The sequence below is a fragment of the Triturus cristatus genome, chromosome 7, assembly GCF_964204655.1.
Source record: "Triturus cristatus chromosome 7, aTriCri1.1, whole genome shotgun sequence".
NCBI lineage: Eukaryota > Metazoa > Chordata > Amphibia > Caudata > Salamandridae > Triturus > Triturus cristatus.
In genome coordinates, this window is record NC_140590.1 from 3,569,337 (window position 1) to 3,713,515 (window position 144,179).

The 144,179-nt window shown below is 51.8% G+C and overlaps 1 protein-coding gene across 1 annotated transcript; it reads left to right on the plus strand.

The window, feature by feature from the left end:
* Positions 1–48,691: 48,691 nt before the first annotated feature.
* Positions 48,692–119,512, plus strand: LOC146808666 (anionic trypsin-2-like). Its single transcript, XM_085615461.1, has 5 exons — positions 48,692–48,828; positions 57,815–57,971; positions 84,142–84,401; positions 86,853–86,983; positions 119,030–119,512. Exons 1-5 carry the CDS (start codon positions 48,789–48,791, stop codon positions 119,177–119,179), a joined length of 738 nt encoding a protein of 245 aa, XP_085471587.1. The 5' UTR covers positions 48,692–48,788; the 3' UTR covers positions 119,180–119,512.
* The last annotated feature ends 24,667 nt before the right edge of the window (positions 119,513–144,179 follow it).

Consider the following 144,179-nt stretch of genomic DNA (forward strand, 5'->3'; position numbering starts at 1 on the left):
CACTTAGAACATGAAGACTCAACTGGTCATGGTTAGTTTAATGTCCCTGTGTTTGTGGGGGGGGGTGTAGGAGAGTAGGATCTGCTTCACATGTTTACCCCCACTTTTTGCTGGTGTTTCACTGTTTAGTCTGGCTGGGATCCTGCTTCCTCTCTAAAATGATTCCATGTACTTTAGGTACAGTTCGGATTGGATCTGAGGTGCCCTTATAAGTAACTAGTATATGGTGTACTATGTACCCAGTGCATAGGTACCCCAGAGGCCTACCAGGGGCTGAAGCATGTATTATGCCACCCCTGGAAAGCCACCCAAAATGACACCACAGGTCTGCTACTGCAGCCTGGGTAAGGTGGTGCATGCACCCCTTACTGTGATATCGGTTCACTATATCTCACCATATACCCACATTTAAACCTATAAGTCACTCCTATGGCAGGCCTTATCAATCCCGAAGGCAGAGTGCTTGGTTCCTATGTGAGAGGGTACCCCTGCATGAGCAGATCCCCTCTGCAGCGTTCGGAGACCCTTCTCTGATGCTGTTGGTAGTGCAGTGACCATACACTCTTAAGTGCATTGTAACAAAACTGTAAACGCTAACTTTGGACTGACTGCACAGAAACATATCATGTTTGGTGTCAAACACTGTTAGACCTGACACCTTGGCGTGAGTCTCCCGTCCACTTTTTGTCGCTGTGCCTCATGTGTTTTTATGGTGTTGGCCGCTCAGCGCACTGTGCCACTGCCAACCAGTGCCACAGTGCAAGTGCTCCCTATGTAAAATGTATATGTTGGTTGGATTCCATGATTGGCTTATTTGGTTTACTATCAGACCCCAGTAAAGTGCACCAGGAGTGCCAGGGCATGTAAATGCAAGTGCCGCTGGTGGGCTTGCAGCACTGGTTGTGCCACCCACAGAAGCGGCCTGGTAAAATGTGTCTAGGTCTGCCATTGCAGAACCTGCGTGCAGTCTGGTACTGACATGCTGACTGGCAAGTGCACCCACTTGCTAGTCCCTAAACCTTCCCTTAACTTCATGTTAGTCACCCCTATGGTAGGCCCAAGGGCAGGGTGCATTGTAGCACAAGGTAGGGCAAGCCCTGATGTGTGTGGCATGTCCTAATAGTGAATTACAGCCAACTCGAGCTTAGTATGCCTGAACTCAGAATAATAAGGTACATCTTTTAGTAAGGTTTATTTTAATATTCTGCGTTTGCAAATGCCACTTTTAGAAAGTTGGCCTTTGCTTGCCTAACCATTTCAGCCCGCCTCTGCGTGATGTGTATCTGCTGTCTGGCTTGTGTGAGTGACAGGGCTGGGGAAACCCAGATGGGCAGGGCTAGGTAGCCTGGTGGTGAATAGAAAGATTGACAGGTAGATGGGTGGGAGGAGTACACCTGGACTCTGAATAGGGATGTGCTCTGCCACCACAATGCCGGCTCCCCCCCTGTGGAGCGTCTGATGACTCTGCCCTGCACTCTGAAAGAAGAAGCCTGCATCGCGTCAACAAAGTGCTCCAGAACTGGACTGAACTAGGCAAGGGCCCCCCTGGCCTGGGAGAACAAAAGAAATGGTGTATAAATGTAGGAGCCCTGCTCCTAAGAAATCAGATCCGCTTTGAACCAAGAAGAATCTCTGCCTGAGGAGGAGGCGCCAGGAAAGCTGTAAGGAGGAAGACTGTCCCTATCCTGGGGGACTGGCCTGCAGTGGTGACCTTGCTGCCAAAGGAGAGAAGAAGAACCCTTTACTAAGACTTGCTCCATTTTTTTATTTCAAGAACCTTGTGCTTTCAAAACAATCTCCAAGGGCCTGGAAGCGAGCGTGCCCCCTGAACTGAGCCCCAGGACCATTGGGCTCATCCTGACCTTCACCTGCCTACTGCTGGACTGTGATGTCCCTTCCCTCGCCGGAGCCGTGACTCTCATGCTCATCAGCCCCTCCTTGGGCCGTGACCGGGCTGCTTGGCCGCCCCTGCCTTGAGAAGAGCCTCGCTCGATCCGAGCCGCTCTCTCTACGCCGTGCTGGGCTGCCCCCTTCACCTCGCCGCTGGAGGCCCGCTGTGCACTGTCACCCCTCCTGCTGAAATCGGCGCTGTGAGCTTCCCAAAAGCCTCGGACGGCCAGGACATGGAAAACGTACCCGGCTACCCCGCTCTGCTCACCTGCCCAACCTGAACATCCCACTCTCCCTGTAAGCCTTAAGGACCAGATTCCCACGTAAAGCTTGGGAGCCCCGGACGCCGCCTCGCCCTTCTAAAAGAGCCGCTGGACACCCCGCACCCGCCTTTACCAAGAAATAAGGTACTGTGACACACGAACTCGACCGCGAGCTCGCATCGGATCCAGGGTCCGCAACGTTTGTTTTCCCTGTCGTCCTGCACGTCGCCGCATCAGCACGAAGCGCGCCGAGACCCGCAGTTCACCTTGTTGCCCGCTCTAAAGAACTTTCCGCAATATTAAATATCGTGGCCCAACCTTTTCAAACGTTACTGGGTCGTGTAATAAGTCTGCATAAAAGATATATAAAAGCCTTATTTTTATATAAAACCTGCCTGGTGTCCGTTTGTGGTGCATGCGATGTATTTGCTGTGTGTATAATTACAAATGCTTAACTATGTACGCCCTGAAGTTTAGCCTCGATTGCTCGCGTCACGCACCTAGAGGGTGAGCAGGGGTTATTCTAAAGAGCCATCCTTCGCCCTGACTAGAAGTAGGGGGTCCCTGCTTGTCGCTGGTACTTACTTGCGCCAACCAGAGCCCCCTCATTTCTAACAAACACCTTGGAATCATACCCCCACACCAGTAACTGGTTTGGGAGTATGATCCCACCCTTCTAGAGGGAGAGATATGACAGCACTGGTATACCCGGTAGAAACTTAATAGAGCCCTGGCATCACAAAATGGATGCTGCAGCCACAGACACTGGTCTGGCCTCCTGTTGCTGACCGAAACTCCAGCAGGGGAGGCCTGGACAATAGGTTTCCTGTCACAGGGAGGAGTAACCACCTCCCAGACAGGCTTATGTGTATTTGGGCTGGGTGGGAGCACTCTCTGAGTGCTTTGAAGTCCTGCACTGGGGGCACATTTGGTGTCGCTGTCCATAGTCCAGCTCAACCCGGTTCAGGGGCTTCCAGCCCCTGCTCTGGCATGAAACTGGACAAAGGAAATGGGTGTAGCCACCCCTCTTTCCAAACCCTCCCATTGGTGGGTCCCCAGAGTATGTCCAATCCCCTACCTTATTATAAGTATTGGAACCCGGTCCTTAGGACTTTAGATTACCCTGGATGAAACTCTGAAGCCAAATCCTGGACCTTCAATGCTCTGCTCAAGACCAGAGGACTGAAGAAATCTCCCTTGTGGTCAAGGAGTGACTCCCCTGCTTGGCAGGCAACAACTAAGCAATTTGCTAGTCTGCATCATCGAAGCTCCTGCTTGAGGATTTCCAGACATCTCACAGGCCGAAACGAGTAACCAGCAAAGCTGAGACCCGCAGCCCTCGTGAGTAGAGTGGAACTGGAACTCCTGGGCACCATGCATTTCTGCAAGTGCATTGACTTCTTGACGTCTCTTGAAGTCGTGCTTGAGCTGTCTTGTAGCCCCCACCTCGAGCACGGAATCCACCGAAGATTGTCAGCCTGGTCATTCCGAGTGACCTGTGGGCCGCCATTTTGTGTTTCGTCTTGAGGTCCCTTCGCGATCCCTGGTCTGTTGACTGGTGGGTCCCTGAGGGGGTAACTTTGCATTTCCTTGGGCTTTCCTGGTTGCTCCAGACGTGCCCTGACTCCCATCCAAGTGGTGAGTTCCACAGACCTTGCTGGTCTGCACCAAAGCATCTTTCTTGTTTCTGCGTGGGTTGCTGTTGCCAAGGCTTGTTGTGTCCAATCTGGGCACCGATGCTGCAGCACTTGACATCCTTTGTGTGACAGCTCGAATCCAGCTCCTGGTAATCCTCGATGCCACCTGGTTTCTCGTGGCTGAAGAGTTAAGCTTCTCCTCCTTCACCTGAAATCACCCGACATCTGTGGGCATCTGCTCATAGCCTTCCTGGTCACTGGCAAGTGACCCAGACTCTGTCCCCTCTGCTTCCAGGTTCTTCTCATCTTCGATCCAGGCTTGGATCTCTTCGGACACTTCGCATCTTCATTGCAGCAGCACTTCTTCGCCAGCTCCCATTGAAATCAACGACGCGACCCGACACCAAAAGACACCTATGCACCCGGCTTCCCTGGGTGAGGTAACACGAGTACTCCGGTGCTCCCGTCGGTGCTAGCCCTAGAACTTCCTAAGTCTGGTCCTGACTCATTTCTAAGTGTCCCTAATCTCTAAAAATCTAACCGCGACTTTCCCCATAGAAGCTAACGGGAGCTCGCGGCTGTGTTCACACACTGCACACAGCCCACGTGGGTTCCCTGTGTCACTACCTTGGGTGGTTCCTTCTGGTCCCAGCGATTCTACAGGCTCTAGTTAAGTCGTGGTTCTTATACCACTATTTAAGTATATGGTTTGGCTCGCCCCTAGGGCCTGACGTGTATTTGTGCTTATTACTGTGATATTTGAAGTGTAGCTTATGTGTTTTGACCTCTAGTCTCATAAAGAGACTAGGAGGGTGTGTTTAGTAATAAATACATATATTTTATATATATACCTGGTGTAAATATATTTCATATAGTGACTCAAGAGATTATAGACTGGTAAAACAAGCTGCTTTACATTCCTTCAAGACTTAGCCTGAAGTCTACTCTCCATAGCTACCACTAGGATAGCTTTCAATAAAGGTTGTCTTTAACCTATAACCAATCAGGGGTTGTTTGGACTTTTGAAAGGTGCCCACTATAACTAGTGGACAGCATATATCAGGCCAACTTCTCACAAAGATCACATCACGGGTGCAGACTGTAGGTGAATCAAGTGCTTACATCCAGTCTGCAGCCATGTCACGGATCAAATCACGGGTGCAAACTGTAGGTGAACAAAGTGCTTGCTCCCAGTCTGTGATCTTGTCACGGATCACATCACAAGTGCAGACTGTAGGTGAATCAAGTGCTTGCTCCAAGTCTGTGACCATGTCACGGATAACATCACGGGTGCAGACTGTAGGTGAATCAAACGCTTGCTCCCAGTCTGCAGCCATGTCACGGATAACATCACGGGTGAAAACTGTAGGTTCATCAATCGCTCACCCCTAGTCTGTGACCATGTCACAGATCACATCACGGGTGCAGACTGTAGGCGAATCAATCGCTCACCCCTAGTCTGTGACCATGTCACGGATCACATCACGGGTGCAAACTGTAGGTGAATCAAGCACTTGACCATAGTCTGTGACCATGTCACGGATCACATCACGGGTGCAAACTGTAGGTGAATCAAGCACTTGCTCCCAGTCTGTGACCATGTCACGGATCACATCAAGGGTGCAGACGGCAGGTGAATCATGTGCTTGCTCCGAATCTGTGACCATGTCACGGATCACATCACAGTGATCACATCACAACACAGTGGAGAAAAATCAGTGGAGAGGTGTGGTGCAGCGGCCAGGGCAGCTGACTTCGGAGCACAGGGTTCACTGTTCGATCCTCAGCTCCGGCGGCAGCTCAGCTCAGCACCATGTGACTCTGGGCAATAGCTCACTTAATTTCCACGACGGCCCCCAGCACCTTGAGACCTGTAAGGGTGAGTAGTTTGCGCTCTACAAATACGGATTTATCCCGGGTGCAGACTGTAGGTGAATCAAACTTTTACCCCGAGTCTAGAGCCATGTTGAGGATCACGATTGCAGACTGTAGGTGAAACAAGCGCTTCCCCCAGTCTGCAGCCATGTCACAGATCACATCACGGGTGCTGACTGCAGGTGAATCAAGCGCTTGCCCCCAGTCTGTAACCATGTCACGGATCACATCACGGGTGCAGACTGTAGATTAATAAAGCGCTTCCCCCAGTCTGTGACCATATCACGGATCACATCACGGGTGCAGACTGCAGGTGAATCAAGCGCTTGACCATAGTCTGTGACCATGTCACGGATCAAATCACGAGTGCAGACTGCAGGTGAATCAAGCGCTTGACCATAGTCTGTGACCATGTTACGGATCAAATCACGGGTGCAGACTGTAGTGAAGAACCGGGTTTTTAGAACCCAGCGGTGCCAGGGGCACGCCCGAAGTCTTCGGGTTCACCTGTCTTAGAATACAGAGACACAGTATACTTCTTGGTGGCATAGAGATCGAATTTATTGGCTGCAGCCAGTAACAGAAGTCCTAGAAGTCATCACGGTATGAGTTCTCAGGAGACTGCTCAAATTTACAAAGCAAATCATCCCTTTTTATACCAAACACATCACATTTCAGACAAACACCCATTCTTTTACAGTTTGTCCAATCACATGTAACCATACCAAAGGTATCGCATGACGGTAAAACCCACTTTTCAGTTGTCCGGCCCATGATCAATCATCGAACAATCCCAACATTCTTCTGTAGACAAGCCGGACAGACCCATGATAAAGAGACCACAACCCATATAAATAGGCCATAAAAGAAGAAACAGAAACAGATAGAAGTAGGATGAGGCATGTTTGTGTGCAATAAAACTTTACGAGATCCCGTGCTCTGACCCTTAATCAAGATCAGCTAGCGGGCAGGAACGGGTTTGGCAGGGTCAGCCTCAGGCAACGAGGTCAGTTCACTCGAGTCATGTAGGAGTCAGCACAAACTCGAGCTAAGGTGCGCCTGTCCAAAAAGACTCGTCTGACCACAGTCATCGGCCTATGTGAGGGCAACCACAAAATGGCTACCATGCGCAAAATGGAACCCAGGGTTCGGAACGAAAACCCTAAATACGCAGTGAATCCATTGGTGTAATGTGACGAAAACACACGTACTAGCCGAACTCACTAGTTACGGTTCGCTGTTACCAAAATCGTAACGGAACCATGATATTTATAACGCAGATTCAGATTTCACGGAACCTCAGACCCTCCTTTTGCCCTTACATAGGCAATCTCAGTCTGCATCTGAATCGATGTCGATATTCATCAAATCATCAAGGTGCTGTTGAAGTATCATCTTATCTCTCTGTACCTTTCTCAAGACAGGCGGTCTCCTAACACATGTAGTAGCACAAAGGCCACATATGGCAGGACCACACTGTACACAGAGACAACACGAGAAAAGAATCGCTAAAGCCACACCAATGATCATCAGAATCTTCCATCCCCAAGCGGATAACAGTCCCCAAAACCATCCAGTTAACGACCAATCTCCTCCGTTCGTAGTTATTGACTCGGAGATCTTATGTAGCCTGGAGATGGCCTCGTATACTGTCGGAGCATTATCTGGAATGAAAACGCAGCAACTCGATTGGATCACTTTACATACTCCACCTCGATCTGCAAGTATGACATCTAAAACCATACGATTCAGCAATGTCATAAGGCGATCCGCTTGAAGCTCAGCTGTCAAATTACTAAGGGCACCGGCAGTTTCGTTTATGGTGGATTCAACCACTCTCGTCAATTGCCGCAAGCTCCTACTGTTAGCCCTAGGTCCCCAAAACGGTAGGAAACCCTTAAGGAAGTCTCCCACTTCTTGTCCAGCGATATCTTCCTGATCGAAGACACCCCTAACAACTCTCGTGTTGTGGTAATCTGCGGCAGCAGTATACGTAGGAGGCAACAAATATCCAACATAACACGTTCCCGAAAAATCAGGGGGAAACCATGTATATGAAATGAAATGAAATGAAATGAAAAGAAGAATTTAATAAAGCGCACTGCGGCCAAAGCGGCTCTGAATGTGCTCTGAATGTCACATTTTAGATGTCATTCGCCCTCTCGGCATACTCATGATCATGAATGTCACATTTGAGATGTCATTTGCCCTGTCGGCATACTCATGAATGTCACATTTCAGATGTCATTTGCCCTGTCGGCATACTCATGAATGTCACATTTCAGATGTCATTCGCCCTGTCGGCATACTCATGAATGTCACATTTCAGATGTCATTCGCCCTGTCGGCATACTCATGAATGTCACATTTCAGATGTCATTTGCCCTGTCGGCATACTCATGAATGTCACATTTCAGATGTCATTTGCCCTGTCGGCATACTCATGAATGTCACATTTCAGATGTCATTCGCCCTGTCGGCATACTCATGAATGTCACATTTGAGATGTCATTCGCCCCGTCGGCATACTCATGAATGTCACATTTCAGATGTCATTCGCCCTGTCGGCATACTCTTGAATGTCACATTTGACATGTCATTTGCCCTGTCGGCATACTCATGAATGTCACATTTCAGATGTCATTCGCCCTGTCGGCATACTCATGAATGTCACATTTGAGATGTCATTTGCCCTGTTGGCATACTCATGAATGTCACATTTCAGATGTCATTCGCCCTGTCGGCATACTCTTGAATGTCACATTTGAGATGTCATTTGCCCTGTCGGCATACTCATGAATGTCACATTTCAGATGTCATTCGCCCTGTCGGCATACTCATGAATGTCACATTTCAGATGTCATTCGCCCTGTCGGCATACTCATGAATGTCACATTTCAGATGTCATTCGCCCCGTCGGCATACTCATGAATGTCACATTTCAGATGTCATTCGCCCTGTCGGCATACTCATGAATGTCACATTTCAGATGTCATTCCTCTGTCGGCATACTCATGAATGTCACATTTCAGATGTCATTCGCCCCGTCGGCATACTCATGAATGTCACATTTCAGATGTCATTCGCCCTGTCGGCATACTCATGAATGTCACATTTCAGATGTCATTCGCCCTGTCGGCATACTCATGAATGTCACATTTCAGATGTCATTCGACCCGTCGGCATACTCATGAATGTCACATTTCAGATGTCATTCGCCCCGTCGGCATACTCATGAATGTCACATTTCAGATGTCATTCGCCCTGTTGGCATACTCATGAATGTCACATTTCAGATGTCATTCGCCCCGTCGGCATACTCATGAATGTCACATTTGAGATGTCATTCGCCCCGTCGGCATACTCATGAATGTCACATTTGAGATGTCATTCGCCCCGTCGGCATACTCATGAATGTCACATTTCAGATGTCATTCGCCCCGTTGGCATACTCATGAATATCACATTTCAGATGTCATTCGCCCCGTCGGCATACTCATGAATGTCACATTTCAGATGTCATTCGCCCCGTCGGCATACTCATGAATGTCACATTTGAGATGTCATTCGCCCTGTTGGCATACTCATGAATGTCACATTTCAGATGTCATTCGCCCTGTCGGCATACTCATGAATGTCACATTTCAGATGTCATTCGCCCCGTCGGCATACTCATGAATGTCACATTTCAGATGTCATTCGACCCGTCGGCATACTCATGAATGTCACATTTCAGATGTCATTCGCCCCGTCGGCATACTCATGAATGTCACATTTCAGATGTCATTCGCCCTGTTGGCATACTCATGAATGTCACATTTCAGATGTCATTCGCCCCGTCGGCATACTCATGAATGTCACATTTGAGATGTCATTCGCCCCGTCGGCATACTCATGAATGTCACATTTGAGATGTCATTCGCCCCGTCGGCATACTCATGAATGTCACATTTCAGATGTCATTCGCCCTGTTGGCATACTCATGAATGTCACATTTCAGATGTCATTCGCCCCGTCGGCATACTCATGAATGTCACATTTCAGATGTCATTCGCCCTGTCGGCATACTCATGAATGTCACATTTGAGATGTAATTTGCCCCGTCGGCATACTCATGAATGTCACATTTCAGATGTCATTCGCCCTGCCGGCATACTCATGAATGTCACATTTCAGATGTCATTCGCCCTGTCGGCATACTCATGAATGTCACATTTGAGATGTCATTCGCCCCGTCGGCATACTCATGAATGTCACATTTGAGATGTCATTCGCCCCGTCGGCATACTCATGAATGTCACATTTCAGATGTCATTCGCCCTGTTGGCATACTCATGAATGTCACATTTCAGATGTCATTCGCCCCGTCGGCATACTCATGAATGTCACATTTGAGATGTCATTCGCCCTGTCGGCATACTCATGAATGTCACATTTGAGATGTAATTTGCCCTGTCGGCATACTCATGAATGTCACATTTGAGATGTCATTTGCCCTGTCGGCATACTCATGAATGTCACATTTCAGATGTCACTCGCCCCGTCGGCATACTCATGAATGTCACATTTGAGATGTCATTCGCCCCGTCGGCATACTCATGAATGTCACATTTCAGATGTCATTCGCCCTGTTGGCATACTCATGAATGTCACATTTCAGATGTCATTCGCCCCGTCGGCATACTCATGAATGTCACATTTGAGATGTCATTCGCCCCGTCGGCATACTCATGAATGTCACATTTGAGATGTCATTCGCACCGTCGGCATACTCATGAATGTCACATTTCAGATGTCATTCGCCCCGTTGGCATACTCATGAATATCACATTTCAGATGTCATTCGCCCCGTCGGCATACTCATGAATGTCACATTTCAGATGTCATTCGCCCCGTCGGCATACTCATGAATGTCACATTTCAGATGTCATTCGCCCTGTTGGCATACTCATGAATGTCACATTTCAGATGTCATTCGCCCTGTCGGCATACTCATGAATGTCACATTTGAGATGTCATTCGCCCCGTCGGCATACTCATGAATGTCACATTTGAGATGTCATTCGCCCCGTCGGCATACTCATGAATGTCACATTTCAGATGTCACACGTTAAAAGGCGTACATTAACACATATGCAAACACCATATGCCCACAGACGTGTGCAGACACCCACACAAAGCCGCAGACATGAACACTCATCTACCCACAAACACACCAAGGCATACACAAACATAAGGACAGAAATACGACATACACACACACACATACACAGTAACACAGACACCCACACGTACACAGAGGAACACAGTCCAAGACACACAGACACCAACACTCACAAGCCCTCTCAAGCACTCCCCTCACCCTGCAGACACACACACTTGAGCACAGACACACATGAACACATAGTAGGCGCTATGTTGCAGTAGCGTACAATACTTGCTCCTACACACACCGCACACAGCAGCGTCACGTGTCTGTATGACACCACCGCAGTCTCCAATGAGCACGTGAGGTCCGTCAGCGGTCACGAGGCCGTGGGGTGAGGTCAGGATCTTGGGGTTCGGACCTGCGGTTTGGGATCAGCAGCTGTGGGGGAGGGGCGGCCCTCGATGCGTCTGCACCTGGGCTGAGGTCAGGGCATTAACAGATCTCTTAGTAACTTAAGACATCGGTGATGCCAGGGACGGGCGCGGCCCGTCACATGGAGGCACGTCAGGGGTGAGGGCACTAACGGATCTGTGGTCTGGGAGCTGAGTGTCTGTGATGCCGGGGCTCCAGTGAGGCTCGGGGTGACCCCCCCTGGATGAGGTCTTGGGCGAGGCCATTAATGGATCTGTGGTCTTGGGGGTGTGATACCAGAGCTCATGTGAGGTTCAGGGTGTCCACATCTGAATGAGGTCAATCGGGGAGGGCATTAATGTATCGGTTGTGATGGCAGAGATGGGCACTCCCGTGAGCTGGACCGAGCCGGGTGTGGGCCCCGGGGGGAGAGGGTAGGTTGTAACAAGCCTGGAGGCGGCGGGGGCTGGGGGGGCAACCGAGGGGGCCCCTTCCCCTCTGGGCTTTCAAGGCTCGGCTCGAGGACAGAGGAGGTAGAGCCTACGAGGGGCCCCTTGAAGCTGAGCTCACAGACGAGAGGGGGGTACTAAGTACACCTTCTGACGTCAGAGAGAGGGCTCTGGGGTCCATGGTACTCTCTGAGGGGGTGCGGGGGGCACGAGGTGTGGAGGGCAGGGCTCCTAAGTGACCGTCTGACGTCAGAGAGAGGCCCCTGGGGCCCCTGGTACACGCTGAAGGGGCGCGGGGGGAGGGAGGGGGGGAGGGCAGAGGGAGGCTGCTAAGTACCTCTTCTTAGAGGCTAGCTTGGTCAGTAAGGTTGGGGGGGGGGTCAGATTATCCATCACGCTGGTACACAAAGTTAGAATACATTATAGGGCAAGCAGGCACAAGAGGGGCTTGAAGAGCAGTAGAAGGGGGTGGGGGTGGGTTTGGGGTACCAAGTGAGAGAAAACACATTATTTTGTGACATCACCAACATGTCTCTCCCTGCAGAGAGGAGTGCGAGGGAAATCCGCCAGACACCTCACCATTAGGGGTGGGCGGAATTTGCGGAATTAACCTTCGCAAATTATCGCGAGAATGTTTAAAATTATCGCAAACAAGCAGAAATATCGCGAAGATGCGGAAGTTTTTTTCCGGCATGTTCGCGCGATTTTCTGCATGGTTGCGGGTCGCCAACTTACCCATGTGGCTGCTTGCGGGCGCGGCCATCTTGTTTTGAGTTGTTCTCGCGGTGCATGATCGCGAGAAGAAAGACGTGATCGCGCGACGCATGACGTCACTGCGGGCGCGAACTGTCGCGAGACAGCGCAAATGGCTAAAAACAATACAACATCTCATGGAGAACGCGACCGGATCAAGAAAACTTGTCGGCGAACGCAGGGATTCAGGTAAGGCGATCGCGCGCGCGCGAGAATGTATCATTTTACAGCGCGAGCAAGAAACAAATTATCGCCAAGCTGCGGAAACCGGAATTTTTGACATTTTCGCGCTCTCCGCGGAACGCAAAAATGTCAAATTATCGCAATTTCCGCGAACGGAACGAAATTTTTGCCCAGGCCTACTCACCATACCCGACTGAAAGCAGCTGCACCCCACTATTTACCACAAAATACATTTATTAGGGGGTATAACCCCCAACCCCCCCCCCTCCCCAAGCTATGCCCCTGCATCTTCTGATGTCACAGAGAGAGGGCGTTGAGCTCACAGGCAGGGCTTTAAGTGGGCCGGGTCCTGCCAGTGCTCAGCACCAGCAGTTCTTCAAAGCAGGTGCTGAGAGGGTCCCTATCGGGCTCTCCATTTTTGCCCTCACCCCCAGGGTGCAGCAGCGCCCCCTTCGCCGCCCTTGAGGTAACTTCAACGAGCCTCGTTCTTTCACAGTCTCATCATTTCAGATCTGAAGCATTTTCAATCTTAAATACAAGGACGCCATAGCTGTTGCTTATTTATCTTCTCCAACTAACAACCATTGGCAAAGCCAATAGTTTTGGCTTCTGTAGGAGTAATGTTACTTGTTGTATTATTTATCTGGATGAATGGACAGAAGCAGCAAAATACCAAAAGATGGTGCTGGAGTCACGACAATGACGCGTTTCCCCTGAGCCCGCGCTCTTTCTCTAGCCGCGGCAGTCTGAACGGCTGACAGGATCTTTTCTGTTGAAGTGAAATGCATTTCGGCATTTGTGTACAGGTGTGATTTGTATGCAATTGGTACAGTTTCCCCCTCATTAAAGGTTAAATATGTGTACCCGCATTTACCCGCTATTATCCGGATCACTAAGTGGCGTACGTCTATTCGTGTTTGGAAGTGTTTGGAAGCAATCATGTCTTCCTGAAGCAAGCAAAGAATATATGTATATGTTCTTGTGTCCAATCTCTGGCTGAAAAGTCATGTTCTATAAATTCATAGAAAGGTTTTACCCTTTGTGCATAATCTAAAATGTATGTCCTGCCGAACTTTAGGAATCCCAGTATTGATTGTAGATTTTTTAATGATTTTGGAGGCTGGAGCAGCACGCACTTTTCTAAAACGTTAGCTGCCAGACTTTTGCCTTCACTTGACAACTCATATCCCAAAAATAGGACATCGAGGTGGGCTATTTTCGACTTTTTAAAGTTGAATTTGTAGCCCTCTTCGGCAAATCCCATAATAACGGTGCTTACCCTGGTCAAGTGCCTTTCTAAGTCGTCGTGAGTCAGATAAATATCATCTACATAGGATAAAGCTCGGGTGGGAGGAGAAAATACACCTGGGCTGTTTTTATACCCTTGGGCTAAACAACAGAATTGTCGCTGGGACCCTAACGCTGAAAATGCGGTCAGATACCTGCTTCCAGGCGCTATATTTTGGCAGAAAAATCCATTTGAGATATCAAGTGTTGTTTTGTATTTTTTCTGCACAATGTTATTCATTAATGCCGCACTATGTGCATTTTGGACAGCAAATGTCTTTGTGCATGAGTTTAAATGTCTGTCATCTAAAACTAGACGATATGTATTGTCGGGTTTAGAGATGGGAAACAAAGGATTGTTCATTGGAGAAGTACATTTCTCAATGACCCCCTGGTATTCAAGTTGATCTAAGATCTCCCTGACCTGTTGTTTAGCTTCTTGCTTTATTGGGTATTGCCTCTGAGCATTAGGTGAAACTTTTAATGGGATGACGTGGTAGGTTGAGTTCTCATCCCACCCTGCGTGATTTTTGTACAATGCTGGAGCTTGGGCTCCTGCCCACTCCTGCCCATATGTATGTTTTAGGTGAACGGGCACAAAGTCGGAAAAAGCAGGAAAAATTATACTTTCTTCCCTGGGGCACTCCAATACGAATGCTGGCGACCAATCTTGTTCTGCTCACAGGATGTCATAAACAGATGATAAGTTCTTCCAAAAAAGACCTTTTACTTTCCTGGCCTTGTCCCCTCCATCCAGACTGTTACTTCATATAACTTATGTGGGACGCTCACCCTTTTATCTGGTGCCTCCACTGTGATGTAATCATTCAAGTCTGCTCTCACCAGAAATTCCTTCAGGTTCTAGTGAGCTATTGTTACTTCTGCCGCACTGTCTAGCATCGTCAGAGCCCATTCCCCAATCAGAAGTTGTGTCCTCAGAATTCTGGGCATGTCTGATCTTTAGACCTGCAACTTTCTTTTTCTTAAATTGAGGTTTTGATTTTGACTTATCTTCTTTTTTAGAAGTAAAGTCTTGATCGCGTGCTTGTCCCTGGACTGTGTGCGCTCTTCTCTGTGTTCTGACCGTCCTTCTCTTTCTGAGCCTTTCTTCGTGCCCCGAAAGGAACGAGAGGAATGTGTACCAGTGTCCTGATACCTGTCAGGTTCCTTAATATAATCCCTATTCCTAAGGTTAAACCTCTTTTCAGAGGGCTCCTGTGGAGGAGACCTACCTCAGGACTGAAATCTGTTGTCTTTAAACTTTTGTTGTTTTTTATTATCCCACTTCTTTTTAGAAGAAGTCGGTGTCTGCTTAGAAGTGTCCTTTTTGCGACTGCACATTAGTTGAGGTTTTACTGCTTTTCCCCCCAAACTATCCCTGCCTAACTCTGCATACACAGTTTCAATTTATTGGGTAGTTCATTCTCCTGAATTAATGGAGAGAGCTCCCGTAGGCTTTGGCGGATTGCCAGTGATGCTGCTTCCCCTTTAATGTTGGCTAGTATTATGGCCGATACCTGGTCACAGATATTTAATAACTTCATCCCTAGGTTCAGAGCAGGCTCTGCTCCGTACTCATTTTGTATTTGTCTTAATACATCTGGTATTACTGCTAATGAAAGAGTACCATGAGTTCTGGTATATTTGGCAGCAAAGACTGTACCCCAAGAGGTGCAATCCTCTAACTGTGGTGTAATCCTCATGGGCGAACAGACTGTTAACATTCTGTGTTTTTCAAATGGTGTTGTATTTGGAAATACTGCTTCTAACTGGGTTATTTTCTGAGCTACCCAGAAAGGAATTTGTTCACATTTTGTGGGCACTTTGGCCATTACCGCGTGTAATGTTTGTGGAGTAATTTTAGTCACTGAGCTCGGTGTAGGAGCTGCTGTAGTTGTAATTACTGTGGATTGGACCGCATGTGTCCTCAAGACAAAGTTCGTCATGTTTCTGTAGAGTTTGATCAACTCTTTGTGTTGAACAAGTAGTTCATCCTGTGGCATTGTGTCAATGTCTGGATGTGGTGCATAGGTCGCTAATATCGGCCATGTTGCTCCTGGAATCCCTAAAGGACCAAGCCTTGCTCTTGTTCTTGTGTGGGGTAGGGCGCCATCAAACCAGAAAATATGTTCCTGGAAAGTAGGCGGAATCTCAGTCTCCTCAAACGGAGTGTCGACCGCTGGAATTCCATCATAATTGTAATAATGACAAGTTTTTGTTACAGCATCTGCTGCTGGGAATATAACTCATGCGTAGAATACCTCTGTTTTGAAATCTTCATGTGCCTCGATCACGAATATTACTACACCTCCTCTGGGTGGTAACCCATGTTTGAGTAGTTTAACTGTTAAAGTTTGTCTTACTTTGGATGCAAATTCTATTGCATCTGCGTCTTCCCCATTATTCTCATTAAGTCCCTGGTTTACTGCGTCTGAATTTCCCTCTTCAACCATTGTGTTATGAACACAGACCAACTGTCTAAGGAAGTTATTTAAAGGATGTATGCAAAAGGTATTATTCGCAATTTTTGGGGAATTTTTCCTTTCAAGCTTGATTAACCAACAGCCAATACATATTATATCTCACCTACTCAGCTGTGGCGGAGTTTTTTCCCACTTACTCCAGACGTCTCTGGGTTTTATAAGTAGGGTCTCTGAGAATAAGAGCAAGCACGACTGAGCTACTCAGATTCTACTGTTGAGGAAGTGCGCCTTTATTATACCACGTTGGGCGCCATGTAGTGTAGTTCAAAAAGTACCCTTTCATGCAGGACCTACGACGTTTACGGATAATATATACTGTGGGTCTGGTGGCACATTAACTCCGTACACCCCCACCGCATAGGTTAGCCTATGGTTTGCATTAGCTAGCTCGCACTGCCACTAGACTCTCCTGCTATCAGAGAGATTTGTTTTTGGCAACCTCAGAACACAAGAACCTCAGACTCGTGGAAACAATATATTACTTTTCACCCAGTCACTCGTGCTTGCTTGTTTTGCTCTTTGAGATATACACAGAAGAAACAGTTGGGCGTTTTCACAATAAGAGTTTATTGTACCTTTGTTCTTCTCATGTAAAATATATGCGCTGCTATAACTGTGACACAGTAGCAGAGATATAGAGCCAGCAGTACAGTGAATAAAAAGGAATAGTATTGTTCTACCGTTGTGTAATAGTAATGAACAGATACATGAATATAGAATGCATTTATAAAATAAAGTGCGTACTCCTAAGATGCCTGTCTAGATGTACCCGAGTGTACCTAGCATGTGAGTAGGAGCTAGAGAGCCTAAGAGCCTAAGAGCCAAGAATCCCACTAGGATTGAGTCAAACCCTCATACCTGAATAGTGAGAGTGTGGGACCTCGTCCTGGACTTGAGCCCCGCAAGGGATCCTCAGACCACTGTCAGCTGGAGCGATGGTAAGCCGTAGCTGCAGCGTCTCTGGTCAGTGTGTCGGCCTCGAAGTCTCAGTTCCCTCCTGCATTCTGATAGCAAGAGGTGCTGTATTTATACAGTCTATGTGCGTATGTTCCCCATTGTTCAGTATGAGGATGACGTTGGGGATTAATCCTTGTGCGTCGATGGGAGAGGTGAAGTATGCCCCCCTGGAGAGTGTACTCATAAATTATTCATCAATTATTCATATGCGCTAAGGATGACGTCTTAGCAACATCGATTGGGAAAAACCCACCCTTGGCATGGAACTAGGTGAAAGGTTTAGTCCATAAAAGGCTACAGTTCTTATAAGGCGTTATGTCCATCAAAGGCATTCTGTCCTTATTTGGAGTTATGTCCTTATAAGGCTCGTTCATATAAAATAACGAGCGCTGATGTAGGGAAAGTGTTCGATGTTCCCTGGACCTATAGTAGGGTACCGATATGAAATATAACAAAGTAAGAGAGAGAGGAATAAGATGATGTAAAGAGTGAGATGAGGTAAGGAGAGGGGGTAGTAATAAAGATATTGTAAAGAGTGAGGTGAGGTAAGACGGGGGTGTAAGAGCGATAATGTAAAGAGTAAGATGAGTTAGAGTGGGGAGTAAGAAATATAATGTAAAGAATGAGATGGGGTAAAGAGGGAGTAAGAATGATAATGTAAAGAGGGAGATAAAGTACGAGAGGGAGGAGTAAGAAAGATAATGCAAAGAGGAAATTAGATAAGAGAGGTGGAGTAATAAACATAATGTAAAGAGTGATGTGAGGTAAGACAGGGGAGTAAGAAAGATAAAGTAAAAAGTGAGATGAGGTAAAACAGGGGGGAGTAAGAAAGATAATGTAAAGAGTGAGATGAAGTAAGAGGTGGAGTAAGAAAGATAATGTTAAGAGTGAGGTGAGGTAAGAGAGGGGGAAGTAAGACAATAATGTAAAGACTGAGATGAGGTAAGAGAGGGAGCATGGAAGATAATGTAAAGAGTGAGATGAAGTTAGAGGGGGAGTAAGAAAGAAAACATAAATATTGAGATGAGGTAAGGGGGAGTACGAAAGAGAATATAAAGAGTGAGATGAGGTAAGTGAGAGGAGAGGAGAGTAAGAAATATAATGTAAAGAGTGAGGGCAGCTAAGAGAGCGGGAGTAATAAAGAAAATGTAAATATAATGCAAAGAGGGAAGTGAGGTAAGAGAGGCGGAGTAAGAAAGATTATGTAAAGAGTGAGGTGAGGTAAGAGAGGGAGAGTAAGAAAGAAGATGTAAAGAGTGAGGTGAGGTGAGAGGGGGAGTAGGAAAGATAATGCAAAGAGTGAGATGGGGAAGAGAGGGGGTAAGAAAAATAAATAAAGAGTGAGATGTAGTAAGCGAGGGAGGAGTAAGAAAGATAATGTAAAGAGTGAGGTGAGGTAAGAGAGGGGAGAGTAAGAATAATATTGTAAAAAGTTAGGTGAGGTAAGACAGGGGGAGTAAGAAAGATAATGTGAAGAGTGAGAAATGAGGTAGGAGTGTGGAGTAAGAAAGATAACGTAAAGAGGAGATGAGGTATGACTGGAGAGTAAGAAAGATAATGTAAAGAATGAGATGACGTAAGAAACATAATATAAAGAGTAAAATGAGGTAAGAGCGGAGTAAGAAAGAGATTATGAAGAGTGAGTTGAGGTAGGATGGGGGAGTAAGAAAGTGATTATAAAGAGTGAGATGAGGTAGGATGGGGGAGTAAGAAAGATAATGAAAAGAGTGAGGGCAGATAAGAGAGGGGGAGTAAAAAGGAAAATGTAAATATTGAGATGAGGTAAGATGGGGAGTAAGAAAGGTAATATAAAGAGTAAGATGAGGTAAGAGCAGGGCAGTAAGAAAGAGATTATAAAGAGCAAGATGAGGTAGGATGGGGAGTAAGAAAGATAATATAAACAGAGTGAAATAAGGTAAGAGAGGGGGAGTAAGAAAGAGACTTTAAAGAGTGAGATGAGTTAAGAGAGGGGGGAGTAAGAAAGACAGTGTAAAGAGTGAGATGAGGTAAGAGAGGGGTAGTAAGAAAGATAATGTAAAGAGTGAGGTGAGGTAAGAGAGGGGTAGTAAGAAATATAATGTAAAGAATGAGGGCAAGTAAGAGGGGGGGGAGTAGGAAAGAAAATGTAAAGAGTGAGGTGAGGTAAGAGAGGGAGCATGAAAGGTAATGTAAAGTGTGAGATGAGGGAAGAGAGGGCGTAAGAAAGAAAATGTAAAGAGTGAGATGAGGGAAGAGAGGGGGAGGAAGAAAGATAATGTAAAGAGTGAGGTGAGGTAAGAGAGGGAGTGAGAAAGATAATGTAAAGAGTGAGGTGAGCTAAGAGAGGGTGAGTAAGAAATATAATGTAAAGAATGAGGTGAGGTAAGACAAGAGGAGTAAGAAAGATAATGTAAAGAGTGAGGTGAGGTAAGAGAGGGGGGAGTAAGCAAGATAATGTGAAGAGTAAGAAATGAGGTAGGAGTGTGGAGTAAGAAAGATGACGTAAAGAGGAGATGAGGTATGAGTGGAGAGTAAGAAAGATAATGTAAAGAATGAGATGACATAAGAGAGGGAGGAGTAAGAAACATAAGATAAAGAGTAAGATGAGGTAAGAGAGGAGTAAGAAAGAGATTATGAAGAGTGAGATGAGGTAGGATGGGGAAGTCAGAAAGATAATGAAAAGAGTGAGGGCAGGTAAGAGAGGGGGAGTAAAAAGGAACATGTAAATAATGAGATGAGGTAAGATAGGGGGAGTAAGAAAGATAATATAAAGAGTAAAATGAGGTAAGAGCAGGGGAGTAAGAAAGAGATTATAAAGAGTGAGATGAGGTAGGATGGGTTAGTAAGGAAGATAATATATACAGAGTGAAATAAGGTAAGAGAGGGGAAGTAAGAAAGAGACTATAAAGAGTGAGATGAGTTAAGAGAGGGGGGAGTAAGAAAGACAATGTAAAGAATGAGATGTGGAAAGAGAGGGGTAGTAAGAAATATAATGTAAAGAGTGAGGTGAGGTAAGAGAGGGCTAGTAAGAAATATAATGTAAAGAGTGAGGACAGGTAAGAGAGGGGGAGTAAGAAAGAACATGTAAAGAGTGAGGGCAGGTAAGAGAGGGGGGAGTAAGAAAGAAAATGTAAAGAGTGAGGTGAGGTAAGAGAGGGAGCACGAAAGATAATGTAAAGAGTGAGATGAGGGAAGAGAGGGCGTAAGAAAAAAATATAAAGAGTGAGATGTAGTAAGAGATTGGGAGGAAGAAAGATAATGTAAAGAGTGAGGTGAGCTAAGAGAGGGTGAGTAAGAAATATAATGTAAAGAAGAGATGAGGTATGAGGGGAGAGTAAGAAATATAATGTAAAGAATGAGATGACGTAAGAGAGGGAGGAGTAAGAAAGATAATATAAAGAGTAAAATGAGGTAAGAGCAGGGGAGTAAGAAAGAGATTATAAAGAGTGAGATGAGGTAGGATGGGTTAGTAAGGAAGATAATATATACAGAGTGAAATAAGGTAAGAGAGGGGAAGTAAGAAAGAGACTATAAAGAGTGAGATGAGTTAAGAGAGGGGGGAGTAAGAAAGACAATGTAAAGAATGAGATGTGGAAAGAGAGGGGTAGTAAGAAATATAATGTCAAGAGTGAGGTGAGGTAAGAGAGGGCTAGTAAGAAATATAATGTAAAGAGTGAGGACAGGTAAGAGAGGGGGAGTAAGAAAGAACATGTAAAGAGTGAGGTGAGGTAAGAGAGGGAGCATGAAAGGTAATGTAAAGTGTGAGATGAGGGAAGAGAGGGGGTAAGAAAGAAAATGTAAAGAGTGAGATGAGGGAAGAGAGGGCGTAAGAAAGACAATGTAAAGAATGAGATGGGGAAAGAGAGGGGTAGTAAGAAATATAATGTAAAGAGTGAGGTGAGGTAAGAGAGGGCTAGTAAGAAATATAATGTAAAGAGTGAGGACAGGTAAGAGAGGGGGAGTAAGAAAGAACATGTAAAGAGTGAGGGCAGGTAAGAGAGGGGGGAGTAAGAAAGAAAATGTAAAGAGTGAGGTGAGGTAAGAGAGGGAGCACGAAAGATAATGTAAAGAGTGAGATGAGGGAAGAGAGGGCGTAAGAAAAAAATATAAAGAGTGAGATGTAGTAAGAGATTGGGAGGAAGAAAGATAATGTAAAGAGTGAGGTGAGCTAAGAGAGGGTGAGTAAGAAATATAATGTAAAGAAGAGATGAGGTATGAGGGGAGAGTAAGAAATATAATGTAAAGAATGAGATGACGTAAGAGAGGGAGGAGTAAGAAAGATAATATAAAGAGTGAGGTGAGGTAAGATGGGATAAGTAAGAAAAAATAATGTGTGAGATGAAGTAAGAGGGGAGAGTAAGAAAGATAATGTAAAAAATGAGATGGAACAAGGAGGGAGCAAGAAAGATAATATAGAGTGAGGGCAGGTAAGAGAGGGGGAGTAAAAAAGAAAGTGTAAATATTAAGATGAGGTAAGATAGGAGGGCATAAGAAAGATAATATAAAGAGTAAGTTGAGATAGGATGGGGTAGTAATATAAACAGAGTGTGATGAAATAAGAGGGGGAGTAAGAAAGATAATGTAAAGAGGAGGTGAGGTCTGAGGGGAGAGTTAGAAATAATGTAAACAGTGAGATGGGGCAAGGAGGGAGTAAGAAAGAAAATGTAACAAGTGAGATGAGGGAAGAGAGGGGGAGTAAGAAAGATAATGTAAAGAGTGAGGTGAGGTAAGAGAGGGGAGAGTAAGAAAGATAATGTAAAGAGTGAGGTGAGGTAAGACAGGGGGGAGTAAGAAAGAAAATGTGAAGAGTGGGGAGAAGTAAGAGGCAAGTGTGCAGCCACCTGGACTCACTGTGAGCACGGCACGGAGGCCACGCAGATGCAGCGTGCTGGATTTGTCCTTCGTTCACCCGGAAGCACATGCGTGTAAGCTGTCGTCAGACTGTGTCTGTGGTCTCTGCATGACTTACAGTGTGGAACCTGGGGCCTGGCATAGGACAGTGCTCGTGTCTTAATGCACCGTATTTATGAAGTACAGCGCCTCCCTATCCTCACCCCTGCGCGGGCGCACAGTTTGCTGCCTAGCGCCAATGTGGGCACCCTTTCACCATGGCACAAGGGTACCTCCGTTGCTGGCAGGAGTGTTTTTGTGCAGGAATGGACTCCCCGACAATCTAGAGAGGCATTTTCCTTTTTTATGAGTGCAGCAGAATGCAGCACACATGGAAAGAGGGAAAAACGAGGAGAAATACAAACCGTTCTCCTTGTTACGCCGGCCCTGGGGAGGTGTAAGGCTTTGGTGCTGCCCCAGGTCCATGTGACCCATTTGCTGTTTCTTCTCTTTTTTTCTTTACAAGATTCAGCGCTGACAAAGGCCGTAAGCATGCAGCTCTCTCTCTTTCAATATAATCTTCCACTTCTCCATTCTGACCACAAGCTCGAGCAGGCGACATGCCTCAATATCATCGCAGCGCCGGACGGTGCCGCGCGCAGCTGCCGCGCTTCAGAGGTTGGGTCCTACGGGTGAGCTCGAAGGTCTGCACTGGGGCCGACTCGCTATTGAGCGATATTCAAAAGTGTGTTTTTTCAGTGTCAAAAAGCGTGACTTTAACGGGTCGCACAGCGCGTTTAAACTGCAGCCGTCGGGCTACAGTAGACCTGAAGCCACGCCTTCCTTGCCACACAGGTGGATGCTGCCGTCCACAGGTGACACTTACCTTTCCATGCTACGGGGGCTTGTGTCTACTCCACTTGTATGTTCCGATAGGGCTTTATGTCCTTATGGGAGAGTTAAATTGGCCAATCAAGGATTAGCAAGTTCCTACCTGTGTTAGGGGGTAGAGCGCATGAGCTGGATTGCAGTGCCGCAGTGGGCAGCGTCTAAAATCCAGCAATGGAAATCATCAGAAAATGGGAGTGACCAATCAATCAATCAATCAAGCCATTTATAAAGCGCACTACTCACCCGGAGGGTCTCAAGGCGCTAGGGGGGCGGGGGGGGGGGGGGTGCCGCTACTGCTCGAACAGCCAGGTCTTGATCTTCTTCCTGAAGGAGAGGTGGTCTTGGGTCAGGCGCAGGTCGGTCGGGAGGGAGTTCCAGGACTTGGCGGCCAGGTAGGAGAAGGACCTTCCTCCTGTTGTCGCTCTTCGGATGCGGGGGACGGCGGCGAGGGCGTGGCTGGCTGATCGGAGATGGCGTTTGGGAGCGTAGAAGTTGAGGCGGTTTTTGAGGTAGCTCGGGCCTTGGTCGTGTAGGGCTTTGTGTGCGTGGGTGAGGAGACGGAAGGTGATTCTCTTGTTGACGGGGAGCCAGTGCAGGTCTCTCAGATGTCCGGAGATGTGGCTGCTTCGGGGGACGTCGAGGATGAGTCTGGCTGAGGCGTTCTGTATCCGCTGGAGTCTCTTCTGGAGCTTGGCGGTGGTTCCGGCGTACAGGGCGTTGCCGTAGTCCAGTCGGCTGGTGACAAGGGCCTGGGTGACCGTCTTCCTGGTCTCGGTGGGGATCCACCGGAAGATCTTCCGTAGCATGCGCAGGATGTTGAAACAGGACGAGGAGACGGCGTTGACTTGTCTGGTCATGGAGAGGGAGGAGTCCAGGATGAAGCTCAGGTTTCGTGCGTGGTCTGTCGGTTTGGGTGCGGTGCCCAGGGCGGGGGGCCACCAGGAGTCGTCCCAGGCGGAGGGCGAGGAGCCCAGGATGAGGACTTCCGTCTTGTCTGAGTTCAGTTTCAGGCGGCTGGTCATCATCCACTCGGCTACGTCTTTCATCCCTTCGTGGAGGTTGGCTCTGGCGGCGGCGGGGTCGTTGGTCAGGGAGAGGATCAGCTGGGTGTCGTCGGCGTAGGAGATGATGTTGAGGTTGTGTTGGCGTCCGATGGCCGCAAGGGGGCTCATGTAGACGTTGAAGAGGGTGGGGCTGAGTGAGGATCCTTGGGGGACGCCGCAGATGATTTCGGTGGCCTCTGACTTGTACGGTGGTAGGCGGACTCTCTGTGTCCTTCCGTCGAGGAAGGAGATGATCCATTCCAGTGCCTTCTCCTGGATTCCGACGTTGCTGAGGCGCTGCACTAGGGTGCGGTGGCAGACAGTGTTGAATGCCGCGGAGAGGTCTAGGAGGATGAGGGCCGCTGTTTCTCCGTTGTCCAGCAGGGCTCGGATGTCATCGGTGGCAGCGATGAGGGCGGTCTCGGTGCTGTGGTTGGCTCGTAAGCCAGACTGTGAAGGGTCGAGGGATCCATTCGTCTCGAGGAAGGCGGCCAGCTGCTTGTTGACGGTCTTCTCGATGACTTTGGCTGGAAACGGGAGGAGCGAGATGGGGCGGTAATTCTTGAGTTCGGTGGGGTCCGCTGTTGGTTTCTTTAGTAGAGCGCTGAGTTCGGCGTGCTTCCAGCTCTCAGGGAAGGTGGCGGTGTCGAAGGAGGTGTTGATGATGTCTCGCAGGTGGGGTGCGATGACAGCGTCGGCCTTGTTGAATACGTGGTGAGGGCAGGGGTCGGTCGGAGATCCGGAGTGGATAGAGTTCATCGTGTGGATGGTGTCTTCTGTGTTGATCGGGGTCCAGGCGCTGAGGGTGGTGGTGGGGGGCATTGGTGCGGTCGTGGGGGGCGTTGTTTGTGGGATGAAGCTGTTGTGTATGTCAGCGATCTTGTTGTGGAAGTAGGAGGCGAGGGAGTTGCAGAGGTCTTGCGATGGGGTGATGTCGTTGTTTCCGGCGTTGGGGTTGGAGAGCTCTTTCACGATGTTGAAGAGTTCCTTGCAGTTGTGTGTGTTGTTGTCCAGCCGGTCCTTGAATGCAGTTTTCTTGGTGGCGTGGATTAGTTGATGGTGCTTCCGGGTGGCGAGCTTGAGGGTGGTCATGTTGTCCGGTGTTGGCTCCCTTCTCCAGGCTTTCTCGAGGGCTCGGCAGTTCTTCTTGGAGCTCTTGAGTTCGTTGGTGAACCATGGGGCCTTCTTGCTGCCGGGTCTGTTGGGCGGGGTCCTCAGTGGGGCGAGTTCGTCCGCGCAGGTGCTGATCCAATTTGTGAGGTTGTCGGCGGCCTGGCTAGGGTTCGCTGAGCTGGCTGGAGGGTGCTGTCTCAGGGAGGCGGCGAGCTGGTCGGCTGTGATCTTGTTCCAGCTTCTTCGAGCCTCCTGTTGCTGGTGGTGGTGGATCGTGGTTCTTCTGAAGGTGAAGTGGACGCAGTTGTGGTCCGTCCAGTGGAGTCCAGTGGCGTGGCTGAAGGCGATGTCTTTGCTGGATGAGAAGACGGCGTCGAGTGTGTGTCCGGCGAGGTGGGTGGGGGTGGACACCAGCTGCTTGAGTCTGAGGTTGGCGAGGTTGTCAAGCAGGGTGGTGGTGTTGCGGTCGTTGTTGTTCTCCAGGTGGAAGTTGATGTCCCCCAGGAGGATGTAGTCAGCGGAGGGGAGGGCGTGCGGGCTGATGAAGTTGGCGATGTCTTCGCTGAATGTTGTGCGTGGTCCCGGGGGTCGGTAGATCAGGGTGCCTCTGAGGGTGGTCTTGGGGTCGGTGTGGATCTGGAAGTGTAGGTGTTCGGCGGTAGTCAGGGTGTCGTCGGTGTTGGTCGTGATGCGGATGGTGTTCTTGTGGACGATGGCGATGCCTCCTCCAGTCTGGTTGTCGCGGTCTCTCCGGGTGATCTTGTATCCCTCTGGGATGGCGATGGCGATGTCGGGCGCTGAGGAGTCGTTCATCCAGGTTTCCGTGAGGAAAGCAACGTCTGGAGATGTGGTGTCGAGGAGGTTCCAGAGTTCGATGGCGTGTCTGTGGACGGAGCGGGTGTTGAGCAGGATGCACTTGAGGTGGTTGCTGCTGGTGTTCGGCTTGGCGGGTGCTGGTGCGGGGCAGGTCCGGATGCAGGTGTACTTGCAGGCGAGGCAGCTGAAGGGTCCGTGGGTGCGTCTCGGGGTGGCTTGGTGGCATCCCGGGGTTCGGCCGGTGTTGAGTGCGTTGAGGGTGGCGGCGTCGTACGTCTGGCGGGTGGGCTGGGGTCCTCGGGGGCCAGGGGTTCAGGCGCTGGGCGCGGGCCAGGCACGGACGGGCGCAGATGGGCTTACCTTTGGCGCACCTTCGGCGCTCAATCGGCGCTCCCGCTGCGCGCGTCCGCTGCGCGGTCGCTCCGGGGGCGTCATAGGTAGGGGGACGGGAGGGCGGGTCCGCTGGGTTGGCGGGAGCGGGGCGGCCAATGGGCTGGTGGTGGGCGTGTCCGCAGTGGTCAGCGGCGGGAAAACTGGTGGCCGGGCGGCTCAGCTGTGGCTGGGTCGCTCGGGATCAGGGGTGTCAGCAGCGGCGGCAGGAGCAGGGGCAGGTAGCGGCAGGAGTCAGGGGGGTGACCAGGCCTACTGAAAGGCGCAGTGGTCACTCCCGAGTACACTCGGCGAGCTCCTTAAGTAGGGGGACGGGAGGGCGGGTCCGCTGGGTTGGCGGGAGCGGGGCGGCCAATGGGCTGGTGGTGGGCGTGTCCGCAGTGGTCAGCGGCGGGAAAACTGGCGGCCGGGCGGCTCAGCTGTGGCTGGGTCGCTCGGGATCAGGGGTGTCAGCGGCGGCGGCAGGAGCAGGGGCAGGTAGCGGCAGGAGTCAGGGGGGTGACCAGGCCTACTGAAAGGCGCAGTGGTCACTCCCGAGTACACTCGGCGAGCTCCTTAAGTAGGGGGACGGGAGGGCGGGTCCGCTGGGTTGGCGGGAGCGGGGCGGCCAATGGGCTGGTGGTGGGCGTGTCCGCAGTGGTCAGCGGCGGGAAAACTGGCGGCCGGGCGGCTCAGCTGTGGCTGGGTCGCTCGGGATCAGGGGTGTCAGCGGCGGCGGCAGGAGCAGGGGCAGGTAGCGGCAGGAGTCAGGGGGGTGACCAGGCCTACTGAAAGGCGCAGTGGTCCACACAAGAATTGAGACAGAGAGGGGAGACAGAGAGGGGAGAGGTAGAAAGAGAGGCATGGCAGGGAGCGGTGAAGAGAGAGCGAGGGAGGTGTAGACAGACGAGTAGAGAGAGTGGACTGCGCCAAGTGAAACGCCGAGGCGGGCAGAGAGAAGGAAAGAGGCTGAGATACAGAAATGGGCAAACAGCGAGAGATTAGGAAGAGAGAGAATGAGGAACTAGAGTGATGAGTGTGAAGGCGAGATCCGTGGTGTAGAGAAAAGTTAGGTAAACCTAAGAGGTTAAATTGGAATCAGATAAATGAACTCGAGAGTGAGTGAATTTTATGTTCTTCTCTACAATAGTGAAAGCGCCCTGATGGCTTTACCTGGGACCCAGAATATATCTTCCAGGGGTTAACCATCCCCGCAGCCCGCCCGCGTGTGCCAGCGCAGACTAGACTGGCCGCGCCTCTGAAAGGTGCCACCTTCCATGACGAGGCTCCGCAGAGAGCAGGGCTGGGGTGCTTGCCAGACATGTGCTCTCTGCGTGTGAACAGGAGGTGTGAGCACAGCTGTGACCTGAGGGTGTGACCCAGGTATTGGAGCTCAGGGCATGGATGTGGGGGAGGGGTCCAGCCTAGTTGACAAGCAACAGTGGGCTCTAAATTCCTGAACAAAACCGAGAAGCTCCCTTAATCTTTGTGAGCTCCCAAGACGGCCTTGACCCCTTCCAACTTGGAAACACATAGCAGCGGTGTCTCCGCGGTGACTGCTGGGTCGGTCTGTGGCCAATGAAAACCTTAATCAAGTCAGTGCTTAATTTGAGCTAGTGGTTTCCGGTGCTTGATACCTGCTCTTTATTGTCAATATTGGAGCTTCTGATACCTTGCCACATGGCGGCACTGTTTGTTAAATTTTGTGATGAGCTCAACAACAGTTGTTTAATAAATCAATATACATTAAAATTACTAAAACCTGCGACTCAAAACTATAAGAATAGCTTGGGTGGCTGGAATAACTCATTTTTAATGCATCTTAGTTGTGATGTACTCTCACTGGCAGTGCTCGCAAGGGCAGTGAAAGCTGCAGTGCCCTCCCACAATAGCCCTGCCACTTATATTTTTACAAATTAAGCACTGAACCAAGCCGATCTTTGAGGCTGGATTCTGAATCTCAGCGTCAAGGTTACAACATGGAGGTCGTCAAATACAACGGCGTAGACATGGAGACCCATCATGGTCAGCTGATCCTTGGACAGTACCTTGGGACCCAAGGCGCTCCTTGAGGTGCTGATCTTACAAGACCCACCTACAGTCTCCCTCTGCAGATTGGAAAATATCTGGCCACACCGGCAGAGCCATGTATGACTGATCCCACCTGCAGAGCCATGTATGACTGATCCCACCTGCGGAGCCATGTATGACTGGTCGCACCTGCGGAGCCATGTATGACTGGGCACACCTGCAGAGCCATGTATGACTGGGCGCACCTGCGGAGCCATGTATGACTGGTCGCACCTGCGGAGCCATGTATCACTGGGCGCACCTGCGGAGCCATGTATGACTGGACGCACCTGCGGAGCCATGCATGACTCGTTGCACCAGTGGAGCCATGTATGACTGATCCCACCTGCGGAGCCATGTATGACTGATCCCACCTGCGGAGCCATGTATGACTGATCCCACCTGCGGAGCCATGCATGACTGGTTGCACCAGTGGAGCCATGTATGACTGGGCGCACCTGCGGAGCCATGTATGACTGGACGCACCTGCGGAGCCATGCATGACGGGGCGCACCTGCGGAGCCATGTATGACTGGGCGCATCTGCGGAGCCATGTATGACTGATCCCACCTGCAGAGCCATGTATGACTGGGCGCACCTGCGGAGCCATGTATGACTGGTCACACCTGTGGAGCAAGGTATAACAGGTCGCAGCTGCGGAGCCATGTATGACTGGGCACACCTGCAGAGCCATGTATGACTGGGCGCACCTGCGGGGCCATGTGTGACTGGTTGCACCAGTGGAGCTATGTATGACTGGGCGCACCTGGGAGCCATGTATGACTGGACGCACCTGCGGAGCCATGCAAGACTGATCCCACCTGCGGAGCCATGTATGACTGATCCCACCTGCGGAGCCATGTATGACTGATCCCACCTGTGGAGCCATGTATGACTGATCCCACCTGCGGAGCCATGTATGACTGGTCGCACCTGCGGAGCCATGTATGAATGATCCCACCGGCAGAGCCATGTATGACTGGTCACACCTGCGGAGCCATGTATGAATGATCCCACCGGCAGAGCCATGTATGACTGGTCACACCTGCGGAGCCATGAATGACTGATCCCACCTGCGGTGTCATGTATGACTGATCCCACCTGCGGAGCCATGTATGACTGGTCGCACCTGCGGAGCCATGTATGACTGGTCGCACCTGCGGAGCCATGTATGACTGGGCACACCTGCAGAGCCATGTATGACTGGGCGCACCTGCGGAGCCATGTATGACTGGTTGCACCAGTGGAGCCATGTATGACTGGGCGCACCTGCGGAGCCATGTATGACTGGACGCACCCGTGGAGCCATGCATGACTGGGCACACCTGCAGAGCCATGTATCACTGGGCACACCTGCAGAGCCATATATGACTGGGCGCACCTGCGGAGCCATGTATGACTGGTTGCACCAGTGGAGCCATGTATGACTGGGCGCACCTGCGGAGCAATGTATGACTGGACGCACCTGTGGAGCCATGCATGACTGATCCCACCTGCAGAGCCATGTATGACTGATCCCACCTGCGGAGCCATGTATGACTGATCCCACCTGCGGAGCCATGTATGACTGATCCCACCTGCGGAGCCATGTATGACTGGTCACACCTGCGGAGCCATGTATGACTGGTCACACCTGTGGAGCAAGGTATAATAGGTCGCAGCTGCGGAGCCATGTATGACTGGGCACACCTGCAGAGCCATGTATGACTGGGCGCACCTGCGGAGCCATGTGTGACTGGTTGCACCAGTGGAGCCATGTATGACTGGGCGCACCTGCGGAGCCATGTATGACTGGACGCACCTGCGGAGCCATGCATGACTGATCCCACCTGCGGAGCCATGTATGACTGATCTCACCTGCGGAGCCATGTATGACTGATCCCACCTGTGGAGCCATGTATGACTGGTCGCACCTGCGGAGCCATGTATGACTGGGCGCATCTGCGGAGCCATGTATGACTGATCCCACCTGCAGAGCCATGTATGACTGGGCGCACCTGCGGAGCCATGTATGACTGGTCACACCTGTGGAGCAAGGTATAACAGGTCGCAGCTGCGGAGCCATGTATGACTGGGCACACCTGCAGAGCCATGTATGACTGGGCGCACCTGCGGAGCCATGTGTGACTGGTTGCACCAGTGGAGCCATGTATGACTGGGCGCACCTGCGGAGCCATGTATGACTGGACGCACCTGCGGAGCCATGCATGACTGATCCCACCTGCCGAGCCATGTATGACTGATCCCACCTGCGGACCCATGTATGACTGGACGCACCTGCGGAGCCATGCATGACGGGGCGCACCTGCGGAGCCATGTATGACTGGGCGCATCTGCGGAGCCATGTATGACTGATCCCACCTGCAGAGCCATGTATGACTGGGCGCACCTGCGGAGCCATGTATGACTGGTTGCACCAGTGGAGCCATGTATGACTGGGCGCACCTGCGGAGCCATGTATGACTGGACGCACCTGCGGAGCCATGCATGACTGATCCCACCTGCGGAGCCATGTATGACTGATCCCACCTGCGGAGCCATGTATGACTGATCCCACCTGCGGAGCCATGTATGACTGATCCCACCTGCGGAGCCATGTATGACTGGTCACACCTGCGGAGCCATGTATGACTGGTCACACCTGTGGAGCAAGGTATAATAGGTCGCAGCTGCGGAGCCATGTATGACTGGGCACACCTGCAGAGCCATGTATGACTGGGCGCACCTGCGGAGCCATGTGTGACTGGTTGCACCAGTGGAGCCATGTATGACTGGGCGCACCTGCGGAGCCATGTATGACTGGACGCACCTGCGGAGCCATGCATGACTGATCCCACCTGCGGAGCCATGTATGACTGATCTCACCTGCGGAGCCATGTATGACTGATCCCACCTGTGGAGCCATGTATGACTGGTCGCACCTGCGGAGCCATGTATGACTGGGCGCATCTGCGGAGCCATGTATGACTGATCCCACCTGCAGAGCCATGTATGACTGGGCGCACCTGCGGAGCCATGTATGACTGGTCACACCTGGGGAGCAAGGTATAACAGGTCGCAGCTGCGGAGCCATGTATGACTGGGCACACCTGCAGAGCCATGTATGACTGGGCGCACCTGCGGAGCCATGTGTGACTGGTTGCACCAGTGGAGCCATGTATGACTGGGCGCACCTGCGGAGCCATGTATGACTGGACGCACCTGCGGAGCCATGCATGACTGATCCCACCTGCGGAGCCATGTATGACTGATCCCACCTGCGGACCCATGTATGACTGATCCCACCTGCGGAGCCATGTATGACTGATCCCACCTGCGGAGCCATGTATGACTGGTCGCACCTGCGGAGCCATGTATGACTGATCCCACCTGCGGAGCCATGTATGACTGGTCACACCTGCGGAGCCATGTATGACTGATCCCACCGGCAGAGCCATGTATGACTGGTCACACCTGCGGAGCCATGTATGACTGATCCCACCTGCGGAGCCATGTATGACTGATCCCACCTGCGGAGCCATGTATGACTGGTCGCACCTGCGGAGCCATGTATGACTGGTCGCACCTGCGGAGCCATGTATGACTGGGCACACCTGCAGAGCCATGTATGACTGGGTGCACCTGCGGAGCCATGTATGACTGATTGCACCAGTGGAGCCATGTATGACTGGGCGCACCTGCGGAGCCATGTATGACTGGATGCACCTGTGGAGCCATGCATGACTGGGCACACCTGCAGAGCCATGTATCACTGGGCACACCTGCAGAGCCATATATGACTGGGCGCACCTGCGGAGCCATGTATGACTGGTTGCACCAGTGGAGCCATGTATGACTGGGCGCACCTGCGGAGCCATGTATGACTGGACGCACCTGCGGAGCCATGCATGACTGGTCGCACCTGCAGAGCCATGTATGACTGGGCGCACCTGCGGAGCCATGTATGACTGGGCGCATCTGCGGAGCCATGTATGACTGATCCCACCTGCAGAGCCATGTATGACTGGGCGCACCTGCAGAGCCATGTATGACTGGTCACACCTGTGGAGCAAGGTATAACAGGTCGCAGCTGCGGAGCCATGTATGACTGGTTGCACCTGCGGAGCCTTGTATGACTGGGCGCACCTGCGGAGCCATGTATGACTGAGTGCACCTGCGGAGCCATGTATGACTGGGCGCACCTGAGGAGCCATGTATGACTTGTTGCACCTGCAGAGCCATGTATGACTGGTCGCACCTGCGGAGCCATGTATGACTGGGTGCTCCAGCGGAGCCATGTATGACTGGGCACACCTGTGGAGCCATGTATGACTGGGCGCACCTGCGGAGCCATGTATGACTGGTCGCACCTGCGGAGCCATGTATGACTGGGCACACCTGCGGAGCCTTGTATGACTGGTCGCACCTGCGGAACCATGTATGACTGGGTGTACCTGCGGAGCCATGTATGACTGGGCTCACCTGCGGAGCCATGTATGACTGGTCGCACCTGCAGAGCCATGTGTGACTGGTCGCACCTGTGGAGCCATGTATGACTTGGCACTCCTTTAGAGCAATGTAGGACTGGGCACACCTGCTGAGCCATGTATGACTGGCCGCACCTGCCATGTATGACTGGCCGCACCTACCATGTATGACTGGGCGAACCTGGTGAGCCATGTATGACTGGCAGTGTAGGAGAGTAGGATCTGCTTCACATGGGTACCCCCACTTTTTGCTGGTGCATCACTGTTTTTCGACCTTAGTCTGGCTGTGGCCCTGCTGATCAGGACCACAGCCTAGCTGCTTCCTCTCTAAAATGGTTTCCATGTACATTAGGTACATATCTAATTGGATTCTGGAGTGCCCTATAAGCCCCTAGTATATGGTATAATATGTACCTAGGGCATAGGTACCTCAGAGGTCTACCAGGGGCTGCAGCATATATTATGCTACCCCTGGGAGGCACTCCAAAATGGCACCACAGGTCTGCTACTGCAGCCTGGTTAAGGGTGTGCTTGCACCCCTTACTGTGGTATATGCTATCTATATCACAACCCTATACAGACACATATAAACCTATAAGCCACTCCTATGGCAGGCCTTGACCATCCTGAAGGCAGAGTGCTTGGTTTTATGTAAGAGGGTGCCCAAGCATGAGCTGAGCCCCTCTGCAGCTTTCGGGAATATTTCCTTATGGCTGTTCTGTGATGCAGCCATACCATATACTCTTAAGTGCATTATAACCTCGCGGTAAATGTTAACTTTGGAATGGCTGCATCAAAACATGTCATGGTTGGTGTCAAATGCTTTGGAATACCACCCCCGCCAGTCCTGGTGGCGGGGGTAGCATTCCACCCTTCTAGAGGGAGAGACATGTTCACACTGGCTAAACCCGGTAGGACTTTCCTGAGCACGGGAATCACAAAATGGATGCCTCTTCCACAGACACGGGTCTGGCCTCCTGCTGCTGACCGAAAGTCCGGCAGGGGAGGCCTGGACAATAGGTTTCCTGTTGAGGGGAGGTGTAACCACCTCCCCAGACAGGCTGATGTGTATTGGGGCTGGGCGGGAGCACTCTCTGGTGCATTGAAGTCCTGCACTGGGGGCACACTTGGTGTCCCTGTGCATACTCCAGTTCAAACCAGTTGCAGGGGCTACCTGCCCCTGCTCTGGTGCGAAACTGGAAACAGGAAATGGGTGTTACCACCCCTCTTTCCTGGCCCACCCATAGGTGGGGCCTTAGAGTTAGTCCATCCCCTAAACTTAGTATAAGTATAGGAATCCAGTCCCTAGGACTTTAGATTACCCTGTACAAAACTCTGCAACATACATCCTGGACCTTTGATGTTCTATCCTGACTAGAAGACTGAAGAAATCTCCCTTGGGGTCAAAGAGTGACTCCCCTGCTTGGCAGGCACCAAAGAAGCAACTGACTGGTCTGCAATTCTGAAGCTCCCGCCGGACGCCGAAGTCTCTGCATCCCCAGAGGTAAATTTTCGGACTTCCCCGAGGCTACCCTGAGTCCACAGCAAAGCTGAGACACGTGTCTATATGGGGGGACGTGGAACCGTGACCCTTGGACACCATAAACTTTTGCAGCAACACTATCTTCCTGGTCCTCTCGAAGTTGTGCTTTGGGCTCCGAGTAGCCCCTGCCTTGAGCACCATTTGCACTGAAGATTGCTGGCCTCCATTCCACGAGTGACCCGTATGCCAGCTCCAAGTGCGACCGCTTGAGGCTCCTTTGCGATCACTAGCCCGTTGGCTAGCAGGTCCCCACGAAGGCAACTCCTTTTCTGATTGGGCGTTCCTGGTTGCTCCAGACATGCCCTGACTTACCCATGCTGGGTGAGTCCATCAGACCTTGCTGGTCTGCACCACAGTCCTTTCTCTGCATTCCTGTGACTTGCCTTTGCCAAGACTTGTTGGGTCCATTCTGGTGACCGACACCGCAGCACTCGACAGACTTTGTAGGACAGCTCGAATCCGACTCATGGACTTCGTCGATGCCTCCTGGACCTCATGGCTTAAGAGTCAAGACACCGTTCAACTCACCTGAAGCACCCGACATCTGTGGGCATTAGTCCATCCTGCCCTAGGTCACTGGCAAGTGACCCAGACTCTGTCCCATCTGCTTTCAGGTTACTTACATCCCAGATCCAGGCTTGGATCTCTTTGGACACTTCTTCTCTTCACGGCAGCAGCAGTTCTTTGCAGGCTTCCATTGCAATCGACGACACGACCCGACACCAAAAGACGCCTATGCACCCGGCTTCCCTGGGTGAGGAAACTCGAGTACTCCGGTGCTCTCGTGGGTGCTAGCCCTAGAACTTCCTAAGTCCAAAAGGGTTTGGTCCTGACTCGATTAGAAGTGTCTCTAATCTTTAAAATTCCAGCCGCGACATTGCCCATAGAAGATAATAGGAACCCGCGGTTCTGTTTCCACACTGCAAACAGCTCCGGTGGGTCCCCTGTGTCTCTGCCTTGGGTGGTTCCTTGGGGTCCCAGTGATTCTAGAGGCAATAGGCCTAGTGCCTATTCCAGTCGTGGTTCTTATACCACTTATTTGGTATATGGTTTGGTACGCCCCTAGGGCCCAAACGTGTATTTGTGCTTTTACTGATGCTTGCTCACTTGTAAACAAAGTACTTCGAACTCCAGTCTCATAAAGAGACTAGAGGGGTGTGATTTATCTTAAATACATATATTTTAAATATATACCTGGTGTGGTTGTCTTTTCATTTGATCATTCAAGAGATTATAGACTGGTAAAACAAGCTGCTTTAAATTCCTTCAATACTTAGCCTGAAGGCTGCTCTCCATAGCTACCACTAGGATAGCTTTCACATAAGGTTGTCTTTAACCTATCACCATAAGGTTTTTTTTGGACTGATACATGGTGCCCACTAGAACTAGAGGACAGCATATATCAGGTCCTAGTGACTGCATTGAGACCCCTGTAGTCTACACAAAACCTCATCTCTCTCTTTCCACCTGTGGTGTGAGGTTTAGGTACCAGGACTACTGGACTAGCCCAAGGGCTAATTGAGGGTTCAATCACACCCAAATCCAACATCTTTTGGACTTCTGTCCTTATACAGTCCCTGACATGGTCAGGTTCTAGGAGAGTAGGATCTGCTTCACATGGGTACCCCCATATTTTGCTGGTGTTTCACAGTTTTTCGACCTTAGTCTGGCTGTGGCCCTGCTAATCAGGACCACAGCCTAGCTGCTTCCTCTCTAAAATGGTTTGCATGTACATTAGGTACATATCTAATTGGATTCTGGAGTGCCTTATAAGCCCCCAGTATATGGAATACTATGTACCTAGGGCATAGGTACCCCAGAGGCCTACCAGGGGCTGAAGCATGTATTATGCCACCCCTGGTAAGCATTCCAAAATGGCACCACAGGTCTGCTACTGCAGCCTGGGTAAGGGTGTGCTTGCACCCCTTACAGTGGTATAGGCTACCTATATCCACCTATATATACAGACACATATAAACCTATAAGTCACTCCTATGGCAGGCCTTTACAACCCTGAAGGCAGAGTGCTTGGTTTTGTGTGAGAGGGTGACCAAGCATGAGCTGAGCCCCTCTGCAGCTTTCGGAAACACTTCCTTATGGATGTTCTGTGATACAGCCATACCATATACTCTTAAGTGCATTATAACCTCGTGGTAAATGCTAACTTTGGAATGGCTGCATCAAAACATGTTGTGTTTGGTGTCAAACGCTTTGGAATACTACCACCCCCCCCCCCCCAGTTCTGGCGGCGGGGGTAGCATTCCACCCTTCTAGAGGGAGAGACATGTTCTCCTGCTGCTGACCGAAACTCCGGCAGGGGAGGCCTGGACAATAGTTTTCCTGTTGAAGGGAGGTGTAACCACCTCCCCAGACAGCCAGATGTGTATTGAGGCTGGGTGGGAGCACTCTCTGGTGCTTTGAAGTCCTGCATTAGGGGCACACTGGGGCCGATTCACAGAACTAACTTAAGACAAAATCCTAAACTTACTACTTTTGGTATTCACAGAAGTTAGGATTTTGTCTTAAGTTTGTCTTAAGACAAACTTAAGACAGACTTAAGACAGTCTTAAGACAGACTTAAGACAAACTTAAAACAGACTTAAGACAGACTTAAGACAGACTTAAGGCAAACTTAAAACAAAATCCTAACTTAAGTCTGTCTTAAGTCTGTCTTAAGTCTGTCTTAAGTTTGTCTTAAGTCTATCTTAAGTCTGTCTTAAGACAGTCTTAAGTCTGTCTTAAGACTGTCTTAAGTCTGTCTTAAATTTGTCTTAAGACAAACTTAAGACAAAATCCTAACTTCTGTGAATACCAAAAGTAGTACGTTTAGGATTCTGTCTTAAGTTAGTTCTGTGAATCAGGCCCATTGTGCATAGTCCACTTCAAACCAGTTGCAGGGGATACCTGCTCCTGCTCTGGCGTGAAACTGGACAAAGGAAATGGGTGTAACCAGCCCTCTTTCCAAACCCTCCCATAGGTGGGTCCCTAGAGTATGTCCAAACACCAAACTTGGTATAAGTATGGGAACTCAGTCCTTGAGACTTTAGATTACCCTGGGCGAAACTTTTCAACATATATCCTGGACCTTCGACTTTCTATCACGACTAGAAGATGGAAGAAATCTCTTTTGGGGTCAAGGAGTGACTCCCCTGCTTGGCAGGCACCAAAGAAGCAACTGTCCGGTCTGCATCACTGAAGCTCCCACCGGACGCCTAAGTCTTTGCATCACCACAGGTGGATTTCCAGACTTCTCTGAGGCTACCCTGAGTCCACAGCAAAGCTGAGGCCCGTGGCTATCGTGGGTGATGTGGAACTGTGACCCCATGGACACCGTGAACTTTTGCAGCAACACTATCCTCCTGGTCCTCCTTGAAGTTGTGCTTTGGGCTCTGAGTTGCCCCAGCCTTGAGCACCTCCTGCACTGAAGATTGTTGGCCTCCACTCCACGAGTGACCGTGGGCCAGTTTCAAGTGCGACTGTTTGAGGCTCTTTCTCGATTACTAGCCCTTTGGCTAGCAGATCCCCACGTAGGTAACTCCTTTTCTAATTAGGCTTTCCTGGTTGCTCCAGATGTGCCCTGACTTACCCTCGCTGGGTGAGTCTCTCAGACCTTGCTGGTCTGCACCGCAGTCCTTTCTCTGAATTCCAGTGACTTGCTGTTGCCAAGGCTTGTTGGGTCCATTCTGGTCGCCAACACCGCAGCACTCGACAGACTTCGTGGGACAGCTCGAATCCGGCTCGTGGACTTCTTCGATGCCTCCTGGACCTCGTGGCTGAAGAGTCAAGACACCCATCAACTCACTTGAAGCACCTGACATCTGTGGGCATTGGTCCATCCTGCCCTTGGTCACTGGCTAGTGACCCAGACTCTGTCCCCTCTGCTTTCAGGTTTCTTCCATCCTAGATCCAGGCTTGGGTCTCTTCGGACACTTCTCCTCTTCACGGCAGCAGCAGTTCTTTGCAGGCTTCAATTGCAATTTACGACGTGACCCGACACCAAAAGACACCTATGCACCCGACTTCCCTGGGTGAGGTAACTCGAGTACTCCGGTGCTCCCGTTGGTGCTAGCCCTAGAACTTCTTAAGTCCAAAAGGGATTGGTCCTGACTCGATTCTAAGTGTCCCTAATCTTTAAAATTCCAACTGTGACATTGCCCAAAGAAGCTAACGGGAACACGCGGTTGTGTTCTCACACTGCATACAGTCCCCGTGGGTCCCCTGTGTCACTACCTTGGGTGGTTCCTTGGGGTCCCAGCGAGTCTACAGGCTCTAGGCCTTGTGTCTATCCCAGTCGTGGTTCTTATACCACTTTTTTGGTATATGGTTTGGCACGCCCCTAGGGCCGTATTTGTGCTATTACTGTTAATTGCTAACTTGTAAATTAAGTACTTAGAACTCCAGTCTCATAAAGAGACTAGAGGGGTGTGTTTTAACTTAAATACATATATTTTGAATATATACTTGGTGTGGTTTTCCTTTCATTTGATCATTCAAGAGATTATAGACTGGTAAAACAAGCTGCTTTACATTCCTTCAAGACTTAGCCTGAAGGCTGCTCTCCATAGCTACCACTGGGATAGCTTTCAATAAAGTTTGTCTTTAACCAATGCAACATAAGGGGTTGTTTGGACTGATATATTCTGTCCACTAGTTCTAGTGGGCACCTTGTATCAGGCCACCTTCTCACACAGGTGGCCTGTAGATCTTATTCTTCACAGGCAGACTGTCCCCAGTGTCCACTTCATGAGTGCCCCAGGTAGTCTGACTTGGAGTCAGAGAAAACATATGCCTGATCTGGCTGAGAACTTTTCTGCAGTCAGTTTGTTGTTGGGCAGTGAGGCTGCCTCCCAAGGCTACACCATCTACTGATCCATCATCAGGGTTCCGAGAGAGCAGGTCAGGGAGTGGGCCACTCTCTTCCTCCTGTCCCTCATCAGTAGCCATGAGCAAGCCCATGTCTGCCCTGTCAACATATGATTTCAGTCTGTTGACATGAAGTACCCTATGGGAACTCCTGGGGGTTCCAAGGTCCACCAAGTAGGTGACCTCCCCTTTCTGTTCAACAATTGTATGGGGGCCGCTCCATTAATCTTGGAGGGCTGCTGGGGCTACAGGTTTGTTGAACCTTCCGACTAAACCATTGCATTGTGGGAGATAGGGTTTGGTGAATTTATAATTCACTCCACACTCCTTCCACATTGCAGTCAAGTAACTTGACATGCAGTTTGTACCCCTGTCAGATACTACCTCCTTAGGAAAACCCACTCTTGAGAATATACCCAAGAGGGCCCTTGCCACCACAGGTGCTCTAGTGGTCCTAAGGGGAATGGCTTCTGGGTACATAGTGGCATGGTCCACCACCAGGATAAATCTGTGCCCAGAGGCTGTTTGAGGATCCATGGGACCAACAATGTCAATCCCAACCCTCTCAAAGGGAGCCCCCACCACAGGTAGTGGTATCAGGGGGGCCTTTATGGTTCCACCTGCCTTCCCACTGGCTTGACAGGTTACACAGAAGCAACAAAACTCCTTAGTGTCTTCAGACAAGTGGGGCCAATGAAAGTGAGGGACAATTCTGTCTCAAGTCTTGTTTTGGCCCAAGTGTTCTGCTAGGTGAATATCGTGGGCTAGTGTCAGTAGGAAGCCCCTAAACTTCAAAGGTATTACCAACCTCCTGGAAGCACCAGGCTTGGGGTCTCTACTCTCTGAATATAAGAGTCCATCATCCCAATAAATTGTATGGGTGCCACTAGCATTCCCCGCAGCCTCATCAGTAGCTTGCTTTCTGAGGGGTTCAATAGAGGCGCAGTTTGGCTGCTCCTTGCTCAGCTCTGCCCTGGAAGGGCCCCCTGTCCCCAAGAACTCAACCTGGTCAGGTTCAAGCTCCTCTGGGACAGTTTCTTCTTCAGGTCCATGGTCCTGCGGAGCCAAGTATGACTGGTCACACCTGTGGAGCCATGTATGACTGGTTGCACCAGCAGAGCCATGAATGACTGGGCGCACCTGCGGAGCCATGTATGACTGGGTGAACCTGCGGAGCCATGTATGACTGGTTGCACCAGAAGAGCCATGTATGACTGGTCGCACCTGCAGAGTCATGTATGACTGGTCGCACCTGCGGAGCCATGTATGACTGGGTGAAACTGCGGAGCCATGTATGACTGGTTGCACCAGCAGAGCCATGTATGACTGGTCGCACCTGTGGAGCCATGTATGACTGGGTGCACCTGCGGAGCCATGTATGACTGATCGCACCTGCGGAGCCATGTATGACTGTTTGCACCAGCAGAGCCATGTATGACTGGTTGCAACTGCGGAGCCATGTATGACTGGTCGCACCTGCAGAGCCATGTATGACTAGTTGCACCAGTAGAGCCATGTATGAATGGGCGCACCTGCGGAGCCATGTATGACTGGTTGCACCTGCGGAGCCATGTATGACTGGTTGCACCAGCAGAGCCATGTATGACTGGTCGCACCTGTGGAGCCATGTATGACTAGGTGCACCTGTGGAGCCATGTATGACTGATCGCACCTGCAGAGCCATGTATGACTGGTTGCACCTGCGGAGCCATGTATGACTGGTTGCACCAGCAGAGCCATGTATGACTGGTGGCACCTGCGGAGCCATGTATGACTGGGCGCACCTGCGGAGCCATGTATGACTGATCGCACCTGCGGAGTCATGTATGACTGGGTGAACCTGTGGAGCCATGTATTACTGGTTGCACCAGCAGAGCCATGTATGACTGGTCGCACCTGCGGAGCCATGTATGACTGGGGGCACCTGCTGAGCCATGTATGACTGGGTGCAGCTGCGGAGCCATGTGTGACTGGTTGCACCAGCAGAGCCATGTATGAATGGGTGCACCTGCAGAGCCATGTATGACTGGTCGCACCTCCAGAGCCATGTATGACTGGGCGCACCTGCGGAGCCATGTATGACTGGTCACACCTACGGAGCCATGTATGACTGGGCGCACCTGCGAAGCCATGTATGACTGATCGCACCTGCGGAGCCATGTATGACTGGTTAGACCAGCAGAGCCATGTATGACTGGGCGCACCTGCAGAGCCATGTATGACTGGTCGTACCTGCGGAGCCATTTATGGCTGGTTGCACCAGTAGATCCATGTATGAATGGGCGCACCTGCGGAGCCATGTATGACTGGATGCACCAGCAGAGCCATGTATGACTGGTCGCACCTGTGGAGCCATGTATGGCTGGGTGAACCTGTGGAGCCATGTTTGACTGGTTGCACCAGCAGAGCCATGTATGACTGGTCGCACATGCGGAGCCATGTATGACTGGGGGCACCTGCGGAGCCATGTGTGACTGGTTGTACCTGTGGAGCCTTGTGTGACTGGTTGCACCTGCGGAGTCATGTATGACTGGGGGCACCTGTGGAGCCATGTATGACTGGGCGCTCCTGCGGAGAAATGTATGACTGGGTGAACCTGCGGAGCCATGTATGCCTGGTCTCACCTGCAGAGCCATGTATGACTGGGGGACCTGCAAGCCATGTATGACTGGGCGCACCTGCGGAGCCATGTATGACTGGTTGCACCAGCAGAGCCATGTATGACTGGCTGCACCAGCAGAGCCATTAATGACTGATCGCACCTGCGGAGCCATGTATGACTGATCGCACCAGAAGAGCCATGTATGACTGGTCGCACCTGCAGAGCCATGTATGACTGGTCGCACCTGCAGAGCCATGTATGACTGGGTGCACCTGCGGAGTCATGTATGACTGGGTGCACCTGCTGAGCCATGTATGACTGGGTGCACCTGCGGAGCCATGTATGACTGGGTGAACTTGCGTAGCCATGTATGACTGGTCGCACCTGCGGAGCCATGTATGACTGGGCGCACCTGCAGAGCCATGTGTCACTGGCCACACTTGCTGAGCCATGTATGACTGGGTGCACCTGCATAGCCATGTATGACTGGGCACACCTGTGGAGCCATGTATGACTGGGCGCACCTGCAGAGCCATGTATGACTGGTTGCATCAGTAGAGCCATGTATTACTGGTCGCGCCTGCGGAGCCTTGTATGAATGGGCGCACCTGCAGAGCCATGTATGACTGGTCACACCTGCGGAGCCATGTATGACTGGTCACACCTGCGGAGCCATGTATGACTTGGCGCACCTGCGGAGTCATGTAGGACTGGGCGCACCTGCGGAGCCATGTATGACTTGTTGCAGCTGTGGAGCTATGTATGACTGGGCGCACCTGCGGAGCCATGTATGACTGGGCGCACCTGCGAAGCCATGTATGACTGGTCGTACTTGCGGGGCCATGTATGACTGGGCGCACCTGCGGAGCCATGTATGACTGGTTGCACCTGCGGGGCCATGTATGACTGGGCGCACCTGCGGAGCCATGTATGACTGGTTGCACCTGCGGGGCCATTTATAACTGGTGCTCTTGAGGTAAAGGCCAGGGAGCAGCTGTCTGAAAGTGAAATCAAGCCCAAGTTATGTAAGGTCTTTGTTCAAGCTCCTGGAGACCCTATCAGGTGATTAGTCATGCAATATAAATCCTGATTGATTTATTGATTGATTGATTGATCTTTTGTCTTGATGGCCTCAGCTCGGTCCTTGCCAGTCAACAGCATAAGGAATCTTTGCTGCATGTTGAGTCCTGAATCCAGCAGGAGGATGAACCTGCTCTGACACTTGAAGCAGCTGAGACAACAGGTGTCTTCTCCGCCTTCTCCAACAGGAAGGAGGTGTCATGGTGGCCAATACCGTGGTCTTGTCCCGTGACCATCTAGAGCTCTCCAGTGCCTCTTCACTAGGTTTGCGCAATAGAAGTTCCACATGCATATTTGTCCCATCTGGACTACGACAACTCATCACCCTTGGATGTCTCATCTACTTGTGAGTGTCTTCAGATGCTCAATCAATCAATCAGGGAATTGTGAAGAGCACTATCTACCAGTGGTGGTGCCATGGCACTGGGGGCAGAGGCTGCAGCTCTGAGTCAGCCTACAAGCCAGGTCTTGAGGCTCTTCCTAAAGGAGTGCCGAGAGGGGGAGCGTCTGATGTTGCCCGGTAGCCCAATCCAGGCCTTGGCTGCGACGTAGAAGTAGGCTCCCTGACCCGCTCTGGTTCAGCGGATGCGCGGGGTTGACATCTACTGTGACTGCGCATTGGCTAAATCCATAGACTGCATTTGAGCCCCTGTGCATTACTGTAGGAGAGTGGCATCGACTGCATAGTTGCCCCCAACTTTTTGATGATGTTTTGACTGTTTTCTGACTCTAGCCAGGCTGTGGCCCTGCCATCCAGGACCCCAGCCTATCTGCTTTCTCTCTAAACCGATGTGAGTACCCTAGGTACATACCAATTGGATACTGAGGACACCCAATGAGGCCCTTGTAGCTGGTACCCTAGGTACCCAGGGCATGGGTCCCTCAGAGGCCTACCAGGGGCTGCAGCACTTATTGTGCCACCCATGGGACAGCCATACAAACTGACACCACCAGACCACTACTGTAGTCTGGGTAAGGTGGTGCTTGCACCCCTTACAGGGATATAGGTACCCTGTATCCGACTTAATTACAACACATGTATTCTCATAGGTCACCCCTAAGGCAGGCCTTGGTAATCCTACAAGGCAGGGTGCTGAGATATGTGTGAGGGGGAACCCCTACCTGAGTAGGGCCCCTCTGCAACCTTCGTAAAACTATTGCTGGGTTGTTTGTAGTGCAGCCATACCATATACTCTTAATCGCATTATAAGTAATCGCGATAGCGTGATAACTTGAGAGTGGCTGCACAGAACCATGCCGTGTTTGGTGTCAAACATGTTGGAATCATACCCCCAATCCAGTCATGGGAGTGAGGGCATGATTCCCCCCTGCTAGAGGGGCGATATAGGAAAAGCGGCAGAATTTAGACACCAATTTAAAAGTGCACACGTAGTACAAAATGGATGCTACCCGCCACCCACACAACTCTGGCTGCCTGTTGCTGGGCAGAACTCCAGCCACGGCAGCTGGACAATAGGGATCTTGTTGCAGGGAGGTGCTCCCACCTCCCCAGACAGACTATGTGGATTGGACCTGGGTGGGTGCACCATAGGATGTCTTTCAGACTTGCACGTAGGCTTCCCCAGTGCCTACTTCTGCATACACCACCTCAAACCGGTTCAGGGGCATCCTGTCCCCTGCCCAGGCGGGAAACACACAAAGGGGAGAGGGTGTAGCCACCCTTTCCCGTCTGAACTCTCATTGGTGGGCTCTGATTTAGACACTCCCCTAATCCTTGGATAAAGGTGGGTGCAGGGTCCCCAGAGCCTCAGATTAATCTTGGACTTCACAGACTTGAACCGTCGACTTGCTGCCGCACAGCTGAATGAAGAAATCTCCCTGGGGCACTTGAAACACTGCAAGTGACCTGGTTTGAACTTCGCTGCTCCTACGGACATCGACAACTCCTACCTACCCTGAGGTGGGTTTCCAAGCATCCCAAAGGCCAGTGACTGTGCACAGCAAGGCTGAGCACCGTGGACCCCGTGGGTGCCGAGATCCCCAATACCCCAGGACACCAGCCACCTCTTGCATAACACACAACCCCGACAAGTGGGGAAGTTGTGCTTTGGCCCATTATTGAGCCAACCTCTCAGCATTATCTGTGCCAAAGATCGACACCCTAGCCCGCTCCGGCGACCCGTGGGCGCATCTTTACGCACGCCAAATTGCTGCCTCCCACGGTCCCTTGTCTCTCAACTGGTGGGCCCTAGCAGAGGTCAATCTTCACTTTCAAGAGTTCCCCTGGTTGCTCCAGGCCTGCTCTTCAGTCTCCTTGCTGGAGACGTCGCTCAGACTTTGTGGGTCTGCACCAGTTGCTGTTTTATGATTCTTGCGTGGGTTGCAGTTGCCAAGGCTTAGTGGATCCAATCCAGACACTAACACCGCAGCGACCCTCATCCTTTGTGGGACAGTTGCCCTCCAGAAGCTGGCCTTCCTTGAAGCCTCCTGGACCCCGTGGCTGATGATCCAAGCTACACCTCTTCCACCTGGAAGCACCCGACATTGAAGAGCTCTTTCTCCTGAGCTCCCCGGTCACTGTGCCGTGACCCAGACTCTGTCCCCTCTGCTTTCAGGTCCTTCTCTTCAAGATCTACATCTTCAATCTGCACGACATCGACGACGCTTCTTGCTAGCAGCAGTTCTTCACGTTTTTCCATTGAAAAAGAGATCGCGACCCGACACCGAAAACGACCTATGCACCCGGCTTCCCTGGGGCAGGTAACAGGGGTAACAGGGGTACCTCGGTACTCTCGTGGGTGTGGGCCCTCCAAGAGCTTAACTTTAAACTCCTGAACTTGAAATCCTGCTAGAAGTGTTTTAATCTTTGCAAATTTCAACCGCAACATTCTCCATAGGTTTTAATAGAGATCCCGACAGTAGCTTATACCACTGCACGCGTCTCCCGTGGGTCCCCTTCCTCACTACCTTGGGTGGTTTCATAAGGGGCCAGCGACCCTGAGTGCCCTAGGCACTATCTGTAGAATTGTCGTGGTTCTCATACCATTTGTTTAATATATGATTTGGTCCTCCCCTGGGGCCCTATGATTCCAGTGCTATTTATTGTAACTATCAATGCTTGTTTGAATTGTATCTTTACCTCCAGCCTCATAAAGAGACTAGTGGGATTATTCTTAGAATAAATACATATATTTTATATATATACCTGTGTGGACTACTCTTTCATTTGGTCATTCAAGAGGTTATCTATGGTAAAACAATAAGCTTAACACTCCTTCAAGACTTAGCCTGAAGGCTGCTCTCCACAGCTACCACTAGGATAGCTTTCTTTAAAGGTTGTCTTTTAACCTATCACCTTAAGAGTCGAATTGGACTGGTGCAAGGTGTCCCCTATAACTAGTGGACAGCATATGCCAGGCCAACTTCTCACAATTACACACAAATCTATCCATTGGTGCCCCCCATCTTCTGGGAATAAACTGCTACTTGCACCCTCCTGGCCGGCATCGCCGTCACCAGATAAGTATATCAGATCCCACCCCTTTTCTAGATAGAAACAAAGTGATCGCTTGACTTCAGTAGAAGCATGGATGTCGATAGAAGGATGGATGTCAATAGAAGGATGGATGTCGATAGAAGGATGGATGTCTATAGAAGGATGGATGGACGCATCTATGGATTTAGAAAACCCACACCTTGCTACAAAGGAACAGAGCACTGCACAAGATAATGCGTAGCGCTCGAGGTGGAGATGGAGAGGGTAGGCACTCGCAGAGGCCCACAGGGGCACATGCTGACGGAATCAGGGAAGGAATGTTTGGGTCACTTTGTGGGTGTGTTGGTTGTTGAGGTATTGGAGTTGAGTTGGTTTGAGGTGCGAAGGAATATGGTTGTGAGGGTTTTTGGATTGCTGGACTTTTGGGATTTTGAGGGTGGTTGGGCTGCTGGCGTGATTGAGCTGCTTGGTTTTTTTTACATCTGGGAGTTGCTAAGATCTTTGGGTTTCTTTGATTACTGAGATGCATGAGTTGATAAGTAGTTAGTTTATTAGGTTTGGTTTCGATGACCGCTGTTTTGGGTTTGATGATGGATTTGGTGCACAAAATGTCTGGCCCAATAGACTGATTGAGTTGATGAGGTGCTTGAGCTATTGAGGAGTTTTGTTTGTTGAGTGTTTGAGTGTTACGGGAGTTTTGGTGTTTGGGTTTCTAAGTTTACTGGGGTGGGAGAATTCAGTCTCAGGGGTTGTTAATATGTTTGGTTTCCAGTCGTGTTTTGCCTGCGGCAGTGTTTGATTTCCTTGTTTGGTTGGGATGTCAAGGTATTATGAGATACATTTACATTGAAAATGACGGAGCGCTGCGTCAACCTCCTCAGCTTAACACCGCCCTCCGCCACTTCAAAAAGGCATAGTTACCAGTATACTGTGCAGCCCTGAGTTTTCCCCTGGGCTGGGCCTAAATTTAACAACCTAGCACCAACGTAGGTGCCCTAGCACCATAGTGCAAGGGTGCCTGGGTTGAGGGGAAGGTTGTTTATGTGCAGGAAAGTATCCCTTCCTGCACATAAACAATCTTTAAATGGCGTTTGATAACTTTTATGTGTGCTGCTTAATGCAGCACGCACAGAAGTTGCATAACGTCATTTTTGTATTGATTGTCTATGTGCAGCAAGAGTCACCTTCCTGCATATAAACAATCAATGGCCTTTTGCTGGTTCTATATGTGCTGCACAACGCAGCACACATGGAAACAGCAAAACCGAGGAGAAATTAAACATTTCTCCTCGTTGCACCTGTTTAAGACCAGATTTTTCCTGATGTCAATTTTGATGTTTCCCCATATTTACACCGCCCTTGTAAATAATGGGCAGTGTCAAAGTCAACGGGTGTTGCCGTGGAACACCCACGGCAACACCTATTGCCCTCCCCTGTCACACTAATTAACCACATTAGGTGGCTTAACACTGCCTTGTAAATAAGGCGAATTCCCTATCGCCAACACAATGACACTAAAAGTGACGTTCCTTTGGCAATAGAGGCTTGCAAATATGCCGTTATGTCTGCTACTGAGGTTTTTGAGCTGCGGGGTGTTGCTCTACTGAGGGGCTGACCCTACGCAATGAGTGGGATGCTTGGTGTACTTGGGTCGCTGGTCTACCGCAGCCATTAGTGTGGTTAGGCAGCAGAAAGGGTGGAGGGTGGGTTCTTGCTGAGCCGCTTGAGTTGCTAATGATTTCGATTTGTTAGGTTGCAGGGATTGCCGTAGAATTTGATAAACTGGGGTTTGATCTGCTGTGGAACTCTTGTATTTTGGCTGCTGACGTGGATTGGCCTCTGGGAATTTTGGGCAGCTGAGATATTTTGGTTGCTTGGTTACTGGGGCTCTTTTGAGTATCTTCTTGTTTTGGTGCTTTGGCGGTTAAGCTGTTGGCTGGCTGTTTGCACTTAGGGGATCTGGAGGTACAGGATTAGGAGGGACTAGCTCCAGACAGCCCTTGTTTAGAGTGAGGCTCCTGGAAAGAAGCAAGGGTCTCCTCAGGGTTAGACTTACCTGGGAGCCAAGCTCTTGTCACCCTGAACTGCTTATCTCACCCTCACATGCTCAGGTATTCCAAGGGTGGCAAACACTGAACTCTGATAAAGAGACCGACTTGGACAGGTAATGAGGTGAGGGTGTGGTGTCTGTGTGAGTGCGGCATGTGTTGCCTTCACTCAAAGCCATGGTCAGGAAACCCTGGTTAATCATAAACTTTCTCTCTTGATTTTAAGGGTATAAATCGGTGGTCGGCCCACAGTTCTGACTAGTGCACCCTCCTACAGAGACATGATGCTACTTCTGCTGTCAGTGCTTGTTGGAGCAGCAGGTAAGGGCACCACTCATTGGTGGGCTGGAGAAGACTGAAGGGTGGCAAGAGAGGAGGTGCAGACACTACTCAGCAGAATCCCTCGGGGATACTTACAAAAAATGAACGCAGCACGGTGCGACAAGCCATTCTGCTGCGCCACGCTGCATTAGCATAGGGATACAACATATTTACAACAATATATAGGGCCCGATTCACAGAACTAACTTAAGACAAACTCCTAAACTTACTACCATTTTGGTATTCACAGAAGGCACTTACTCACTTTGGTATTCACAGAAGTTAGGACTTCTAACTTTACTACTCCTAAACTGAGAAAAATCCTAACTTTAAGACTTTCGATTTTCACAGAAGGCATTTAGGAGTCCTAAAGTTAGGACTCCTAACTTCTGTGAATACCGAAGTGAGTAAGTGCCTTCTGTGAATACCAAAATGAGTAAGTGCCTTCTGTGAATACCAAAATGGTAGTAAGTTTAGGATTTTGTCTTAAGTTAGTTCTGTGAATCGGGCCCATAGCATCTCTGTGCTTCCCCCTGCACTGGCGAAGAAACTGCTGCCATTCGGGCACACAGGCACCCTTGCACCATGGTGCAAGGATGCCTGTGTCGTGGGTAGATTGATTTGGTGCAGGAAGGGCACCTTCCGGCACAAAAGCAATCATTTGAGGTGATTTCCTCTTCCAATGTGTGCTGTAGAATGCAGCATGCATTGAAAGAGGAAAAAAACGAGAAGTGAAAACATCTCTCCTTGCTGTACCTCGCTATGCCACCCCTGGGGTGGGCGCAGCATATTCACGCATTTCCAGATTTACGATTCCTCAAAAATCTGGAAATGCATCAGTGGACATGGGTGTTGCGTAGGAACAATCACAGCAACACCCATGTCACGCCCCAACACGCAAAGTGTTGTGCGATAAAGGGCGATATTTACAAGCACAGGTAAAGTCACATAGGGTGGCTTTACCTGTGCTTGTAAATATCACTCAGCAGGTTACCCCACCGTGCTATGTGACGCAATGTGACGCACCAGCGGCGCAAGGGGTTTGTAAATCTGCCCCCCTATGTCTGACTCAGCCCCTGGAGTTCTTCTGAGGTGTTTCCACAGTAGTGAACCTTCCGAGGTTCCTTTCACCCCGATATAGTGTCCTCACTCTGGAACCTGCTATGGCCTTATTACAGCAGAGTGGATGTCAGAATACTTGGGAAAGGGGGGCACAGCAGTGAGAGGTAACGGGCCTCAGGCATGGGACGGGGTGGTGGTGCTCTGTGTCCTCTTCTGTCCTGAGATCTGTCCTACAATAGATCAGCAAAACTGGGCAAAGTACAGGCCCTTCAGCACTTGACACTTAGTGGCAGCGATGGAGAGTTAGTGAGGGGAGAGCAGTCACAAGTCGCAGTCACAGGCGCCTCATGGAGGGAGTGTGAGGAGAGCAGTCACAGGCGCCTCACGGAGGGAGTGTGGGGAGAGCAGTCACAGGTTTCTCAGGGAGGTTAGTGAGGGAGAGCAGTCACAGGCTTCTCAGGGAGGGAGTGTGGGGAGAGCAGTCACAGGCTTCTCAGGGAGATAGTGTGGGGAGAGCAGTCACAGGTTTCTCAGGGAGGGAGTGTGGGGAGAGCAGTCACAGGCTTCTCAGGGAGGGAGTGTGGGGAGAGCAGTCACAGGTTTCTCAGGGAGGTTAGTGAGGGAGAGCAGCCACAGGCTTCTCAGGGAGGGAGTGTGGGGAGAGCAGTCACAGGCTTCTCAGGGAGATAGTGTGGGGAGAGCAGTCACAGGCTTCTCAGGGAGGTTAGTGTGGGGAGAGCAGTCACAGGTTTCTCAGGGAGGTTAGTGAGGGGAGAGCAGTCACAGGTTTCTCAGGGAGGTTAGTGAGGGAGAGCAGTCACAGGCTTCTCAGGGAGGGAGTGTGGGGAGAGCAGTCACAGGCTTCTCAGGGAGGGAGTGTGGGGAGAGCAGTCACAGGCTTCTCAGGGAAGTTAGTGAGGGAGAGCAGTCACAGGCTTCTCACGGAGGCAGTGTGAGGAGAGCAGTCACAGGCTTCTCAGGGAGGGAGTGTGGGGAGAGCAGTCACAGGCTTCTCAGGGAGGTTAGTGAGGGGAGAGCAGTCACAGGTTTCTCAGGGAGGTTAGTGAGGGAGAGCAGTCACAGGCTTCTCAGGGAGGGAGTGTGGGGAGAGCAGTCACAGGCTTCTCAGGGAGGGAGTGTGGGGAGAGCAGTCACAGGTTTCTCAGGGAGGTTAGTGAGGAGAGCAGTCACAGGCTTCTCAGGGAGGGAGTGTGGGGAGAGCAGTCACAGGCTTCTCACGGAGGGAGTGTGGGGAGAGCAGTCACAGGCTTCTAAGGGAGGGAGTGTGGGGAGAGCAGTCACAGGCTTCTCAGGGAGGGAGTGTGGGGAGAGCAGTCACAGGCTTCTAAGGGAGGGAGTGTGGGGAGAGCAGTCACAGGCTTCTCAGGGAGGGAGTGTGGGGAGAGCAGTCACAGGTTTCTAAGGGAGGTTAGTGTGAGGAGAGCAGTCACAGGCTTTTCACAGAGGTTAGTGAGGGAGAGCAGTCACAGGCTTCTCAGGGAGGGAGTGAGGGAGAGCAGTCACAGGTTTCTAAGGGAGGTTAGTGTGAGGAGAGCAGTCACAGGCTTCTCAGGGAGGGAGTTTGGGGAGAGCAGTCACAGGCTTCTCAGGGAGGTTAGTGAGGGGAGAACAGTCACAGGCTTCTCACGGAGGTTAGTGAGGGAGAGCAGTCACAGGCTTCTCAGGGAGGTTAGTGTGGGGAGAGCAGTCACAGGCTTTTCACGGAGGTTAGTGAGGGGAGAACAGTCACAGGCTTCTCAGTGAGGTTAGTGAGGGGAGAGCAGTCACAGGCTTCTCAGGGAGGTTAGTGAGGGGAGAGCAGTCACAGGCTTCTCAGGGAGGGAGTTTGGGGAGAGCAGTCACAGGTTTCTCAGGGAGGGAGTGTGCGGAGAGCAGTCACATGCGTCTCAGGGAGGTTAGTGCGGGGAGAGCAGTCACAGGCTTCTCAGGGAGGGAGTGTGGGGAGAACAGTCACAGGCTTCTCAGGGAGGGAGTGCGGGGAGAGCAGTCACAGGCTTCTGACGGAGAGTAGTGTGGGGAGAGCAGTCACAGGCTTCTCAGGGAGGGAGTGTGGGGAGAGCAGTCACAGGCTTCTCAGTGAGGTTAGTGAGGGGAGAGCAGTCACAGGCTTCTCAGGGAGGGAGTTTGGGGAGAGCAGTCACAGGCTTCTCAAGGAGGCAGTGTGAGGAGAGCAGTTACAGGCTTCTCAAGGAGGGAGTGTGGGGAGAGCAGTCACAGGCTTCTCAGGGAGGGAGTGTGGGGAGAGCAGTCACAGGCTTCTCAGGGAAGGAGTGTGGGGAGAGCAGTCACAGGTTTCTCAGGGAGGTTAGTGAGGGAGAGCAGTCACAGGCTTCTCAGGGAGGGAGTGTGGGGAGAGCAGTCACAGGCTTCTCACGGAGGTTAGTGAGGGAGAGCAGGCACAGGTGTCTCAGGGAGGTTAGTGTGAGGAGAGCAGTCACAGGCTTCTCAAGGAGGTTAGTGCGGGGAGAGCAGTCACAGGCTTCTCAGGGAGGTAGTGTGGGGAGAGCAGGCACAGGCTTCTCAGGGAGGTTAGTGCGGGGAGAGCAGTCACAGGCTTCTCAGGGAGGTAGTGTGGGGAGAGCAGGCACAGGCTTCTCAGGGAGGGAGTGTGGGGAGAGCAGTCACAGGCTTCTCAGGGAGTGAGTGTGGGGAGAGCAGTCACAGGCTTCTCAGGGAGGTAGTGTGGGGAGAGCAGGCACAGGCTTCTCATGGAGGTTAGTGAGGGGAAAGCAGGCACAGGCTTCTCAGGGAGGTTAGTGAGGGGAGAGCAGTCACAGGCTTCTCAGGGAGGGAGTTTGGGGAGAGCAGTCACAGGCTTCTCAAGGAGGCAGTGTGAGGAGAGCAGTCACAGGCTTCTCAGTGAGGTTAGTGAGGGGAGAGCAGGCACAGGCTTCTCAGGGAGGGAGTGTGAGGAGAGCAGTCACAGGCTTCTCAGGGAGGTTAGTGAGGGGAGAGCAGGCACAGGCTTCTCAGGGAGGGAGTTTGGGGAGAGCAGTCACAGGTTTCTCAGGGAGGTTAGTGAGGGAGAGCAGTCACAGGCTTCTCAGGGAGGGAGTGTGGGGAGAGCAGTCACAGGCTTCTCAGGGAGGGAGTGTGGGGAGAGCAGTCACAGGCTTCTCAGGGAGGGAGTGTGGGGAGAGCAGTCACAGGTTTCTCAGGGAGGTTAGTGAGGGAGAGCAGTCACAGGCTTCTCAGGGAGGGAGTGTGGGGAGAGCAGTCACAGGCTTCTCAGGGAGGGAGTGTGGGGAGAGCAGTCACAGGTTTCTCAGGGAGGTTAGTGAGGGAGAGCAGTCACAGGCTTCTCAGGGAGGGAGTGTGGGGAGAGCAGTCACAGGCTTCTCAGGGAGGGAGTGTGGGGAGAGCAGTCACAGGCTTCTCAGGGAGGGAGTGTGGGGAGAGCAGTCACAGGTTTCTCAGGGAGGTTAGTGAGGGAGAGCAGTCACAGGCTTCTCAGGGAGGGAGTTTGGGGGTATCAGAGGCTCTGAACTCAGCAATGCTCCCAGCAGCCCCATGGCATGATTTCTCATCTCAGGGCTTCTCTATAGAAAAGAGAAGTCCTTTATTCTACAAGAAGGTGCAATCCCACACAAACACAAGATTGTATTGAATACCCGATGCACAGATGGGAGTCCAGTGTTCTTCAAGGCACCTCTCCTTCTCTCGACCCCCTTCAGAGAGTCCAGGGCCCGGGGGTGGTAACTAGTGCAGGCCAGTGCCTCCTGCCTGTTAGCACACAGTCTCTCCGGTTGGAACAGGGATTGGCCGCTCTGTGAGGGCCGTACAATGGGTCAGACATGCACCTCCGGGTCCTCTTTCAATATGTCAATCTGAACTCTCAAAAGCATCCAGAGCTGAAGCTTCTCCGATATAATTGTCCCCTGAGAGGACAGACAGGCCCCTGAGAGAGAGGACAGACTGGCCCCTGACAGGACAGACCGGCCCCTGACAGGACAGTTCGGCCTCTGAGAGGACGGACCGGCCCATGAGAGAGAGGACAGACCACCCCTTAGAGGACAGACCGGCCCCTAAGAGGAAAGTCTGGCCTCTGAGAGGACAGGGACTGTGCCCAGCGTTTAGTATGGGTCCACTAAAGGGCAGGCACTGTGCCCAGCATTTAGTATGGGTCCGCTAGAGGGCAGGGACTGTGCCCAGCGTTTAGTATGGGTCCGCTAGAGGGCAGGGACTGTGCCCAGCGTTTAGTATGGGTCTGTTAGAGGGCAGGGACTGTGCCCAGCATTTTGTATGGGTCAACTAACGGGCAGGGACTGTGCCCAGAGTTTAGTATGGGTCCGCTAGAGGGCAGGGACTGTGCCCAGCATTTAGTATGGGTCCGCTAGAGGGCAGGGACTATGCCCGACGTTTAGTATGGGGTCCGCTAGAGGGCAGGGACTGTGCCTGGCATTTGTATGGGTCCACTAAAGGGCAGGGACTGTACCAGGCATTTAGTATCGGTCCGCTAGAGGGCAGGGACTGTGCCCAGCGTTTAGTATGTGTCTGCTAGAGTGCAGGGACTGTGCCCAGCGTTTAGTATGAGTCTGCTAGAGTGCAGGGACTGTGCCCAGCGTTTAGTATGTGTCTGCTAGAGTGCAGGGACTGTGCCCAGCGTTTAGTATGAGTCTGCTAGAGGGCAGGTACAGTGCCCAGCATTTAGTATGGGTCCGCTAGAGGGCAGGGACTGTGCCTAGCATTTAGTATGGGTCCGCTAGAGGGCAGGTACAGTGCCCAGCATTTAGTATGGGTCCGCTAGAGTGCAGGTACTGTGCCCAGCATTTAGTATGGGTCCGCTAGAGGGCAGGGACTGTGCCCGCCATTCAGTATGGGTCCACTAGAGGGCAGGGACTGTACCAGGCATTTAGTATGGGTCTGCTAGAGGGCAGGGACGTTGCCCAGCATTTAGTATGGGTCCGCTAGAGGGCAGGGACTGTGCCTAGCATTTAGTATGGGTCCGCTAGAGGGCAGGTACAGTGCCCAGCATTTAGTATGGGTCCGCTAGAGTGCAGGTACTGTGCCCAGCATTTAGTATGGGTCCGCTAGAGGGCAGGGACTGTGCCCGCCATTCAGTATGGGTCCACTAGAGGGCAGGGACTGTACCAGGCATTTAGTATGGGTCTGCTAGAGGGCAGGGACGTTGCCCAGCATTTAGTATGGGTCCGCTAGAGGGCAGGGACTGTGCCCAGCGTTTAGTATGGGTCCGTTAGAGGGCAGGGACTGTGCCCAGCATTTTGTATGGGTCAGCTCAAGGGCAGGGACTGTGCCCAGAGTTTAGTATGGGTCCGCTAGAGGGCAGGGACTGTGCCCAGCATTTAGTATGGGTCCATTAGGGGGCTGGGACTGTGCCCGGCTTTTAGTATGGGTCTGCTAGAGGGCAGTCATTTAGTATGGGTCCGCTAGAGGGCAGGGACGGTGGCCAGTGTTTTGTATGGGTCTGCTAGAGGGCAGGGCCTCTGCCCTCATTTAGTATGGGTCCGCTAGAGGGCAGGGACTGTGCCCAGTGTTTAGTATGGGTCCGCTAGAGGGCAAGGACTGTGCCCAGCATTTAGTATGGGTCCGCTAAAGGGGAGGAGGGACTGTGCTCAGCGTTTAGTATGGGTCAGCTAGAGGGCAGGTACTGTGCCCAGCGTTTAGTATGGGTCCGTTAGAGCGCAGGGACTGTGCCCAGCATTTGGTATGGGTCCGTTAGAGGGCAGGTACTATACCCAGCGTTTAGTATGTGTACGCTGTGGGGCACGTACTATAACCAGCTTTTAGTATGGGTCCGCTGGTGGGCAGGGACTATACCCAGTATTTAGTATGGGTCCACTAAAGGGCAGGTACTGTGCCCAACATTTAGTATGGGTCAGCTAGTGGGCAGATACAATGTCCCGCATCTATATGGGTTTGATACTTAGCAGAAACTGTTCCCTGGATTTAGAATAGGTCCACTAGTGGGTAGTTACTATGCTCAGCGTTTAGTATGGGTTCACTTGAAGGTAGGTACTGTGCCCAGCTCTTAGTGTGTGTCCACTAGTGGGCAGATACAATACCCAGCGTTAAGTGTGGGTCCGCTGTGGGGCAGGTACTATGCCCAGCGTTTAGTGTGGGCCCGCTAGAGGGCAGGTACTGTGCCCAGTGTTCAGTATAGGTCCGCTAGTGGGCAGGTACTATGCCCAGCATTTAGTATGGGTCAGCTAGTGAGCAGATACTATGTACAGCATCTAGTATGGGTCTGATAGGGGGCAGAAACTGTGCCCAGCATTTAGTATGGGTCCACTAATAGGTAGGTACTATGCCCAGCATTTAGTATGGGTCAGCTACAGAGGGCAGGTACTATGCCTAGCATTTAATATGGGTCCACTAGGTACTATGCTCAGCATATAGTATAAGTTCGCTGGAGGACATGCCTCAGGAGCCTACTTGGAGCTCTCATGAGGACATGTCAGAGGAGCCCACATGGAGCTCACGGGGGACATGTCAAAGGAGCGGAGCTCACCGGGGACATGTCTGAGGAGTCCACATAGAGCTCACGGGGGACATGTCTGAGGAGCCCACATGGAGCTCACGGGGAAATGTCCGAGGAGCCCACATGGAGCTCACGGGGGACATATCTGAGGAGCCCACATGGAGCTCACGGGGGACATGTCTGAGGAGTCCACATGGAGCTCACGGGGTACATGTCTGAGGAGCCCATATGGAGCTCACGGGGGACATGTCTGAGGAGCCCACATGGAGCTCATGGGGACATGTCCGAGGAGCCCACATGGAGCTCACGGGGGGAAATGTCCAAGGAGTCCACATAGAGCTCACGGGGGACATGTGTGAGGAGCCTAGATGGAGGTCACGGGAGGACATGTCAAAGGAGCGGAGCTCACCGGGGACATGTCTGAGGAGTCCACATAGAGCTCACGGGGGACATGTCTGAGGAGCCCACATGGAGCTCACGGGGGACATGTCAAAGGAGCGGAGCTCACCGGGGACATGTCTGAGGAGTCCACATAGAGCTCACGGGGAACATGTGTGAGGAGCCTAGATGGAGGTCACGGGAGGACATGTCAGAGGAGCCCACATGGAGGTCCTGGGAGTATATGTCATGCCCACCCACTTGGAGAGTGTTGTGGGTTGTCTGACCCACACACATTGAGAAGGCAGCACAGCACTGCCGCTGGTCACTGGCACTCTATGTTCCCTTCACTCCCAGAGATGAGAAGTTGTCTCTGTGATTACTACTCCCAACCCCCCCACACAGGCAGCGTCACCCGCCCCACACAGGCAGCGTCACCTGCCCCCACACAGGCAGCGTCACCCCCCCCCCCCACACAGGCAGCGTCACCTGCCCCCAGGGCTCACTCAGGAGCAGATGTTAGACAGACACTGAGGTCAGCTTGTCCATGTGATTGCCCCCCCACCACCACCACCCCCAGGCAATGTGTCCTGCCTCCAAAACTCACTCAGAAGCAGATGTTAGACAGGCACTGAGGTCAGTTTGTCTGTGTGTTTGCCCCCCCCACTCACTCAGAAGCAGGTGTTAGATAGCTCACTGAGGACAGTTTGTCTGTGTGATTACCACCCACCTCTCCCCACCAATACTGTCTCCTGCCTCCAGGGGTCACTCAGGAGCAGATGTTAGACAGGCACTGAGGTCAGTTTGTCTGTGAGTGCCACTCCTCACCCTCACCCCCCCACAGACACTGTCACTTGCCCCCAGGGGTCACTCAGGAGCACATGTTAGACAGGCACTGAGGTCAGTTTGTCTGTGTGATTGCCCCCCCCTCACTCAGAAGCAGGTGTTTTACAGCCTCTGTGGTCAGTTTGTCTGTGAGTACCACTCCTTACCCTCACACCCCCACAGGCAATGTCACCTGCCCCCAGGGCTCACTCAGAAGCAGGTGTTTGACAACCACTGAAGTCAGTTTGTCTGTCCTTCTAGCTGCTGCCCCATGGGGTGAAGAGAAGATCGTCGGAGGCTACGAATGCCTGCCCCACTCTCAGCCTTGGCAAGTGTCCCTGAATTATGGCTACCACTTCTGCGGGGGCTCACTCATCAACGACCAGTGGGTGGTGTCTGCTGCCCACTGCTGGTACAAGTAAGTCATTGCACCGCCGGTGCTCCTGGGCCCCGCCTGGGGGAGGGTGGTCTGGAGCCTCCCCCCCTCCTCTCTTCTCTCTTTCCTTCTTCATCTTCTCAGGGCGTGTGCTCCTCTCATGGTTGTCCGGATTCTTTGTCAGTGTCCCGAAGTTTCCTCATCACTGGATTGGTCCTGAGCGTGACCTCTTCCACCCGCCTTGTCCTTCTTCCCTTTTCTTAGCTCCACTGTCCTCTCTTGCTTCTTGCTGTGCCTTGCAGTGCCTCTCACAGTGAACTCTCACTTTGGCTGTCTCTTTCCCTTCTTTAATCTCCTTTTCTTTCTCACAGTGTCTTGCATGCACTGGGCAGTCTTTAGGTCTCGCCTGACCCAGCGCATGCGCTGGTCTGGCGAGACTTATTGAGAGGGCTCCAAAAATTGCTACCAGGCCAGCCTAGAGCTACAATGCATGTGCGCTGGCACGCGCGCCGCGCTTTACCACGATTACTTTCACTTTTGAGGCTGCACGGCCGCTTTGATGTTTGATCATGATCCCCATCGCGATCACTTTCACTTTCGCGGCCGCACGGCTGCTTTGCATAGCCAATAGGTCTTGCTTTTGGGACCTTATAAGTATTTAGTTATGCAACTGTTGCATGGCTAAACACTTATAAGGTCCCAAAGGCGAGACCTATTGGCTATGCCAATGCTTGTTTTTCATTGCCTCACAATATGCAGTCTCGTCTCACTGTCAGTTGCACTCTCACAATCACCTCCATCTTCCTGCCTCTTCAGTATTCCACCTTAATATCGATTCCAAAGTGTGGGTGTCAGGAAAGGGTCATTGGTTTTGGAGGGGTCATTCCAAACAGCTTCTTGACTCCGCTCAGGTTAGTCTAACGCTCGGTTCCGGAGACCCTCTGCTCACCCCGCAGCGGGGCACAAGCAGCGGCGGTCTCCAGGGAGTCCGCACTCACCTTTCGACTAACGTTCCCATGACGGTCGCACAGGTCAAATGTGAACCTTTGGGAACGCAACATCGCTTTTTTAAATGTACAAAATCCAAATTGGAGTTCAATCAATCAGACAACGTGCAGAATTGGTGTCCGGGAGGGGCTTGTAAATGACGTCACTTCCAAATACGGATTTCTTAACTTATGTAGGGGTGTTTTGCAAACGAGAGCCGGGCTGAAAACATTCATATTTCACCATCAAATTAAAATTGTTGGAAACCGCGCGCAAACTGGGAAGACCTCTAAAGAGCCCTTTCACTTTGTGAATGTTGATGAAAAAATATTTTTTAGGAGTTGGGAGTGGTCTTTGGGACCACTGCTTCCTCCTAAAAAATATTTGTAAAATGATTCATTTTCAAACACACCCTGTTCATTCAAAATCAAGTTCGTTTTTTTCAGTTTTTTAGACACATCCGTTTCTTTAAAAGCAATCACAGACCTGGTGATCTGCAGCCCCTGGTCGCACATCCTGCCTGGGACTGACCATAGTGGTCTCAATTTGCGACCTACCTCATGCATATTAACGAGGAAGGCCAAAGTGGGACCCAAAATAAATAAGTATTTTGTGAACCGATCTATTAATGCAGAGGTTGGTCACAAAATACCAAGACGTTTGTTAGGAATCGGTGAGCGGCCGCAGCCACGTATAACGCATCTATTTCAGGAAATTCCAAAAAGAAAATGCGAATCGCTATTTGATGCAATTAACCATTTCTTTTTAGGAATCTTTACACATACGGCATTTTTTAGGCTTCAGTAGATTTTATTGAGTGCTGTTATTACAGTACATGAGACAGGCACAACTGTCTTAAAACTAAAACCATAGAACACGAGGTCTAGCCGTGCAGTACACATCTCCAATCACAGGGCAGTGAACATCTCCAATCACAGGGCAGTGAACATCTCTGATCTTAGGGTGGTACACATCTCTGATCTCAGGGTGGTACACATCTCTGATCTCAGGGTGGTACATATCTCTGATCTCTAGGAGGTACACATCTCTGATCTCAGGGCGGTACACATCTCCGATCTCAAGGTAAAACACATCTCCGATCTCTAGGAGGTACACATCTCTGATCTCAAGGTAAAACACATCTCCGATCTCTAGGAGGTACACATCTCTGATCTCAAGGTAAAACACATCTCTGATCTCAGGGTGGTACACATTTCTGATCTCAGGGTGGTACACATGTCCGATCTCAGGGTGGTACACATCTCTGATCTCAGGGTGGTACACATCTCCGATCTCTAGGAGGTACACATCTCTGATCTCAGGGTGGTACACATCTCTGAACTCAAGGTAAAACACATCTCTGATCTCAGGGTGGTACACATCTCTGATCTCAGGGTGGTACACATCTCTGATCTCAGGGCAGTGCACATCTCTGATCTCAGGGTGGTACACATCTCTGATCTCAGGGCGGTACACATCTCCGATCTCTAGGAGGTACACATCTCTGATCTCAAGGTAAAACACATCTCTGATCTCAGGGTGGTACACATCTCTGAACTCAAGGTAAAACACATCTCTGATCTCAGGGTGGTACACATCTCTGATCTCAGGGTGGTACACATCTCTGATCTCAGGGTGGTGCACATCTCTGATCTCAGGGTGGTACACATCTCCGATCTCTAGGAGGTACACATCTCTGATCTCAAGGTAAAACACATCTCTGATCTCAGGGTGGTACACATCTCTGATCTCAAGGTAAAACACATCTCTGATCTCAGGGTGGTACACATCTCTGATCTCAGGGCGGTGCACATCTCGAATCTCTGGCCGGTACACATTTCTGATCTCAGGGTGGTACACATATCTCATTCTAGGGTGGTACATATCTCGAATCTCTGGCCGGTACACATTTCTGATCTCAGGGTGGTACACATCTCTGATTTTAGGGTGGTACACATCTCTGATCTCAAGGCAAAACACATCTCTGATCTCAGGGTGGTACACATCTCTGATCTCAGGGTGGTACACATCTCTGATCTCAGGGTGGTAAACATCTCTGATCTCAAGGCAAAACACATCTCTGATCTCAGCGTGGTACACATCTCTGATCTCAGGGTGGTACACATCTCTGATCTCAGGGTGGTACACATCTCTGATCTCAAGGCAAAAAACATCTCTGATCTCAGGGTGGTACACATCTCTGATTTTAGGGTGGTACACATCTCGAATCTCTGGCCGGTACACATTTCTGATCTCAGGGTGGTACACATCTCTGATTTTAGGGTGGTACACATCTCTGATCTCAGGGTGGTACACATCTCTGATCTCAGGGCGGTGCACATCTCTGATCTCAGGGTGGTACACATCTCCGATCTCTAGGAGGTACACATCTCTGATCTCAAGGTAAAACACATCTCTGATCTCAGGGTGGTACACATCTCTGATCTCAGGGTGGTACACATCTCTGATCTCAAGGTAAAACACATCTCTGATCTCAGGGTGGTACACATCTCTGATCTCAGGGCGGTGCACATCTCGAATCTCTGGCCGGTACACATTTCTGATCTCAGGGTGGTACACATATCTCATTCTAGGGTGGTACATATCTCGAATCTCTGGCCGGTACACATTTCTGATCTCAGGGTGGTACACATCTCTGATTTTAGGGTGGTACACATCTCTGATCTCAGGGTGGTAAACATCTCTGATCTCAAGGCAAAACACATCTCTGATCTCAGGGTGGTACACATCTCTGATCTCAGGGTGGTACACATCTCTGATCTCAGGGTGGTAAACATCTCTGATCTCAAGGCAAAACACATCTCTGATCTCAGGGTGGTACACATCTCTGATCTCAGGGTGGTACACATCTCTGATCTCAGGGTGGTACACATCTCTGATCTCAAGGCAAAAAACATCTCTGATCTCAGGGTGGTACACATCTCTGATTTTAGGGTGGTACACATCTCGAATCTCTGGCCGGTACACATTTCTGATCTCAGGGTGGTACACATCTCTGATTTTAGGGTGGTACACATCTCGAATCTCTGGCCGGTACACATTTCTGATCTCAGGGTGGTACACATCTCTCATCTCAGGGTGGTCCACATCTCTGATCTCAGGGTGGTACACATCTCTGGTCTCAGGGTGGTACACATTTCTGATCTCAGGGTGGTACACATCTCTGATTTTAGGGTGGCACACATCTCGAATCTCTGGCCGGTACACATTTCTGATCTCAGGGTGGTACACTTCTCTGATTTTAGGGTGGTACACATCTCGAATCTCTGGCCGGTACACATTTCTGATCTCAGGGTGGTACACATCTCTGATCTCAGGGTGGTACACATCTCTGATCTCAGGGTGGTACACATCTCTGGTCTCAGGGTGGTACACATTTCTGATCTCAGGGTGGTACACATCTCTGATTTTAGGGTGGTACACATCTCGAATCTCTGGCCGGTACACATTTCTGATCTCAGGGTGGTACACATCTCTGATTTTAGGGTGGTACACATCTCGAATCTCTGGCCGGTACACATTTCTGATCTCAGGGTGGTACACATCTCTGATCTCAGGGTGGTACACATCTCTGATCTCAGGGTGGTACACATCTCTGGTCTCAGGGTGGTACACATCTCTGATCTCCCACCCGACCTGTATCCTTTTCCAGTGCGCTGATATCAGCTCTATGGGCTTCCCACTGCTATACAGACAAAGCAAACATTTATTGATATTTTTTTAACCATTTTATTACATTATTTAACTCATTCTTTGCTTTTATCTATGAAGAAAACCTTTCTCTAATATTTACTTTGATAGTACAAAAATTAAAAACATATTAGTGTGACCAGCAAACATTTTTAAAGTGCAAATATGCAATTATACAATTTAAATATTCATGTCATGTTTGCCTTAATACATCATCTCAATTAGAATTTGCGTGCACATTGAAACCACTAGAGTATCCCCATAACGTAACCACACTCTCATCCTAACCTCTCACACAACATCTCACTCACACACACATCACATACATGCACTGCATCAGCATACACTATTGAAGTCACAGAGAGAACACTTCATATCTATCCGTGATCATGTTGGGATCATCAGCTCTGTGTCCTCAATAGAATTGAACTTTCCTTCTCAATAACCAGGGAATGATATATTTCACGCAAGACTGGACGTGAGGACTCAGAATGCTCACTGATTTCTCTCCAAATGTGTAGCTGCTCCGATAATTGACTTAAAGTAGAACTTCTTAACAGTTGATTCAAACAATCAGTCAGCCGCATTCATAACGTCCTCCAGCCTCCCCCAAAAGGAGCTGATGCCAGCCTCCTGCATGAACCATCTTACCCATCGAGCAATGGAAGGTGAAGATGGTGCCTTGTAGGGTTTCTTGGGGGTAAAGAGCCCTAGATACCGCTCCGCTGGTCTGGACTCGGGCGTCATTTCTCCATTGGCTTTGATACACCTAATTACACAGAATTTAAAGTTTTCTGGAAAACAGAATAGGAAACAGGTCTAGTATCTGTCTTTGTCCTGCTTCTAATCAAATAGGTCACTACTTCTGAAGTAAATATTCTGGCCATGATGTCCAGAATCCTGACATCTGAATTCTGACTTCAGACACTAGCTTTTTTAGCTTCACTGATAACTCTTTTCTGGACAGACATGCACTATCTGTTGGAAAACAAGGCCGTATCTGTGAGGCCTGCACAAACAGCATGTCTACATTTGTCCTTTACTGGGAACCAAACACACCATTGTGGCACTTGACTCTCAGAGGGTAGCGTTGCAGAGCTGTCTAAGGCTTACTCAAGGTAGGTGGTGTGGGCTAGTAATCCCCATTTACAGGTAAGCAGAAATAACACTCCATATCTGATTGTCCAGTGTTAGAAGTGGGGGTCTCTAGATGGCAGAGGTAGGTATATTTGACCAAATAGGGACCCTTGCTTCTAGTCATGGTAAGGGGCTACACTTCTAAAATAACCCCTGCTCACCCCCTTGGTAGCTTGGCACGAGCAGACAGGGTTATCTCAGAGGCAGTGTGTAAAGCATTTGTGAACACATACAGTAATACAGTGAAAACACTACAAATGGACACCACACTAGTTTAGAAAAATAGGTAATCTTTACTAGACTTAACACAAGACCAAACGACAAAAATCCACAATACTGTAATTAAAAATAGACTTTAAAATGGTAGAAATAGCTTAGTTCAATGTAGATGGTAAATGCGACACTTTACTCTAAAAGTACCTTGGATGCGTCACACAAAACAAACAAAAGGGTTGCAGGGAAGTTGATCCGCCGTTCCTTACACTCACGGGAGTGGATGTGTAGTTTTCTTACTGCTGCGCAGGGGAGGTGATGCGTCGCTTCCTTAGTGTGTGGGGAGCTGATGCGTTGTTTCTTACTGCGGCCTGCTGACGATGCGACAAGATGGTGCCTTGATGCGATGGGACGATCCGGGGCGATTCGAGAAAATGGCGTCTTGATGCAATGCAACAACGTGGGATGCGATGCGTGCACGCCCGACAGCAGTGCGGCGAACTCGGTAACCTCTGAGCCGTGACAGGCCCTGCGACTTGCTTCTCCAGCAATGCGACGGTGACCTCTGCGGCAGCGACACACTTCTCCGGTGATGCGACACACTTCATCGATGATGCGACGGCGAACAGCTGCGGCACGCTTCTTCGGCAATGCAACAGCAACTGCTGCTGCGGCGACACGCTGCTCCTCATTGCATCGCGCTTCCAGTGACACACAGTCTTCTCAGAGGGCCCAAACAACAGCAGGAACCTCTCTGCAGGCAGAATTCCCAGCAAGGGAATTCAGGGGAGCTGGTGAAGTCTTGTATCCCTGAGACTTCAGGCAGGAGGCAAGCTCTAGTTCAAGCCATTGGAGATTCTTCTTCAAGATTGCAAAAGTACATAACATGTTCCTTTTCTCCTTTCCTTGGCATTAAAGTAACCACTGCAGGCCAATCCCAACCCCAACAGCACAGCACAGGGACAGTCTCCTCCTTCAGCTTCCTTGGTTCTTCTCCTTGGCAAAGGGTTGTCTTGATTCCCCGAAGTGATCTAAAGTTCTGGGGTCTGGGTCCCCCTTTTTATACACACAAATCCTTTGTCTCTGAAGGCAGAGAGTGTCTATACCTAGTCCACATCAGTTCTGGGTGCATTCTGCCAGTGCACAACTTCTTCCTTTGTCAGTGTGGGCCAGGGTCATCTGACGCACCCCAGGAGTTGGAGCCAGCATTGTGGAAGGCAGGCACAGCCTTATTCAGGCCCAGGTGCTACTCCTCTCACCACTCCCAATGCAGATAGGTCTATTCAGCCTAGTGCTGACTCACCCTGTCTCTTGGAATCCCCCAGCCCCTGTCACTTAAACTCCAGACAAGGAATACACAACCTAGCAGAGGCAGGCTGGATGGTTATGCAAGAAAATACCTACTTTCTAAAAGTGGTATTTTCAAACACAGAATGTTAAAACCAGCTTCACTAAAAGATGTATTTTATCAGGCATACTAAATTTGTTTTTTACCATGTTCCCTGGGTCAGTTAAGATTATAAGATGTTATAATCAAACTGCCCATTCAAGCCTATGAGAACAGGTAGCCTTGAAATAGTGAAAAACGAATTTGGGTGTAATTCACTATCAGGACATGCCACACACGTCAGGGCATGCCCTAACTTTTTCATACAATACACCCTGCCCATGGGGGTAAATGGGCCTACCTTAGGTGTGACTAACATGCAGAAAAGGGAAGGTTTTGGGACTGGCAAGTGGGTGCACTTGCCAAGTCGACATAGCAGCCCCAGGCTGCACATAGGCTCTGCAATGGCAGACCTGAGCCATACTTTACAGGCTGCTACTGTGGGTGGCACAATCAGTGCTGCAAGCCCACCAGCAGCATTTGATTTACAGGCCCTGGGCACACATGGTGCACTGAACTAGGATCCGATAATTAAATCAAATAAGCTAATCATGGAGTCACTAATCCAATACAAAAGTTAACAATAGGGAGTGCTTGCACTGTGGCACTGAATATAAATATCAGGTGTTCAAAAAGCGAAAAGTCTGGTGGTTTCGATGGTCAGCACCACCTTCTCACACTGTCCTACTAATAAATCAAGATGCTCACGACTGCATCAACATCCCATAAGCATGAACACCTTATTCACTGGGAAGCGATTACCCAAAATAGCTGATCTAACAGTTTTGATTGTCCTGCAACCCAAACCTCCTTCAACCAGTTCCAACAGCAGGCTCAGTACATGAACCACGTCTGTCTCACTGCCTTGGTCCCGTTCCAGACACCAGCAAAGCTGTCTTTCCCATGCTGAGTGGGACCTCTCTACGGTTCCGCCCATCCAGGCTCATTAGATGAGGTCATTCTCTGACTATGGGAGGCCAGAGGCTGTCCCGCCTCCGCGATTATCCTCCCCGCAATCAATTTAAGGAATTCTTCTAATATTAGAGGATGAGGAATCCCCCGACTATCTCGTCGCCTCAAGCGAAACCTGGGTGGAGCCACTGGAGAATCAGCCAACTCGGAGCGCCAGGATCATAGTAGCTTGTTGGCGCCTCATCTGAGCTGGCACTCTGGCGATCACTGGCATTGCAGGAAAAGTGTATCTCCATGTTCTCCGCCAGTCTTGCAAAAATGTTTCTGTTTCTTTGGCTCTGGGCTCCATGTGCCAACTGCAGCATTATGGAAGCTGATAGGTGAGCCTGGAAGCCCATAGCTCTGTCTCGCATGGATGCCACTTTAGCATTAGTGCCACAAATACTCTTTGACCTGGCATGGAATAAGTGGAATCATGAAAGAACCTGAAGTTCCAGGGAAACATCATTTACAACGCACACGTTACAACGCGTGTCATTACAACAACATTTTTACAATTCGAAATCCATTACAACACATGTCATTACATCGCATAATCCATTACTACGCATTCACCAAAGTAACGCCCCAGCAGAGTTAGAATAGTAATTGTGTTGTAATGGTTAATGCGTTGTAATGACATGCGTTGTAAAGACATGTGTTGTATTGGATTTCACGTTGTAAAACATTTGTTGTAATGACATGGGTTGTAACTCTTGCGTTGTAACGTGTCCTTCTCAAGTTCCAGTCTGCTTTCACACTGTGGAGACATGGAATGTATTCTGTCATCACTGAAAGTTTGCAGTTCAGGTACAGTGGTGAGTCGATCTGCCAGTCTCTTGGACTACGAGCCCCCGGCTGGCTGATTTATCTGACCGTAGGTACATTGTCCATCTTCAGAAGGACACAGCAGAACACCTTGGCACAGTGTTTTGATATTGACTTGATATCAAGTGATATTGTCAAAAGCTCCAGACTATTGATGTGGAGATACAACTCCTTTTTCAACCACCTTCCTTCCATTGAGGCTGCTCCACATCTGGTTCCTCAGCTACAACAGCTGGCATCTGATTCTATGAGCATGTCCAGAGCAGAGTGCAATATCGTTCATCCTTTCCACACACCCACGTGATCTAACCAGACCCAAATATTATTCTAATGCTCCGCGGATTCTTTGTCGTCCCACTACCAGTGTGTCTCTGTCTTCCCTTCCTGAGATTGTACAACTAGTTCAGAGTATGTGAGAGCGTTGTTCAAGTGTGAGGCATTTTGCCTCTGTAACGTTCCGTAATGTGGACGGCTTTGAGAAATCACTGGGATAGATGATGACATCAGGTCCACTAACGTGGCTTGTGGCCTGCGCAAAATCATATCATTCGAAGGCCTTTTCTCAGCTCCTTCTTTCTTCCTGAGACGTTTACCACCACGAGGCTGATCGATGCCTGCTTCAATTCTGTGTTGAACCCCAGGAACCTCAGAACATGGCGCTTTGTTAGTTATAACTTCTTGTCTATCACAAAGACTTAAGGAGTGCGAATTGCACCGCAGCTAATCTAGACACCGATCCCTCAATAGTATATCTTCTAGGTAAACCATGAGTCGTATTCTCCTAAATATCTCAGAAAATTGACCACAATACCCAGCATCTTGGTGAAGCGCCAACGGGCTGAGGACAGTCTTAATAGCACTGATGCAAACTCACAAATCTGTCTGTTCCAACAGAAGTGGAGAGAACGTCTGTGAAGAGTGAAAATGGGAACTGCCAAGTAAGCAACTTTGAGATCTAACCGGACCACCTAGTCTCCTTACACGAGAACGCTCCTCAACAAATGGATTCCTCCCACCTTGAAGTTCCCATAGACAAGCCATTTGTTGACCTTTGACCTTTGTCCTTTGTCCTTTCTCTGGACTAAAAATATGTTTCTCTGGAACCCCCTAGTGAGGAGCGTAGTCCTGAGAAGGGCTCCCTTCCGTTCCATATTGCCTACGTTCTTGTGTAACAGAATGAATTCCTGTTACGAACATTTGAGGGGAGTGAGGTCATGTGCTGCACCAGAGATCCACAAAATTCTATATGGAAATATTGCACTGTCTGAAGGACCCCCCCATCAGCTTTCCCCCAGTCTGAGAAGAGAAAAGGTGATACTATAAACTCATCTGCTCAGACTTCTTTATCTATTGGCTGCTGGAGTACACCAGCTGCATACGCTGTTACCTCGCCGGCTGCGGGCACTCTGAGGATCTCTGATGAACGAAACAGTGCAGACAAACCAAATCAGACATATCCTGTCCCTCGTTTGGCCCATACTGAGGGGCGGGAAAAGGCTCCAAGGCTTGTTCTCCTCTGTATCATCATTGGATGAGTGGCCATCGCTCCCTGCCCAAACCACCCTAAGGGTTTCAAATCCTAAGGGTTTCCCATCCTGAGGGTTTCCCATCCTAAGGGTTTTCCATCCTAAGAGTTTCTCATCCTAAAAGTTTCCATTCCTGAAGTTTTCCAATCGCGAGGGTTTCCCCATCTAGATGGCTTCCTATCTTGGGGGTTTCCCATCATAAGGGTTTCCCATCCTAAGGGTTTCTCATCCTGAGGGTTTCCCATCCTGACGGGTTTCCTTCCTAAGAGTTTCCCATCCTGAGGGTTTACCATCTTGATGGTTTTCCATCCTGAGGGTTTCCCATCCTAAGGGTTTCTCATCCTGAGGGTTTCCCATCCAGAGGGTTTCACATCATGAGGGTTTCCTATCCTGAGGGTATCCCATCCTAAGAGATTCCCATCCCAAGGGTTTCCTATCCTGAGGGTTTCCCATCCTAAGGGTTTCCCATCCTGAAGGTTTCCCATCCTGAGGGTTTTCCATCCTAAGGGTTTCTCATCCTGAGGGTTTCCCATCCAGAGGGTTTCACATCATGAGGGTTTCCTATCCTGAGGGTATCCCATCCTAAGAGATTCCCATCCCAAGGGTTTCCCATCCTGAGGGTTTCCCATCCTAAGGGTTTCCCATCCAGAGGGTTTCCTATCCTGAGGGTTTCCCATCCTAAGGGTTTCCCATCCAGAGGGTTTCCTATCCTGAGGGTTTCCCATCCTGAGGGTATCCCATCCTGAGGGTTTCCCATCCTGAGGGTGTCCCTCCTGAGAGGTGGGTAAGAGGCTCGAGGGCAGGGATGAGCCGTGGTTGGAGTGGCGGCCCTCAGCTGCACTCATGTTTCCTCATTTGCCAAGAGTGAGATTCAGGGGCGGAAAGAGCCTGTTAGTGGATAAAGGCGTGAGGTGGGATCAAGACTACAGAACCTTTGTATTCGGCCCTCGGTCCTTCACCAGTGCTGGCCGCAGGCCTCTGAGCGAGAATTTGGGCCCCATTGCTTAATCTTTTACACATTAAACACTGACCCTCCTGTGCAATGCTCAATGAGCAAATACAAATGAATAAATACTTCAATACATCCTTTCTCGGGCACTGCTCCAAAGTTCTCACTGTGTTGTAATCCTTTCCCCAGTTGTCCATCGCCTGCTTTCTGTTTCAGCCCAAACGTCAGTCCCTTTTTGCTGCCTATCACACTCCTTCCCCACGGTCTGCCTGATCCCTTGCTTGGTCCCTCTTCTCTTTCTCCTACAGCTCCTATGCCATGTTGCTCCTTCTTCTCTTTCTCCTACATCCCCTGTGCAGTGTTAATGCCTCGTCTCTTTCCCCTACAGCCCCTATGCTGTGTTGATCCCTCTTCTCTTTCTCTTATAGCCCCTCGGCCGTGTTGGTTCCTCTGCTCTTTCTCCTACAGCCCCTCTGCCGTGTTGGTCCTTCTTCTCTTTCTCCTACAGCCCCTGTGCCCTTGTTGGTCCCTCTTCTCTTTCTCCTACAGCCCCTGTGTCACGTTGGTCCTTCTCCCTTTCTCCTACAGCCCCTATGCCATAATGGTCCCTCTTCTCTTTCTCCTACAGCCGCTATGCCATGTTGGTCCCTCTTCTCTTTCTCCCACAGCCCATTCTCCTACACCCCTATGCAGTGTTGGTTTCTCTTCTCTTTCTCCTACAGCCCCTATGCCACGTTGGTCCCTTCTCTCTTTCTCCTACAGACCCTATGCCATGACAGTCTCTCTTCTCTTTCTCCTACAGCCCCTGTGCCACGTTGGTCCCTTCTCCCTTTCTCCTACAGCCCCTCTGCCATGATGGTACCTCTTCTCTTTCTCCTACAGCCCCTATGCCATATTGGTCCCTCTTCTCTTTCTCCTACAGCCCCTATGCCATGTTGGTCACTTCTCTCTTTCTCCTACAGCACCTATGCCATGTTGGTCTCTCTTCTTTTTCTCCTACAGCCCCTATGCCACGTTGGTCCCTTCTCTCTTTCTCCTACAGCCCTATGCTATTATGGTCCCTCTTCTCTTTCTCCTACAGCTCCTATGCCATGTTGGTCCCTCTTCTCTTTCTCCTACAGCCCCTATGCCATGTTGGTCCCTCTTCTCTTTCTCCCACAGCCCCTTCTCCTACAGCCCCTATGCCATGTTGGTCCCTCTTCTCTTTCTCCTAAAGCCCCTGTGCCATGATGGTCCCTCTTCTCTTTCTCCTACAGCCTCTATGCCATGTTGGTCCCTCTTCTCTTTCTCCTACAGCCCCTGTGCCATGATGGTCCCTTTTCTCTTTCTCCTACAGCCCCTTCTCCTACAGCCCCTGTGCCATGATGGTCCCTCTTCCCTTTCTCCAACAGCCCCTGCGCCATGATTGTCCCTCTTCTCTTTCTCTTACAGCCCCTGTGCCATGATGGTCCCTCTTCCCTTTCTCCAACAGCCCCTGTGCCATGATGGTCCGTCTTCTCTTTCTCCTACAGCCCCTGTGCCATGATGGTCCCTCTTCTCTTTCTCCTACAGCCCCTGTGCTATGATGGTCCCTCTTCTCCTTATCCTACAGCCCCTGAGCCATGATGGTCCCTCTTCTCTTTCTCCTACAGCTCCTGTGCCATGATGGTCCCTCTTCTCCTTATCCTACAGCCCCTGTGCCATGATGGTCCCTCTTCTCTTTATCCTACAGCCACTGTTCCATGATGGTCCCTCTTCTTCTTATCCTACAGCCCCTGTGCCATGATTGTCCTTCTTCTCTTATTCCTACAGCCCCTGTGTCATGATGGCCCCTCTTCTCCTTATCCTAGAGCCCCTGTGCCATGATGGTCCCTCTTCTCTTGCTCCTACAGCCCCTGTGCCATGATGGTCCGTCTTCTCTTTCTCCTACAGCCCCTGTGCCATGATGGTCCCTCGTCTCTTTCTCCTACAGCCCCTGTGCTTTGATGGTCCCTCTTCTCTTTCTCCTACAGCCCCTGTGCCATGATGGTCCCTCTTCTCTTTCTCCTACAGCCCCTGTGCTTTGATGGTCCCTCTTCTCCTTATCCTACAGCCCCTGTGCCATGATGGTCCCTCTTCTCCTTATTCTACAGCCCCTGTGCCATGATTGTCCTTCATCTCTTTCTCCTACAGCCCCTTTGTCATGATGGTCCGTCTTATCTTTCTCCTACAGCCAATGTTCCATGATGGTCCCTCTTCTCTTTCTCTTACAGCCCCTGTTGCATGGTGGTCCCTCTTCTCTTTATCCTACAGCGCCTGTGCCATGATGGTCCCTCTTCTCTTTCTCCTACAGCCCCTGTTCCATGATGGTCCGTCCTCTCTTTCTCCTACAGCCCCTGTTCCATGATGGTCCCTCTTCTCCTTATCCTTCAGCCCCTGTGCCATGATGGTCCCTCTTCTCTTGCTCCTACAGCCCCTGTGCCATGATGGTCCCTCTTCTCCTTATCCTTCAGCCCCTGTGCTTTGATGGTCCCTCTTCTCCTTATCCTACAGCCCCTGTGCCATGATGGTCCCTCTTCTCTTTCTCTACAGCCCCTGTGCCATGATGGTTCCTCTTCTCTTGCATTGTCCTTCTTCTCTTTCTCCTACACTCCCTGTGCAATGATGGTCCCTTTTCTCTTTCTCCTACAGCCCCTGTGCCATGATGGTCCCTCTTCTCATTCTCCTACAGCCCCTGTGCCTTGATGGTCCCTCTTCTCTTTCTCCTACAGCCTCTGTGCCTTGATGGTCCCTCTTCTCTTTCTCCTACAGCCCCTGTGCCTTAATGGTCCCATTTCTCCTTATCCTACAGCCTCTGTGCCATGATGGTCCCTCTTCTCTTTCTCCTACAGCCCCTGTGCCTTGATGTTGAGGATGTATTGAACTTGGGGATATGTTGGACTTCTAGCGAAGTCCTTTGTTTGTGTTGGTGCTTATCACTCGGTCACCGCTTCGAATGTTCGGAGCCATATATAAATGACATCAGCGCGGCACCGCGACACAGGCTCTTTTCGCCGTGTCTGGTGCATGCACTGTCCTGCTGGTCCCGTGGGCCCTGATGTATGGATCAGAATAAAATCCATTCAAATTCATCAATGTGCCGGTGATACTTTTTACAACAATGGCGACGAGGAACGGGATGCGGTAAACGGGGCTCATGGGCGAGTGATCCTGAAGATAATGAATTCGTGAAGGAAGAACAGTCTCACAGATAGCAGGCACGGACAGCGAGAAGAAATAGACATTAAAGCTGTAGGCATCGATCGACGGCAAATCGTAAGTGCGCACTGTGAGGGAATGGAAAAGAGTGGCTGTCTGTGAGGAAATTGACGGTACAAGCGTGTCGAAGGTCGGTGTGACGTAGGGCCTAGTTCTAGATTCTGATTGGAGCAGCGCCGGGCATGTCACACCAACGCTGTGAGCGGCCGCCATTTTGTGCAAAAGAAGTCTGTGAGGAAATAACGCGCGTGTGCCGAGCAATGTAATGATGGCAGCACGATGAGAGAGAAAAAAAAGAGTAGCGACTACACGCCGAATAAACAAGCGACTGTCATTTCCCTCTGCATGGTGCCCCGCTGGAGAAAGACAAATCAATACAGAGCACAGTAAATGGGGCAGATTGAGAAATAAATTAAGGAGAGTGACAGACACGTATATGAGGAGAACAGCAATTGTAAAAGGAGAAAATAAATAAAGAAGTGTATTGCTTGTCAAGCAGTCAGCAGTAAAGGATAAGTGCGGTTGATGTGAAAATAAGCGTGGTGACTGTAGGAAATGGGACCCCCGGCCGGCCAGGGCTTGCGCCACAGCCAGTCAGAGACCACCACTCCTATGAAAGGTCGACCCCTGCTCGCCCTCTAGGCAACGCGGCGCGGGCAGCCAGGCCTATCTCGGAGGACATGTGAAGCATTTGCGCACGCACCCACCAACAACAACCTCCCGGGCCTCCCACAAAGGAACTCCACACCAAGTATATATATATGAAAAATAGATTCTGTATTAAGCAGGACACATAGGAACACACATCGTACAAGGTGCCAGGGGCACGGGTAGGGGCTTCGGGGAAGAAGGTACAGCACAGGGCCAAGGGACCACGGCCAGGAATCACATAGGGGACCTCTGGTATTCAAGGGGGGAAAATAGGACAAGGTACACAACAACAGGAGCACCCGTAGAGGTGCAACACAGAATACGGGTAGGGATCACATTAGACCGGGTCCATGGCAATCCACAGGCCAGCGGGCCTTTCTGGGGCAAGGTGCCCAAGTGTCTCGATGTTCATGGCAGGGAGCCCGGGGCAAAGCTAAACGTAGCAGTGGCCCACTAAGTGCTGGGCCACTGAGAGACCCCGTGGGAGCCTTACCGGCCCTGGGGAAAAGGGTGCCAACGGGTGGGGCCACTCGGGATCTGGGGGCAATGATACGGTGGAGCCTCTTGGGCTCTGGGGGCACGCGGAGTCCCTCTCGGGGGACTGGGCTTTCGTGGGAGGCCTCCTGGGCCTCGGGCACAACCGGAGATTCACTCGAGGGGGGGCGGACACCGACAACGTGTCCCGACGCCCCTCCTCCCTGGGGCTCGCAGCAGCACTCACCGGTTTTGGTGCGCCGGTCTCCTTCGCTGCGCCAGCCTTCCCCTTGTGCTCCGGGGCTCTCTCTCTCTCGGGAGCCCCGGGGAAGGTCAGCAGCTTCACGGGGGTATCGCAGGGGCGCGGAGTGAGCTCCCGCCGCTCCTGCTACGTCGTTTTCCTTCGGCCGGCCTCTCCTCCTTCTCCCGGGCCGGCAGCCAATCACGGCGTGGCCTGGGGGATGACGCCAGTGGGGAATCCCGGGCCGGCAGCCAATACCAGCGCGGCCCGGGGATGACGTCACTAGGGTCCCGGGCGGCGGCGGTGAACTCGGGGAGAAATCGACGAGGAGTGGGCTCCCTCGTAAGGCACACGGGCAGGGAATAAAGCGAGGTAGGCACTCGCTGGGGGTATCGAACACTGGGAGCACGGGGTAGACGCCGGGTGGGCACCGGCTCGTTGAATGTAGCACTACCAGCGCTGGTGCAGGAGTGAAGGACCCCAAAGCGGCAGGGGCAGGGAGCAGCGCTTCCAGGTGCTGGGCAGAAGGGACAGCGCTCCCCCAGCGCTAGATGCAGGCTACCAAAGTCCGTCGGTAGTCCAGGACCTCAGGGGGGCCCAACAGCGCCAAAGAGGGGAAGGGGCCATCCTTAGTCCAGGAGTAGGGCAGGGCCCAGGGAGGCACGCCACCCCTGAGCCCCAGCAGCAGCAGCTCCGGGTAGATTCAAGTTGGAGAACAAGAAGAACCCGTCCAGGGTGTCCCAGCACCCCTTTTTATACACACATTCTTGGTCTGAAGGGGCAGGCAGGGGGAGAACCAGCTGGAACTGGTTATGGGGGATTCTTTACACTGGCCAGGCTAGGAACATCAGCCGCACCCCAGGGGGTGGAGCCAGCAGTGTCTGGGGAAAACCCAGCCTCATTCATGACACTCAAACCAGACGGTCAATCCACAAGCAGACCCAGGCTCACTCCTCCCCTCACATCAGTATGCTAAACACTCCATTCACCACCGGGCAGACCCTCCCAGATCCTGGGAGCCAGGCTCACCAGCCAGCCCCGGCCAATCATACGCCAGGCACATATTCCACAAATATGCCAACTTCCAAAAGAGGGACTTCTGCACTAGACACCCTCATACCTCATATACCGTTGCGCAGCATTCAACCTCCCGAGTTCATCCATACCAGACTTGACCCTGCACACCCTACGCACCGGGAACTACTGAGGACTCATCCATTCCCCATGTATTCCTATGGAAGGGGAGGTCGCTCTCTCCTCACACTCACTCAGAGGGGGAATCACCATCCCCAGGTTACATATAGCATAAAAACTTCAGGGGCGGACCTGCCAGATGGGCCAGGTCCAACACACGTCCCTCCCAGCCCAAAGGCAGGGTAGACCCATCACTACCGTGATGGACTTCCCTGCTTGCAGGGCGATAGAACATGGACGTGGCCCGCGCTACCGAGCCACCCTCCAGTTCAACGCCTACCTGGACCGATAGACACACACAGGCTAAAAATGTGAAAAAAATGAAAAACAATAAAGACATAGGCCCAACCAGGCTATCCTACTGGTACGCCTTAGTTGTCTGTGACTAGGACCAGGCCCTGGGCTCCCCAGATACCACTGGTCCCTGCTAATCCGGAGTGGGGGGTGGTAACCCCGGGCCCACAATAGCCCTTCTCCACTCCCTTTCTCAGGGTAGCCACGCCTACTACTGTTCCTTCCACCTAGGGTCCGCACCCTCAGGCTTGCCAGAGGTCACGGGCAAGAATGCCCCACCCTACCTCTACTTCTGAGGTTCCGCGTCCTCCCAGGGGGAACACCCTCAGAACACACCTTCCTATCAGTTTTGGAACTTCCTCCCTCCACTGGTCTTCCACCTGGGAACTAAGCGTTCAGCTCTCCCCAGGGCAAGCCGCAGCAGCGCCAGCGGTCTCCCTTGTCCAGGATACAACTTAACATAAATTCAATAAAACGAGCCGCGGCAGCACTAGCCGGTCTCAAGGTTCAGCTCTCCCCAAGGCAAGCCGCGGCCGAGCCAGCAGGTCTTCCTTGTCCGGGATACAACTACCATAACTTTCACAAAACGAGCCGCGGCAGCGCCAGCAGGTCTCAAGGTTCAGCTCTCCCCAAGGCAAGCCGCGGCCGAGCCAGCAGGGCTTCCTTGTCCGGGATACAACTACCATAACTTTCACAAAACGAGCCGCGGCAGCGCCAGCAGGTCTCAATGTTCAGCTCTCCCCAAGGCAAGCCGCGGCCGAGCCAGCAGGTCTTCCTTGTCCAGGATACAACTTAACGTAAATTCAGCCAGGGCGACACCTGACGCCTAAACCATATTCAGCGGGGTACGGGGGGGACACCTGACGCATCAGACACATTCAGCGGTGCACGGAACACATGATGCCTCCAACACATTCAGCGGGGTAAGGAAGGACCCTGACGCATCAGACACATTCAGCGGTGCACGGAACACATGATGCCTCCAACACATTCAGCGCGGTAACGTAAATTCAGCCAGGGCGACACCTGACGCCTAAACCATATTCAGCGGGGTACGGGGGGGACACCTGACGCATCAGACACATTCAGCGGTGCACGGAACACATGATGCCTCCAACACATTCAGCGGGGTAAGGAAGGACACCTGACGCATCAGACACATTCAGCGGTGCACGGAGCACATGATGCCTCCAACACATTCAGCGGGGTAACGTCAATTCAGCCAGGGCGACACCTGACGCCTAAACCATATTCAGCGGGGTACGGGGGGGACACCTGACTCGAACACATCTTTCACAGAGCGGACATTTACGTAACCCCTTAAAACAATAATCTCCTTTCTTTGCGACCATGTACAATACAGAGTTTTGCAGGGAGGCCAGTTATCGTTGGGGTACTGCGCAAACACAAGTCCGGATCCCACTTCTGACACCAGTGTAGGAAATGGGACCCCCGGCTGGCCAGGGCTTGCGCCACAGCCAGTCAGAGACCACCACTCCTATGAAAGGTCGACCCCTGCTCGCCCTCTAGGCAACGCGGCGCGGGCAGCCAGGCCTATCTCGGAGGACATGTGAAGCATTTGCGCACGCACCCACCAACAACAACCTCCCGGGCCTCCCACAAAGGAACTCCACACCAAGTATATATATGAAAAATAGATTCTGTATTAAGCAGGACACATAGGAACACACATCGTACAAGGTGCCAGGGGCACGGGTAGGGGCTTCGGGGAAGAAGGTACAGCACAGGGCCAAGGGACCACGGCCAGGAATCACATAGGGGACCTCTGGTATTCAAGGGGGGAAAATAGGACAAGGTACACAACAACAGGAGCACCCGTAGAGGTGCAACACAGAATACGGGTAGGGATCACATTAGACCGGGTCCATGGCAATCCACAGGCCAGCGGGCCTTTCTGGGGCAAGGTGCCCAAGTGTCTCGATGTTCATGGCAGGGAGCCCGGGGCAAAGCTAAACGTAGCAGTGGCCCACTAAGTGCTGGGCCACTGAGGGACCCCGTGGGAGCCTTACCGGCCCTGGGGAAAAGGGTGCCAACGGGTGGGGCCACTCGGGCTCTGGGGGCAATGATACGGTGGAGCCTCTTGGGCTCTCGGGGCACGCGGAGTCCCTCTCAGGGGACTGGGCTTCGTGGGAGGCCTCCTGGGCCTCGGGCACAACCGGAGATTCACTCGAGGGGGGGCGGACACCGACAACGTGTCCCGACGCCCCTCCTCCCTGGGGCTCGCAGCAGCACTCACCGGTTTTGGTGCGCCGGTCTCCTTCGCTGCGCCAGCCTTCCCCTTGTGCTCCGGGGCTCTCTCTCTCTCGGGAGCCCCGGGGAAGGTCAGCAGCTTCACGGGGGTATCGCAGGGGCGCGGAGTGAGCTCCCGCCGCTCCTGCTACGTCGTTTTCCTTCGGCCGGCCTCTCCTCCTTCTCCCGGGCCGGCAGCCAATCACGGCGCGGCCTGGGGGATGACGCCAGTGGGGAATCCCGGGCCGGCAGCCAATACCAGCGCGGCCCGGGGATGACGTCACTAGGGTCCCGGGCGGCGGCGGTGAACTCGGGGAGAAATCGACGAGGAGTGGGCTCCCTCGTAAGGCACACGGGCAGGGAATAAAGCGAGGTAGGCACTCGCTGGGGGTATCGAACACTGGGAGCACGGGGTAGACGCCGGGTGGGCACCGGCTCGTTGAATGTAGCACTACCAGCGCTGGTGCAGGAGTGAAGGACCCCAAAGCGGCAGGAGCAGGGAGCAGCGCTTCCAGGTGCTGGGCAGAAGGGACAGCGCTCCCCCAGCGCTAGATGCAGGCTACCAAAGTCCGTCGGTAGTCCAGGACCTCAGGGGGGCCCAACAGCGCCAAAGAGGGGAAGGGGCCATCCTTAGTCCAGGAGTAGGGCAGGGCCCAGGGAGGCACGCCACCCCTGAGCCCCAGCAGCAGCAGCTCCGGGTAGATTCAAGTTGGAGAACAAGAAGAACCCGTCCAGGGTGTCCCAGCACCCCTTTTTATACACACATTCTTGGTCTGAAGGGGCAGGCAGGGGGAGAACCAGCTGGAACTGGTTATGGGGGATTCTTTACACTGGCCAGGCTAGGAACATCAGCCGCACCCCAGGGGGTGGAGCCAGCAGTGTCTGGGGAAAACCCAGCCTCATTCATGACACTCAAACCAGACGGTCAATCCACAAGCAGACCCAGGCTCACTCCTCCCCTCACATCAGTATGCTAAACACTCCATTCACCACCGGGCAGACCCTCCCAGATCCTGGGAGCCAGGCTCACCAGCCAGCCCCGGCCAATCATACGCCAGGCACATATTCCACAAATATGCCAACTTCCAAAAGAGGGACTTCTGCACTAGACACACTCATACCTCATATACCGTTGCGCAGCATTCAACCTCCCGAGTTCATCCATACCAGACTTGACCCTGCACACCCTACGCACCGGGAACTACTGAGGACTCATCCATTCCCCATGTATTCCTATGGAAGGGGAGGTCGCTCTCTCCTCACACTCACTCAGAGGGGGAATCACCATCCCCAGGTTACATATAGCATAAAAACTTCAGGGGCGGACCTGCCAGATGGGCCAGGTCCAACAGTGACTGACACCTAAAGGGAAAAATAAAAAGAAAACATAAACATAACAAGAGAAAAAATATAAATATGGCGCAAAGTAACAATATATGTGTACCCCCATTATTTTTGGAAGAACCAGGGAAGCCAATAATGAAGTGGAAGAGCTGGCTGAGAGCGTTTGAAAATTACATAGTGTCAATAGATGGAAAAAAATATGACGCTGAGAGGAAAAAGGCGCTTTTATTTGGACTCTTAGGCAAAACGGGACAAGAAATTTTTGGTAGCCTGCCGGAGTATGAAAGCCCGCCAGGGGTGTTCATACCATTAAGTGAATACCAGGAAGCGATAAAAAGACTTGAGAAACAATTTTCGGAACAGAGTAACATAATGGTGGGGAGGCACAAATTTGCGCTGAGGAAGCAGGAAGAGGGAGAGACTGTTGAGGAGTATATAGCGTGCTTGAGAGTCCTGGCGAAAGATTGTGAATATGAAGACATGGTCGATGTCTATATAAGAGATCAGGTGGTATTTTATTGTTATTCAAAAAAAGTACAAGAGAGGTTGTTAGCGTGCAGGAATCCGACGCTAGAGGAAGTGACGGATATTGCCAAGGGTATAGAAAGGTCGCTGGTATCAACTAAAGAGTTAGCAACTACCAGCAGTAACTCTAATGTACTTCATTTGCAGGACAAAAGGAAAGTAGAGCCAAGAGGTATCGAAAAGAATTGGGGCAGTAAAAAAGTAGGAGTGAAAAATTGGAATTGCTTCAGATGTGGGTCACAAGACCATTTAGCAGACTGTAGGACATGTCCAGTGCTAGGTAAGAAGTGTGTAAAATGTAAAAAAATGGGTCACTACTCAGCACTGTGTAAAAATAAAGGCCAGTGGAAGGAATGAGGATAAGTGCTTTAAGTGAGGCAGAACAGGAAATGTGTGCGAACATTGTACTGTCGATAGATAGCTTTGATGGAAGGATTAAGGGCCCGATAGGGAACGCACTTATTGGTGAGGTAGAGTTGGCATTCACAGCGGATTCAGGGTCACCCATAACATTGATTTCAGACAAAGTGTTCGAAGAAAAGTGGAGAAATGTAAAATTAGAAGTAACTGATGTTAACCCGAAGGCATTCGGGGAACAGGACATTGATATGGTGGGTTATTTCGAGGATAAGCTCACGTTCAAAAGCAGAAGTATCAGAACAAAGGTATATGTAGCAAAGCGTGGTAGGAACTTGGTGGGATGGAGGGACCTAGCCAAGCTAGGCGTAATCCTAGTACCAGGTGCAGATGAACCAATAATGTTAAGAGAAGACATGTTGCATGTAGTAAATGAAGTGCATGTAGAGGATGATGAAAAAAGTTTAAACTGTATAATGAAAGAGTTTAGCGATATTTTCAAAGGTGGAATTGGGTGTGTGAAAGGGTTTGTACATGAGATAAAGATGAAAGAAGGGGCAATACCTGTAAAACATAAAGTACGAACAGTACCACTCTCAGTGAGAAACGAATTGAAAGAAATGCTAAATAAACTTGTAAAAGAAGGTGTAATTGAGGAGGCTGACGCCTCAGAATGGGTTTCTGCAATTGTAGTTTCGAAGAAAAAAAAATACTGGAGACATACGTCTGTGTGTAGACCATAGGTCTTTAAACAAAAATATCCTAGTGAACTGCCATCCTCTCCCAAAAATACAAGAGATACTCACGTCCACTGCGGGGTCAAAGTATTTCACGCTGATAGACTTGAAATCGGCGTACCACCAGGTATGCTTAACGGAGGAGTCCAAAAAATTGAGAACGTTCATCACTCCTTTTGGGGCCTATAGGTATGTACGACTACCATTTGGTCTGGCCTCATCATCTGGAGTTTTTCAAAAGCTAATGGATTTACTGTTTGGTAACTTAACCGGGGTAGAAGCATTCCAGGACGATATACTGATACATACGAAGGAGAGGAAAGAACATCTACACTTACTAAGCACAGTAATGGGAATATTAAGAGACAAAGGTATGACAGTTTCTAAAGAGAAGTGTAGATTCATGGAGGAAACAATTGAGTACCTGGGGCACACCCTGACCTCATCCGGAGTAACACCAAAGGATGACTTGGTAGAGGCAATCAGGGAAGCACCAGAACCAGGAAATAAAGACGCCTTAAAATCTTTTTTGGGCCTCAGCGAATACTATGCGAAGTTCATAGAAGGATATGCAAGTATGGCAGAACCGTTGAGGCAGTTGTTGAGAAAAAATGTGAGATATCAGTGGTCAAGTGAGCAAAGGAGTGCTTTTGAAAAAATAAAACATGACATAGCCAACGCGCCGGCCTTGAAACCATACAATCCCAATTTGAGGAATATCATCACAGTTGATGCAAGTGCTATAGGAATAGGGGCTGTATTCTGTCAGATGGAAGGCAACACTGAGAATACGGTCGCCTTTATATCAAGAACTTTGAACGAGGCAGAAAAGAATTACAGCACAATAGAACGTGAGACACTCGCCTGTGTGTGGGCTGTACAGAAATTGAAAACTTATTTATGGGGCAAAGCTTTTGAGATCGTGACGGATCACAAACCGTTAACTTACATGTTAGATGGTACAGGACGAGGGAATGGCAATGCAAGTGCAAGACTAATAAGATTATTGTCCCGGATGCAGGACAACTTCAGCATCAGACACATAAAAGGTGGAAAGAACTCCAGGGCTGACTGCTTGTCGAGGTTGCCAATGAACATGAAGGATGAAAGTTCACTTGAGGATAAGGGGTGTGTGGTAGCGCTGGTTGATGCGACAGCGATGTGTGATGGAACGATTACAGGAGACGAGTGGTTAGAAAGTGTAAAAGAAGACAACCTAATGAGGAAGGTTATGGAGCATTTGATGTCGACATGGCCTCCTGTAAGAAACCTAGCAAATGAACTGAGAAGCTACCAGCAAGTAAGTGCTGAACTTTCAATCGAAAATGGGTTCTTGAAGAGATGCGACCTGTTTGTGCCGCCCACAAGGTTAAGACAAAGATTGATCAAAATAGCACACAAGGGGCACCCGGGTAGCACTGCGACAAGAAACATATTAAGACAGTATTATTGGTGGCCAAGTATGTCAAGCGACGTGAATGGGTACGAAGAGAAATGTGAACAATGCTTAAAGGCAGACAAACACTGGAAAGTGCGCAAAGGGGAACTACAGATGGTTGACATTCCCAGAGGTCCATGGGCAAAAATAGCTATCAACTTTGCAGGTCCTTTCAACTTACTGCAAGACGACTGCCGTTATATAATAGTACTTTCAGACTATTACTCGAAATGGGTGCACTACAAATTTACACGTTGCATAACCACGGAGTGTGTCATAGAGTTCCTGAAGAAAATATTTTCCATGGAAGGACAGCCCAAAATCATCGTGTCAGATAATGGCGCTCAGTTGGTATCGCAACAAATGGTAGATTTCCTTAACCGTTTAGGAATCGTACAAGAGAAAACACCACTCTACAGCCCAAAAAGTAATGGACAAGTGGAGAGGATGAATAGCTTCATTAAGGAAGGCAACCAACTGGCGATTGCTTCAAAACTGAATGTGAAGAATTACATTCGTGCAAAAATAGATACGTACAACATTACTCCAAATGAAACCACCCGATATACACCGTTCTTTCTGATGAGAGGAAGAGAGTGTACGTGTAAGATCACGCCAAAGTACGACAAGTGGTTTGAAGGAACAGAGAGAGTGGAGGAAATAAACGACACAGTGACAAATGTCAGACAGAAAATAGTCTCTAAGCAAGAAAAGTCTAAGGCATATACTCATGTAACGAAAAAAGCTAAGGAAAAAGAAATTGTAAAAGGTGACTGGGTGATTGTAAAAATCCCTATAAGGTGGTAAAAGGAGAGTCAGTCTTCAGTGATCCAATTCTTGTGCAACAGGCATCCAAAGGAGCTGTTTGTTTAGAACGTGCAGGATGGCGAAGCAAGGATGATGTAGTAAAACTAAAAAAAGGACAAGAAAAAATCATCATGGAAGGAAGACACCACCAAGATGCTGAGGACAGCGTTTTGGTTTGGGAAGAGTGCGCCTCTGCTAGGCACAGCATGAGTGAATCAGAGAAAGGGTGGAATGGAAGGTACGAGGAACCTAGAACCAGTGGCGTGACAGGGGAAGACAAACCCGGCAAGGACTCTGCTCACGGCAATGTGCAAACTAGAACGAGCACAGAACTAGAAAAGGTCACAAACCAAGGAGGCATGGGCAAGGGTGTGTACAGTGAGTCCAAAGAACGAGCAGAAGGTCCAGGAACTATGTGCCAAGAGAGGTCAAAAAGGGAAATCAAACCACCCAAGAGATACGAGGACTATGAGATGTACTAATGTTTTGTTGTTGTTGGGAAAGGGAGATGTTGAGGATGTAATGAACTTGGGGATATGTTGGACTTCTAGCGAAGTCCTTTGTTTGTGTTGGTGCTTATCACACGGTCACCGCTTCGAATGTTCGGAGTCATATATAAATGACGTCAGCGCGGCACCGCGACACAGGCTCTTTTCGCCGTAGCTGGTACACGCACTGTCCTGCTGGTCCCGTGGGCACTGATGTATGGATCAGAATAAAATCCATTCAAATTCATCAATGTGCCGGTGATACTTTTTACAACACTTGATGGTCCCTCTTCTCTTTCTCCTACAGCCCCTGTGCCTTGATGGTCCCTCTTCTCTTTCTCCTACAGCCCCTGTGCCTTGATGGTCCCTCTTCTCCTTATCCTACAGCCCCTGTGCCATGATGGTCCCTCTTCTCTTTCTCCTACAGCCCCTGTACCATGATGGTCCGTCTTCTCTTTCTCCTACAGCCCCTGTACCATGATGGTCCCTCTTCTCTTTCTCCTACAGCCCCTATGCCATGATGATCATCCTTGGAGACCACAACCTGAACATCTTCGAAGGCAGAGAGAAGATGATGAAGATCGACCGCATCGTGTGGCACCCCAGCTATGACTACCAGACCCTGGACCACGACATCATGCTGATCAAGCTCTTCCACCCGGTGCCCCTGGATGAGACGGTGCAGCCTGTGCCCCTGCCCGCCGGGTGCCCGGCGGTGGGCGACATGTGCGTGGTCTCTGGATGGGGCAACACCCGCAGCGACACCGGTCAGTGGCATCTGCCTTCTTTGTGCATGCAGCCTGCTCCTTGGTGCCCTTGCCCCACCAGCTTAGTCTGAGGATTGACCCCTTCACTGCCTCAGTTGGAGGTTCAGGGCAACATGGCAGCTTGGCACTGGTTCACAAGCTGGCATGTCTTCTTATCACCCTCCATGTTCATTGGCCAGCATTCTGGGGGCCTGGATGCTGGTCAGAGGCAGGGAGAGTCTTCACGGATCCTTTCTGTTCACCAGTTGATGCTCTGGCAAGGGTGCTGTGTGCCCGTCCTCCAGCTCCGGGTACATTGGCACACTATTGCATTGGGGGAAAGTGCCCAGTCTGAGATAAGGATGCCCAGCAGCAATGGTATCGTAGGAACAGTGGCACCCAGATACTTTGATGGCAAGCCACAGGAAAACCCATGTGCAGCTGGTTGGTGGCATAGAGGGCATTGATGCTTGGTGTGCATCCTTGGTGGCATAGATTTCCCAGGGGTCGGCATACAGCATTGGTGGCTTAGATGGCGCTGATGATTGGTGTCGGTCCTTGGTGGCATAGAGAGTCCAGGGGGCTGGCACACAGCATTGGTGGCATAGATTACCCAGGGGGTCAGCACATGGCATTGGTGGCATAGATGGTGCTGACGCTTGGTGTCGGTCCAGTGTGGCATAGATTGCCCAGGGGGTCGGCACATGGCATTGGTGGCATAGATAGTGCTGACGCTTGGTGTCGGTCCGGTGTGGCATTGATTTCCCAGGGGGTCGGCACATGGCATTTGTGGCATAGATGGTGCTGACGCTTGGTGTCGGTCCAGTGTGGCATAGATCTCCCAGGGGGTCGGCACATGGCATTAGTGGCATAGATGCCACTGACGGGTGGTGTGGATCCTTGGTGGCATAGATGCCGCTGACAGGTGGTGTGGATCCTTGGTGGCATAGATTTCCCAGGGGGTTGGCATACGGCATTGGCGGCATAGATGGCGCTGACGCTTGGTGTAAGTCCTTGTTGGCATAGATTACCCAGGGGGTCGGCACATGGCGTTAGTGGCATAGATGGCGCTGATGCTTGGTGTCGGTCCAGTGTGGCATAGATTTCCCAGGGGGTTGGCACATGGCATTGGTGGCATAGATGGCGCTGACGCTGGATGTAGGTCCTTGTTGGCATAGATTTGTTAGGACGGCCCCATGAGGCTCCTCGAGGCACTTCAGATTTAAAGATGGCCGCCACCCTGGGGGACACGTGCCTCGTGCCAGCATCAGGGCGCAGAGATAGGACCTCACTTCCTGCTCTCTGAAGAGAAGCCCCAGGGTGGAGCTCCAGAGAGGAACCAGCCCGGGGGAGGGGGGGGGGCAGAGAGGACAGACTGCCCAGGGAGGGGCCCCAGAGAGGAAACAGCCCAGGGAGGGGCCCCAGCGAGGAAACAGACCACAGTGGGGCCCCAGAGAGGACAGATATCCCAGGGTGGGGTCCCAGAGAGGAAACACGATACTGGGTGGGGCCCCAGAGAGGACAGACAGCCCAGGGTGGGGTCCCAGAGAGGACAGGCAGCACGGGGTGGGGACCCAGAGAAGACGGCCCAGGTTGGGGCCCCAGAGAGGAAAGATTGCCCAGAATGTTACCAACAGAGGACGCACAGCCCGGCTTGGGGCTCCAGAGGGGAATGTGGGGTCCAGCATGGGGCCCCAGTGAGGACAGACCGGCCAGCATGGGACCCATAGAGGAAAGACGGCCCTGCATGGGGCCCAGAGAGGACAGACAGACCACAGCGGGCCCCAGAGAGGACAGACAGGCGGGGGGGGGGGGGGGGGGGGGCAAGTGTAAAAGAAGGTCAGGGTGGGGCCCCAGAGATGAAAGACGGCCCCAAAACCATGTAGACACCGCCCCAAACTCTAAGGGGGCTGGCAGCAGAGGGGACTCGGGAGACAGGACATTGTTCGCCTCTGAATGACTCCCTTGCAGTAGTTAGGCCTGGATTTCTGTTGTTGTATGTATGTTGTATGTATGTTGTATATATGTTTACAGACATGTTTCTAGATCCCCGTGTGGTCCGCTGCTGAGCGTTGTGTAACTAGGGTCGCCTCTTTTTCTATTTGTTGTTGTTTAAGAGTCTGCAAAGGCCCCGACATTAAACCAAACAGAACATGGTTATGTATTCATTTGTGACATGACTTTTTGGCCTCTGTTCACTTTAGTTATTAGTCAGGAGGGGTCCTTAACACAGCTCGAGGACACATTTAAAATGGCTTTCTGTTTATATTTGCTGGTCAAAGAATTTACAGATAAGGGTTAAAAATTCCGGCTTTGGGGGAAGTTCCTTATTTTTGCACCAGCCTGGACATCAAAGTACCAGTGCGAGCAGGTGACGCCCGATGTGTGACGCCCGATGTGTGACACCCGATGTGTAACGCCTGATGTGTAACGCCCGATGTGTAACGCCTTGCTGTGTGTCTTTGTGCGCAGTGATGAACCCGGACCGCCTGCAGTGTGTGGACGTGCCCATCCTGAGCCACGCGGACTGCGAGAAGTCCTACCTTCTGACCAGCACCATGGTGTGTGCCGGCTACTTCGAGGGAGGCAAGGACGCCTGCCAGGTAACTGAGGGGTGCCCCATCCTGGCCAAACCCGTCCAGGACGGGTCCGAGCTCCTCTAGGCCCCACCCTAGAGAGCGCCTTCAGATGACCACTCATCCCACAGAAGCAAGGCCACCGGGGGTCTGGGAATGGGGAAGACACCAGAGTGTGATGAGCCGGGGGGGGGGGGGGGGGGGTGGACACCGGCGGAAGATGGAGTCCAGTCTAGGACAGGACCGGGGTACACGCAGCCAGGGAAGTGACAGTCCGGTCTGTGACAGGACCGGGGTACACGCAGCCAGGGAAGGGACAGTCCGGTCTGTGACAGGACCGGGGTACACGCAGCCAGGGAAGGGACAGTCCGGTCTGTGACAGGACCGGGGTACACGCAGCCAGGGAAGGGACATTCCGGTCTGTGACAGGCCCAGGAGAAGGGGGGATGGACACCGGCGGAAGGTAGAGTCCAGTCTAGGACAGGCCCGGGGGTACACGCAGCCAGGGAAGGGACAGTCCGGTCTGTGACAGGACCGGGGTACACGCAGCCAGGGAAGGGACACTCCGGTCTGTGACAGGCCCAGGAGAAGGGGGGATAGACACCGGCGGAAGGTAGAGTCCAGTCTAGGACAGGACCGGGGTACACGCAGCCAGGGAAGGGACAGTCCGGTCTATGACAGGACCGGGGTACACGCAGCCAGGGAAGGGACACTCCGGTCTGTGACAGGACCGGGGGTACACGCAGCCAGGGAAGTGACAGTCCGGTCTGTGACAGGCCCGGGGTACACGCAGCCAGGGAAGGGACAGTCCGGTCTGTGACAGGCCCATGAGAAGGGGGGATGGACACAGGGGAGTCAGAATCCAGAATGTGAATAGGATGACGGGGATAATGTCCAGTCTGTGATGAGGCCGCGGGGCGGTATAGACAAAGGGGGTTTAAAGTCAGGTCTGTGACAGAGTCGAGGGGCATACACAAAGGGTGATTTCGGGTCCAGTCTGTGACAGGGTCAGGAAGGGGTGAACAACAGTCCAGTCTGTGATAGGTCCGAGGTATAGACAATGGGGGAAGATGGAGTTCAGTCTGTGATGGGGCTGGGGGGAATAGAAAACAGGGGGAGTTATGGTCCAGCCTGTGACAGGGTCAGGAAGGGATGAACAACAGGGGGAGTTGGAGAGACTCCAGTCTGTGATGGGTCCGGGGGCCTAGACAAAGGTGGAGTTAGAGTGCAATCTGTGACTGAACCAGGCGAGGGGTGTGGACAATAGTGGGAGTTAAGAGTCCAATCTGTGACGGGGCAGGGGGGTATAGACGATGGGGAGAGTTGGAATCTAGTATGTGACGAGGCTGAGGGGGGTCTACAGACAACAGGTGGAGGGAGAGTCCATCATGTGACGGAGGGGGGAGTATAGACAACGGGGGAAGATGGAGTTCAGTCTGTGATGGCGCTGGGGGGAATAGACAACAGGGGGAGTCAGCGTCCCGTCTGTGGCATTGCTGGGGTGGGAATAGAAACCATGGGGGAGTCAGAGTCCAGTCTGTGATATTCCTGGGGTGGGAATAGAAAACACGGGGGAGTCAGAGTCCAGTCTGTGGCATTGCAGGGGGGGGGGAATAGAAAACACGGGGGAGTCAGAGTCCAGTCTGTGGCATTGCTGGGGTGGGAATAGAAAACACGGGGGAGTCAGAGTCCAGTCTGTGGCATTGCAGGGGGGGGGGAATAGAAAACACGGGGGAGTCAGAGTCCAGTCTGTGGCATTGCTGGGGGGGGGGAATAGAAAACATGGGGGAGTCAGAGTCCAGTCTGTGGCATTGCTGGGGTGGGAATAGAAAACACGGGGGAGTCAGAGTCCAGTCTGTGGCATTGCAGGGGGGGGGGAATAGAAAACACGGGGGAGTCAGAGTCCAGTCTGTGGCATTGCTGGGGGGGGGGAATAGAAAACATGGGGGAGTCAGAGTCCAGTCTGTGGCATTGCTGGGGTGGGTATAGAAAACATGGGGGAGTCAGAGTCCAGTCTGTGACATTGCTGGGGTGGGAATAGAAAACACGGGGGAGTCAGAGTCCAGTCTGTGGCATTGCTGGGGTGGGAATAGAAACCATGGGGGAGTCAGAGTCCAGTCTGTGATATTCCTGGGGTGGGAATAGAAAACATGGGGGAGTCAGAGTCCAGTCTGTGGCATTGCTGGGGTGGGTATAGAAAACATGGGGGAGTCAGAGTCCAGTCTGTGGCATTGCTGGGGTGGGTATAGAAAACACGGGGGAGTCAGAGTCCAGTCTGTGGCATTGCTGGGGTGGGTATAGAAAACATGGGGGAGTCAGAGTCCAGTCTGTGATATTCCTGGGGTGGGAATAGAAAACATGGGGGAGTCAGAGTCCAGTCTGTGGCATTGCTGGGGGGGGGGAATAGAAAACACGGGGGAGTCAGAGTCCAGTCTGTGGCATTGCTGGGGTGGGAATAGAAAACATGGGGGAGTCAGAGTCCAGTCTGTGGCATTGCTGGGGTGGGAATAGAAAACATGGGGGAGTCAGAGTCCAGTCTGTGGCATTGCTGGGGTGGGAATAGAAACCATGGGGGAGTCAGAGTCCAGTCTGTGATATTCCTGGGGTGGGAATAGAAAACACGGGGGAGTCAGAGTCCAGTCTGTGGCATTGCAGGGGGGGGGGAATAGAAACCATGGGGGAGTCAGAGTCCAGTCTGTGATATTCCTGGGGTGGGAATAGAAAACATGGGGGAGTCAGAGTCCAGTCTGTGGCATTGCTGGGGTGGGAATAGAAACCATGGGGGAGTCAGAGTCCAGTCTGTGATATTCCTGGGGTGGGAATAGAAAACACGGGGGAGTCAGAGTCCAGTCTGTGGCATTGCAGGGGGGGGGGAATAGAAAACACGGGGGAGTCAGAGTCCAGTCTGTGGCATTGCTGGGGTGGGAATAGAAAACACGGGGGAGTCAGAGTCCAGTCTGTGGCATTGCAGGGGGGGGGGAATAGAAACCATGGGGGAGTCAGAGTCCAGTCTGTGACATTGCTGGGGTGGGAATAGAAACCACGGGGGAGTCAGAGTCCAGTCTGTGACATTGCTGGGGTGGGTATAGAAAACACGGGGGAGTCAGAGTCCAGTCTGTGACATTGCTGGGGTGGGTATAGAAAACATGGGGGAGTCAGAGTCCAGTCTGTGACATTGCTGGGGTGGGAATAGAAAACACGGGGGAGTCAGAGTCCAGTCTGTGGCATTGCAGGGGGGGGGGAATAGAAAACACGGGGGAGTCAGAGTCCAGTCTGTGGCATTGCTGGGGTGGGAATAGAAAACACGGGGGAGTCAGAGTCCAGTCTGTGGCATTGCAGGGGGGGGGGAATAGAAAACACGGGGGAGTCAGAGTCCAGTCTGTGGCATTGCTGGGGTGGGAATAGAAAACACGGGGGAGTCAGAGTCCAGTCTGTGATATTCCTGGGGTGGGAATAGAAAACATGGGGGAGTCAGAGTCCAGTCTGTGGCATTGCTGGGGTGGGAATAGAAACCATGGGGGAGTCAGAGTCCAGTCTGTGATATTCCTGGGGTGGGAATAGAAAACACGGGGGAGTCAGAGTCCAGTCTGTGGCATTGCAGGGGGGGGGGAATAGAAAACACGGGGGAGTCAGAGTCCAGTCTGTGGCATTGCTGGGGTGGGAATAGAAAACACGGGGGAGTCAGAGTCCAGTCTGTGGCATTGCAGGGGGGGGGGAATAGAAACCATGGGGGAGTCAGAGTCCAGTCTGTGACATTGCTGGGGTGGGAATAGAAACCACGGGGGAGTCAGAGTCCAGTCTGTGACATTGCTGGGGTGGGTATAGAAAACACGGGGGAGTCAGAGTCCAGTCTGTGACATTGCTGGGGTGGGTATAGAAAACATGGGGGAGTCAGAGTCCAGTCTGTGACATTGCTGGGGTGGGAATAGAAAACACGGGGGAGTCAGAGTCCAGTCTGTGGCATTGCAGGGGGGGGGGAATAGAAAACACGGGGGAGTCAGAGTCCAGTCTGTGGCATTGCTGGGGTGGGAATAGAAAACACGGGGGAGTCAGAGTCCAGTCTGTGGCATTGCAGGGGGGGGGGAATAGAAAACACGGGGGAGTCAGAGTCCAGTCTGTGGCATTGCTGGGGTGGGAATAGAAAACACGGGGGAGTCAGAGTCCAGTCTGTGGCATTGCAGGGGGGGGGGAATAGAAAACACGGGGGAGTCAGAGTCCAGTCTGTGGCATTGCTGGGGTGGGAATAGAAAACACGGGGGAGTCAGAGTCCAGTCTGTGGCATTGCAGGGGGGGGGGAATAGAAAACACGGGGGAGTCAGAGTCCAGTCTGTGGCATTGCTGGGGTGGGAATAGAAAACACGGGGGAGTCAGAGTCCAGTCTGTGGCATTGCAGGGGGGGGGGGAATAGAAAACACGGGGGAGTCAGAGTCCAGTCTGTGGCATTGCTGGGGTGGGAATAGAAAACACGGGGGAGTCAGAGTCCAGTCTGTGGCATTGCAGGGGGGGGGGAATAGAAAACACGGGGGAGTCAGAGTCCAGTCTGTGGCATTGCTGGGGGGGGGGAATAGAAAACATGGGGGAGTCAGAGTCCAGTCTGTGGCATTGCTGGGGTGGGAATAGAAAACACGGGGGAGTCAGAGTCCAGTCTGTGGCATTGCAGGGGGGGGGGAATAGAAAACACGGGGGAGTCAGAGTCCAGTCTGTGGCATTGCTGGGGGGGGGGAATAGAAAACATGGGGGAGTCAGAGTCCAGTCTGTGACATTTCTGGGGTGGGAATAGAAAACACGGGGGAGTCAGAGTCCAGTCTGTGGCATTGCAGGGGGGGGGGAATAGAAAACACGGGGGAGTCAGAGTCCAGTCTGTGGCATTGCTGGGGGGGGGGAATAGAAAACATGGGGGAGTCAGAGTCCAGTCTGTGACATTTCTGGGGTGGGAATAGAAACCACGGGGGAGTCAGAGTCCAGTCTGTGACATTGCTGGGGTGGGTATAGAAAACACGGGGGAGTCAGAGTCCAGTCTGTGGCATTGCTGGGGTGGGAATAGAAACCACGGGGGAGTCAGAGTCCAGTCTGTGGCATTGCTGGGGTGGGAATAGAAAACACGGGGGAGTCAGAGTCCAGTCTGTGGCATTGCAGGGGGGGGGGGAATAGAAAACACGGGGGAGTCAGAGTCCAGTCTGTGACATTGCTGGGGTGGGTATAGAAACCACGGGGGAGTCAGAGTCCAGTCTGTGGCATTGCTGGGGTGGGAATAGAAACCATGGGGGAGTCAGAGTCCAGTCTGTGACATTGCTGGGGTGGGAATAGAAACCACGGGGGAGTCAGAGTCCAGTCTGTGACATTGCTGGGGTGGGTATAGAAAACATGGGGGAGTCAGAGTCCAGTCTGTGACATTGCTGGGGTGGGTATAGAAAACATGGGGGAGTCAGAGTCCAGTCTGTGACATTGCTGGGGTGGGAATAGAAAACACGGGGGAGTCAGAGTCCAGTCTGTGGCATTGCAGGGGGGGGGGAATAGCAAACACGGGGGAGTCAGAGTCCAGTCTGTGACATTGCTGGGGTGGGAATAGAAACCATGGGGGAGTCAGAGTCCAGTCTGTGACTGAGCTAGAAGTATACACAACGAGGGAAGTCAGAGTCCAATCTATGACAGGTTCTGGGGGGTATAGACAATTTGGTTAGTTACAGTCCAGTCTGTGACAAGGTCAGGTGGGAAGCTCTTGGAGCATACCATATCCAATACATTTCTCTATCAATTCCAGAAAAAAATTAAAACACAACCTTCTCAAACAAGTCCCTGAAAGACTAATAGCAGATACCTACTACAAGGCCAACAACGGTCACCTGAAAACTGACCTCATCTTCTACTCTACACACCCTGCAACGTGGAGAGACGCCTTCCTACTTCACCTGCATATCACAAAATCATCAACAATTGGTCCTGGAATTAAACTCCCAACCGCCCCTTCCAAAGCTTTAGAGGGGAGATCTCCATTGCTAACTCCAGAACAGGGATCATACGAATCCAAGCATCCAGCCAACACCTCACCATCTTTGATCGACACTTCCCGTCGCTTCTTGCCTCACTAATACAAGTTGTTTCTACCATCAACCGTCCCCTCTTCCCACCTTCCTTGACAGTCAGTCCCCAACTCACCTCCCCCCAGGACTCCTCTACCACTCAAGCCACCGCTGCTGCCCCTCACGCCACACCATAGTCCACGGAGTGTCAATCCATCCAACATCCCACACACCCTTACACTTGATCACACGACCATGCTGCTCCTCGACATGCTTACTAGAAATGAGCGCGCCAGCCCGGCTTCCAGTCCTTGCACTACTCTTCCCCTCTCAATCTCGACTCTCCTTACTCAACTCTCTGAACCCAAACTAACCCCCCTTCCTCCCAACTCGGTGACTCTGCCCCCTGCTCCTCCTTTGTGGATCGCCTGTCCAACCTGGACACGACGCCCCATATTCACCCCTCCCCTTCCAACTAAACCACCCCTTCCTCCTCCCCTGCTGATCGCCTGCCCACCTTGAGACCCTTCGCTTGTGCAGCCTCCTTGATGCTCTCAACCGGCGCTCGAGTTTAAAAGAACACAAACTTGACTCCCAAACCATGGACCTCTTTCATTTAAAACCTAGTCTTGCAAACATGATTATGTCCCAATCCTGGACACCGCCCTGAGAACAGGGAACCGCTCTCCCCAAAACAGATCTCCTACGACAACCAATACACCATCATGTCCACTTTACGCCTTAGCCGACAATCCCACAGGCTCCTGAGCCCTCGAGCCCCTATCCCCCTTGAAAGCAGAATCACTCAGCAAGTCCTACAGACCTCAAGCCTCGCTCTAGAATCCCTGTAATCTTGGGCACAAACTGGTTCCCCTGATTCCGCGCATCACCCAGACCACCCGCCCAGTACACCACTAACCAGACTCTACACCCCATGAACACTAGTCCCAGCTCTCTATCCGGCGCGCTCATTAACTGCCGATCAGCAGCGAGACGCCACGAACTAGCCAAAATGAGACTGGAGGACGACATTGACTTTTAATTTCTGACTGAAAGCTGGCTCAACGAACACTCCACCCCATTGCTAGACCCGCTCAGGGTGGAACACTCCATCCCACTGCCAAACCTGCTCGGAGTGGGACACTCCACCCCACTGCCAAACCTGCTCGGAGTGGGACACTCCACCCCACTGCTAGACCTGCTCGGAGGGGGCCACTCCACCCCACTGCTAGACCCGCTCAGGGTGGAACACTCCACCCCACTGCTAGACCTGCTCAGGGTGGAACACTCCACCCCACTGCTAGACCCGCTTGGAGTGGGACACTCCACCCCACTGCCAGACCTGCTCGGAGTGGGACACTCCATCCCACTGCCAGACCTGCTCGGAGTGGGACACTCCACCCCACTGCTAGACCTGCTCGGAGTGGGACACTCCACCCCACTGCCAGACCTGCTCGGAGTGGGACACTCCACCCCACTGCCAGACCTGCTCGGAGTGGGACACTCCACCCCACTGCCAGACCTGCTCGGAGTGGGACACTCCACCCCACTGCTAGACCTGCTCGGAGTGGGACACTCCACCCCACTGCTAGACCTGCTCGGAGTGGGACACTCCACCCCACTGCTAGACCTGCTCGGAGGGGGCCACTCCACCCCACTGCTAGACCTGCTCGGAGTGGGACACTCCACCCCACTGCTAGACCTGCTCGGAGTGGGCCACTCCACCCCACTGCTAGACCTGCTCGGAGTGGGCCACTCCACCCCACTGCTAGACCTGCTCGGAGTGGGACACTCCACCCCACTGCCAGACCTGCTCGGAGTGGGACACTCCACCCCACTGCTAGACCTGCTCGGAGTGGGACACTCCACCCCACTGCTAGACCTGCTCGGAGTGGGACACTCCACCCCACTGCTAGACCTGCTCGGAGTGGGACACTCCACCCCACTGCCAGACCTGCTCGGAGTGGGACACTCCACCCCACTGCAAGACCTGCTCGGAGTGGGACACTCCACCCCACTGCCAGACCTGCTCGGAGTGGGACACTCCACCCCACTGCTAGACCCGCTCGGAGTGGGCCACTCCACCCCACTGCTAGACCCGCTCGGAGTGGGACACTCCACCCCACTGCTAGACCTGCTCGGAGTGGGACACTCCACCCCACTGCTAGACCCGCTCGGAGTGGGACACTCCACCCCACTGCTAGACCCGCTCGGAGTGGGACACTCCACCCCACTGCTAGACCCGCTCGGAGGGGGCCACTCCACCCCACTGCTAGACCTGCTCGGAGTGGGACACTCCACCCCACTGCTAGACCTGCTCGGAGTGGGCCACTCCACCCCACTGCTAGACCTGCTCGGAGTGGGACACTCCACCCCACTGCTAGACCTGCTCGGAGTGGGACACTCCACCCCACTGCCAGACCTGCTCGGAGTGGGACACTCCACCCCACTGCTAGACCTGCTCGGAGTGGGACACTCCACCCCACTGCTAGACCTGCTCGGAGTGGGACACTCCACCCCACTGCTAGACCTGCTCGGAGTGGGACACTCCACCCCACTGCCAGACCTGCTCGGAGTGGGACACTCCACCCCACTGCAAGACCTGCTCGGAGTGGGACACTCCACCCCACTGCCAGACCTGCTCGGAGTGGGACACTCCACCCCACTGCTAGACCCGCTCGGAGTGGGCCACTCCACCCCACTGCTAGACCCGCTCGGAGTGGGACACTCCACCCCACTGCTAGACCTGCTCGGAGTGGGACACTCCACCCCACTGCTAGACCCGCTCGGAGTGGGACACTCCACCCCACTGCTAGACCCGCTCGGAGTGGGACACTCCACCCCACTGCTAGACCCGCTCGGAGTGGGCCACTCCACCCCACTGCTAGACCCGCTCGGAGTGGGACACTCCACCCCACTGCTAGACCTGCTCGGAGTGGGACACTCCACCCCACTGCTAGACCCGCTCGGAGTGGGACACTCCACCCCACTGCTAGACCCGCTCGGAGTGGGACACTCCACCCCACTGCTAGACCCGCTCGGAGTGGGACACTCCACCCCACTGCCAGACCCGCTCGGAGTGGGACACTCCACCCCACTGCTAGACCCGCTCGGAGTGGGACACTCCACCCCACTGCCAGACCCGCTCGGAGTGGGCCACTCCACCCCACTGCTAGACCCGCTCGGAGTGGGACACTCCACCCCACTGCTAGACCTGCTCGGAGTGGGACACTCCACCCCACTGCTAGACCCGCTCGGAGTGGGACACTCCACCCCACTGCTAGACCCGCTCGGAGTGGGCCACTCCACCCCACTGCTAGACCCGCTCGGAGTGGGACACTCCACCCCACTGCTAGACCCGCTCGGAGTGGGACACTCCACCCCACTGCAAGACCTGCTCGGAGTGGGACACTCCACCCCACTGCCAGACCTGCTCGGAGTGGGACACTCCACCCCACTGCTAGACCCGCTCGGAGTGGGACACTCCACCCCACTGCTAGACCCGCTCGGAGTGGGACACTCCACCCCACTGCAAGACCTGCTCAGAGTGGGACACTCCACCCCACTGCCAGACCTGCTCGGAGTGGGACACTCCACCCCACTGCTAGACCCGCTCGGAGTGGGCCACTCCACCCCACTGCCAGACCTGCTCGGAGTGGGACACTCCACCCCACTGCTAGACCCGCTCGGAGTGGGACACTCCACCCCACTGCTAGACCCGCTCGGAGTGGGCCACTCCACCCCACTGCTAGACCCGCTCGGAGTGGGACACTCCACCCCACTGCTAGACCCGCTCGGAGTGGGACACTCCACCCCACTGCTAGACCCGCTCGGAGTGGGACACTCCACCCCACTGCTAGACCCGCTCGGAGTGGGACACTCCACCCCACTGCCAGACCCGCTCGGAGTGGGACACTCCACCCCACTGCTAGACCCGCTCGGAGTGGGCTAGCGATCATCAACAAAGAAGAAATTCACCTCATCGCACTACAACCCATGAATGTCTGGACCATCGAATACCTAAAACCACCACTCCCATCAAACTCCATACTATCTACCACCCCCCTGGTGATCTTCGCTGAAGAATTAACTGACTTCATCACACATCACTCCCTAACTTACTTCATTCACATTTTCCTTGGTGACTTTAACCTACACTGGTACGAGAATGCTGATAGCACAGTCCTTAGCTTAACCAACTATCTTGATACCAATGACTTCAAACAACTATGCCCCTACCAACGAGAAAGGCTCTACTCTTGATGCCATAGTCTCCAAAAAAACCCTCCCTGGGCCCAACCTGTAACCACCACGTCCCAATAAAATCTGAATTTAATCAGGATAGCCATCAGCCCAAAATCACTGGTAAGTAGACAGACTTCAGACGTATGACTGAAAATAACGATCTTCAAAACAATAGCAAACTTGAAGCTTTCCACCCACACTTCCGACCCAATGCCCTGACCCCTAGTACAGAATCTCAGCCATATCATCTCCCCGCTCTGGACCAAAATCATTAATTCCTCTCTGTCGGAAAGTAGGATCTGCTTCTATGGTTACCCCCCCCCCCCTTCTGCCTGGTGCTAAGCTGTATTTGACTAGTCTGACAGGGATCCTGCTAATCAGGACCCCAGTCAATCTGCTCTCTCCATAACTTGTTGTGTTCAGTACTTAGGTACACTCCAGATTGGATACTGGGGTACCCTTATCAGTCCCTAGTGTACGGTTCTATGGTACCCAGGGCATAGGTACCCCAGAGGTCTCCCCTGGGCTGAAGCCTACATTATGCCACCCATTGGAGACAATGCAAAATGGATCTGCAGGCCGGCCATTGCAGCCTGTGTAAGCCAGTGCTTGCACCACTTACTTAAGATATAGGTTTCCTATATCTAAGGGTCACTGCACTTAAATCCTATAAGTAACCCCTATAGCAGGGCTTTGCAATCCTGAAGGCAGGGTGCGTGGTTCCAAGTGAGAGGGTACCCCTGCAGCCTACTGAATCCATTCTCCCAGATTGTCAGTGAAGCACCATATAATATATGGAGGGGCACCGGATAATTATGCGATGACCATCTCAAAAACGACTACAAAGAATCCTATCATGTTTGGTATCAAAAATTGCAAATCATACTCCCACACCGTTTGGTGGTATGATTCCGTTAGGCTCTCAGTGTTCCCGGTGCCAACCTTCTAGACCCACACAGCACAAAATGGTTGCTGTTGATCAGAGACACATTTCTGCCCTCCTGCTGCGGAGCCAAACTCGAGCAGGGGAAGGCAGAACAATGGGCATCCTGTCACAGGGAGGTGTGACCACCTCCCAGACAGGATTTAGTGTATTGGGACCGGGTGGGACACTTGCTAGCGCCAGAAAGTCTGCATGAGGGGCACACTTGGTGTCCCCATGCATAGTCCAGTTCAAACCAGTCCTGGGAGCCGTTGGCTCCTGCTCTGGTGCGAAACTGGACAAAGGACATGGATGTAACCTCCCCCCTGGGACGGTCCCCTGAATATTCCCAACCCTTTTCCTAGGGTACTTATGGGTTACCTGGGTGTAAGTCGCTAGATTCGTCGTGGGATAAGATTCAGATCAGACACCACTACTCTTCTACCGTCTGTGCACTCTGGACTTCACTTGACTTCATTTGGGCTCGACTTCGTCTCCCTTCCAGTCAGCTTCATCGTCTGTGCCTGTACATAATACAGGAACCTCCCAAGGCCTGTGAAGCATCAAAGACACCTGAAGGAATCTCCTTTGGAGTGAAGGAGTCACTCTCCTGCATTCGCAGGCACCGCAACTAAGTCGACCGGTCTGCTGAACCTGAGCCCCTTCGGACTCCGTAAGGTTCTGCAACACAGGTGGTGGTTTTCCACAGCTCCTTAGGCCTGCCCTGCCCTCTCACCAAGTTTGAAGCCAGCATCCCTCATGGGGATTGCAATAACTGAACCACTGTGCAGCGTGTCCAACTTGCAGTTGAAAAGACTTGTTGGCTTCTTTTCAAGAAGATCTTCGGGCTCCACGTAGCCCCAACCTCGAGCACCTCCAGTGATCAGAATCTTCAGCCACACCGTATCATGTGCATCGCGGCCTGCATCTTTTGGTGAGAGCTTGAGGTCCTCTCATAACTCCAGTGCCTCCGGCCTGTGGGTCCACTTGAGGGTCACACTTGTTTGTTTTGGGCTCCCCTGATTGCTCGGGCCTGCCCTGACACCCCTGCCTTTGGTGGGTCCCCTGGACCTGCTGGTCCCGACTTTGCTCCTTCTTTGATTCCTGCATGGCTTGCCTTTGCCAAGGCTTGTTGGTGCTCCCGCCGGACACCGACACCCTCAGCACTTGACATCCTTCTTTGGACAGCTCGTGCACGGCTCCTGGTCTTCCTCCGCGTCGCCCGGTCCTCACAGCTGCAGAGTCAAGGCCATCATCATCCATATTGCAATATCCGACCTCGGAGGTCATTCGTCTTCAATTCTCCTGGCCACCCCTGAGTGACACAGACACTGTCCACTCTACTTGCAGATACCTCCTTGTATTCCACCGAATACTTTCTCCTTCTTCAGCAGCGGTACTTTCCTGAAGTCCTCCTTTGGGTTCGACAGCAGTTTCTGACACCACTTCACACATATGCACCCGGCTTCCCTGGTGTAGGTAACATGAGTACCAGGGTATCCACGGGTCGGTGGCTCTCCAACCCTCCGTCTTCCACTGGGTTTGTTCAGGGTCCACTGGGAAGGATCCTTAATCTTTAAAAACCCAACTGTGACTTGCACATTGAGTTGTACGGAGCACGTGGTTGTGTTTTCAGACTGCACACGCTCTCCGTGGGGTCCCTAACTACTCACCTTGGGTGATTTCTTGGGGACCCAGCGATTCTACGTCCTTTTGACCTTGTCTTGATCCAAGTCGTGGTTCCTATACCACTTTCATAGTATATGTTTTGGTGTCCCCCTGGGGCCACTGTGTAGTTTGTGCAATTTACTGTGTTTCTTTGCTAAAGTAATGTGTGCATTGTGTTTACCTCCATGTTGGAGATATTGGAACATACTAGAGAGTATTATATAATAAATACATATTTTTATAAATACTTGGTGTGGTTCTTTTCACTTTATCTATATTCTAACATTGCAATCTGGTGAAACAAGCTGCTTTACACACCTTCTGGACTAAACCTGAAGGCTTCTCTCCACAGCTCAATCAATCAATCAATCATGGCATTTGTAAAGCGCACTACATACCCGCGAGGGTCTCAAGGCGCTAGCGGGGGGAAGCTGCTACTCTTCCAAGAGCCAGGTCTTGAGAAGTCTTCTGAAGGTCAGAAGGTCTTCGGTCTGCCGTAGGCGGATGGGGAGGGTGTTCCATGTCTTGGCGGCGAGGTGGGAGAATGACCTGCCGCCGCCTGTCACTCTTCGGATGCTGGGGACGGTGGCGAGGGCGCGGTCTGCGGAGCGGAGCTGGCGGGTGGGGGTGTAGAGACTGGGTCGGCTGTTGAGGTACGTTGGTCCGGTGTTGTGGAGTGCCTTGTGTGCGTGGGTGAGGAGTTTGAAGGTGATCCTCTTGTTAACAGGGAGCCAGTGAAGGTCTCTCAGGTGGGGTGTGATGTGGCTGTGGCGAGGGATGTCGAGGATCAGGCGTGCGGAGGCGTGCAGAGGCGTTCTGGATGCGTTGAAGCCGTTTCTGGAGTTTGGCCGGGGCTCCTGCGTAGAGTGCGTTTCTGTGAGAAGTTGGCCTAATATATGCTGTCCACTAGTTATAGTGGGCACCTTGTATCAGTCCAAACAATCCCTTATGGTGATAGGTTAAAGACAACCTTTATTGAAAGCTATCCTAGTGGTAGCTATGGAGAGCACCCTTCAGGCTAAGTCTTGAAGGAATGTAAAGCAGCTTGTTTTACCAGTCTATAATCTCTTGAATGATCAAATGAAAGGACAACCACATCAGGTATATATTTAAAATATATGTATTTGAGATTAAACACACCCCTCTAGTCTCTTTATGAGGCTGGAGTTCAAAATACTTAAGTTACAAGTCAGTATTCAACAGTAAAAGAACAAATACACGTTTGGGCCCTATGGGCGTACCAAGCCGTATACCAATAAAGTGGTATAAGAACCATGACTGAACTAGACACAAGGCCTAGAGCCTGTAGAAGTGCTTGGACCACAAGGAACCACCCAAGGTAGTGACACAGGGGACCCACGGGGGACGCGTGCAGTGTGAGAACACAGCCGCAAATCGCCATTAACTTCTATGGGGCAAGTCACGGTTGGAAATTAAGAGTTTAAGGACACTTAGAGGATGACTACGAGCGAACCCTTTTGGAGTTTGAGGTGTCTAGGGCCAACACCCACGGGAGCACTGGAGTACTCGAGTTTTCTCACCCAGGGAAGCCGGGTGCATAGGTGTCAAATGGTGTCGGGTCGCGTCACTGGTTTCAATGGAAGCTGCTCAGGAAGTGCTGCTGCCGTAAAGAGGAGAAGTGTCCGGAGAGATCCAAGCCCGGATCTAGGATGGAAGGAACCTGAAAGCAGAGGGGACAGAGTCTGGGTCACTTACCAGTGACCAGGGGCACGATGGACCAATGCCCACAGATGTCGGGTGCTTCAGGTGAGCTGATGGGTGCCTTGTCTCTTCAGCCACGAGGTCCAGGAGGTGTCGACTGCGACCAGGAGCTGGATTTGAGCTGTCCCACGAAGTCTGTCGAGTGCTGCGGTGTCGGCGACCAGATTGGACCCAACAAGCCTTGGCTACGGCAAGTCACGTGGAAATAGAAAAAGGACGTCGGTGCAGATCAGCAAGGTCTGGGGGACTCACCCAGCCAGGGTAAGTCGGGGCTCATCTGGAGCAACCAGGAAAGCACAATCAGAAGAGAAGTTGACTTCGTGGGGACCTACTAGCCAACGGGCTAGCGATCGTGAAGGAGCCTCGAGCGGTCGCACTTGAAACTGGCCCACGGGTCACTCGTGGAGTGGAGGCCAGAGATCTTCGGTGCAGGAGGTGCTCAAGGCTGGGGCTATAGTCCAAAGCACAACTTCGAGGAAGACCAGGAAGATGATGGATCAGCAAAGATCACGGTGTCCAGGGGTCACGGTTCAACATCACCCACGATAGCCACGGGCCTCAGCTTTGCTGTGGACTCAGGGTAGCCTCGGGAAGTCTGGAAATGGGAGCTTCAGAATTGCAGACAGGTCAGTTGCTTCTTTGGTGCCTGCCAAGCAGGGAAGTCACTCCTTGACCCCAAGGGAGATTTCTTCTGTCTTCTAGTCGTGATAGAAAGTCGAAGGTCCAGGATATATGTTGCAGAGGTTCGTCCAGGGTAATCTAAAGTCCTAGCGACGGGTTCCTATACTTATACTAAGTTTAGGGGATGGACTAACTCTATGGCCCCACCTAGGGGTGGGCCTGGGGTGGGGGTGGTTTCACCCCTTCCCCTTTGTCCAGTTTCGCGCCAGAGCAGGGGCTGAGTGCCCCTGCAACCGGTTTGAACTGGGCTTTGCACAGGGACACCTTGTGTGCCCCAGGCAGTGTCTCAAAAGCATTCTGTGAATGCACCCACCCTGCCCCAATACACATCTGCCTGTCTGGGGGGGTGGTTACACCTCCCTGTGACAGGAAACCTATTGTCCAGGCCTCTCCTGCCGGAGATTCGGTCAGCAGGAGGAGGTCAGACCCGTGTCTGTGGCAGTGGCATCCATTTTGTGATGCCAGGGCTTTGAAGGGATTTAACCGGGTTAAGCCAGTGTGAACATGTCTCTCCCTCTAGAAGGGTGGAATGCTACCCCCGCCGCCAGAACTGGCGGGGGGTAGTATTCCAAAGCGTTTGACACCAAACACGATATGTTTTGATGCAGCCATTTCAAAGTTAGCATTTACCGCGAGGTTATAATGCACTTAAGAATATATGGTATGGCTGTATCACAGAACAGGCATAAGGAAGGATTTCCGAATGCTGCAGAGGGGCTCAGCTCATGCTTGGGCACCCTCTCATATAAAACCAAGCACTCTGCCTTCAGGATTGTCAAGGCCTGCCATAGGAGTGGCTTATAGGTTTAAATGTGTCTGTATAAGGTAGTGATATAGGTAGCCTATACCACAGTAAGGGGTGCAAGCACACCCTTACCCAGGTTGCAGTAGCAGACCTGTGGTGTCATTTTGGAGTGCTTCCCAGGGGTGGTATAATACATGCTTCAGCCCCTGATAGGCCTCTGAGGTACCTATGCCCTAGGTACATAGTATACCATATACTAGGGGCTCATAAGGCACTCCAGAATCCAATTAGGAATGTACGTAATGTACATGAAAACCATTTTAGAGAGGAAGCAGCTAGGCTGGGGTCCTGGTTAGCAGGGCCACAGCCAGACTAAGGTCGAAAAACAGTGAAACACCAGCAAAAAGGGGGGGGGGGTACCCATGTGAAGCAGATCCTACTCTCCTACAGTTTCCGTAGTCCAGTCTACTGCTGACGAGGGCCTGGGTGACAGTCCTTCTTGTTTCTGTGGGGATCCACTTGAAGATCCTGCGGAGCATGCGAAGGGTGTTGAAGCAGGAGGAGGAGACGGTGTTGACCTGCTTCGTCATGGAGAGGGTAGAGTCGAGGATGACCCCTAGGTTGGGTGCGTGGGCGGTGGGTGTTGGGGGTGTTCCTAGTGCAGTCGGCCACCAGGAGTCGTCCCAGGCCGTGGGGGTGGATTTGAGGATGAGGACCTCCATCTTGTCCGAGTTCAGCTTCAGTCGGCTGTTCCTCATCCAGTCGGCAACGGCCTTCATTCCTTCGTGGAGGTTGGTTTGGCGGTGTGGGGGTCCTTGGTGAGGGAGAGGATCAGCTGGGTGTCGTCAATGTAGGAGATGATGGTGAGGTCGTGCCGTTTTGCGATGTGGGCGAGCGGTGCCATGTAGACGTTGAACAACGTTGGGCTGAGGGATGAGCCTTGGGGTACGCTGCAGATGATCTCGGAGGCGGACACTCTGTGTTCTTCCGGAGAGGAGGGAGGAGGTCAAGTCCAGGGCCTTCTCTTGGATTCTGGCGTCGTAGAGGCATGTTCGTAGTGTGCGGTGGCAGACCGTGTCGAAGGCGGCTGACAGGTTAAGGAGGATGAGGGCCGCGGTTTCTCCATTGTCTAGCAGGGTCCTGATATCATCGGTGGCGGCGATGCTGGCAGTTTCGGTGCTGTGGTTGCTGCGGAACCCGGACTGGGACAGGTCCAGGATGCTGTTCTCCTCGAGGAAGCTGGTCAGTTGTTTATTGACGGCCTTTTCGATGATTTTCACTGGGAAAGGAGCAGGGAGATGGGTCGGAAGTTCTTGAGGTCCTTGGGGTTCGCCTTGGGTTTCTTGAGCAAGGCGTTGATCTCTGCGTGCTTCCAGCTACTCTCCGGGAAGGTAGCTGTCTCGAAGGAGATGTTGATGGTTTTCCGGAGATGGGGTGCTATGGTGCTGCTGGCTTTGTTGAAGATGCGGTGTGGGCAGGGGTCTTTCGGGGATCCGGAGTGGACGGTGTTCATGATCTTGATGGTGTTGTCGTCGTTGATGTTGGTCCAGACGATCAGGCGGTTGGTGCGGGTGGTGGTCGTGGGAGCGGGGGTCTAAGTGGTTGCCGGGGTGGTGACGGCGTTGAAGCTGTTGTGGATGTCTGCGATCTTGCCATGGAAGAAGGTGGCCAGCGAGTCGCACAGGTCTTGTGAAGGAGGGATGTCGTTGGTGTTGGAGCTGGGGTTGGAGAGTTCCTTCACAATGTTGAAGAGCTCTTTGCTGTTGTGTGCGTTGTTGTCTAGGCGGTCTTTGAAGGAGGTCCTTTTGGCGGATCTGATGAGGTGGTGGTGCGTTTTTGTGGGCTGTGTAGCTTTCCAGTGTTCGTTCAAGGAGCCAGTTTTTTTTTAGTTTTTGGCAGGTTCGCTTGGAGGCCTGGAGGTCTTTGGTGAACCAGCTGGCTCTCTTGCTAGTGTGGGTGTTGGAGGGCTTCTTGAGCGGGGCGAGGGTGTTGGTGCAGTCGTTGATCCACTGTTTGAGGTTGCGAGCGGCGGTGTCGGAGTCGGTTGGATCTGCGGGTGGGCTCCGGGGGAGGGTGGTGGAAAGCTGGTCTTCGGTGACTTTGCTCCTGCAGCGGGGCGGCATCTGTTGGGTGCGGTGGTGCGTGGTGCGTTTCCGGAAGGTGAAGTGGATGCAGCGGTGATCGGTCCAGTGGAGCTCCGTGGTGTGGTTGAAGGAGACATGGGAGCTTGCGGACAAGATGGGGTCAAGCGTGTGGCAGGCAGAGTGGGTGGGTGTAGCGATGAGTTGTTTGAGTCCGAGGTTGGCGAGGTTGTCGATCAGGGTGGAGGAGTTGGTGTGTTGTTGTTCTCGAGGTGGAAGTTCAGGTCCCCGAGGAGGATGTAGTCCATGGAGGCGAGGGCGTGTGTGCTGACGAGGTCGGTGATGGAGTCGCTGAACTGTGCTCGTGGTCCAGGGGGTCTGTAGATGAGGGTTTCTCTGAGGGTGGTGTTGGGATTCGTGTGGATCTGGAAGTGGAAGGTGTTTGGCAGTGCTGAGGGTGTCGTCGGTGTTAGTTGAGACTTTGAGAGTGTTCCTGTGGACGATGGCGATTCCTCCTCCTACTTCATTGGTGCGGTCCCTGCGGGTGATCTTATAGCCTTCCGGGATGGCTATGGCGATTTCGGTTGCCGAGGAGGGGTTCAGCCAGGTCTCCATCAGGAAGGCGACGTCTGGGGTGTTGGAGTCCAGTAGGTCCCAGAGTTCCACGGCGTGTTTGCGTGTGGAGCGGGTGTTGAGAAGGATGCATCTGAGGTGGTTGGGTTCTTTGGTAGGTGGGTTGGCGGGCTGGATGCTAGTGAAGCTGCAGTTCTGGCAGGAGAAGTGTCCTTGGGTGCGCTTCGGGCGGCCAGGTAGCAGGTGCGTGATCGTCTGGCGTTGAGTGCGTGGAGGGTGCTGGAGTCGTAGCAGAGATGGGCGTCGTGGCATTCGTGGGGGCCAGGCATCCTGGCGCTGGGTGCAGTCCAGGCGCAAACGGGCACAGACGGGCTTACCTTTGGCGCGACCGCCATATATGGGGAGGTGGGAGGGAGGAGCAGCTGGGAGGCGGGAGGCGGGAGGTAGGGGCAGCGAATGGGCAGTCAGGGGGGCGGGGCCGTAGGGGACGCAGCGGCGGTAACGGGAGCGGTGAACGGCACGGAAGGTAAGGGCATAGAATCACCGGGGCACAGAAGGAAAACCGGGCACAGATCACGGGAGTCACAGAAGGAAAAACGGGCACAGATCACGGGGGCAGAGAAGGAAAAAATAGGCACAGATCACGGGGGTCACAGAGTACAAAACGGGCACAGATCACGGGGGCACAGAAGGAAAACCAGGCACAGATCACGGGGGTCACAGAAGAAAAAACAGGCACAGATCACTCGGGCACAGAAGGAAAACCGGGCACAGATCACGGGGGTCACAGAAGGAAAAACGAGCACAGATCACGGGGCACAGAAGGAAAACCGGGCACAGATCACGGGGGCACAGAAAGAAGAACGGGCACAGATCACGGGGGTCACAGAAGGGAAAATGGGCACAGATCACGGGGGTACAGAAGGAAAACCGGGCACAGATCACGGGGGTCACAGAAGGAAAAAACGGGCACAGAATCATGGGGGGCACAGAAGGAAAAACAGGCACTGAATCACGGGGGGCACAGAAGGAAATACGGGCACAGAATCACGGGGGTAACAATGGGACCATAAGAAGGGTACAGGAGAAAATACAGGCACAGGTGGAAGGCAGACAACAGCAGTCACAGACAGCAAAAGAGAAAACGATACGAGCAGCACAATGAACAGTAGAACAGACCTAAGGCCACCACTGGCCACCAGGGATGAGGCGCAGGTGGTAGCCTGCGGGTGGAGGTGGGCCTCAACTTTCCTCAGCAGCGGCAGCTGGGGCAGAGACAGGACGCACAGGCGGTGCTGTGCGGAGGGGGAGCAACCTACCTAACAAGGTCAAGGGTCGCTCCCTTGCTCCCAGCTACAACTTAGAGAGCTTTCTAAGGTTGTCTAAGACCACTAAAATCACCATAAGGTTTGTCTGGACTAGTGCAAGGTGCCCACTTACATAAGTGGACATCATATATCAGGCCAGCTTCTCACACTCTCTCCTCAGGCTGTGCTCCTGACTCCCTCCAAATTGGGCAAGCCATCCTGTTCCCAAGAAACCAAGAATGAACCCCAATGGCTTTAACAACCTTAGGCCCATCACAAACCTTCCCTTCCTAGCCAAAACGCTGGAGAAATAAGTCCTTCAACTAAACCGCCACATTGAGGAAATCAACCTCCGCTACTCTTTCCAATCGGGATTCAGGAAAGGCCGTAGCACGGACACCACTCTGCTCAATATTTCGGACGACATCACAGAAGCCTGGACAAAGGCGATGCCGGTCGCCTAAGACTACTTGACTTATCTGCGGCTTTCGATACAGTAGATCCCCAGCTCGCTCTGCACTTTCAGATATCGCATCAGTGTCAATGGCACGGGCATGAAATGGTTTACGTCCTATCCGCAACATCGCCATCAGAAAATAAAAATCCACAGCTGTCTCTCTAACTCAACTCCTGCGACGCCAGACCGCAGCCCAAGGCTCTGTCTTCTCCCAGCCCTATTTCATCTCTTCATGGAACCCCTCACCGCCATTTTGAACCAAGCAGGGGTCAAATACCTCCTATATCCTGATGACTTACAACTCTACTGCAAAATCAAATCACCTGGTGACCCTGACAACTGAACAACAAACTTATTAATACACAATCTTGGCTCCAACCCAGCCATCTTAAACTGAAGTCTAAAATGACAGAACTACTTCTCTTCTCCATCAAAACTAATAATTTGCCTATCCTAGAATGGATCAAGAATCTGGACTCTCTTAATGGGGTCCTATGTCTCTCTAACTCCGTCACGTCCCTGTGCATCACCCTTGACAAGAACATGTCCATGGTTGAGACCATCAACAACTCTGCCAAAGGAGCGCTCTTCACGCTCAGGCCCCTCAAGACAGTAAAGCTCTTCATCCCCCCGATGATTACGACGGCGGCAGTGCAATCACTTGTCATCTCAAAACCTGGCAATTGTAATTCTCTCCTTAATATAACCCCTGAATGTCACCTAGAACCCATTGAAGCTGCTCTTAACGCAGCTGGCAGACTCCTCACTGGTACCCAAAAATGTGATCACATCTCTTCTGCCCTCATTAGTTTTAAATGTCTTCCCATCAAAGGCAGATTGCATTTTCAACACAGCCAGCACCACCCACAAAGGGCCTCTTAGAAAAAACCAACACTTAGAATCCAGAATCCCAAGCACGGGAAGAGCCCGCGCTCTGAGAAGCTCCAACACCCTTCTTCTCCCCCCTACAAACTTCAAGAAGAGATGATCTCAATCTCGCTCCTTCTCAGATAATACTCCAAAGATCTGGAACGCACTACCTAAAGATCTCTGCTGTAACCTGCTCCTTCCCCTCATTCAAACGTGAACTCAAATCTCTACCCCTCATTGGCACACACACTGTTCTTCGTTCCCCTCATTGATTAACGCCTTCTAGACGGTCACATTACCTGTTCAATGGCTTCAGAGTGACTCGCTCATTCGCCTTTTAGTCGCTGAGGCCTTTCTCCTCCGTGTACCCTCTGTCGTGACCCTATAACCATTGAGTGCTGTACTGTCTTGTGACTTTTACATTGATAATTGCTTTTGTACTTCTTATAAATTTATTTATGTATTTGTATAACTTATAAAGCACTCTGATACCCTCGGGTCTAGCAACCGCCATATAAAACTCAAATAAATAACAAAATAAAACATTAGGGGGAGTTAGAGTCCCGTCTGTGACAGCGTCGGGGGGTACAGACAACGGTGAGAGTTAGAGTCGTGTCTGTGACACAGCCAGGAGGTATAGACAAGGGGGGGATTTAGAGTCCAGCCTGTGACGGGGAGGGGGGTCTAGACAAAAGAGAGATGTAGAGTCCAGCCTGACGGTGTCGGAGGGATATACAACAGGGCAAGTTAGAATCCAATCTGTGACTGAGTCGGTGGTGGGTTCTGACTGGACCTTCACTCACTGTCTGTGGAGGTATGGGGGTTTAGTTTAATTTAAGCTGAAAATGTCCAGTCGTCAGGAAGGTAAGCAACCATTGGTAGTTTGGTTTCACACTGATGCCTGTGTGAAGTTTGGTACCACGGAGACAGATTCAATGTTTTCTTGCACATAAAACAAGAACCACATGACCCAGTGCAAGCTTCCCGTACACAAACAGAACAGTAAAGTAAAGAGATCATCAGAACAAGCTTCTCTCGCACACAGAACAGGCACTTCACTGGAAGCAGTAGGGCAAGCTTCTGTCAGAGAACAGGTACAGCGCTGGTAGCAGCAGTGCAAGCTTCTCTCACACACACAAAAGAGGCAAAGCGCTGGGAGCTGAAGTGCAAGCTTCTGTCAGACCCAGAACAGGTACAAAGTACTGAGCAGCATTGCAAGCTTCTGTCAGATACAGCACATGTACATTACTGGCAGCAGCAGTGCAAGGATTTGTCACATCCAGAACAGGTACAGTGCAGGGGGCATCAGTGGAAGCTTCAGTCAGATCTAGAACAAATACAGTGTGGGAATCAGCACTGCAAGCTTCTATCAGACCCAGAACATGCAAAGCGCTGGGAGCTGAAGTGCAAGCTTCTCTCAGACCCAAAGCACGTACAGCACTGGGAGCAGCAATGCAAGCTTCTGTCAGTACAGAGTAGCTACTACTCTGGGTCCAGCAGGGCAAGGTTCTGTCACATCCAGAACAGGTACAGTGCTGGGAGCAACAGTGGAAGCTTCTTTCAGATCTAGAAAAAGGTACTGCTCTGGCAGCAGCAGTGCACGCTTCTGTAACCACCAGAATAGGTACAGGGAGTAGCAGTGTAATCTTCTATAACACCCAGAACAGGTACAGTGCTGGGAGCAGCAGTGCAAGCTTCTTCTAGACCCAGAACAGGTACAGCGCTGGGAGCAGCAGTGCAAGCTTCTTCTAGAACTTGAACAGGTAAAGCGCTGGGAGCAGCAGTGCAAGCTTCTTCAAGACCCAGAACAGGTACAGCGCTGGGAGTAGCAGTGTAATCTTCTATAACACCCAGAACAGGTACAGCGCTGGGAGCAGCAGTGCAAGCTTCTTCAAGACTCAGAACAGGTACAGTGCTGGGAACAGCAGTGCAAGCTTCTGTGACACCCAGAATAGGTACAGCGCTAGGAGCATCAGTGCAAGATTCTTTCAGACACAGAACAGGGTCAGGTCTGAAAGCAGCAGAGCAAACTTCTAGCAGACCCAGAAATCATACAACGTTGGGAGTACCAGAGCAGGCTTCTGTCTGACCCAGAAATCATACAGTGCTGGGAGCAGCAGGGCAAGCTTCTGTCACACCTAGAACGGATACAGCGCTGGGAGCTGCAGTGCAAGCTTCTGTCAGACCCAGAACAGTTACAGCGCTGGGAGAAGCAGCGCAAGCTACTGTCATACCCAGAACAGGTACAGCACTGAGAGCAGCAATGCAAGCTTCTGTGACACCCGGAATAGGTACAGGGTGTAGCAGCGCAATCTTCTATGACACCCAGAACAGGTACAGCGCTAGGAGCAGCAGTGCAAGCTTCTTCAAGACCCAGAACAGGTACAGCGCTGGGAGTAGCAGTGCAAGCTTCTTCAAGACCCAGAGCAGGTACAGCGCTGGGAGTAGCAGTGTAATCTTCTATAACACCCAGAACAGGTACAGCGCTGGGAGCAGCAGTGCAAGCTTCTTCAAGACCCAGAACAGGTACAGTGCTGGGAACAGCAGTGCAAGCTTCTGTGACACCCAGAATAGGTACAGCGCTAGGAGCATCAGTGCAAGATTCTTTCAGACACAGAACAGGGTCAGGTCTGGAAGCAGCAGAGCAAACTTCTAGCAGACCCAGAAAAAATACAACATTGGGAGTACCAGAGCAGGCTTCTGACCGACCCAGAAATCATACAGTGCTGGGAGCAGCAGGGCAAGCTTCTGTCACACCTAGAACAGATACAACGCTGGGAGCTGCAGTGCAAGCTTCTGTCAGACCCAGAACAGTTACAGCGCTGGGAGAAGCAGCGCAAGCTTCTGTCATACCCAGAACAGGTACAGCGCTGAGAGCAGCAATGCAAGCTTCTGTGACACCCAGAATAGGTACAGGGTGTAGCAGTGCAATCTTCTATGACACCCAGAACAGGTACAGCGCTAGGAGCAGCAGTGCAAGCTTCTTCAAGACCCAGAACAGACACAGTACTGGGAGCAGCAGTGCAAGCTTCAGTTACAGAACAGGTGCCACGCTGGGAGCAGCAGTGCAAGCTTCTGTTACAGAACAGGTGCAGCGCTGGGAGCAGCAGTGCAAGCTTCTGTTACAGAACAGGTGCAGCGCTGGGAGCAGCAGTGCAAGCTTCTGTTGCAGAACAGGTACAGCGCTGGGAGCAGCAGTGCAAGCTTCTTCTAGACCCAGAACAGGCACAGCGCTGGGAGAAGCAGTGCAAGCTTCTTCTAGACCCAGAACAGGTACAGCGCTGGCAGCAGCCGTGCAAGCTTCTTCAAGACCCAGAACAGGTACAGCGCTGGGAGTAGCAGTGCAAGCTTCTTCAAGACCCAGAACAGGTACAGTGCTGGGAGCAGCAGTGCAAGCTTCTGTGACACCCAGAATAGGTACAGCGCTGGGAGCATCAGTGCAAGATTCTTTCAGACACCGAACAGGGTCAGGTCTGGAAGCAGCAGAGCAAACTTCTAGCAGACCCAGAAATCATACAATGTTGGGAGTACCAGAGCAGGCTTCTGTCCGACCCAGAAATCATACAGTGCTGGGAGCAGCAGGGCAAGCTTCTGTCACACCTAGAACAGATACAACGCTGGGAGCTGCAATGCAAGCTTCTGTGACACCCAGAATAGGTACAGGGTGTAGCAGTGCAATCTTCTATGTCACCCAGAACAGGTACAGCGCTAGGAGCAGCAGTGCAAGCTTCTTCAAGACCCAGAACAGACACAGTACTGGGAGCAGCAGTGCAAGCTTCAGTTACAGAACAGGTGTTGCGCTGGGAGCAGCAGTGCAAGCTTCTGTTACAGAACAGGTGCAGCGCTGGGAGCAGCAGTGCAAGCTTCTGTTACAGAACAGGTGCAGCGCTGGGAGCAGCAGTGCAAGCTTCTGTTACAGAACAGGTACAGCGCTGGGAGCAGCAGTGCAAGCTTCTTCTAGACCCAGAACAGGCACAGCGCTGGGAGCAGCAGTGCAAGCTTCTTCTAGACCCAGAACAGGCACAGTGCTGGGAGAAGCAGTGCAAGCTTCTTCTAGACCCAGAACAGGTACAGCGCTGGCAGCAGCAGTGCAAGCTTCTTCAAGACCCAGAACAGGTACAGCGCTGGGAGTAGCAGTGTAATCTTCTATAACACCCAGAACAGGTACAGCGCTGGGAGCAGCAGTGCAAGCTTCTTCAAGACCCAGAACAGGTACAGTGCTGGGAGCAGCAGTGCAGGCTTCTGTGACACCCAGAATAGGTACAGTGCTGGGAGCATCAGTGCAAGATTCTTTCAGACACAGAACAGGGTCAGGTCTGGAAGCAGCAGAGCAAACTTCTAGCAGACCCAGAAAACATACAACGTTGGGAGCACCAGAGCAGGCTTCTGTCAGACCCAGAAATCATACAATGTTGGGAGCACCAGAGCAGGCTTCTGTCAGACTCAGAAATCATACAGTGCTGGGAGCAGCAGGGCAAGCTTCTGTGACACCCGGAATAGGTACAGGGTGTAGCAGCGCAATCTTCTATGACACCCAGAACAGGTACAGCGCTAGGAGCAGCAGTGCAAGTTTCTTCAAGACCCAGAACAGGTACAGCGCTGGGAGTAGCAGTGCAAGCTTCTTCAAGACCCAGAACAGGTACAGCGCTGGGAGTAGCAGTGTAATCTTCTATAACACCCAGAACAGGTACAGCGCTGGGAGCAGCAGTGCAAGCTTCTTCAAGACCCAGAACAGGTACAGTGCTGGGAACAGCAGTGCAAGCTTCTGTGACACCCAGAATAGGTACAGCGCTAGGAGCATCAGTGCAAGATTCTTTCAGACACAGAACATGTACAGGTCTGGAAGCAGCAGAGCAAACTTCTAGCAGACCCAGAAATTATACAATGTTGGGAGCACCAGAGCAGGCTTCTGTCAGACCCAGAAATCATACAGTGCTGGGAGCAGCAGGGCAAGCTTCTGTCACACCTAGAACGGATACAGCGCTGGGAGCTGCAGTGCAAGCTTCTGTCAGACCCAGAACAGTTACAGCGCTGGGAGAAGCAGCGCAAGCTACTGTCATACCCAGAACAGGTACAGCGCTGAGAGCAGCAATGCAAGCTTCTGTGACACCCGGAATAGGTACAGGGTGTAGCAGCGCAATCTTCTATGACATCCAGAACAGGTACAGCGCTAGGAGCAGCAGTGCAAGCTTCTTCAAGACCCAGAACAGGTACAGCGCTGGGAGTAGCAGTGCAAGCTTCTTCAAGACCCAGAACAGGTACAGCGCTGGGAGTAGCAGTGTAATCTTCTATAACACCCAGAACAGGTACAGTGCTGGGAACAGCAGTGCAAGCTTCTGTGACACCCAGAATAGGTACAGCGCTGGGAGCAGCAGTGCAAGCTTCTTCAAGACCCAGAACAGGTAAAGTGCTGGGAACAGCAGTGCAAGCTTCTGTGACACCCAGAATAGGTACAGCGCTAGGAGCATCAGTGCAAGATTCTTTCAGACACAGAACAGGGTCAGGTCTGGAAGCAGCAGAGCAAACTTCTAGCAGACCCAGAAAACATACAACGTTGGGAGTACCAGAGCAGGCTTCTGACCGACCCAGAAATCATACAGTGCTGGGAGCAGCAGGGCAAGCTTCTGTCACACCTAGAACAGATACAACGCTGGGAGCTGCAGTGCAAGCTTCTGTCAGACCCAGAACAGTTACAGCGCTGAGAGAAGCAGCGCAAGCTTCTGTCATACCCAGAACAGGTACAGCGCTGAGAGCAGCAATGCAAGCTTCTGTGACACCCGGAATAGGTACAGGGTGTAGCAGTGCAATCTTCTATGACACCCAGAACAGGTACAGCGCTAGGAGCAGCAGTGCAAGATTCTTCAAGACCCAGAACAGACACAGTACTGGGAGCAGCAGTGCAAGCTTCTGTTACAGAACAGGTGCAGCGCTGGGAGCAGCAGTGCAAGCTTCTGTTACAGAACAGGTACAGCGCTGGGAGCAGCAGTGCAAGCTTCTTCTAGACCCAAAACAGGTACAGCGCTGGCAGCAGCCGTGCAAGCTTCTTCAAGACCCAGAACAGGTACAGTGCTGGGAGTAGCAGTGTAATCTTCTTTAACACCCAAAACAGGTACAGCGCTGGGAGCAGCAGTGCAAGCTTCTTCAAGACCCAGAACAGGTACAGTGCTGGGAACAGCAGTGCAAGCTTCTGTGACACCCAGAATAGGTACAGCGCTAGGAGCATCAGTGCAAGATTCTTTCAGACACAGAACAGGGTCAGGTCTGGAAGCAGCAGAGCAAACTTCTAGCAGACCCAGAAATCATACAACGTTGGGAGTACCAGAGCAGGCTTCTGTCCGACCCAGAAATCATACAGTGCTGGGAGCAGCAGGGCAAGCTTCTGTCACACCTAGAACAGATACAACGCTGTGAGCTGCAATGCAAGCTTCTGTGACACCCAGAATAGGTACAGGGTGTAGCAGTGCAATCTTCTATGTCACCCAGAACAGGTACAGCACTAGGAGCAGCAGTGCAAGCTTCTTCAAGACCCAGAACAGACACAGTACTGGGAGCAGCAGTGCAAGCTTCAGTTACAGAACAGGTGTCGCGCTGGGAGCAGCAGTGAAAGCTTCTGTTACAGAACAGGTGCAGCGCTGGGAGCAGCATTGCAAGCTTCTGTTACAGAACAGGTGCAGCGCTGGGAGCAGAAGTGCAAGCTTCTGTTACAGAACAGGTACAGCGCTGGGAGCAGCAGTGCAAGCTTCTTCTAGACCCAGAACAGGCACAGCGCTGGGAGAAGCAGTGCAAGCTTCTTCTAGACCCAGAACAGGTACAGCGCTGGCAGCAGCAGTGCAAGCTTCTTCAAGACCCAGAAAAGGTACAGCGCTGGGAGTAGCAGTGTAATCTTCTATAACACCCAGAACAGGTACAGCGCTGGGAGCAGCAGTGCAAGCTTCTTCAAGACCAAGAACAGGTACAGTGCTGGGAGCAGCAGTGCAGGCTTCTGTGACACCCAGAATAGGTACAGCGCTGGGAGCAGCAGTGCAAGCTTCTTCTAGACCTAGAACAGGTACAGCGCTGGGAGCAGCAGTGCAAGCTTCTGTGACACCCAGAATAGGTATCACACATGCAGCAGCAGTGCAAGCTTCTTTCAGACACAGAACAGGGTCAGGTCTGGAAGCAGCAGAGCAAACTTCTAGCAGACCCAGAAATCATACAATGTTGGGAGTACCAGAGCAGGCTTCTGTCAGACCCAGAAATCATACAGTGCTGGGAGCAGCAGGGCAAGCTTCTTTCACACCTAGAACGGATACAGTGCTGGGAGCTGCAGTGCAAGCTTCTGTCAGACCCAGAACAGTTACAGCGCTGGGAGAAGCAGCGCAAGCTACTGTCATACCCAGAACAGGTACAGCGCTGAGAGCAGCAATGCAAGCTTCTGTGACACCCGGAATAGGTACAGGGTGTGGCAGCGCAATCTTCTATGACACCCAGAACAGGTACAGCGCTAGGAGCAGCAGTGCAAGCTTCTTCAAGACCCAGAACAGGTACAGCGCTGGGAGTAGCAGTGTAATCTTCTATGACACCCAGAACAGGTACAGCGCTAGGAGCAGCAGTGCAAGCTTCTTCAAGACCCAGAACAGACACAGTGCTGGGAGCAGCAGTGCAAGCTTCTGTTACAGAACAGGTGCAGCGCTGGGAGCAGCAGTGCAAGCTTCTGTTACAGAGCAGGTGCAGCGCTGGGAGCAGCAGTGCAAGCTTCTGTTACAGAACAGGTGCAGCGCTGGGAGCAGCAGTGTAATCTTCTATAACACCCACAACAGGTACTGCTGGGAGCAGCAGGGCAAGCTTCTGTCACACCTAGAACAGATACAACGCTGGGAGCTGCAGCGCAAGCTTCTGTCAGACCCAGAACAGTTACAGCGCTGGGAGAAGTAGCGCAAGCTTCTGTCATACCCAGAACAGGTAAAGCGCAGAGAGCAGCAATGCAAGCTTCTGTGACACCCAGAATAGGTACAGGGTGTAGCAGTGCAATGTTCTATGACACCCAGAACAGGTACAGCGCTAGGAGCAGCAGTGCAAGCTTCTTCAAGACCCAGAACAGACACATAACTGGGAGCAGCAGTGCAAGCTTCTGTTACAGAACAGGTGCAGTGCTGGGAGCAGCAGTGCAAGCTTCTGTTACAGAACAGTGCAGCGCTGGGAGCAGCAGAGCAAGCTTCTTCTAGACCCAGAACAGGTACAGCGCTGGGAGCAGCAGTGCAAGCTTCTTCTAGACCTAGAACAGGTACAGCGCTGGCAGCAGCAGTGCAAGCTTCTTCAAGACCCAGAACAGGTACAGCCCTGGGAGTAGCAGTGTAATCTTCTATAACACCCAGAATAGGTACAGCGCTGGGAGCATCAGTGCAAGATTCTTTCAGACACAGAACAGGTACAAGTCTGGAAGCAGCAGATCAAACTTCTAGCAGACCCAGAAATCATAAAATGTTGGGAGCACCAGAGCAGGCTTCTGTCAGACCCAGAAATCATACAGTGCTGAGGGCAGCAGGGCAAGCTTCTGTCACACCTAGAACAGATACAGCGCTGGGAGCTGCAGTGCAAGCTTCTGTCAGACCCAGAACAGTTACAGCGCTGGGAGAAGCAGCGCAAGCTTCTGTCATACCCAGAACAGGTACAGCGCTGAGAGCAGCAATGCAAGCTTCTGTGACACCCGGAATAGGTACAGGGTGTAGCAGCGCAATCTTCTATGACACCCAGAACAGGTACAGCGCTAGGAGCAGCAGTGCAAGCTTCTGTCAGACCCAGAACAGTTACAGCACTGGGAGAAGCAGCGCAAGGTTCTGTCATACCCAGAACAGGTACAGCGCTGGGAGCAGCAATGCAAGCTTCTGTGACACCCAGAATAGGTACAGGGTGTAGCAGCGCAATCTTCTATGACACCCAGAACAGGTACAGTGCTAGGAGCAGCAGTGCAAGCTTCTGTTACAGAACAGGTGCAGCACTGGGAGCAGCAGTGCAAGCTTCTGTTACAGAACAGGTGCAGCGCTGGGAGCAGCAGTGCAAGCTTCTGTTACAGAACAGGTGCAGCGCTGGGAGCAGCAGTGCAAGCTTCTGTTACAGAACAGGTGCAGCGCTGGGAGCAGCAGTGCAAGCTTCTGTTACAGAACAGGTGCAGCGCTGGGAGCAGCAGTTCAAGCTTCTGTTACAGAACAGGTGCAGCGCTGGGAGCAGCAGTGCAAGCTTCTGTTACAGAACAGGTGCAGCGCTGGGAGCAGCTGTGCAAGCTTCTGTTACAGAACAGGTGCAGCACTACCAGCAACAGTGCATGCTTTTTTCAGACACAGAACAGGTACAGGTCTGGGAGCGGCAGAGCAAACTTCTGGCACACCCAGAAATCACTCAGTGTTGGGAGCAGCAGAGCAAACCTCTGTCAGACCCAAAAATCACACAGACCTGTCACACCCCGAACAGGTACACCTCGCTGGGAGCAGCACTGTAAGCCTCTGTCACATTCAGAACTGTAGCTATTCTGGGTCTGACAGAAGCATGCACTGCTGCTATCCACCTTACCTGCTCGGGCTGCGAAGGACGCTTACACTGCGGATTCCCATGTGGTTGTTGCTCTAAGTGTGACAGAAGCTTTCAGTGCTGCTGCCCGCAGTGTACCTGTTCTGGGTCTGACAGAAGCTTGCACTACTGCTGCATGTTTGATACATAGTCTGGGTCTGACAGAAGCTTTCACTACTGCTGCATGTCTGATACCTAGTCTGGGTCTTACAGAAGCTTGCACTGCTGCTGCATGTGTGATACCTAGTCTGGGTCTGCCAGAAGCTTTTACTACTGCTGCATGTGTGATACCTAGTCTGGGTCTGACAGAAGCTTTCACTACTGCTGCATGTGTGATACCGAGTCTGGGTCTTACAGAAGCTTGCACTGCTGCTGCATGTGTGATACCTAGTCCGGGTCTGACAGAAGCTTGCACTGCTGCTCCCACCGCTGTACCCTCTCTGGGTCTGGTAATACCTAGTCTGGGTCTTGAAGAAGCTTGCACTGCTGCTGCATCTGTGATACCTAGTCTGGGTCTAACAGAAGCTTTCTCTGCTGCTCCCAGTACTGTACCCTTTTTGGGTCTGGTAATACCTAGTCTGGGTCTTGAAGAAGCTTGCACTGCTGCTGCATCTGTGATTCCTAGTCTGGGTCTAACAGAAGCTTTCTCTGCTGCTCCCAGTACTGTACCCTTTTTGGGTCTGGTGATACCTAGTCTGGGTCTTGAAGAAGCTTGCACTGCTGCTGCATCTGTGATACCTAGTCTGGGTCTAACAGAAGCTTTCTCTGCTGCTCCCAGCACTGTACCCTTTCTGGGTCTGGTGATACCTAGTCTGGGTCTTGAAGAAGCTTGCACTGCTGCTCCCAGCACTGTATGATTTCTGGGTCTGACAGAAGCTTGCACTGCTGCTCCCAACGCTGTACCCGTTCTGGGTCTGGTGATACCTAGTCTGGGTGTTGTTTGATTGGATCCTCCATCACATTTACACTGGAATCCATTTATTCTGGGATAAGTGCACACCAGAGGGAAGGTATCTGCATGCCCTGGGTGGGATATTCTATGAACTGGATAAGAAACAGGAAGGAAGAATAACAGGAGCAGGAGGGCTGTAGATGGAGAGGCTAGGTCAGGCAGAGTCAGGCACTCGAAGTCAACGTACTTGTTATAACTGAGGGTGGTAGGATAAGTGCTGCTGGGGGAATGATGGTCACGGCTTGTTCTGGTGGATGATTTTTCTTTATCTTTCTCTTCTGGTGCAGGGTGACTCTGGAGGGCCACTGGTCTGTGGTGGTGAACTCCATGGCATTGTGTCCTGGGGCTACGGCTGTGCAGAGAGAAACTACCCAGGGGTCTACACCAAGGTCTGCGCCCTGCTGCCCTGGATCCACAGTACTATGGCATCAAATTAAACCCAGAACCATGAGAAGCCGGCGGAATCGAAGACCCCTCCTGTGCCTAACCATGGAATCCAACACCGCTGGAGGCTGGCCAAAGCGAAGACCACTCCTGTGCCAATCCATGAAATTAAAAACCTCTTCAGATTGGCCCAATGGGAGACCACTCCTGTGCCAACCCATGGAATCCAACACCGCTGGAGGCTGGCCAAAGCGAAGACCACTCCTGTGCCAATCCATAGAATCCAACAGCTCTCGAAACCATCCAACAGGACTCTTTTCTGCTAAGAGCACTATTGATGTTGCTACGGAACACCAGCACAATAAACAGTTTTGGTAGCATCAGAACATTTTGTTTCACGATTTTGTTGAGGGAAAAAGTGATGTTGGATATCTGGTGTCATGGTGCTGTCCAGACCTCAGGCTCTGGGCCACAGTCGGGATCCATGGGGGGCATTGGGTTCCTCCCAGGCTCCGCGCCTGTCCAGACCTTCGGCTCTGGTTCACAGTCAGAATCCATGGGGGGCCTTGGGTTCAGTGGCGTAAGGAAACTTGAGGGGGACCCCCTGCAAGTTACATAGAGGGGGCACCCCATGCTCGGGACCCATACAAGCCTGCCGCCCATGCACAGTGCCAGAGGGGGCCACCTGGAGCTCAGGGGAGCCCCGGCACTAAGGGGACTGTGGGGGCTATTGTTACGCCACTTACCCATAGGGGATCTGTATATGATAATCTGATGTGACACACCTCAAATCAACCCAGCATCCCCAGTAGAATGGGCATGTAATAGTAGAAGACACATATTAAAAAAAAGTTCTAAAACAGCAAAAAATTCAAAATCCAGGATGCTTCTTTGAATGCCGAACTATGACAGTACCTACAAGCTTTATCAGAATTTCACAAAAGGGTAAAGTTACTAGTTGATACAGGTCATTGTTTTCAGGGTCAATTGATGTGATAAAAGAAAACGCTCGGAATGGCTTAGGTTGTTAAATCAAACATCAAAGGTGGAAAACTGCATTCCTGTTGACATGGAGTGACCTTAAAAAATGTAGCGAAGGCCGTGAGCCATCTTTCAAGGAGCAGTATGCGATGCCGGCTGTAAGAGCGCGAGAGGACTTAGCCAGGCTCAGGGGCACAGCTATCATTGGTGCAGCCGGGGGGTGAGGGGCCCACTGCACTCTACAATGGCGGCATTTGACTACTCAACCTGTAAGCAGGAGGATGGTTTTCCTTACGTGCATTAGGGCCGTGTGCACCCTCGCTATGCACTGACCACATGTGTGATTTATGCAGCAGCTTGAGTGACATCTCCCGGCAGTTGCTTATCTGTTTTCTTCGTTGAGTCAAGTCTTGGTCATTCACAGACCCCCGACTCGGCAGCTGATGAAGGTCACGTTTCAACAAGACCGTTTAATTACACCTGTTTTTTAAAATGAAAGCAGGACGAATAAATCTGAGGTGTGTAACTATTCTTTTTAAAAGCATTGAATTAGAGATGTGTTTTACAAACAAAAAACATAAAACAACTGGACCTACAGAGGGTGGTTGTTAGCACTTGATCTTCAAATTACCAAAAACCAGCGTCGCCTGTCACGTGGGCTATCTGTCTGCGTAGTTATTTCTAGAAACTGACACAATCCATTCATCAACTCTCAGAGCCTCTTTGATAAGCAACTCACTGTCTTCATCGATTGCAGACGCTGAACAGTTAACGCACACGCAGGAACTCCGAGGAGCCACAGAGTACTGTGCTGAGGCAAAGCTACCAAGGTTTCAGATTGCTATGTGGGACTTTTCAGAATTTCAGCATCATTATCAGTGACTTTTTAACAACAGGAAACTCTAAGAACATCTTAAAGCACCAGAAATGGAAGAGCTTGCCACCAGGATTTTACGTGGGATGAAAAAAGGGGGGGTCCCTAAAAGGGGCAAGCATGGCCTGTGTGATTAAGGGTATGGCTTAAACACAAACTACATTCCTCCTCTAGCAGCACTTTGCTGGAAGAATTACTTCTAAAACAATTTTACTGCCAGATTATGTCGCTCTCCACACCTGGGGCAGAAATATGCATGTGCAATCCCAAAACAAGGCCTGTCTTCAAGCAATGCTTACAAACTCCTGCAGTGTTAGGGTGTGCAATCCCAAGACAAGGCCCCGTCTTCAAGCAATGCTTACAAACTCCTGCAGTGTTAGGGTGTGCAATCCCAAGACAAGGCCCGCCTTCAAGAAATGCTTACAAACTCCTGCAGTGTTAGGGTGTGCAACCCCAAGACAAGGCCCGTCTTCAAGCAACGCTTACAAACTCCTGCAGTGTTGGGGTGTACAACCCCAAGACAAGGCCCCGTCTTCAAGCAATGCTTGCAAACTCCTGCAGTGTTAGGGTGTGCAACCCCAAGACAAGGCCCGTCTTCAAGCAACGCTTAGAAACTCCTGCAGTGTTGGGGTGTACAATCCCAAAACAAGGCCCCGTCTTCAAGCAATGCTTACAAACTCCTGCAGTGTTAGGGTGTGCAATCCCAAGACAAGGCCCCGTCTTCGAGCAATGCTTACAAACTCCTGCAGTGCTGGGGTGTGCAATCCCGAGACAAGGCCCCGTCTTCAAGCAATGCTTACAAACTCCTGCAGTGTTAGGGTGTGCAATCCCAAGACAAGGCCCGTCTTCAAACAATGCTTACAAACTCCTGCAGTGCTGGGGTGTGAACCCCAAGACAAGGCCCGTCTTCAAGCAATGCTTGCAAACTCCTGCAGTGCTGGGGTGTGAACCCCAAGACAAGGCCCCGTCTTCAAGCAATGCTTACAAACTCCTGCAGTGTTAGGGTGTGCAATCCCGAGACAAGGCCCCGTCTTCAAGCAATGCTTACAAACTCCTGCAGTGTTGGGGTGTGCAACCCCAAGACAAGGCCTGTCTTCAAGCAATGTTTACAAACTCCTGCAGTGCTGGGGTGTGCAATCCCAAAACAAGGCCCGTCTTCAAGCAATGCTTACAAACTCCTGCAGTGTTAGGGTGTGCAACCCCAAGACAAGGCCCCGTCTTCAAGCAATGCTTACAAACTCCTGCAGTGTTAGGGTGTGCAATCCCAAGACAAGGCCCGCCTTCAAGAAATGCTTACAAACTCCTGCAGTGCTGGGGTGTGCAACCCCAAGACAAGGCCCGTCTTCAAGCAACGCTTACAAACTCCTGCAGTGTTGGGGTGTACAACCCCAAGACAAGGCCCCGTCTTCAAGCAATGCTTGCAAACTCCTGCAGTGTTAGGGTGTGCAACCCCAAGACAAGGCCCGTCTTCAAGCAACGCTTACAAACTCCTGCAGTGTTGGGGTGTACAACCCCAAGACAAGGCCCCGTCTTCAAGCAATGCTTGCAAACTCCTGCAGTGTTAGGGTGTGCAACCCCAAGACAAGGCCCGTCTTCAAGCAATGCTTACAAACTCCTGCAGTGCCGGGGTGTGCAACCCCAAGACAAGGCCCCGTCTTCAAGCAATGCTTGCAAACTCCTGCAGTGTTAGGGTGTGCAATCCCAAGACAAGGCCCCGTCTTCAAGCAATGCTTACAAACTCCTGCAGTGTTAGGGTGTGCAATCCCAAGACAAGGCCCCGTCTTCAAGCAATGCTTACAAACTCCTGCAGTGTTAGGGTGTGCAATCCCAAGACAAGGCCCGTCTTCAAGCAACGCTTACAAACTCCTGCAGTGTTAGGGTGTGCAACCCCAAGACAAGGCCCCGTCTTCAAGCAATGCTTACAAACTCCTTCAGTGTTAGGGTGTGCAACCCCAAGACAAGGCCCGTCTTCAAGCAATGCTTACAAACTCCTGCAGTGTTGGGGTGTGCGATCCCAAGACAAGGCCCGTCTTCAAGCAATGCTTACAAACTCCTGCAGTGTTGGGGTGTGCAATCCCAAGACATGGCCCCGTCTTCAAGCAATGCTTACAAACTCCTGCAGTGTTAGGGTGTGAACCCCACGACAAGGCTCGTCTTCAAGCAATGCTTACAAACTCCTGCAGTGCTGGGGTGTGCAATCCCAAGACATGGCCCCGTCTTCAAGCAATGCTTACAAACTCCTGCAGTGCTGGGGTGTACAACCCCAAGACAAGGCCCGTCTTCAAGCAATGCTTACAAACTCCTGCAGTGCTGGGGTGTGCAATCCCAAGACATGGCCCCGTCTTCAAACAATGCTTACAAACTCCTGCAGTGCTGGGGTGTGCAATCCCAAGACAAGGCCCGTCTTCAAGCAATGCTTACAAACTCCTGCAGTGCTGGGGTGTACAATCCCAAAACAAGGCCCCGTCTTCAAGCAATGCTTACAAACTCCTGCAGTGTTAGGGTGTGCAATCCCAAGACAAGGCCCCGTCTTCGAGCAATGCTTACAAACTCCTGCAGTGCTGGGGTGTGCAATCCCAAGACATGGCCCCGTCTTCAAACAATGCTTACAAACTCCTGCAGTGCTGGGGTGTGCAATCCCGAGACAAGGCCCCGTCTCCAAGCAACGCTTACAAACTCCTGCAGTGCTGGGGTGTGAACCCCAAGACAAGGCCCCGTCTTCGAGCAATGCTTACAAACTCCTTCAGTGTTAGGGTGTGCAATCCCGAGACAAGGCCCCGTCTCCAAGCAACGCTTACAAACTCCTGCAGTGTTAGGGTGTGCAATCCCAAGACAAGGCCCGTCTTCAAGCAATGTTTACAAACTCCTGCAGTGTTAGGGTGTGCAATCCCAAAACAAGGCCCCGTCTTCGAGCAATGCTTACAAACTCCTTCAGTGTTAGGGTGTGCAATCCCAAGACAAGGCCCCGTCTTCAAGCAATGCTTACAAACTCCTGCAGTGTTAGGGTGTGCAATCCCGAGACAAGGCCCCGTCTTCAAGCAACGCTTACAAACTCCTGCAGTGTTAGGGTGTGCAATCCCAAAACAAGGCCCCGTCTTCGAGCAATGCTTACAAACTCCTGCAGTGTTGGGGTGTGCAATCCCAAGACAAGGCCCCGTCTTCAAGCAACGCTTACAAACTCCTGCAGTGCTGGGGTGTGTAATCCCAAGACAAGGCCTCGTCTTCAAGCAATGCTTACAAACTCCTGCAGTGTTAGGGTGTGTAATCCCAGGACAAGGCCTCGTCTTCAAGCAACGCTTACAAACTCCTGCAGTGCTGGGGTGTGTAATCCCAGGACAAGGCCTCGTCTTCAGGCAATGCTTACAAACTCCTGCAGTGCTGGGGTGTGAACCCCAAGACAAGGCCCGTCTTCAAGCAATGCTTACAAACTCCTGCAGTGTTAGGGTGTGCAACCCCAAGACAAGGCCCCGTCTTCAAGCAACGCTTACAAACTCCTGCAGTGTTAGGGTGTGCGATCCCAAGACAAGGCCCCGTCTTCAAACAATGCTTACAAACTCCTGCAGTGTTAGGGTGGTAAAAAGATTCCCTCTTAACTACTATGGCCTGAAACTCTTCCCACGAAAATGAAAGAATTTATGAACATGTCACGTTCACGGGGGCTTTAAGGACCCTCCTATTCACCATTGAACTCTTCTAGGACACGGACGGTGCCACCAGCTGGAAACGTTAGCGCTCTAGCAAATACCCTTGACATAGAAGAACAATTTACTTCCAAGACCGAAAAACGTGGGAGGGAATGAGGAAAACAGACTTTTTTTACGCATTTGTAAAAGGCAACATGGCTCAGTCAATTCGAATAGAAGCCAAGAAAAAGTTACCTATCGCTGGAGTCATGCGGCATTTATGTCACTTGTTCGAGGTGTTTAAAATATGTACTGATGTGGAGAGGTGCAGAATTGAAAAAATAAAACTGTACTTTAAAAAACACATGAACTATCCAGGGTTTAGTATGGAAAGGGGACGCTTTGTCGTTTATGCCTCACTTTATGCACTCTACTATTGTGGTAAAATCGGCCTCATTTATACCCCAAAAAAGAGTCATTTAAACGATTGTCAAACCTCGGGCCGAGAGTGCAGCAAGTTCACATCAGAAAGGCTCGAGTGCTATTGTCACTCAGTCTAGTGACTGTTAAACGGCTGGTACGCAGAGTGTAACAGCACCGCCTCAAGAAAAGCAGGCGGGCTGCAGCGGGAGCGAAAGACAAGCGGAGTGTGAAAGCAGTTCTGGCTAAAAATGCTTTCACGTGTCAAACTGCGCTTCAAGCGGCAGATTGTAAAGCTTTTATTTTCTAGACGCCAGAGTCCTTTCCGGGAACGGAGAGGACCCCTCGACGGGGTGACGATCAACTGCAGCTTCCAAGAGTTATTGCTAAACAAGGAACCGTGGGCAGTGCACCCAGCATGTGATGTGCAGCCGAAAATGCGAAAAGTCATTTTAGGATGAACAATCATGTGTGAAGCAATAACAATCTGTGCGATAATGCCCCTCAAAAATAATAATTTAAAATGAACCTGCAGAGCCTTCAGTGATATGTTTCATCACTCCACAAGCGGAACACGGACTCCCTGACGTCTCCCTCAGCAATCACTGAATTGGGCACGGGGCCATAAACTTTGAATCTAACAACTGCTGACAGCACACGGAGGCCGGCAGGAAGTGACGCGCAGGACCCCAAGGGGTCTCTGGACACTAGGCTGCCCAGTGTGCCATCTTGTGGCACTAAAGGGGCCGCCCTCTTATGAGGGTCCCCTGCGGTGACTATGTCGGTCAGCCCGCAATCTTCCCACAATGACTTCCCGCTCTGGCAGCAGGACGTGACAGCCCCCACGGCGCCACCCCCCACACACCTGGACTGGTCCCGGATGTCTAGGTAGTAGCACTTGGGCTATAACTGGGTGTGGCGTCAGGCTGCCTGAGGGATGCGCAGCGCCGTGAGAATCAACCAATGAACGAGCCACAAGCCACGGACGGTGCGCTGCCAGCCGCCACACTAATCCACTTCAGTTGTAGGCAGCGAGAGCTGAGCCTCTCTTCGGGCCCCCCGCACTGCGGGGGCCGCGGGGGCCTGTGTTACGCCCCTGCTTGGGCTCCTCCCAGGCTCCGCGCCTCCCACGGAAACGTGTGGGTTCAGGTTGCCTGATGTGAGCAGTCCAGAAGGGTTTCATCTTGAAAGAGGCGCTATCACCCAGAACAGTGTTTTCAGGGCTCTTGTAAATGTACGAACCGAGGCTCCAATCATTGATGGACAGGAAGAGAGTTCTAGGCTTTTGGGGCGCAGTTGCAGAAGTGCAAGTGTTTGCATCCTTTTTACTTTTGGAATTTCCCTCTTATTTAGTCTCAAAGATGTTCATTTTCTGAGGCTAGTGAGATGAACAGTTCACGCTTACTCTTGCAGAATGCTGTGGCACAGCAACAAACAAACACAAGCACTTACGGCCTGTTTTAGATCTTGGCGGACGGGTCACTCCATCAAACAGGGACGCATAACCCATCCATCGAAATATAAATCCCATTATATCCTATGGAGTTTATGCTTCGACAGATGGGATATCCCTCACCAATGTGACAGAGTAACCCGTTCGGCAAGACCAAATTCAGGTTATAAATATTAATACATTGTCTTTACAGGTTTTTAATCGGTAAACATATTACCTACTGGCGGTCGCCAGTAGGTAGTTATAGTTAGGACCACGTTTCCATAGGAAAACCTCAACATTCTATTTTGAATAACTTTGGCGCCGGTCGACGAATCCTCGCGAATTTCTCAAAATAGGTGGGGCGCTACGCTCCGCTCCTACCCTGAAAGTCTCGGGGGGATTCGTCAAGCGGGGGCTGAGATAAAAGGGGGGTCCCAAAACGCGTTTTTCCCATGCATTTTTCCATAGGACCTTTAGAACGAGCTACAGCCCGAACGGCTGAACAGAATTACTAGAAATTTGGCAGAGAGGTAGTCCGTAGGTCAAGGAAGTGCCTTTTGTAGGTTTGGTGTAAATCAGTTCAGTTGATTTTGAGAAAATAGCCTTTAAATCAATATATATATCTGAGCCAGCTTACGGTACGCTTACCGTACGCTTACGGTAAGCGTACGGTGGCGTGCGCGAGCGCGATTCTGATTGGCTCTTAGATCTTAGTAAACATTCGAATCGGCCGAAACCAGGAAGCGGCGGCCGCCATTTTGTGTATTTCACTCTGAAAAAAAAGAGTGAAAACAAGGAAAGGGGGCAATGAGGAGAGTTACAGACCCCCTAACAATTGTAAGGGGGTCAAAGAAGGACAGAAAAGTACAAAGAAAACATTTATTGATTTTAAAAAAAATCACGGGGTACGCGTACGGTAAGCTCACGGTAAGCGTACGGTAAAAAAAATAAAAATAAATAAATGAAAATCAGATTTAAGAGTTTAGAAATTAGGGAGCTCTAAAAAGAGCTGTTGTGTTTATGGAGTCATTTTTTTAGTGGTACCTACAAGTAAGTACCGATGCAGAGTCTAAGGTTCAAGAGGAAGACTCTGTTCCCTTCATCATTGAAGTGCACACCATCTCCTCTATAAATGTCTTGCATGTCGTAACGCAAGTTGTTGTGGTAAATGGCACCCATACCATAGTCACGGAGGAAAGCAGAAACAGATTTGTTGACGTGCTTTCTTGCTTTGTCAATCTGTGGACAGAAATGATTGGACCAGTTCCATTTTTGCCTTTGGCATATGTTGGAAAACACAAAGGCAGTTTTAGGGAAAAGTGAAAACAGTTGTGCAAAGGTGTCCTTCATAAGCATTTCCAGACCTACCCCAGTCAAAGTGCCTAGGTCATTGCCACCACAGTGCACTATTATGAGGTCAGGGTGTTGGATTTGCATGAAGGATTTCACCAATGGCATCAATTGGTGCCACTTTAACCCTCTCTGACCAATCCATTTAATGTCTACATTTGGCAAAGCAAGGTCTCTCACCATATCTGTTTTCTCTGCAAACTTTTCACTCCAGAAGACATAGCTGTGCCCTACAATCCACACTGTGAACATCTTCAAAGGAGAACTGGATGCACTCAGGAGGTGTCTTTCAGTAGAATGGCAATATGAAAAGAAAGACAGTTTGGAAATGGAGGCATACATATTTTTTACAAAACAAAAAGAACTGATTGGCTGTTTCATACCATTCTAGAAAAAAAACTAGGCTGTATGTGAAAATTAATAGAAGCATGTTTTGTATTGGTACAAAAAAATGTGTAACCAAAGAACAGTACTATGGATTTGCAGTTAGGTTTGAAAAGTCAAGCACTCTTGCTCTGTGGAATTGAAACATTGTGTGTCGAACTTCTGACCTAACTGCACACAGCAGTGTTCCATGAGCTGTTGCTATGGTAGCAGGTAGAAGTCAAGTTGGGGGAAGGGTACTAGGCAGAAGTCAAGTTGGGGGCAGGGTACTTTTGGAAAAGGGTTGGTTTTCAACCAATAGAAATGTGTCATTACATTTGAAAAAAAGGGGGAAGCACTGAGATTTGAAACTTACATGTATATGTGTGGAAAAATAGAGGGAAAGTTTGCCATTATCTGGTTCTGCTGAGAGAAGAGAGGTGTACAGAACAGAGATCCTGGCTCTGATAATCTGCTGTTTGAGTGACACATTTCTTTCACAACTAACTAATTTTAAAGGTGAGTTTACAGTTTGAGAGGGGATGTATGTGGTAACTTAAGAAATGAATAATAGAAATGGGAATTGTTTTTGTTGTAGTTACACATGGTGGATTCATAATGTGTCAGTCTGTAAAAGAGATTTTCACTTGGCCCGAAAAAAAAAGAGCAGTAAGTGTGCTTTCAAATTGGCAAAGAAATTTCGTTTTGGCACTAATGTGAAAACATGACTCTGTGTGCATAGAAGAATTATAGGCAGAAATTTAAAATGTAAATATGTGTACTGTATTATAAAATGGTTTAAAAATATTAATACTTTTTTCTTTTTTTTCAGATCGATATAGAAAATTTTCGTAAACTACAACCATTTTAAAAACTATTTTTTAAAAAAACAAATGAATAAATATTTTTTTGAGTAAGTAAGGTAAGTCAATAGTAATAATTGTAGTCTCTCAAGGACCTTGTAATGTGATAAATGATTTTTAGTGTTTTTTTTAAAAAATAAAAAAAAAGGTACGCTTACCGTACGCGTACGGTAAAAAAAAAAAAAAAAAAGTTTTTTAAAAAAAATGTAAAAAAAAGATGAAAGATAAGGTTGGCTCTTAAAAGAACCGTTGTGTTCATGCAGGGACAGAGGAAAGGAACCATGGGAAAATCATTCAAAGCTACAAATGTGCTGATCTATTTTGTTATTCACTAGGGAAACACTGGTCTCCCTATAACAAATTAGAGCTTTACAAAATGTGCAATGAATATCAACCTTCCGAAATCGAGGGTTCATTTCCAGAGGGCCAGCAAAAGGAGATTCTCCCCCCACAGATGAAGGGCTCACCTGAGCTGCAGAAGAAGGAGTAAGCTCTGCAGGTGATGGTCCAGGCTGAGCTGCTGTGGATGTACTGGCTCGTCTTTCTGAAGAGTTACCTCCAAAAAGATGACCATGTGTCCTTTTGTGTACATCCTTGAGGTGCCTCATCATGGTGTGATTCCCAAAGGAATACTTCTTGTCAGGTTTACCTCTAGAAAGTACACGCTTACACAGCTTGCAAGTAACTAAAGGTGCATTCACCTTTTGCTGGCCTTCTGGAAAAGTAAAATAATCCCAAACATAAGAAGGTTTTACTTTCCTCGCTCTCTGCCTCAAGACAGTGCTGCTGGTGCTAGCCTCACTCTCAGAAGAGCTCTGCTGTTCTGCCATCGTATCCCAAAGACAAACCAGCTCCTTCTCCCAAGGGATCACAAGCAGAAATGAGGGGAATGGGTGTGGTGTAGGAGAGTTCTAGAACTGAAAGTAGTTTCAACCAATCAAAAGTTGTGTTTCAAGATCACATGACCTACCGTACGCTTACGGTACGCTTACGGTGCGCTTACGGCAAAAAGTACGCGTGCGCGTAAAAAAGACACGCGCTTGCGCACATGCGCATAACAGTCATTTCCCGGCACTTCCGCGTAACGTGCGCGTGTTGCGTAAGCGCGCACGCGTCCCGCGCGCAGTACGCGCGGCTACGCAAAGTGCGTAACTATACGCAAGCAGCGTAGATAGATTACGGACGTTGCGTAAACCGTACGCTTACCGTGAGCTTACGGTACGCGTACTATAAAAAAAAAAAAATAAAAATCAGGAAATAAATTTTACATGTTTATTTTAAAAAAATATATATAAAAAAAATATTTAAGGATTTTAAAAATTAAAGCATAGTCTTTATAAAAGATAAGAAAATTAAAATAAAAATATGTTTGAAAAAAATGAAGAATATAAAAAAAAAATAGCATTTAAAAAACCTTGCAAATTCACTGAAAAAACCATGGGTTTCACACACGTTATAGTTAGGAATTAGCATTTAAAAAACCTTGCAAATTCACTGAAAAAACCATGGGTTTCACACACGTTATAGTTAGGAATTAGCATTTAAAAAACCTTAGAAATTCACTGAAAAAACCATAGGTTTCACACACGTTATAGTTAGGAATTAGCATTTAAAAAACCTTAGAAATTCAGTGAAAAAACCATAGGTTTCACACATGTTATAGTTAGCTGGACATTTTACTCGTAAAAAACCAATGAAATTGCCCCGTTATAGTTAGTTCAGCTAACTATAACTCGCGCGCCCGCAATGCACTGCTGATGACGTCACATATTACATCACTCATGACATGGTCAGTGACATCACTCATGACATCACTGATGACATCTCAAATGACATCACTGATGACATCACTGATGACATCATCTAGTGAATGTGTGTTATTCTGAAAATTAAATATGTTTTATATATGTATATCTCATGGTCGATGGAAGAATAAATGGGTATATAAGTGTCTAAATGGATGATTTGTTTTTGAAAAATTGATTGTGTAACTGACTGATTAAGTGTATCATAGTGAATACATGGCTTAGTGAATAATGTTTAAATATGTAAATATCTGTATCAGTCTCTCACTTTGTGTATAAGTGGCTGCATGGGTTGGTGAGTAGCTACATGGGTGCCTATTTAGGTTATTAGTTGTTTTTTTGAGTATCAGTCTGAGTGTCTGCATGGTTCGGTGGGGGGTATTACGTAGTGCATCGGTGCATGAATGAGTGACTCACTGTTTGTATGTGTTGAACACAGCATGTGTGCAGGACTGTATGGGTGGATGAGTGTGTGTATGGGTGTGTTAGTGAGTGAATGACTGTCTCAATAGTGTCTTCAGGAGTAACTACATACGTTTTAAACTAGTATATGTGACTATTGGTGTATATATGTGAGTATATGTGAAAGTGAGAGATTGAAAGAGTTCCTGTATGAATAAGTATGTGTTTCTATAAGTGATTGTTTAAAAGACTAAGTATGTGTAAGTTTCCGTAGAAGTAAGTGTGGTGGTGTGTGTATAACTGTATATGCAAGTAAATGTATGTTTGATTCTTTATTAGCATGAGTGACTATGTGTGTGAGTAACTCTATGGATGAGTGGCATTGTGTAACAGGATGTATAGATGTATGAGTACATATGATGAGTGAGTACATGTATGAGTGACTGTATAGGACTGTTGGTGAATGAGTGGATGTGTATGTGGATCTTAGAATTACTGAAGAGGTTGTTGTAACTGGTATTGGTATGTCCATTGTTTTGAAATTTTTAGTCTCTATTTTTGAATGTGTGTATCAAAGCTTATATTAAGGTGAGAGGAGGTCTGCCACTCTATCACAAGGATGATGTCATCAGTGATGTCATCAGTGATGTCATTTGAGATGTCATCAGTGATGTCATGAGTGATGTCACTGACCATGTCATGAGTGATGTAATATGTGACGTCATCAGCAGTGCATTGCGGGCGCGCGAGTTATAGTTAGCTGAACTAACTATAACGGGGCAATTTCATTGGTTTTTTACGAGTAAAATGTCCAGCTAACTATAACATGTGTGAAACCTATGGTTTTTTCACTGAATTTCTAAGGTTTTTTAAATGCTAATTCCTAACTATAACGTGTGTGAAACCTATGGTTTTTTCAGTGAATATTACTTATCTTATCTTTGAATTCAATATACTAGAAAAACCTTGTACATTTGGGACTTTACTCAAATCTTTATAGATATCGTGGCGACCTTGTTCATTCTCTTTCTTTCCCTTCATCTCCGGTACTTCATAAACTGTGTGACCTGCATCACCGTCCTTCATCACCGCCCTTCATCACCGCCCTGCATCACCGCCCTGCATCACCGCCCTTCATCACCGCCCTGCATCACCGCCCTTCACCACCGCCTTGCATCACCGCCCTTCATCACCGCCCTGCATCACCGCCCTTCACCACCGCCTTGCATCACCGCCCTTCACCACCGCCTTGCATCACCGCCCTTCATCACCGCCCTTCATCACCGCCCTGCATCACCGCCCTTCATCACCGCCCTTCACCACCGCCCTTCATCACCGCCCTTCATCACCGCCCTTCATCACCGCCCTGCATCACCTCCCTTCATCACCGCCCTTCATCACCGCCCTTCATCACCGCCCTTCATCACCGCCTTGCATCACCTCCCTTCATCACCACCCTTCATCACCTCCCTTCATCACCGCCCTTCATCACCGCCTTGCATCACCGCCCTTCATCACCGCCCTTCATCACCGCCCTTCATCACCGCCCTGCATCACACTGCCCTCATTGTAACTTAATTCTGATGCTAACTCTTATTCCAATGTTTTCCTTTTCGATTCGCTGCAGTGGGCTTTCCATTGATGTTGACTAATGAACATAGATCTGTTCACCTAAGAAGCGCAGTGGCCCAATCCACTATGGCTACAACTTTGATCACTTGGACAGAGAAGAACCTAATGCCGAACACCTCGCCCGCTGGTCTTTTCAAACCCCGAAAAAAGGCATCCAACAGGGTGGATTAGGGGTTTATATAAACTCATGGATGAAATGCCTGTCCCCAGTTGATTGTTGAATGGATTCAAATACACTTCAAAGTGCCCCTTCCTGCACAGAAACATTCTCCCCATAACGCAGGCATCCTTGCACCGTGGTGCAAGGGTGCCTGCGCCGGCGCATGGCAGCTGTTTGTGCGCCAGCGCAGGGCAGAGCACAGGAATGAGACATATCCTTGTAAATATGTTGCATCCCTGTGCTTTGCAAGTGCCGCAGCGTGGCGCAGCCAAAGGGCTTGCGGTGCCGCGCCGCGGCGCTTCCTTGTAAATCTGCCCTCCATATTTAGGAACTACAGTGACTCAGATGTATCCTGAGCACGTTACAGCCCTGTGGTAAGGGACAGTATCACTATAGTAGGAATGTGACAGCCGGACCCCTTCATTGCAACCTCGGAGGGCTGCAGTGTGTCAGCGTGGGTTCAGGCTTTCCTCCGCAGTCTTGTATCCCGAGGGGCAGATTTACAAGAAAGTGAGTCAGTGCGTGCCGCGAGCCCTTTGGCTGCGCCGCACTGAGTCACTTTCAAAGCACAGGGATGCAACATATTCACAACAATATGTCGCATCTCTGTGCTTTCCCCTGCGCTGGTGCACAAACTGCTGCCATGTGATGGCGCAGGCGCCCTTGCACCTTGGAGCAAGGATGCCTGCGTCGTTGGGAGATTGTTTTTGTTCAGGAAGGGTTCCCTACCTGCACAAAAACAATCTGTAAAATGTCATTTTTCAACTTCCATGTGGGCTGCATTAGCACACATACTAGTTAAAAAATGTCATTGTTTCAATGATTGTTTACGTGCAGGAAGGGAACCCTTCCCGCATATCAACAATCATTAGATCAATCAATCAATCACATAATTTGTAAAGCGCGCTACATACCCGTGAGGGTTTCAAGGCGCTGGTGGGGGGGGGGGTGGGGGGGGGCTGCTGCTGCTATTGGTCGAAGAGCCAGGTCTTGAGTTGTCTCCTGAAAGTCAGCAGGTCTTCGGTTTGTTGTAGGTAGAGGGGGAGGGTGTTCCAGGTCTTGGCGGCGCAATGGGAGAAGGATCTGCCTCTGGAAGTAGTTCTCCGGATGCGTGGGACCGTGCCCAGGGCGCGGTCAGCAGAGCGGAGTTTCCTGTTGGGTACGTAGAAGGAGAGTCGACTGTCGAGATAGGCTGGGCCGGTCTTGTGGAGTGGCTTGTGTGCGTGGATCAGGAGCTTGAAGGAGATTCTCCTGTCGACGGGGAGCCAGTGCAGGTTCCTCAGGTGCTGGGTGATGTGGTCACGGCGTGGGACATCGAGGATCAGGCGTGCAGAGGCATTCTGGATTCTCTGTAGTCTGCTGATGAGCTTGGACGAGGCTCCGGCGTAGAGGGTGTTTTCGTAGTCGAGTCTGCTGCTGACTAGGGCCTGGGTGACTGTTTTCCTCGTGTTTGTCGGGATCCATCTGTAGATCTTGCGGAGCATGCGGAGGGTGTTGAAACAGGTGGAGGAGACTGCGTTGACTTGTTTCATCATGGAGAGTTTCGAGTCGAGGATGACACCCAGGTTGCGTGCGTGGTCGGTGGGGGCCGGGGGGGACCCCAGTGACGTGGGCCACCAAGAGTCGTCCCAAGCAGAGGGGTTGGACCCGAGGATGAGGATTTCCGTCTTTTCTGTGTTCAGTTTGAGGCGGCTGTCCTCCATCCAGTCTGCGACAGCCTTCTTTCTGTGGTGGAGGTTGGATTTGGCAGTGAGGGGTGTAGGAAGGTGGATATCTGACTATGGTTACCCCCAACTTTTTACCTAGTGTCTAGCTGGTTTTTCGACTTAGTTGGCCTGAGATCCTGCCATTCAGGGTCTCAGGCTGTCTGCTCTCTCTTTAAAATGGACTCCATGTACCCTAGGTACATACCCAATTGGTAAGGATCACCTTATTGGACCCTGTACAGTGTACCCTAGGTACCCTGGGCATAGGTGTACCCTAGGGCTACCAGGGGCTGCAGCATGTATTATGCCACCCATGGCCTGGCCTTCCAATCAGACACAACTGGCTGATCACTCAGCTGGGGCACGGTCGTGTAATCACCCCTTGCTTAGATATAGTATATCTATATCTACCCTTAAAATAGACACATGTGTACCTATCAGCCACTCCTATGGCAGGCCTTAACAATCCTGGAGGCAGAGTGCTTGGTAACATGTGAGATGGTGCTCTAGCATGAGCTGAGCCTGTCTGCAGCTTTCGGAACCATGTCCTTATAGCTGTTCTATGATATAGCCTACCATATACTCTTAAAGTGACTTATAATCCTAAACGGTTATGGTAACTATGGTTTGGCTTTATCAAAACATGTCGTGTAAGGTGTCTAACACTTTGGAATAATACCCCCATCCCATTTCTGGTGATGAGGATATTATTCCCCCCTTCTAGAGGGAGAGACATGTTAAAATCCTACTTTTCTGTTTAACTCTGACCGAAGCCTCAGCATCACAAAATGGATGCTGCTGCCACAGACACGAGTCTGACCTCCTGCAGCTGGGAGCCCTCCCAGCCAGGGAGGCCTGGACAGTAGGTTTCCTGCTTGGGGAGGTGCTAGCACCTCCCCAGACAGACTTTAGTGTATTGGGGCAGGGAGGGCTGAAAGGAATGAGACATGCCTGGGGCACACAAGGTGTTCCATGCATAGTCCAGTTCAAACCGGTGCTGGGGCACTCCAGCCCCAGCTCTGGCGCGAAACTGGACAAAGGAAAGGGGGTGTAACCACTCCCCTTCCTGGTCCCACCCATAGGAGGGACCTTGCAGGTAGCCCAGCCCACTAGCCCAGTATATCAGTAGGTAGATAAGCCCTGCTAAATTATATTAACCTGAATCTGCAACTTGTACAGAAACTCTGGACCTTCGACATTCAACCTCAGGAAGAAGACTGAAGAAATCTCCCTTGTGGCCAAGGAGTGACCACCCTGGGCACCCAGGCACCATCCAGCGACCGCTGCTTTGCTTTGCGACTGATCCTACGAGGGACGACTGCAGAAACTGACCAGCGCCAAGACTTCCAGACACCTCTGACCCAGATCCACATCTCCAGCGAAGCTGTGACCCGTGGAGGCGACGAGGGACGTGGGACCGGCGACTTGGGAAAAGTGGCTAGTACCTGAATAGCGCAACTTCCGAGGCTCCCTCGAGGCTGTGCTTGGGGAATTGAGAAGCCCCCATCCCGAGCACCATCTGCAAATAAGACTAGCTCCCCACACTTCACGTGTTCTGCGTGGGGCCCTTCTGCACCTGAGTTGCTTGACGTGTTGTCCGGTTGCTGGCCCGTTGGCTAGTGACTTCTGCGACGACGAACCTTTGTTTTCAATTTGCTGGTCCAGCTCCTCCAGACTGGCACCCGCTCCTCTGTGAAAGAGAAGCACCCCAGACCTTCCTGGTCTGCACCAGAAGCAAGTCCTCCATCCTGCGTGGGTTCCGCTTTCCAAGGCTTGTTGGGTCCTGACTCAACTTCGACGCCACCAACAGCAAGAGCCTTTGTGGGACAGCTCACCTCCTGGTCCTGGTCGTCCTCGACGCCTCCTGGTACCCGTGACTGCTGCGACAAGCTTCACCTCTTCACCTGCATCTCCACGACATCGCCTGGTTCCTTCCTGGTTCCTTCCCGGCTCCTGGCTGGTGACCTAGTGTTAGAAAGGGTAGATGGACCGGGAGGGTCGGCCGGGGTCAGGAGGAGAGGTCTCCGGGGAGAGCCGTCTCCAGCGATCGTACAGACAAGTAACTTCCCCCCCACAGACAGATACCACACACAGATAAGGTTCAGTGTTCTTTATAAGCACTTCTTAAGGTACGGTTGAATGGTACAAGGAGGTCTGGACTCAGGGGTCCCCTCGATTCAAGTCTCTCAAAGCAGGGTAAGGGGTAGCGGGACAGTCTGTCTACCAGTCAGGTAGTTCGGATGAGATGATGACTAGCTCACAATCCTCGAGCTTGGTGGCTTAGTTGGTACGGGCCGCGGCAGCGCCAGCAGGTCCCGGTTGAGATGGTCGGTACACGGTCCGCGGCAGCGCCAGCAGGTCCCGGAAAGATGGTCGATATACGGTCCGCGGCAGCGCCAGCAGGTCCCGGTGAGGATGGTCGTTACAACGGGCCGTGGCAGCGCCAGCAGGTCCCAACGAGGATGGTCGTTACAACGGGCCGCGGCAGCGCCAGCAGGTCCCGACGAGGATGGATGTTGCAGAAGGCCGCGGCAGCGCCAGCAGGCAGGACGATGGTTCACAAGAGCGGGCTACGGCAGCGCCAGTAGTCCGTCAAGGCTGAGTTCTCTCGGTGTCTCTCGACTCCAGGATACAACTGCCTTCCTGCTCCGGAGTTGCCCCAGTTATAGGGCAGGCGCCCTTTGATGTCCGGACCCTCGCACTTGGAGGTCGGAGGGCCCTGGATGAAGGTGTCCAGACACCCAGCAGGGGGTGGAGCCAGCGCCTGGGGGGAGCTGGAGGCGATCGGCACCTGGCGGGGGGAAGAGCTCTTGACACTTCGTTCTCCCATTGACCTGCCAAGTGGTCCGCTCACCTCCTGGGTGGAGGGTGGTGCCGGGATGTCGGGGCCGGCCAGGCCCGGGGTTAGGGTCGGGCCGAGGCCACGCGGCCTCGGGGTGCAGGGCCCAAGATGGCGGCTTGAACCGGCCGGGGCAGCCGGTGGGGCTGGGCCCCGTGATGAGTAGAGGTCCGAGGGCCGAAGATCCGTCGGGAGACGGGGTACAGGTGCTTTTCGTGGGTTATGCCTGGTGGGCCGGAGCTCGGGCCCTGTCGTGCGGGGAGGGAGCAAGCCCTTCGTGTGGCCTGTCCAACATGCGTCCCCCCCAGCTGAAGGCGGGGAGAGTCACCCATCTCCTTGGGGACTCTCTTCGTCGAGGCGGAAAAAGCGGGACAGGCCGTCCGCGTTGGCGTGGTCTTGGCCTGGTCGGTGCTCCACAGTGAAGTCCATTCCCTGCAGGGAAATGGACCAGCGCAAGAGTTTTGGGTTCTCCCCCCGCATCTGCATCAGCCACTGCAGGGGTCGATGGTCGGTTTGTACCCGGAAGTGGGTACCGAAGAGATAGGGCCGGAGCTTTTTGAGGGCCCACACCACTGCGAATGCCTCCCTCTCGATGGTGCTCCAGCGCTGTTCTCGGGCCAGGAGACGTCGACTGATGAAGGCCACCGGCTGGTCATGACCCTCGGGGTTTAGCTGAGAAAGGACGGCCCCGATGCCGTGGTCGGAGGCGTCGGTCTGTACCACGAATTCCTGACTGTAATCGGGGGCCTGGAGCACAGGGGCGGTGCACAGGGCGGCCTTCAGTTTCTCGAAGGCCGCTTGACAATCGGGGGTCCAGTTAATCCGCTTCGGCTGGTTCTTGGACGTGAGACCCGTGAGGGGCCCCACGATGCTGCCGTAGTCTTTCACGAACCGCCGGTAGTAGCCGGTGAGCCCCAAGAAGGCTCGGACCTCGGTCTGGGTGACGGGGGGCTGCCAGGACTGGATGGCAGCAATCTTAAGTTGTAGCGGGGCCACCAGCCCGCTTCCCACTTGGTGCCCAAGGTAGGTCACAGACCCTTGGCCAATTTGGCACTTGCCGGCCTTAATTGTGAGACCGGCCCGCTGGAGGGCCTGTAGGACCTCTTGGAGGTGACGGAGGTGGTCGGGCCAGTGGCGGCTGTATACAGCGATATCGTCCAGGTAGGCAGCGCTGAACTCTTCGAGCCCCGCCAAGACCTGGTTCACGAGGCGTTGAAACGTGGCGGGGGCATTCTTCATGCCGAAGGGCATGACCTTGAATTGGTAGTGGCCATCGGGGGTAGAGAAGGCTGACCGTTCCTGAGCCCTGGGTGTGAGGCCGATCTGCCAGTAGCCCGCTGTTAGGTCGAAGATACTGAGGTAGCGGGCGGCCCCCAGCCGGTCGATCAGCTCGTCTGCTCGGGGAATCGGATGAGCGTCGGTCCGGGTGACAGCGTTCAAGCCCCGGTAGTCGACGCAGAATCTCAGTTCAGGTGCGGTGCCGGGGGCAGCGGCTTTGGGAACCAATACAACCGGACTGGCCCAGGGACTGTCCGAGGGCTCGATGACCCCGATTGTGAGCATCTTGGCCACTTCCTCCTGTATGCAGGCCCGTACCCGATCTGGTACGCGGTAGGCCCGGTGTCGGACAGGGGGACTGTCCCCGGTGTCCACGTCGTGCAGACACCAAGGGGTGACCCCGGGGGTGAGGGAGAACAGGGTAGCGAACTGCAGCAGGAGGTTCCGGCAGCCCTGGCGTTGCTCCGAAGTGAGGGCGTCAGAGAGCCGGACCCCGTCCACGGAGCCGTCATTCTCCTGAGTTTTCAGAAGATCCGGGAGGGGTTCGGAGTCTTCCTCTGCCCCACTGTCCGTAGCCATCAGGAGGCTGAGTTCTGAGCGCACAAAGTGTGGTTTGAGTCGGTTGGTGTGGAGGACCCGGAGGGGGTTCCGGGAGGTCCCCAGGTCGATGAGGTAAGTGACGGGGCTTTTGCGCTCGACCACTTTGAAGGGCCCCGTCCACTTATCTTGCAAGGCACATGTTTCGGTGGGGGACATCACCCATACTTGTTGTCCAGGCTCGAACTCAACGGAGGAGGCATTGTGATCATACCACCTCTTCATGTCCTCCTGGCTGGCCTCGAGGTTCGCCTTGGCCATCTGTCTGAAGCGCCGGGTCTGATTGCGTAGGGCCAGGAGGTATTTGAAGACGTCTGGAGGGGTCTTTAGGGGGGCCATCTCCCAACCTTCTTTTACTAGGCTGAGGGGCCCTCGCACAGGGTGCCCGTACAGGAGTTCGAAAGGGCTAAAACCGAGGGACTTCTGGGGAACTTCTCGGTAAGCGAAGAGGAGGCACGGGAGTAGTACATCCCACTGGCGACGGAGGGGCTCTTCCAATCCCCCAATCATCCCCTTGAGAGTGCGGTTAAACCGCTCCACTAGTCCGTTCCCTTGGGGGTGATAGGGGGTCGTGAATCTGTAGGTGACCCCGCATTGTTGCCAGAGGGACTTCATGTATTTGGATATAAAGTTCGTGCCTCGGTCGCTGACGACTTCTCGGGGGAAGCCTACCCGGGAGAAGATCCCCATTAGGGCCCGGCCAACCACCGGAGCTGTCACGGTCCGTAGAGGCACCGCCTCGGGGTAGCGGGTGGCATGGTCCACCAGTACTAAGATGAACCTGTGTCCTTGTGCCGTGCGGGGGTCCAGAGGCCCCACAATGTCTATCCCCACCCTCTCGAACGGGGTGGTGACCACAGGGAAGGGTTGCAGAGGGGCTTTCAGCTTCCGACCACTCTTCCCGCTGGCTTGGCATGTGGGGCAAGATCGGCAGTGGTTCAGGACGTCGTTCCTCATTTTCGGCCAGAAAAAGTGGGTCACTAGGCGGCTGTACGTTTTGTCCTGGCCCAGGTGTCCAGCCAGGGGGACATCGTGTGCCAGGTTGAGCAGAAAGTCTCTGAAGCGGAGAGGTACCACCAGTACTCGACCGGCCCCCAGCTCGGCGATTCTCTGCTCGCTGTATAGCAGGTCGTTATTCCAGTAGACCCAGTGAGTTCCGGTGGAGTCCCCTGCGTTCTGGGCGCTGGCTTGTTGGCGGAGTCCCTCGAGGGAGGGACAGGTCTTTTGTTCCTGGCGGAACTGTTCCTGGGTGGGCCCCCCTTCTTGACGCCACTGAGCCAGGTCAGGAAGGTCCTGGGATTGTGCGTCCCCTTCGGTCGTCGGGTCTGGGAGGCTGGCCTTGTCGTTGTCTTCTACTGGGGCGACCGGGGGCGGAGGTGCCGGCCATTCCGGTTCTTCTGATCGAGGGACGGCACGGGCGGCCATGGACCGGGTGGTTATGCAGGCCCAGTCCGGGAGGCCCAGCATCCCCAGGTGCTCCCTTCTCTCAACGGTGGCCCACGGGGAACTCTCGAGGTCATTCCCCAGGAGGCAGTCCACGGGGGCATCGTCCCGGACCGTCACCTTCAACAGGCCGGAGACCCCTCCCCATTCGAATGGGACGCAGGCCATTTGACACATACTTTCAGAGTTGTCTGCCGAGCGGACGGGGCAGAGAATGTTCGGCAGGATCTGCTCGGGCTTCACCAGGTGACAGCGGACGGCCGTCACACTGGCGCCTGTGTCACGCAAGGCCTCGGCTCGCTGTCCATTAATGGTCACCCACTGACCGTATTTCCTGGTGTTAGCGGGTAGGGGAGCCCGCGGGACCATGTCTCTTCCCCCTAAGCACGCCAGGACCATGGCGGCCGGCTCCCACTCTTGCTGGGCCGGCTCATACTCTTCTGGTTCCTCCGATGATCGCTCTTCCCCCAGGGCGGCGGCAGCTATCTGGCGGGGCTTGGGTGCTTGGTTCTGCGGGCAGCTCGGGTCATTGGCGTAGTGGCCGACTCGCTGGCATCGGTGGCACGTGACGTTGGCTCGGGCCCCAGGACGCCATGGGGGGTTGCCCCGGCCGGCCGGAGGCGGGGTGCTGGCCACGGGTGTTGTTGGCAAGGCGTCTCTCCCTCGCCCCTGGCCCCCTCCTCCTCCCCGAGGACGGTGCTGGCCTGGGTTGCTTCTGTTCTGTTCGTGTGGCCCCCTCCGGCCCACTCGGGTGCTTTCCCATCGGTCAGCTTCGGCGGCGAGCTGCCGGGGGTCAGTCAGCTTACTGTCGAGGAGGTGCTGCCTGAGCTCGACGAAACAGTTGTTCGACAGGTGCTCCCATACCATAAGGTTAAAGAGTTGTTCGTAAGTGGTGACATGGCTCCCCTTTATCCAACCCTCGAAGGCACGGCTGAAATAGTTCACGTATTCTACCCAAGTTGTACCTGGGATCCGGGTGCAATCTCTGAACCTCTGGCGGTACATCTCGGGTGTGAGGCCGTAGCGGGTGAGGAGGGCAGCCTTCATGTGGTCGTAGGACGACATTTGGTGATCTGGGAGCTGCAGTAGGGCATCGCGACCCTCGTTGATAAACCTCCCCCAAAGTCCGGCTCCCCAATCACTCCGGTCGATCCGGTGGGAGGTCATGGCGATCTCGTAGGCTTTAAACCACTGTTGTATGTCGTCTTCTCGGACATACTCGCGGACAACATCCTTGGGGATGTGGACTTTTTTCTCGATTGGCCCCGGGGTGTGTGGTCGCTCAGGCACCCCCAGTTCTTTATTTTGTTTCCGAAGTTCTATCTCCGCTAGTTGGCGCTCGTGCTCGAGCGTTATTTTTTTCTCCTCCAGCTCTCTCTGTCTCTGCTTCTCTTCTCGTTCGTCTCGGAGCCGCATATGCTCGAGGTTGAGTTTCTGTTCAGCTAACTTGAGTTCCCCATCCATCTTGAGTCGTGCCATTTCCAACTCGTGCAATCTGGTTCTTTCTCTTTCTCGGATCTCCTCCTGCGAGAGGCCCGTTCCCCGCTCCTCGGGAGCCGTGGCGTTCCCCTCTGGTGTGATGCTGCTTTGGTCGGAGGGTCCGGCGACCCCAGTTTCTGTCCACGACTCTAGGGCGTGCTTTAGATCATCCTTGGTACTCAGGCCGGTGGTAGCAATGCCAAGTTCTATGCAGAATTGTCTCAGTTCGCGGTGGTTGTATTCTTCTAATTTATCCATTTGGAAATTCTCGGTGGAGCTGCTATCTTTGGCTGACATCGTGTTTTTGTCGTGGGGTGAGCTACTCTCTGTACGATTACGCGTTGATTCGGATCGCGCCGCTGGCCACCAATGTTAGAAAGGGTAGATGGACCGGGAGGGTCGGCCGGTTTCAGGAGGAGAGGTCTCCGGGGAGAGCCGTCTCCAGCGATCGTACAGACAAGTAACTTCCCCCTCACAGACAGATACCACACACAGATAAGGTTCAGTGTTCTTTATAAGCACTTCTTAAGGTACGGTTGAATGGTACAAGGAGGTCTGGACTCAGGGGTCCCCTCGATTCAAGTCTCTCAAAGCAGGGTAAGGGGTAGCGGGACAGTCTGTCTACCAGTCAGGTAGTTCGGATGAGATGATGACTAGCTCACAATCCTCGAGCTTGGTGGCTTAGTTGGTACGGGCCGCGGCAGCGCCAGCAGGTCCCGGTTGAGATGGTCGGTACACGGTCCGCGGCAGCGCCAGCAGGTCCCGGAAAGATGGTCGATATACGGTCCGCGGCAGCGCCAGCAGGTCCCGGTGAGGATGGTCGTTACAACGGGCCGCGGCAGCGCCAGCAGGTCCCAACGAGGATGGTCGTTACAACGGGCCGCGGCAGCGCCAGCAGGTCCCGACGAGGATGGATGTTGCAGAAGGCCGCGGCAGCGCCAGCAGGCAGGACGATGGTTCACAAGAGCGGGCTACGGCAGCGCCAGTAGTCCGTCAAGGCTGAGTTCTCTCGGTGTCTCTCGACTCCAGGATACAACTGCCTTCCTGCTCCGGAGTTGCCCCAGTTATAGGGCAGGCGCCCTTTGATGTCCGGACCCTCGCACTTGGAGGTCGGAGGGCCCGGGATGAAGGTGTCCAGACACCCAGCAGGGGGTGGAGCCAGCGCCTGGGGGGAGCTGGAGGCGATCGGCACCTGGCGGGGGGAAGAGCTCTTGACACTTCGTTCTCCCATTGACCTGCCAAGTGGTCCGCTCACCTCCTGGGTGGAGGGTGGTGCCGGGATGTCGGGGCCGGCCAGGCCCGGGGTTAGGGTCGGGCCGAGGCCACGCGGCCTCGGGGTGCAGGGCCCAAGATGGCGGCTTGAACCGGCCGGGGGAGCCGGTGGGGCTGGGCCCCGTGATGAGTAGAGGTCCGAGGGCCGAAGATCCGTCGGGAGACGGGGTACAGGTGCTTTTCGTGGGTTATGCCTGGTGGGCCGGAGCTCGGGCCCTGTCGTGCGGGGAGGGAGCAAGCCCTTCGTGTGGCCTGTCCAACACCTAGACTCTGTCCCTTCTGCTTGCAGGTTCCTTCCTTCTTGATCCCCTCCTTGGGATCCACTGGACACTCTTCACTGACTGCCTGTCAGCAACTTTCCTTCAGGCATCCATAGGAGTCGACGATGAAACCCGACGCAAGTTCACACCTATGCACCCGCAGCCCGTGGGCTAGGTAACTTGAGCATTTCGGTGCTCACAAGGGTATTGACTATCCAAGGGTCTAGTTTCCGAGTCTCGACTTCCTAGCTATACCAGAAGTGTCCTAAAA

Coding starts and splice junctions, on each gene's coding strand:
- LOC146808666 (XM_085615461.1), top strand. CDS start 48,789: ATGATGCTACTTCTGCTGTCAGTGCTTGTTGGAGCAGCAG. Junction 84,402..86,852: donor CAACACCCGCAGCGACACCG/GTCAGTGGCATC, acceptor CTTTGTGCGCAG/TGATGAACCCGGACCGCCTG. Junction 86,984..119,029: donor GAGGCAAGGACGCCTGCCAG/GTAACTGAGGGG, acceptor CTTCTGGTGCAG/GGTGACTCTGGAGGGCCACT.